This window comes from Pteronotus mesoamericanus, unplaced genomic scaffold, assembly GCF_021234165.1.
Source record: "Pteronotus mesoamericanus isolate MK-2021 breed Mesoamerican mustached bat unplaced genomic scaffold, CSHL_Meso_final scaffold_54, whole genome shotgun sequence".
NCBI lineage: Eukaryota > Metazoa > Chordata > Mammalia > Chiroptera > Mormoopidae > Pteronotus > Pteronotus mesoamericanus.
This window is the reverse complement of record NW_026555321.1, coordinates 5937114-6068977: the sequence shown is the minus strand read 5'-3', so window position 1 is coordinate 6068977 and position 131864 is coordinate 5937114. Positions and strand designations below refer to the sequence as shown.

The 131864-nt window shown below is 43.7% G+C and overlaps 1 protein-coding gene across 1 annotated transcript; it reads left to right on the top strand.

Moving 5' to 3' along the window:
• The first annotated feature begins 45163 nt into the window (after positions 1-45163).
• On the top strand, positions 45164-126225 carry CMTM8 (CKLF like MARVEL transmembrane domain containing 8). The gene is made up of 4 exons (XM_054595771.1): positions 45164-45600; positions 118607-118780; positions 121943-122059; positions 124440-126225. Exons 1-4 carry the CDS (start codon positions 45454-45456, stop codon positions 124521-124523), a joined length of 522 nt encoding a protein of 173 aa, XP_054451746.1. The 5' UTR covers positions 45164-45453; the 3' UTR covers positions 124524-126225.
• The last annotated feature ends 5639 nt before the right edge of the window (positions 126226-131864 follow it).

The window sequence follows — 131864 nt, the reverse complement described above, 5'->3', positions numbered from 1 at the left end:
GCACGCCGCGGCCCTCAGCCCGCAATACATTCTAGACTTTATTGAAATGTCTGTGTACTTATCCTAAAAACAACCAATAAAATCTCACTTATGAAAAAAAAAAGAATATAACCCTTGAAAGTGGTGTTTTTTCTTTACCATATTTTTTACCAGAACTGCTGGGGAGGCTGGAAAATGTAATTTAGCTGTGTATCTCAGAAAAAAAATTAATTTAATGAACACGCAGCATTATCTTTGCCACAAACAGCTATTAATATCTATCATAGTTTTTCTCCTTTAATACGTTTATAAGATTTCCTGCATTTCACTGACCTTCACAGTAATCCTGTGAGCCAGACAGCATAGATGTTATCCCCACTTGGCAATGAGGGAGATGACCGTCAAAGACGAGTTAGCTGACTTGACTAAGTGACTAAGTGGACGCTGAAATGGGGAGGCTAGAACCCAAGTCTTGCCCCATTACTGCACCCCCACCCAAACCAAATGTAACAAGGCTTACTTCAGTTACTCAGATCAATCACGCCCTCAGTAAATTAGTAGAAAGTGATGCTTACAGATTTTCATACAACTCATTTCCTCAAAAAAAAACCACAACAAACAACAACTGTTCGCCAGTGACTTAGTTTATACATTGTCATAAAAAGTTATCAAGACTATCTGGTAAAATTTTAATGGAAACATATTAAGAAAATAATAGAAAATTGATTGCATACAATTAATTCTGGACAAATTTCAGCCTTTAGTTTTTCAAAAATTGTCTCTTGCTCTTCTCTCTTCTGGAACTCCTATCGGATGTAATAGGTTGTTTCTCTTTGGTTGTTTTCTGTATTTCTCTTATTAAAATAATTGCTAAAGTAAACATGAGTAAAAATTTCATATGTATGTCTGCTCACTTATGAGTAAATCTTGGAGATAAATCCTACAAGTGGATACACTGGATCACAGATATGTGCGTTTTATATTTTAACTGACACTGCAAAATTAACCTTCTAAAGGTGGCTGCAATGTACACTTCTGACCTCAATTTATTTTCCTAATTACTTCTATAACCTTTATTAGGGTAGGGGTTCTTTTATAATAGTCAGAGACCTAAATCGAACCAATAAATACAAGAAATGTGAACATTCTCTCTATCAAGAATTTAGACTATCCTAACGGTTCCACTGTAAAAAGTAAATTTTTATTGTTCAAAGCCACAATTTTGTTAAAGCAGCCATCTTACTAACAGTTGCAATAGTTGGTGATGCTGAAAGTTTATATGGGCACAAAAATGGGTCATGTAAGGGAAGCGTTTATAAAGAATGTTGAAAAAAGAAACATTAATAATATTAAAAGACAACAACACCACTACAAAATCACCGTTTAGGCAAAACTTCATAAGGCGCTTACAAAAAAACAAGCTGACATAGGGGTAAGATGTTTGAGGTAATTCCAAGTTCCAATGGCTGATGACCCTCCTGTCCACAAGGGGTCACTCTTTGGGAACGACTTTTTCTTAGGCAGTTGACAACCTGGAAAGAAATGACATCATTCTTCCTGTAACTTTTTGGTCCAGTTCTGAGGTCTCGTGTTTCCTGTGAACTAAGCCAAGCTTTTGCTTGGCAGTTGTCAAGAGCCTAGGTTTCATTTTGACTTTTTAACTCAACACCGACCACAAATTTTGATGTACAGCAACTTTTTTAAAAAGATTTTTATTTATTTATTTTTAGAGAAAGGGTAAGGGAGGAAGAAAGGGAGGGAGAAATAGAAACATCAATGTGTGGTTGCCTCTTGCGTGCCCCCCCTACTGGGAACCTGGTCAGCAACCCAGGCACGTGCCCTGAGTGGGAATTGAACCAGCAAGCCTTTGGTTCACAGGCCGGCACTCAATCCGCTGAGCCACACCAGCCAGCGTGATAACATACAGAAATTTTACTTTCACTCTTCCCTCGTCCACTTAGACATCTGATTGAACTCTGTTACTTCTGTGTCTTTTCCCCTTCCTTGATGCTGGACACCCATTTACGTCTGCCTGTGCTAAATTTCTGTCTTCTCCCTCTCATGCTGACACTGGCATTCTGACAAAAGCAAAAATGCCTGCTGCTTTCTCTTTGCTTTCAGGAAAGACTCCAGGAACGTACCTGGGAAATACTACTTCTAAAGGATGGGCCTTTCATGCTTTAAAGAAGTTTCAGCAAATAGGATGGTAGACATTGAAAATAAAAACCTCTTTACAGCCTAATTTTCCCCCTGGTTTCCCTGTTCATTGTCTTTGGAGACAGATATATCTATCTCCAAATTTTCATTCAGAGGCCATTTTTCCATGAAGCTAAGGAAATGTAAGCTTCAAGACCCTTACTTATACAAGTGCCTTCTAAGGCCCTGTACGTACCTTTGTTTTCTTCAATTCATATTCTTTTTTTAAAAAATCTGTTTATTGATTTTAAAAAAGAGAGAGAGGAAGAGAGGAGACATAGAGAGGGAGAAACATCAGTTTGTTGTTCCCGTTATTTATGCCTTCATTAGTTGATACTTGTATGTGCCCTGACCAGGGATCAAACCCACAACCTTGGTGTATCAGGACTATGCTCTAACCATCTGAGCTACCTGGTCAAGGCCATATTCTTTTTCTTCCTTTCTTTTTATTTTAAAAAAGGTTTTATTTATTTACTTTTAGAGAGAGAGGAAGGGAGGGAAACAGGGAGAGAAACATTGATGTGTGAGAGAAACATCAATAGTTTGCCTCCCACACGCCCCCAACTGGAAACCTGGTCAGCAACCCAGGCATGTGTCCTGGCTGGGAATCGAACCAGCATCCTTTCAGTTCATAGGCTGGTGACCAATCCACTGAGCCACACCAGACAGGGAGGTCATATTTTTCTTAAAGAGAGTTTCTTGCCCTCGAGTTGCAAAAACTTCTGGCCCCTTAACAAATTCACACTTAGTTTCAGGATTTTGGAATCAGGTGGGGATTCAAGTTTTAAACCGGTGTGACTTTGGACAAGTTACTTAACCTCTCTAGGCTTCAATTTTCTTATCTATAAATAGCATCAGGTTTCGAGAGAAGTCAGAAAACAAGTCATTTGCTTTTCACAGTTCCCTAAACACATTAGGGAACTTCAAGGTGGAAAGTACCCAGGGAGAAAAAGACATCCATATTTGGTTTGAATTGCTTGTGACCCTCAAAGGGAGATGTCCAGGAGGCAAGAGAAGATTCTGGTCTATAGATCAGAAAGGAGTGAGGCCCAAAGGTGTTGTCTGGGTGAGGAAGTTATAAAGTCAGAGCAGAGTGAAGGAGGTGTCTGTGAGGCAGGAGGAAAAGGCGGGGGGTGGGGAGGTGTGGTTCAGGGCCTAGTAGTAGCTAAGTTAAGACTGAAGTGTCCAGGGTAAGTTCTGGACAGAAGCTCACGTTTCATTTCAGGGGCAGGGAGATTTATAAATCTTGCACTTGTTCCTCAGGGTTCACTCATTTAGGGCCCTGTTCTCATGTTCTTTCCAGTTTTACTGAGGCATAATTGACAAATTAAAATTGCATAGATTTAAGACATAAACATGATGACTTGACATTTGTATACACTGTGAAATGACTATCATAGGTTATTCATCACTCATATTTACCTTTTTGTTGTGGTAGTGCTGGTAAGAAGCCTTAAGGTCTATCCTTTCAGCAAATTTCAAGAAAAAATACAGTGTTATTAACTAGAGTCACCAGGATGCACATTAGGTCTAAGAACTTATAGCTGAGAGTTTATATCCTCTGACCAACGTCGTTCCAGTCCCCACCCCCCACCCCCAGCCTCTGGCAGTCACTATTCCACTCTGATTCTATCAATTCAACTTGTTTAGATTCCACTTACAAGTGAGACCACATGGTATTTGTCTTTCTCTGCCTGGCGTATTTCACTTATTATAATGTCCCCCCGGTTCATCCACGGTTTCACAAATGGCAGGATTTCCTTTTCTGTGCCGAGTAATATTCTATCGTATATTTACTCCATTTTATATACACAGTCATTCACTGATGGACACGTAGGTTTCCACACCTTGGCTCTGCGAACAATGCTGCCATGACCACAAGAGTACAGATATTTCTATGAAATACCGATTTCATTTCCTTTGGAGATATTCCCAGCAGTGAGATTCCTGGATCATACGGTAGTTCTAGTTTTAATTTTTTGAGAAACCTCCATGCTGTTTTTTATAGCTGCTGTACCACTTTACATTCCCACCAACAGTGCACAAGGGTTCCCTTTTCTCCACATCCTTGCCAGCACTTGCTATCTGTTGTCTTTCTGGCTGTAGCCATCCTAACAGGTGTGACGTGATAGCTCACCGATGCCTAGTGATGCTGAACACCTTTTCATGCACCGGTTGGGCCCCATACTCATTTGCTTCTGCCCGGCAAAAGCATGAAAGCTCTGAACGGTCAGTTTGAAAAGCAACTGTTGCAATGCCCGGAGGCATCGCCTGAGGGCAGCACTGCCCAAAGGTAATGCGACCAACATCACTGATTCCACAGATACTTACTGAAGGTAAATAATGTGCTAAGCCAGTTTGTAACTACGGCATTGACCTAGCCAGGGAGGGACGTCAGGGACAGCTTTCCTGAGGAAGGGAGCCTTGAACCAGGATGCAGTAGAACTAAACAGGAGAGGGAGGAGTGTTCCAAGTAAAGGGAAAAGCACATGGCAAAGTCATGCCATGGCAACAGGCCTAGTGGGTGAGAGAGGAAAGGACAGTGAGGCAGAAGCTGAGAGAGTGAGTGGGGTGTGCAGGGAGGTCAGAGTTAGAACTAAATTTCTAGATTCTGTTAACATTTATTGAGAGGCTACTATGTGCCGGACACTTTCCCACAGCATTTCATTTCCAAGGCAGGTGGCATTAGTCCCATTGGACAAAGGCATAGGGGCCTGGCTACCACGTACCTTTCTTTACGCCACTTCTGCTTACCAGAGCGTCCTTTCCTCTACTGGCCACTAATCCCCACCTTTCTTTCTTCAGGCTGAATGTCAAAGGTCTTTTCATGCACGTGTCTTGTCTTCCCAGCTGGACTATCTCCCTGAGCCACATGGTTCTGCAGACCCGCTTATGTCCCCGGTGCCCAGCCTAGACCTGCGAGGGGGCGCTCCCTTCCAGGTGGTTCCTGAGGCAGTAACGTTGATGAGGTGACGCAAAGACATGGCGTTGTGGGAGAGAGTTCCATCACGGACCAATTCTTCACCCCTCCCCAAAGGACGTCCTTAGCCATGAGACTTTATAGTCTTTCTCTCAGCCCTGGGATCAGGGCTTGGCCTTGTGACTTGCTTTGCCAATACAATGTGGCAGAAGCAATGGTGTCACAGGTCCAAGAAATACCTATCTATATGTATTTAGATACATTTAGATAGTCAACTATCTCCTGAACCTTTGCTCTCTTTAGTCTCATTTCTAGGAAATAATATGAATCATATTTAAATATTTATCTTTTATTTAGTAGCTCAAATTCATTTATTTTTAACTGCTATTAAATTTTTCTTTATATGAATAAACCCCAATACAGTTACCCCTTTTCCCATTGATGGCATGTAGGTTGAAGATTTGTACTAACAGAAAATAATGGGAAAGTATTCCTATGCATGCCTCTTATATACATGGATGAGACCTCCTCACATGTACATACTAGCAAGTCATACACACCACATTTATTGAAATATTGCTAAAGTGCTTTCCAAAGATTTTGGACCAATCTACTCTCTCACGAGCAATATATGAGAATTCTCATTCTCCACATTTGCTATCACTTAATGTCACCATACTAATTTTTGTAGGTTTTCTTTCTTTCTTTCTTTCCTTTTTTTTTCTTTTGGCCAATCTGGTGGGTCTAAAATGGTATTTGCTTGATATTTTAATGTTTATTTTGCTGATTTCCAAACAGGTTTGGCCTAATTCCATGTGTACATTGGCCCTTCCAGTTTCCTCTGTTGTGAATTGTCTGTGCGTATCCTGTTTGTGTTCCTGTTGGGTTGTTTGCCTTTTTTCTTTTTTTTAAAAAAGACTTGATCCTAAAAACCTTTATATAATCTTTATATTTTATATTATAATTCTATACACCACATATATCTATACATGAAGATAGTATATATAGAATATAATGTATATTTATATACAACACAAAAAGAATATTTTCTTTAATATGTGTAGCTGTTTATATGCACTGCAAAGACCTTTTTCCAGGAATTTTTAACAGCTTTATTGAGATATAGTTCACATATCATACAATTCACCCATTTCAAAAATGTGTACAATTATTTTTTAGTACAGTCAATTTTAGAACATTTTCACAACCTCAAAAAAAAATCCCTATGGCTATTAGCTACTCCTTTATTTCCTCATCCCTTCTAAGCAACCATTAATCTACTTTCTTTCTCTATAAATATGCCTATTCTGGATATTTCATATAAATGGAATTATATAATATGTGATCTTTTGTGACTTTTACTTAACGTAATATTTTCAAGGTTTACACATGTTGTAGTATGCATCAGAACTTTATTCCTGCCCTGGTAGGTATGGCTCAGTGGATTGAGTGCCAGCCTGCAAACCAAAGGGTCGCAGGTTCAATCCCCAGTCAGGGCACATGCCTGGGTTGCAGGCCAGGTCCCCAGTAGGGGGTGCATGAGAGGCAACCACACATTGATGTTTCTCTCTCTTTCTCTCTCCCTTCCCCTCTCTCTAAAAGTAAACAAATACAATCTTTAAAAAAAGAACTTCATTCCTTTTTATGGCTGAATGATAGTTCATTATAGGACTATACCACATTTTGTGTACCGAGTCATCAGTTGAAGTAACTAAAAATGTAACTGAAATTGAAAATTATTTTTCTCATTTCTGTTCATCTGATCTAATTGCTACTCCTATCCTCTTCCCACATGTGATAAAGGCTTTTTAACCAAAACGATAAAGAAAAAGGTTTGTCATTGGCTTTGCATTGTACTTCATTGGTGAGAATCCTTACTTCCAACGTAAACACCCTGGTTACTGTAAGGGTAGCCCCCGGATGTCCAGCATCGGCGTTGCCTGAAGCTCGTTAGAAACGTCGGCTCCCCAGCCCTCCGCAGGTCCACCTGGATTAAACGCTGGAGTTAAAGGAGAACCCGTGGTGACTGGTATGCCCACTAAAGTTGGAGACGCACCGCCCCGCACCACTACTTCTTCCCCACCCCAGGCTGAAACCATGGGAAAGGCTTTTGAAACAATACCAACGACATGCCCCCTTGTCAGAGATTCAGCTTTCACGAGTCTCAGGTGGATCCCAGGCTCTCCAGGTGACTCCACTGAACAGCCAAATAGCTTTTTGGAGCAATCCCTGCCTTTTTCTGCAGCCCACGTGAACTGAGGATTATTTATGCTCCATGTGTTAAGCCCAGTTCGCGGTCCTGTTTAGCAAAACTCACTGGGCAGCTTTCCGGGAAGGATCCGTGTGACCCTTTTCTCAGGAACTGGAGTGTGACGGCCAGTTACACCTTCTGCTCTCTGACCCCCCTCTCTGAGTGGGCGTTCAAAGCCCTGTTGACAAAGATGGCCTGTGTTTCTAAGAAAACACAGCTGAGGCCCCTGTGAAGGGGGTGCTGCCAAGACCATGCTAGTTTTTCATGGTTCATTCTCAGTGTTCAGTTTACAGACGCGCTCTGCCAGGAATGGCTACTACTTTGAGCAGTGTTTACCCAAATATAACTTCTCCCTTGTTCCTACCAACAGATTAAATACAGGGAGAACAAACATCTTGGGTACACTTCAGGATTTGTCTCTTTTTAAATAAACCCCATCTCAGTCTAATCTTTGCTAAGGAAGCTGCAGCAGCAACAAGCTGTCAAATCTATTTCCCTCCCGACTTCTCATCTCTCTGAGCATTTCCGTCCGTGCACCGCCTTCCTCCCGTGCGTGTGTGTGTCGTTGGGACCTCACGGCAGCAGCTGCAATAACCACTCAGGGGGCAGGTGGCTGTACAGCCTCCACCTTCCGTGTCCACCGACGGCTTTACCACTTTACTGGGGTTTTGTCTATGCCTCCTTGCCATTTATAATCCTGCCCTACATCTGCCTCAGATAGTGTCACAGCAATGCCGCCAGCACCGGGGCTCGGGCCACTTTTTGGTGTTCAAGGTAACAGAAGGAATGGGGAAGGAAGATATTTTGTTCTGGGCATCCGGTCATTAACCAGCTCACAGACACATGTGCTAAGTCCTCTGCATTTTTTGTTTACATTATTTTCAGCCTCCGGAGAGCTTGGTCCGGAGAGCTCGCCTTATTGAAAGGAATGACCATGCGAGAATCACAAGAATCAAAGGCCCTGAGGTTCGTGAAATCCACACCAAGCAGGGCGCTCACAGGTGTCGAATAGCTTCTTGGGTTCTCTCTGTGGGGAGCTGAATTGCTAAGCTGTTAACTTGATCTGTTTCGCTCATACTGGGCCAAAGAACGCTGCTTTATTTCCCAGCCACTAAGTGCTAAATCTCCAGTGTTTGTGACACTTTGCTAATTCCAATGGGGCAGGGCAGCAGATGGCGGGGGATGGTAGACATTTCCCTGTGACTAAAGCAGCCCTCTGGGGGGCTTTTTGACCCGTGGAAAGTCCTCAAACCTGGGGCAATTCAAGATGTGAGTTTCAGTCTGAGAGAGGACAGGCCTCACCTGACCCACCACTTCACAGCTCCGTCCATGGGGTCAGCTGTGTGTCGACAGAGGCCAGCAGGGCTTGCTCGGTGCTGCCGCTCCCGGGGCCTGCTGCTGGCAATTACTCCTGTTTTTGATCTTTGTTAAAGACTTCTGCTCAATTTTCTGGTACACCGCCTCCCTGACCCCATCACAGGTCTGCACCTGTGTGTGTGTGTGTGTCCTTTGTAAATAACAACGTGTTCTTTTCGTTCAGCCAGTCCTTGCCTACCCTGCCCTTTTAATTTTTTTTCTTAAACTGGTTTCATTCTTTTAAATTAGAACTCCAATAAATAATTCAGTCATCTGAGCCTGAGGTCCCTGCTTCCTGGAGGTGGGAGCACTCGCACGGCGTTTATCGGTGATCTCCACATAGGGTGCTGAGCGTCTTCGCAACGAGATTTTGTTTTCCTCTAGAACAACCCACCATAACTTCTGATAGGGCTCTGATGTCCCCTGCCAATTCCAGCCTGCATGCTCCTGCCTGTGCTTACTGACAAGGTTTTGATGTGAACATCATTTCTTACACTAGAATACTTGTATCTGCAGAAGAGTCTGCGTTCTTGTCTGTTCAGAGAGCCAAGTTCTTTGCTTCTAGTATAGAGCCTTCTTGAACAGCAGCTGGGAGTGTGTATGAGGGAGGTGTATGGGGGGGCGGGGGGAGAAAGAAAGAGAGAGAACACAAAACATTGCCCATGGATTGATTTCATTTGATCATTCTGCCGAAGTTGCTAGGCCTTTCGTTCATCTGCCTGTCTCTCCCCCTTCCTACCCTACACTATACCATCTCCTTTTTTTTTAACCCCTCTTGCTTCTTTCCTTCATTTCTAACCACTCACATTAACGGACCTTACTACAGAACATTGTATTTAACTCCAAATTAACAGACCTTAATAATTTTTTGTGTTCTCTGTTATTAAATGGCAGCAGAATAGAATGATTTCTTCTTTTTTTCTTAAAGACAGGGACAGAGTGATAATCAAAATACTTCTCTTCCTTTTCAGTTTTTTTAATGCTATATATATGGTTTTATTGTAAAAGTTTTGATCACCTTATATGACTCTATTATTTTCATTTTACCTTAAATCAAGAGTATTTTCCCATGGCATTAAATATTCTTAGAAAATATATTTATTTGTAAGCCAATGGCATTTCAGTGTTCATTTTTAATTTTAGGATATGCGACCTAATTATATCCATTGGTTGAAATGCAGGTACTAAAATTACAGGATTTAAAAGGTATATTTTAAAGATGTCAATAAATATAACCAAACCACCTTCTAGTCATGTAGGTGGGCCCAGCTTCCTACCCTTCTAGCTGACATTGAGCAATGCCTTGGAAAATACAACTTAGCCCATTTAATAAGGGAAAACAGTATTGATATTTTAATTTGCATTTCATCAAGTACCAGTAAATTGAAAACTCAAGACATGACAGCATTTAGAAAAGGAAAGTAGTTTACTTGCAAGAAATACGATACTCAAAAGGACCTGCTCATCGCATAAAAAATACAACAGGTCATTAAAGCCAAACACTGAAAAATTACCAAGGTGACTGAACTCATGATTGGTATGCTCATTACTGAAAACCAGCAATTTTCTTACAGGGTTATCATTTCGGCAAAAGCTGTGGCTAGTCTTCAGACAGCAGCCTTGCAAAAGTCAGTTCAAGTTGTTTGCATTAAATAGTCAGCAACTTGTGCAATGCTCAGGAGTTGATTTATTTCGGGGAGGGGATAGGCTGGAATTAGGGTTAAAAGTATTCACTGTCCCCTAACCATGGGACTTAATGAGCGCAAGATGGGAATTTTGCGTCATCACCACAAGACTTTTTGTGTATAGAAAGGATCATGTATTTTATTTGTAACTACATACAGGGTGGGGGGAAAGTAGGTTTACAGTTTGAGTACACAAAGTGGAGAGCATATTTTGTATTATTATTTATTAGTTATTGTATTATTTTCCATACAAACAATTGTCAACCTACTTTAGCCCCACCCTTTAGTTTATATCTTTTGTCTCAATCTGGATGCCTTTTATTTCATTTTCTTGCCTCACTGGCTTGTCAGTTAGCTGAATGTTGAAGAGAAGTAGTGAGAACAGACATCTGATCTTGTTCCTGATCTTAGGGAGAAACCCTCTGTCATCCAATAAGTGCGATGTTAGCTATGGGTTTGTTTTCTTCTGAGCAGTCTTAAGAGGCTCCCTTCTAGTCTTGTTTCCTGTATGTTTCTATCATGAAAGGGTTTTGAATTTTAGAAGATGCCTTTTCTGTTTGCCGAGATGATCACGTGGCTTTTCCCCTTTATCCTAACCATCACCAACCTTGCATTCCTGGCATGAATTCCACTTGGTCGTGGTGTGTAATTCTTTTTTTACCTTGCTAGATTATGCACACTAGTACTTCACTGAAGATTTTAAAATCTATATGAGATACTGGCCTGCAGTTTTTTTATGATGTCTCTGGTGTTGATATGAGGGTAATACTGGCATCACATAGTGAATTGGGAAGTGTTCTCTCCCCGTCTATATTTTGGATAAGTTTGTGAAGAGTTGTTATCCATTGTTCTTCAAGTGTTTGGTCGAATTTACCAGCAAAGCCATCTGCATGTGGGTAGCGTCCTTTCACTCTCCTTACTTACTATAGGTCTCTTCATGAGCATTGTTCTGAATGGTTACACAATTCTGTACCAGATGGACTGCCAGTCCTTAGATTTCTTTTGGGAGGATCAGACACTAAGAAGATGGAAGCAGCTGGAGTCACACTTATGTAGGCATTATTTTCAAAGGATTTCTTGAGCACCTCCGGTTGTTCTGTGCTAGGCCCCGAGGCTACTGAGACAAACAAGACAGTCACAGGAAGGACCCTTAGGAACACAAAGTGGACAGGTTGATTTTAGATGTGAGTTTGGGGTGCCCCTCCTGTGGATAAGAGGAGACTCAGGTAAGCTGGCCGATAGCTGGGCCTTTCTTAGCTCCAAACAGCAAGGTCTGGAGTCCTCTGGCACGTTCCCAGTTACCAAATGCTTTCTCTTATAAAATCTCATTACCATAGATCCTTAACAGCAACTTGGATCCAAGTTTGTCATCTCTCATTCCAAAAGTTGAGAGAAGCAAGGTTCAGAGAAGACCAGTATGAATTCAGTTATTTAGGTGGTATCACTCCTGGACCAGGTGCCAGTTAGGAACTAGGAGATGCAGGCGGAAGGAAGGGTGAGGTCATGGCCTGCAAGCAGCTCTGGGTCTGAGACAGAGAGAGACAAGGAATCCGAGATGTGCTTACGTGTTACAAGTCTCTGGTGGACATCTCCCCAAGGTGACTGCTGGCAGAGTAGTGGGAGGCTCAGAAAAGGCCTCCCCACAAATGTGACTCATGAGCTGTGTCTGGGGACAGCCTGGCCATCATACCAGGGAGTTAGAAAAGTCTTTCAGAACGAGGGTGACCATATGCCCTGGTTTATCCAGAATAATCCTAGTTCACTTGCAGTACCCCCTTTTCCCCTCAAAGCACCCATTTGACAGTTGTATAGTTTCAAAGTATTTCCCTGAAAGAGTATTATAATTACAAAGGGAAAAACTGCACCTTTAACGTGGAGAAATCTGACAGACACTTAACCCAGTGACCAAGGTTCACGTCAGCACTAATGGGACAAATAAACATCATGTGCCTCCTGATACGATGCGCTGAGAAGGACACAACAGTACCTCTGTGGTGCTCTTGCCAAAAATACATAAACTGATTCTAATCACTAAGAAACATCAGGCAAACCCAGATTGAGGGCCATTCTACAAAATAACTGGTCTATACACTTGAAAAATGTCAAGGTGATGAGAGACGAGAAAGACAAAGGGACTATTCTAGATTAAAGGAGATTTAAAAATGGCAACTAAATGCAACACTGAGTATGGGATTAGACTCTGGGCAAGGGGAAAAAAAAATTAGTGAATCATCTAGTGAAATCCAAAGAAAGTCTGTGGGTTAGACAAGAGTACTGTTACTGTGGTAGAATGTCCTTGCGTTTAGGATGGATGAAAAATAATGTGGGCTCCCTGTCCAGAGCCCAGGGAGAGTAGGGTACACAGAGCCCAGGCCCATGGCAAGACTGGCCCCGGCATGAGCAGGAACACTGTCTTACTGCATGGAAGGTTAGCTCCGCAAGGGAGTAGGAGGCTGGCGGATTACCCCCGCCCCTGCCTGCCTCGGATGTCCACTCGGTGAAGCCCCTGGAAGCACCAGAAGTTGCCCCAGCGCTGGGAGGAGGTCCATAGCCCGCTGCAAGCTCAACCAGAACTTTGTGGCAGCCGCGGACAACCCATTGTCTGGGATTATCTCATCTCTCTCAGTAGGATTTGCTTTCCTGTTGATACTGATGCTCTCAACAATAAGCATAAAAATAGAATTTCCCTGAGTAGTCCAGAGCTTTAACATGACCCAAGAATGGTTCAGCAGATGGTTTTGTTGACCTCAGACATTTTTTTAAAAATTATTCTTTTTGACACTTCATTTTTACAATGAAGGTAAATGGGACATTACATTCAAAGGACCCAATTTTCATTTCTAAAGGGGTGAGGCAGGGATTAGTGGAGGTGTGATAATTTGGGCAATCCTCCAAACAATAGATATTTCGGTTGTTGTACATGTTATTATAGTTCTTTGTAACACATTTATACCATTAATTATGTCCAAGATGGAACAACCAATCTAGTTACACTGAAGTGTCAAACCTCTTTGGAAAAAATGATCAATTGATTTGGAAAACAGCAAATGAAGAGACTTAAGAAAAAAGGACTTTTTTAAAATGTCAGACAAAAGTATACATTCATTCATTCAAGTATTTTGTTGAGGGTCTTTGAACTGATGTGGCATCTCACAGGGTACTGTTTACCGCTTTGTCCGCATTTTGTAAAATCGACCATTAATTTAAAAACAAAACCTTAACTTGGGGTGGTGAACACAAAACACAATACTCAACTGACGTATTATAAAACTGTACACCTGAAACCTATATCGCTTCGTTAACCAGTGTCACCCCAATAAGTTCAATTAAAAAATAAGAAAATAAAAAAACTAAAATAATACAAAACAAAAAACGTAGAAGTCATGCTTACCCACTTTACAGCGGACCCTCAACGAGGAGCATAGCAAGAGAAAAGATGACGTGATCAAGGTTTAAGTGATGTTGACAGATCAGAACGCTGAGCTTTGTGTAACCAACGAGACAAAGCGGGGACTGCTGCCGTCCTCAGGCACAAAACAAACGAGCTTGCACCGGCACAGAGCAGCAGCTGCATGGCATTGTTCCAGTTCGCCCAGAGAAGGTTTGCTGCAGAAACCAGGTCAGATAATACAGTTTTAGGCTGCACAGTGGGGGAAAAAGAAGTCACGATCCTGAGAAATAACAGCAGCCCCTGGGACTCTGTATGTCCCTGTCTCCTTTGAGACGATGTGAGCCCTGGGAGGCAGGGCTCGGGTCTGCCTTGCCCTCTGCTAGGTCCCGGTGCCTGGCCTACCATCGGTGCCCAATGCAGAGCTGATGAAAGAGTGAAGAAGTACTGAATTGAATACAAACACTCCACTGTCAGAGGGAACATTTACAATTGACATCCATCTTGAAGGAGACAGCCAGGAGGGTGGGTCCTGGATATGATTAGCTGGGAGTCAGGGAGCTTGAGCTGAATGTGTGGGGGGAACTTCATTGCGATCTGAAAATATCCAGAGGGAAGTCATGGGAAGGAGTGGAATTGTGCGTCTTGGTCAAGAGCCCAGGACTGCACTCCTGGGTAAGAGAGGCAGGCTCGGGTTTAACGTGAGAACCTTCCCACGGTGCTGTCTGTCTGTGATGGAAGATGGACAGCCTTGCACGGCTGTATGTTTTTCCCACTGAGGAGCTCCATCAGCGTTTGGTAGGTGTGAGAGGATCTCTCCGCTGAGGAAAGAATTTTATTCCCCCCCAAATAATGTTTATTAGGTTTCCTCAAACACCCATAAGTATGAAGAAGAAAACAAAAATGGCCCATAATCCACCACCTACGAAACTACCAAAGGTGAAAAATAAAAGTATTGAAAAGTATTTAAAACATTATTTTAAATTCTACCCGTTAAAGTTTAAACTGCTAGGGGAAATGGAGGTTGTAATTTTTAACTGGAGCCAGGCTATGGGAGGTTTTGAATATCTGGTCCCCAAATCTAGATTTTATTCCAATGGTCTCAAGTGGCTTCTTGTTTTTTAGGGCTAAAGTTGGCTTTCAAAAGGTAAAGTGTTCAACCAAAGAAGCCATTCTGAGAAACACATGTGGGTAGCCTACAGCCATCAGTGATCATATTGCCTGAAACTTCACACCTTCTCAGAGCAGAAACTTCTGGCAAGAAATGAATCCTATTTATTGCTAAGCCTGCTGGGTTTGTTTCTTCAAACATAAATCTCCTCAACCTCTACCCAAACCTGCAGTTACATTGTCAGAATTGAGTCTATAAAGTAATACAAGTCCTCTCTTGGGGTTGCAACCAGGAAGCCCATATTTCAGGCCCTGACTGCATTCGTTGTCACCTGAGAGGAGGGAAGAGTAGTCTTTATGAGCAAGTCCTCCAAGACAACAGGACTTAAAGTCAGGACGTCATGCCTGTGACAGACAGCTATTGATTTGTCAGGTCAGGATGACACCCCTCCCCTCTCTGGCTCTGTGCCTTGCCTCTGTCCTGTCCCAACCCCACGCTTAGAGGCATCTTCCTTCAGAGCTCACCCTTAGGCCACAGTGATTGGTAGAGTGGTAGGCCACTGGCCCCAAACAAGCCAATCACATTATTCAATCTTTTACCACTGTAATTGGTGCAAGGATCCATCCCAAACTGGGCCAAAGGAAAGAGCAGCATCTCTCAGATGCTGGAGCTGAGGATGGGAGCCTGAGAATCATGCATGATCTGGTTGGCCATATCATGCGTGCCTGGCAGAGACCCACTGAGGGAATGAAGACAATGCATGGTATGGCAGATTGTGTTTCCAAAAATTGGCCACAGTAATATTTCTCACCACACCTGCTTTCCCGGGTCCTGGCCACTCCCCATCAACAGGTGGAGTTTATCACTGTCCCCATTCCTTGAACCTGGGCAGGCCCTTGCGGCTGCCTCCACTGAAAGGGAAGGGCAGAGCGATGCTATCTGATGTCTGAGGCCAGCTCACAGGAGGTGGCACAACAGCTTCCTCCCAATGCTTGAGCTTGGAATGCAGCCTTCATGCGGTGAGTAACCCCATGGAGAGCTTCACACAGAGAGATGCCTGGAGCCCTCGGCCCAGCTGACCCCCAGCGGGCAGCGCTGCTAGCCAGCGTGATGGAGCTGTCCCGGAAGCAGAGCCTCCAGCGCTTTGTGGAGGCCTCCCGCCAGCACCGCCTGGAGCAGAGATGAGCCTTCCACTCTCTGTTAGACCTTGTCCAACTTGCAGATTCGTGAGCATAATAAGTGACGGTAATTGCTTTATGCTACTAAGGTTTAGGTTGGTTTATTCTGCAGCAAGACCTAAAGCGTACGCATGGAAAGATGGGCAGGGAGGGACACAGTGGCTTTCTGGTGCTTAGTTCCAGTGTCTGCAATCGCCTTCTTGAAGTAATGAGAGTCTTGCAAAATCCCCTTTTGTCTAAGATCATTGGATTTCTGTCACTTACTGTTAAGAGACTCCTTATTAACACTAGTTATCATGATTGAGGAAGGATTCTGCTCCAATAAGAACACTGCCTGACACCCACAGGTCTTGGGACACCCCCTGGGACACTAACTTCTAGATATTGAATTTCAAGGTGAATAAACTTGCCTGCCCTCCTGCAGGCCCTTGCCTAAAAAAAAATATTAAAAAATTTTAAAAAATCTGTAATGACAGAGTTGCCAACTTTAATTTTGTCACATTAGACCATTAAAAAAATATTAATTGCTCTCTACTTTTCCTATAATCTTATATAAGAAAAGATATTTAAACATTAATAATGTAGGAAGAACATAATCTCAGATTGAAGAATAGTCCTTTAAATTGAACACATGTGGTGTCATGCAAAATTTACCACATTGACTTTTTTTCCCCCTTTTCTCTATGGCACAGTAAAAAGTTTATCATAGCCAGGACATAGTCCTTGATGCTTGGATATTGGAAAGTTTGCTGCTGTGGGGGAGGGGAGCAAAGTAGAATGTAGCACAGTCTTGCCCTCAAGGAACTCACTTAAAAGAACCCCGGGGTGGTGGATAAGGAGGCAGCTGAGCTGGCGTGGCTGGTCTTTCCCAGCAGCGTTTTGTCCAGAGCTGTCCTTTGGAGAGACCTGGATGTTAACTGATGGCCTTGTTTCACAAAGCAGCACTGGATAGAATGGGTAAGTTTGTGAACTGGACAATCAGAAGAGCCAGGTTTAAACCTCAGTGGCAGCCCCCCTTTTTTTTTTTTTTGGCTTGGGCAACTTATTTCTCAGTTTCCCCGATTGTTAAACTGAAATGTCTTAGGTTGACTTCCAGAAATAGACCCGGAGGCAGGATTCAAGTGAAAGTGTGTATCAGGAAGTGTTCCCAGAAGACACCCACGAGGAAGTGAGACGGTCAAAGAGGGAAGGGAAGAGGGCTGAGCAGAAGAGCCCCAAAGCCCCAAGGTCGTCCTGGTTCACTTCCGGAGGCAGCGTAAGGGCTCCTGGGGGAGGGAGGCCTGCAAACTGCCAGGCATTTGCAACTAGGCTCCCAGCAGCCCGAGGGGCATTCTGGGACAAAGTAACCAAAGAGACTCAGGTGCTGGTGAGGGAGCTTGTGTGCAGGGAGGGGGTAAAGGAATCCGAGGGGATGGAGGACACTGACTGCACCAAGGAGGGGATAATAATAGCACTTACTGCCTCGTTTTGTTACTGTGCCTGGTTCTTGGTCACCACTTAGTTTAAAAAGAAGAAAGAGGAGAAAGAGAAGGAAGAAGAGAAGAAGGGGTAGAGGAGGAGAAGGAAAAGAAGGAGGAGCATGAGGGGGAGGAGGGACAGGAGGCCTCCGTGGGAGTGGTCACGCCCTGTGTGGCGGTCACTCACAAAGCAAAGAAGCAGGGCTGACGAGGCCCAGACTCAGTTCTTCACTCTTCAAGACTAAAACACCAAGCTGAGGTTATACGACCTGGGTGAGCCAGGCCTCCTCTGACCTCCAGCCGCCGTCTTCTTCTTCTTCTTCTCCTTCTTCTTCTTCTTCTTCTTCTCCTTCTCCTTCTTCTTCTCCTTCTTCTTCTTCTTCTTCTTCTTCTTCTTCTTCTTCTTCTTCTTCTTCTTCTTCTTCTCCTCCTCCTCCTCCTCTCCTCCTCCTCCTCCTCTCCTCTCTCCTCCTCTCCTCCTCCTCCTCCTCCTCCTCCTCCTCCTCCTCCTCCTCCTCCTCCTCCTCCTCCTCCTCCTCCTCCTCCTCCTCCTCCTCCTCCTCCTCCTCCTTCTCCTTCTCCTTCTCCTTCTTCTTTTTTAAGATGATATAACCGCATTCTTTAATTCTATAAAGAACGGATTTACAAAGCTCAAAGCTAAAAATAATGATGCCCAGAGAACGTAAAAGTATCGTGTAAGTTGGTAATGACAACACACAAGGTTTGAGCTCCAAAGAAAAAGTGATTGACAAGTATTTGAAGTCACAACTAAATAAGAAAAAATAAAATAGTAGAATTTGGTTGTCACTTGAAGGAGATTACTTTTTAAAATTATCTAAAATCTAGCTATGGAATACAAAGGATCTTGAGAATATTATGCTAAGTGAAATAGGTCAGATAGAAAAAGTCAAGAACCATATGATTTCACTCATGTAGAATATAAAACTGAAAGCAACAAGTGAGCACACAAGAAAAACAAACAAACTCAGACACAGACAACAGTATGGTGGTTACAGTATGGGGATGGGAGTTGGGGATAATAAAGGGTAAAGGGGGTCACTTACATGATGACGGAAGGAGATTAGACTTTGGGTGGTGGGCACACAATACAATATACAGATGGTGTATCTAGATGGTGTATCTGGAATTACACTTAAAAACTATAATTTTATTAACCAATGTCACCCCAATACATTTAATTAATAAAAAAAAAATCAAACTCTCCAGTCATAAAGAGAACACTCCTTGCACTGTAAAAAACAAATCTTGAGGGTGCCAATATCTGGCGTTTTTTGTTGTTGTTGTTTGTTGTTGTTTGTTGTTGTTGTTGTTGTTGTTTTTGACAGTGTGGGACCCACAAAGGACTTGCTCACAGAAGCACAGGAGGTTGGCAATCACTTTAGGAGCACAAACCCCACAGCAGACAGCCTGATAACAGAAGAAAGAAGGATAGGAAAGTGCAACGAGAGGGTAGGAAAAGGTTCCCCACAGAGTGTGTTCCATTTACTATCACTGTGTAATAAATCACACCAAGATCACTAGCTTCAAAGAACAACCATCTCATTATGCCCTTGAATTTTATGGATCTGGAATTTGGAAAGGGCTCAGTGTGGATGGCTTATCTCTGCTCCATCACATCAGGGGCCTCAACTGGGAAGAACTGAAAGGTAGGAATAACTTGGTGGCTGGAATTCACTCATTCACTCATATTTATGGTGATAGATTCTGGCTGTTGGTTGGGACAGCAATTGGGCTTTTCGGCCAGAAAACTTGTATGTGATCCTTCTATGTAGCTGCTTGAGCTTCCTGACAACATGGTGGCTGTGTTCCAAGAGCAGTCCTTCCAAGAGAACTAGGTAGAATCTGTATTGCCTTTTATAACCTAGCCTTGGAAGTCATGCAGTGTCACTTCCAATGTAGTCACAAGCTTTCCCAAATTCAAGGCAAGGAAAATAGACCGAGATTCTCAATGGGGAGGAGGACAGGGGTTAAGATCCCATTTTAAGAAAACAATTTAGGATTTATTGTGGGAAATTTGAGAAATATTGTTCTGCTATAGGTGTCCTATAGGTAATCAGACCTATAGGAAAAGGATTGCGAATTCAAATAATTTGGAGCAAATTCATTATACAATAGCATATTAAAGGCTTTGAAGTGTCAGGCAGCACATAAATTGTGTGCCTTTGCTTAGCACAGCATGCTCCACATTTGTTTTTTCTATTTCATACTATAACAAAGAACACACTCCAATACTGACCTCCCAAGACTAAACTCAACGCTTTCAGGAAACCCTTAACCTGAATCAGATTTGGATGAGTGAGATCAGTCCACTTCTGAGTTTCTCCCCTCAAAATAACACCAGATGAATTGAACGGAGCTGTGCTCTTTGAGGGAAAAAAAGTGTTGGTTTTGAATTTATCACTGCTCAACTCCCAAGGCACCCCTCAATGTATGCTCTGTGATCAACAGCAGAATTCTTTTAAGCATTTCTTTTGCAAGTTGAGCATGTTGTTAATCAAGTTTCCTCTGTAGAGGGCGCTGGAGGGACACGGAGGAGGAAAAGGTTGTCCTGCCTTTTCTGGAGTCAGCCCTGCAGGCTGCTTGGGTTGGAAGATCTTCAATAGAGCCTGTCCCAGCCGTGGGCCCAGAACGCCGCCCCTCTGTGACATTATGGCTTTGGCCTGGCAGTAACATTTCCATGGCCCTCCTGACATGGAAAGCAAAGGCCCCATGTAGTCAGACCACTCCGAGGGCTCCTGCTCCAGGTGGAATCTCACTGCCTGCTCAACTTGGGCTGCGCTTCCGCGGGGGCCTCTTCTTTCCAGCAGCTTCAGACCAGCCTTAACCTGGCTGAACCAGCAAACTTCTCTGCTGCCCAGTGGGCTGAATCACACCTCTTCCAATGAGATCGGAACCCTCTCCAAGGCTGGCCTTCCATAGGTGCTTCCCCTCAGTCCTGGGGTACCATACCCTTTCCTTTTATCTTTTATGCTTTTATCACAGTTAATGCTTCTTCGTGTAAAACATCCCCCTTTTTGACCTATTGCATGCTTCTACCTCCTCATTGGATCCATACTGCTACACACATGAATTACAGTTCATTTTTACAAAGGGAGGCTATCAAGAAAGAGTAGTCAAGGTGCTCAGTTCCGATCAAGGACAAAAAGAGCAAAAGTAATTTTCAAATAACATGAACCTCTGTTGCCAGCAGTTGGTGCTTTAGCAGCAAATAGTTATTTTTTAAATGATCTATTGCAGCCTGGATTCATCCTTTAAGTCACTGGTCTGAAAATGGATAAATCCAAGTCACATTAGAAATATAACGTATCGGGTAAGGATCTGTGTGTTTCATGTGACAAAAATCAAAACAAAACAAAATCAATCTCACCCTCAGAACCTCAGACTGCCATAACAATAAATGGACTATGTTGGCTCATATCTAAAGGCAGGGCTGGCTTCAGGAGCCGTGTGACCCAAGGCCTAAATGACTTCACTGCGGAAAACTCTTTCCCTCTGTGTTGATACCAGTTGCCCTCCCTCCCGCGACCTCAGGCTCTCCTATTGTACAGCAGCAAAACGGCCCCTGCACACATCTTCCTGCCTTGCCAGTTCTGATCGGGTCATATTTCTTTTCCTGAACCAGGCAAGTGGCCAAGATGGTGACTTAAGCCAATCATGGCCCAGCCCTGGAACTGAAGGTAGGATCAATCCCATCTGAACAGCATGGCTGAGAACAAGGAAGGAGCAGTTTCCTAAAGGAAATCCAGGGTAATATTTTAAAGGCAGAATAGATGCTGAGCAGTTTTTAAACGTGACATGTGTCATCTGTAGAGAGGACTCTGTGTGTGAAAATAAGACAAAAACAGACGAGGCATGCTCATTAGAGCAAAGAATTTGTGGCTTCAGCTTACCTTTCAGAACTTTGGAGAAATAGATCCACCTTAAGGAAGAAAAAGTGGTGCTGTAACATGTAATATGAGAAAAACACTTCAGGATGCCAACCATGACAATCCCAGGGATCCAACATATTAGCATTGTTTCAATGCATTGTGAAAAAGTAACTCATTCACTAGACCACCCCAGCCCATTTGGTACCTTTGTGCAAGAAGGCATTGCTGACCCAAGGCACTTCCACTGCCAACAGCCAGAAAATGGTTCTATTCATCCAGATCCAAAATACCTGGCATCTGAATGGTGCCTCTACTGATCATGGCTCCTTAGTGCAGGGCACAACTGGGACAACAGTATGCAAAATGCCTGTGCATTCAAATGGTTCAAAATGCAACGGGGCCTGAATAGCCTGTCACCTTCCCAGGCTTAGTTTCTCCCTAGGGGCAGTGTACCCGAAGAATGTAAGCTTCCCAATGTGTTTTCTTATTCCATTTCACCTCCTGGATTTGAAGAATATAGGGAGAGGGAAAGGAGTGTTAACAGATAGCTTCAAATCAGATAAACTGGCCTTCTTTCCAGCCAAAGGTGAGCAGCAACTCATTCTTCCAACTGCATAGCTGAGAACGTGGGGCATCCAAAGCCATTGACAGACTGAGGTGGGGGTAATACTAGCCCAGCCCCCTTATACCAGGGTGGGAAACTCCCTCTCAAGGGTTCCCATAAGATCAGCTGAGCTCACATCTTCACTCAGCTTGAATTCCTGGCTATATCCTGCCTCCCTCCATCCTTTACAGGTTTTTCCTGAGATAACAACCTCAATAAATCACCTGCACAAGGGCATCCTCAGCTCAGGCTCCACTGCTAGGGAACCCAACCAAAGGTAAGTGGTTTTGGAGGAAGAGTTGTTGGAAGAACCAAGTCTTAGGCTGAGCCCTTACTAAGTGGGTCATCCTAGATAAGATACTTAGCGTTTTGGGCCCCAGTTTCTCTATGGGTTCATCCATTCATTCAACCAATATCCATTGGGCTAATCATGTGACCTACCTACAAGACAGTTAAGATGCAATGAACTATAAATGTGGAATCCCAGTGCAAATTGCAAAGCCCTAAAATGTTAGGGTTACTTTAAAGGTGCTCTCCCCTCATCCCTCTGTAGTGTTTAATACCACACATTCTGAGGTGCACGTCCCTTTCCTCCTAAGATCCCAAAGGGTGAGAGACGATTGAATTTTCCTCCACCCTAGGAACCGCTGTGCTTCTTCAGATCTAAAATTCCATTACTTTAAGATACACTCTTTGTGTACAATTAAGGGAGAAAAGGCCCTATCAATTAAATGAGGAGATGATGACTCATTGCTTAGAATTTTTATTTTATATTTATCAATAGAGCCCTTTCAGATTTATTTTTACTTTTCCCATTTTATTTCAAAAATTTTCCATCATGCAAAAAAGTTGAAACAATTGTACACTCATATATGTCCACTACTTCAAAGTTTCAAATTAATTTTTGTATGTGGTGTGAAATGTCAAAATTCTTTTTTTTCCTTATAGATATCCATTATTTAAGTAAAAATTTTCCTTTCTCTATTGGGTTGTTTTGGCCTGTTTTATACATTTATTTAGACATAGATTTTTATTAAATATCCCTCTTGCATATAGGTAAAAGGAAAATGTATTTGTTAATGTATACATGACAGGTATATTTTATATAATGTGTATAAATGTCATACATATTATTATGTGTATATACTCATATATAATATATATAATAAAATTCACATTTATAGTCTTATTCTTGTGAATCACTTTTTAATCCAGAGTCGTTATGTAGGCGTTTTTCCATGTTCTTAGTCCTCTAAGACATCAAGAATGTTATATATTCAGGGCCTCTTAAGAGAGCACTCCACTGTGGTCTCCAGGGTTTTCCCAACGCCCTGACACCATTTTTGCAAGTTTGAATGTTGGTCTTCTAGATCTTACCTGAATGCCAATGAAAGATTTCAGAAAACAACTAGGACTCATATTTCTTCTTCAAATTCTTCTTAAAAGTATTTGTGGGCCAAAATATTGAAGCATGGCAGTTAACTGGTTTTACAGCCAGGAATTAGAGCTAAATTCACAAATGTGTGGGCAATGACAACCAACCACATCACAGCTGCCATATGGCCAACAGTGATTTTAAGACCCCACTGAGCTACCTCTCAAGAGATATCAAAATATGGAAAAAATGTTTAATCCAGTATCGTGTGCCTGGTGCCCAGACCTGCAACTACTCACCAGGTGACCTTCAGCAAGTCCTTCTTGAATAAATAAATCTATGTTTTTGTCGCCAAGATTTCTCTGACCTGCTATTTTCCTCTGTTCAGTAGTTCTGGCCTATGAAAATATACTGTCATTATGTTTTCCAAGCCCCAAGCCACTGGCTTAATAGCCACAAACTGCGTGGTGGGAATACTCGCATTTCCATATTATTGCCTTTCTTGGATGTCGCTTAATGCACTCTCAAGAGTTAAGGAAATGATGTACCAAATGAAGGTGTTTCCAAAATAAATTAAAATACGGTGCTTTTGAGGAACTTCAGTGTAGCCTTGGAGACAGGCGTTTATATTACAGCTAAAATATAAGGGGCATAATTCTGTTATTGTTTACAGATGCTGCTGATTGCTCTTTGATGCAATACTCTAAAATTTACATCATGCATTTAAATAGTGTTTTAAAGAAAAATTTATTCTCAGTCTCATTACCAAGATGTACAAATGTGTTTGGTCCACCAATATCATTTCTTATTCTAAATTCAGCTTATTTAAACTAGGATGGCACAGAATTTAAACCAGTGTTTAGTCTGTTAAATGTTCTGTGAGGCTTCGGGATTGTGACATCTGTCCAGGCCTGTGGCTTGATATCAGGTAACATTTAATAATAGAAGTTGTTCATTAATCGTGCTACTATATAGATACCTTGTAGAATAATTTTATTTGGATATGAAGAATCCAAGGCGCTTCTTGTCATTTTATATCAGGATATTCCCCAAAATACTTGGTATTCCAAAAAGAGGTGATCTTGTCAACTTCCTCATTTGGGTAGTGTACTATTCAGATGTAACCATTACGGGAAGCTGGGTGAAGGGTACCTGGAACCTCTCTGAACTATTTTTGCAACTTCTTTTTGACTTGTCTTAGCTTAAGCTGCTATGACAAAATACCATCCACTAGGTGGTTTATTAATAACAGAAATTTATTTCTCACAATCCTGCAAGCTGAAAATTCTGCAATCAGGGTGCCAGTATTGGGTTCTGGTGAGAACCATTTGCTGGGCTGTATTCTCAAGTGGCAGAAAGAAAGCAAGTTCGCTCTGTGACCTCTTCTTACAAGGCCAGCTAATCCTATTCATGAGGGTCCCACCCTCATGACCTCCAAACCCTCACATTGGGAATAATTTCAACAGGAGAATAAATGTATACATCAAAATTACTATTTCTACTCTTCTGCTAAATAAAAGTAAGCTACATGATATTAAAACTGAATCTTAGCATGCATTTCCCCAAGGGTTCTGAATCTTTTCATAAAGGATCAGATAGCTATTATAATTCATTCTATAAAGTATCATTTTTATGTTTTTGCAATCAAAATATATCACTCTATAGCTATAGGCAAGTCAAATACTATAAATAATTTTACTTTCCCAGCACATGATATTACTGTAAACATTGAAAGATCTTATATAATTTTTGACTGCAGGATAGATTGCAGTTTCCAAACTTTGGTTTTACAGTAGCAAATCCTATTACATAAGAAGTCTGTGGGGTCAATTCTGTTTTTGGAACACTCCCTAGTTTTTGGTCAAGTTCCCCTTCTATGTTTTCCTCTGCCTGGTATCTTGTAACTGTATCGTCCACTTTTTCTTTTTCTACCATACTAATGGCCAATTGCTGGTTGGCTAATGGGCTGAAGCCCAGTTCAGTAAATAGAATGAAATCATGAAGGCCGCACTTAATCGATATATCTCCATTGAAAATAGCAGTCCTTTGATGCCTGACTGGCTGTTCATCTTGAGTGAACACCCAGGGAGCTGCCATGTGTCAGATCCTGTTCTAGGCACGGAGGACACAAGGATAAAAAGAGAAAAGGCAGGGCTCTCGTTCCCAAGGAACCCAGAGTCCCCAGAGGGAGGCACCAGAACCCAACGTGACCTGCACTGTAATTAGGGCAACCAGCTAATTTATCTCTAAGGTGGGACAGTTTGGAGAGTCAAAGGGGATGCTATTAATATGGCACCTAGATATGGCATGTAAACTTAGACTGTTCCTGGTCCTAATGAAAGTTTACACAACATGTCATGGGAACAAAAAAGGAAGGAACTGGCTAGAAAAACAAAAAACCGAAATAAAAATTACATCCACTTCTGGTCTCCTAGAACTTTAAAGCTATGTTCTGAAAAAAATCATGTGCAATTAAGTTATTTAACTTGTAAAGAACATTTATTCAAACAACCATTGTATGAAAAGCATTTTTTTTTTTTTAGATTTTATTTATTTTTAGAAAGAGAGGGGAAAGGAGGGAGAAAGAGAGGGAGAGAAACATACATGCGTGAGAGATGCATCGATCGGTTGCCTCTCACACACCCCCAACTGGGGACCTGGCCCACAACCCAGGCATGTGCCCCGGCTGAGAATGGAACCAGTGACCTTCCGGTTCACAGGCGGGCACTCAATCCACTGAGCCACACCAGCCAGGGCTGAAAAACATTTTTAAAAGCAAGGTTGCCCAGTATAATTTTCGAAAGTTGTGTGAGCATTTGAATACGTGGAGAAGGTTAAAGATAATTTGTTCCTGGAACAAGTAATCCATAAATATATTCATTTAATACCAAAAGTTAATAAACCAGCTCTAATGGAGTAATTATTTGAAAGTGTCCATCCAAATCTTTCCTTTTTCACCCACCGCTATTCCGAGCACTCTTTAAAACTGCAATCTTAGCTACAGCAGATAATTATATATGCTTGTCTGGCTTAAACAGTAAATTAATTTACATGTAATTTTCTCCAAAGATCTATATGACAGGCAATTTTATTTTACACTTTTTTTTTTCAGAATGGAAAAAACTAGCACAAGATATCGACTATTTAAAACTTACTTGCTTAGATGTTTCCAATCCAAAAAGCAAAGTTTTTTCTTTCTTTCTTTTTTTTCCCCTAGAGGGACTTAGAACCCTGTAAACTAAGCTTTCTGCATACATCTCTAACGGCTGTGCCTATCAACAAATATGTTTGTTTTCCCAAGTCAGCTGCATGGGGCCAGGTGGGCTGTCCATAATCTGTGTACAGAGGGAGCAAAGTCTTGTTTGCCATCCAAACAGGCCACTCCATCAGGCAGGTCAAAAACTATATTTGCATGTGTGTTGGTGCCTGAACAGTAGGTGCATTGTGAAAAAATACCTGCACACACAGTACACAATATTTTGACAGATATGTGTTGGCCCTGTCTGAATGCTGGAGGTAGGCGCCTGTAGGGAAGAGTACAGAGTTCACACCCCAACTTTGAGCACCTGCCCGTCCAGGTTGCCCTTGTCCCTGTAAATGAAGGTTTTGGGGTTCTATGGTCTCTACGCCCCCTTCCCACCCAAAGAATCCTAGCCCAGTCCACAGCCTTGAGACACGTGTCATCGCAAGCAATTTTCTTTCCAGAAGAGCTTCCAGGCTTAACTAGATGATGCAGTGTACCCAAAGGGACCGGGAAGGTGACAAAGGAGGAGATGCTGGAACCCCGATTTGGACACACAATCTCTGCCCCCAGCCTGTGAGTCCACCAGGGCTGACCTTCTTTGGGATACTTAAAAGCATAAAGGGTCACTAAATACTTGTTGCACAAATGAACGAAGGATGAAAGTAATACCGAACATAGTATAAGACCTCGGAAGTCACCTGCAGCATTGCCTCGTTGCCCAACAAATGGTAATGCTATTGTTACCCACATAATAATTATCACTACTAATAATGAACCTAAAGGCAGACCCAGGTTTTGTAGGGTCAGAAGCTTTTGCAGTTTTGAGGGCCCACTCAAGAAAGAGAATATATAATTATGAATACAAAATGAGGCGAGAAATGCAAAGACATTGGTTAGGGGCCCTGATAGAGCCTGTGGAAGGACCTGTGCAACCACGGAGCTTGGAGCTTCATGCTCTTCGTGGTAAGTCTACCCCTGACGCCTACTAATAGCACTAGAATGTAAGCTCCTAAAGGGCAGGATTTTAGCCTATTTTCTTTACTGCTGTTCCCTCCAGTGCCCAGACCGGGGCTTGGCACACAGTAGCTGCTCACTAAATACTTGTACAAAAAGGTGAATGTGATACCTAACATTCCCATGGTCGGGAACTATGCTGAGTACTTTATATGTATGAACTCGTTTGATACTTACAATGTAATGATGAGATCGTAATTGCCAATGGTTATTGTTATTTGGTAGCAGGTGGTAGCTCTTGTCAGTGCTTTACAGTTTTGATTTAATGTAATTCTGACAATGACGCTAGAAGGCAGGTGCTCTTATTAAGATCCCTGGTTTACAGGTGAAAAATCCAGGTCAGAGAAAGGTTAAGTTAGTTGCCAATGATCGCACAGCTAGAAAGGGTAGAGCTGGGATTCAAAGGCAAGTGTTCTGGCTTCAGAATCTGTGCTATACTATTGCCTCCTGAATAGGGATTAGAGAGATCCAGTGACCAGCAATGTTTAAAATAGGCCAGCTTTAGTTCATGCCTAAAGTCAGCCCAAACCTCTTGCACTTGCCTATGGTATACAGTCCTGAGGTACTGCAAATATTGACTATTCACTAGCAAATGAGTCTCAGCTTGGTCTTTATTAGAACCCAGATGTAATTGACACATAAGAAAAAAGAAAGCCGAAGTCTCGCAATAAACCAATTTGAAAAAGGAAAAAAAAGTTGGACTTTTTTTTTTTTTCCGGTAACTTCCAGGGCTCAGGGAGTTACCTTAATCACTGGCTCCCCTCATGGGCCCTGCTCTTAGCCCAGCCCCAGGCCCAGTCTCAGGAGAGACCCTTTCTCCCAACGTGGCTCCCTGACATGAATATAATTTAATAGAAGATTCAAATATACTTAGGTCACGTCCTCCTGCCTCCACCGCCTCCAGATAATAAAAAATAGAAAAATCTTGCTCTGATACCATCAAGGAATTTGGATGCAAAACCATTTATAAGGAGAATGACTGAGCCATCCCTTCTGGGAGTGTCATTCATTTCCTTGTATCCTTGGGAAAGTTATTTAATTTTTTTGAGTTTTCACGGTATTCCCACTGAAAATTAAATCAGGATAGTGACTCTGGGCTGGATGACTCCCATTTGCTCCTGTAACCTCCTCTCTACCCCTTTGCATCCTGCTCCGGTCCAGGCTGCCCTCTTTAGCCAATGTGGAGCCTCAGAAACAGAAGGCGGGGTGCGGGGGAGATAAGATCAGGGTGTTTGTCCTGCCAGCTTCCTCCGTGCAAGGGCGACACAGGCCGGCTGCTCCAGCTTTTGGAAGACGGTGCCTCCTGCCACCACCGCCACCACCTTCCTGCAGGCCCAGGAGCAGTGACAGCCCCCCCCCCCCCGCCCCGCAGCAGGAACCTTGGGGTGTGGCACCTTTGGGTGTAGTTTCCCACCTTTCTCACAACTTCCAAAACTCTTTTCAAATTACTCCACCTGAGTGTGCTATCCATTTCCAGCAAGGTCCCTGACTGAGGCAGATATTTTACTAACTAGGATGTTGTGAGAATTAGGGAGAAAGGGAATTTGGCAGCGCAGGGCTTCAAAAGATTATTCCAAGAACTAAGGCAGAAGCTGCATGGCCTTTTATGACCTGACTTGAGAAGTCCCATAATATCACTTCCACCCACTTTCAAAAGTGAGACATAGATGAAGGAACACCGGTCTGACATCTTGATGGGAGGAGTATTGCAGAATTTGCAGCTGTGTTTTACAACCAACACCCCAGTGGAACACAAATTCAGCCCCAGTCAGGATGCCAGACATGAGTGACGCCATCTTGGATGCTCCAAACCAGTCCCTCCACCAGCCAAGCAAACTCAGCTGACACCACACGAATCAAAAGACACCACCTGGCTAGGTCTTGCTCAAATTCCTGACCCACAGAGTCTGTGAGTTATAATAAAATGACAGTTGTTTTAAGTCACTAGACATTGGGGTAGTTTGTCACACAACAATAGTAGCTGGAAGCATATGCCTTTATTTCATGTAATCCTTCCGGCAGCTACTATCGTTTCCAGATTAGGAAATCAGGGAAGATGTTAAATAACTTAATTGGCACTGCCTAGCTAACAACAGGGGCTACAACCCAGGTCTTTCTGAGCAATCTTTGCTCCTTCTACTGTCACAGACTGCTCCTGGAGAGTGAGGAAAAACTTGGATAAAAAGATTGTAGAATGCTGCAGATGCCCTGGCATGCCTCCCTCGTGTTTTTGGCTGGGTCAGGCTTGTTCCAAGGTTATTAATTATAAAAACCAATACCTCTCCCCACGTTTCTAGGGCTAACTCCAGGAGTCATCACTATGCCTTCAGCCTCAGAAAGATCTTGGAGAAAATGGTTTGCTTATTTGTCATTTATACCTCTCCGGGTGTCAGGAAGGACGGGAAGCACTGGAGAGAGCAAGAGGTTTATTGTCGCCAGCTGCGATGTCACCCTGGTATATGAAGTCCCCTTTTCTGCCCTCCCACAGACTGACTTCCCATCTCAGTTAATGGCAGTTCCATCCTTCCTCGCAGCGTTGCCAGCTCCAGCCAATCCCACAAAAAATCCTGTTGGCTCTGTTTGGAAAATACTTCCATACTCCAACTACTTCCGGCCTTCTCCACCACTACCAGCAGGACCAAGCCGCTGTTAATGCTTATTTGGATTTTTGCAGTTATCTCCTAAGTGGTCTCCTTCCTGTCTTTGCTCCTTAAAGTTACAAATGACCCTTACAAAACCCATGTCTCAACCCATGCCCCTCCTCTGCTTGACAGCCTGCAATGCTCCCTTCCCCTTCTCAGAAGAAATTCCAAGGTCCTTGCCATGATATAGAAGGCCCTACAGGATCTGTCCCCCAACCTCTCTGACCTAACCCCCACTGTGCTCCCTCCTGTTCATTTCCCTTCAGCCACAGCAGCATCTTTTTTGGCCCAGCGATGCTTCTCCTTGAGGGCTTTGCTCTCTCTGTTCCTTCTGCCTAGAAGGTTCTCTCCCAGACCTTCTCATAGGAATGAGCTCCATTGTTCCTCTCGGGTCTTTGGGACAGATGCCACTATTCCCTGGCTACCCTAGAGAACCAGCACCCACCTCCTCCCCTCCTTCCTCTTTCATCTTTCTATGTGGCACTTGTCCTCATTTATAATTTATTTCCTGTCTCCCCCTCTGGTATGGAAGTTCTTTGAGGGCAGAGATTTTGTCTGTTTTGCTCACTGCTTTATTCTCAGCACGTAGCTCAGTGTTTGTGTAATCAGCACACGATAACGATCAAATGTTGTTGAATGAATTCAGTCACAGACTCTTTGAAAACCCGATGACAGCAAAGATCTTCCCATCAGATAAATGCCCAGACATGAACAATTTTGCAGACAATTTTTGCGGGGGTTCCCTGGTCCCCAGAATCCATGCAGCTTAAGGACCTCTGCTTTAGAGTGACCATAATTTAAACCAGGAACTATAACCTTCACCTTCTAGAGAACTGGATGCCTATCTCCAGTTAGGCTCTAGTTAGGCTTTGTCACTAGTTTGATTGCTCATATGGCAACTCAACCACTTTTTACTGAGTGCCAGCTGTGTGTCAAATTCAGTGCTCTAATCCTTAGGGGAATAGATGTGTCTGTCCTTAAGGCATTCAATACAGAAAAAAGACCGCCAGGTCTTCCAACAACGGAGTGTTGTACGTAGCACAGGGATGGCAGAAGAGAGGACATGACTCGCTTCCCAGGTGAGGCTAGGAAGAGCCTGCAGAGAAAGACAGGTCCTCACTGGATCTTGAAGCACGAACAGGGTTGTCTAGCAGAGACCAGGGAGGAAGGGCAATTCAGGCAGGGGGCCAACAAGCACCGTGACATCTACAACGAGAAAGCTACACATTTGGTCTAAAAATCTGACTTAAAAACCATCTTGGTTTAAATTCCCCTAGAAGCAGACCTGAGGCAAGGATTTAGCATAAGCAGTTTATTCTGGGATCTGAAGGGAACAGGAGAATTAGGAAGCAGTGAGGGGAAGCGAAGGCAGCCAATAAATAAAACTGTAGACTCTGGGTACCTGAAACTTAGTCCCTGAGGAAAGCTCTGAGAAATGGTGTGGAACATACGCTTCAGGAACCTCCCACCCCAGGGCTCCGGAAGCTGGGGTAGTTATACTCTGACCCCTCAGAGCCATCGCTGGGGGCTACATCTGTTTTTCAGCTCAGTCTTCCTCCCACAGGTATATAGACCTGGTCCTCAGTCCAGTTTCCCTTCAAACCAATCAGGATGGCAAAGGGGGCGGGAGTGGGGTCAAACTCATTCTCCTCCCATCCACAATGATGCAGGGACACGGTAAATGTGGGGGGAGGCCACCTCAATGTCCAGTATACCCACCCTGTCACATGAACTCATCCTTGACCTTCAAGCCCTGGTTCAGAAAGATCCAAGAAACTGTGGCATATTTTCATAGTTTCAATGGGTTGCCCATCTAAACCGGATTTGGGGAAATGACAAAGCTCCTGGTTCATGTAGTTTTCTACGTGTATTCCACCATACTTCACCAGTCTCTGATTGCTTGAGGCTGCCTACCTCCCACAGATTTAAGTTCTCTGGTTTTGAGTTTCAACATCTGCCTCAACCCATTTTAGGTAACCTGACTCTTTCCCAAGAAGAAAAAGGAGGGCAATGGGGAGACTGGAAGGAAGGTGACCAAGAAAAGCCCGGGATCAGGGTGATGATGGGTTTTGGGGGGAGAGCACAGATCCTTCCCTGTGAGGCTAATTGGGAGGATAATAAAGCAAAGGGGTCCCCTCCCCCAGGGAAGGTCACCTTGTATAAAAGGACAATTGTTCCACAGTAGCTTTCAATTATTTCCCTCTGATGCTATCGGGCTGAAAGAAAACATGAGCCCGCTTGACGGGCTCTGGAGTACTTTTCAGTTGAGCTGCGCAGGTCGGTCCAGAAGGGTGAGCTCCTAAGCAAAATGGAAGATTTCTCTGGGTGGAGACATCACATGAAGAAAAAAAATGGCATTCTGTGCCGTGAACACCAGAGGTGAGTATCAGGAAACCTAATACTTAGTCCACCTTCCCCTGCTTTCGGAAAGCAGCACGGAGAGAGCGAGCTCCAGGCTGACACCTAGGGATGCGGCTCTGGACAGGGAAGGGGTGGAGAATGACAGGCAACGGTTTCAGAATAAATTCTTCTAAAGATTCAAGTGGAACCTTTGGGGTTGCATTGTTGCCTGGAGCGACTTACCATCCCAAGCCTAAGTCAAACAGCACAAATAGGATAACTATTTTCTTGGAATTCACCATCCTGATAGAGAAGGGGTTTTTTAGCATTGACTCCCCTCATTTGGAAAGGGTTCTTTGCTAAGATACATTGCAAAAAGGCTTCCAAAGAATCGCCCGGGAACTGTCCCCAGAACACCCATGCCAGGATTCCATCCCCATCCAGACCAATTACATCATAGTCTTCAGGGGCGGGGCTTGGACTTCGTAGTTTTTTAAGTTCCCCAGGCGCTCTTAACGTGCAGCCAAGGTTGAGGATTCCTGTATGAAGTCACCTGACCCTTGCTGTTTCTATGGGAGTGACTCTCTACAGTTCCCCATGGCTCTGGTGCACCTGCCATCGTCAGTGGGGAGAGGGGGCAGGCAATGGGCTTAAGCTACACTGCTGGGCCCCCTGCCTGGGGATTTGGGTGATACATGCAAGTTCCATCTCAGCCTGTGAGGTATGTTACCCGGGAGGTATGTGGTGGGGAACTTTTGGCCAGCAATCCCCCTAAGCAGACCAGGAACAGAGAAAGCTTTCTTGCAGGAAGGAAGAGGAGCATCCCAGTACCTGGGATTTGGGGGCCTCAGGTTTCCCACCTTGAGGCTGTACGTGGGCAGGGTGAAGGAGAACCTCGGTGACCTTTGCCTTTGTCTCTGGGAGGGGGTCAGCTTCCAGGGTGGGGCTTTATGCAACTGTCCCCTGCAACCTGGAAGGACTCATGTGATCAGTAAACCTTGACTACGGTCCAACCTTTTAAGAAAAACCTCTAAAACTCCTGTTAAACACAGCACTTCTATGTCACCAGCAAATGACCTGCCTCTATGACCATCGTCCACTGTTGAATTCATAAAAATGAGAAGGTATTTCACAAATTTCAAGAATCAGGACTTCTGGGTTTTCAAATTGGTTCTATTTGTAGAGAAATTACCAGCCTAGAATTTCTGCAGCTGTGGCTTTTAAACCTGGTCCGTCTGTTGACTTTGAGGATATAATTGCTTATCTTGTCTTCCCACCTACAAAATGGAACTAAGAGTACCAATCTGATCAGATTGTTTTGAGGAGTAAGCTATAAAAGGGTTATGAATCATGATACAGACATAGAAATGCCTCTTATGAATGAGTCATTGAAGAATAGTGAGAAAGAGGCCTTTAGAGAAGGTCTGTTGAAATTTTAGCCTGTCAACCAAAGCAAACTATGGGATCTTAGGCAAGTTACTGAACCACTCAGAGCCTCAGATTCCTCATTGCAGACACTAGCTAACGATGCCTATTTGCAGAACTTCTGTGGAAGCGAATGAGATAATGCAGGAAGACACTGTCTGCTGGCCTACCTGGTTTTAGGGCACTTCACTCCATAGAGGTTGAGTTTTTTACAAACTAAAGGCAAGACCCTACACCAGCAAAAAGATTATGGCTTGCTTTATTGCGATACTCGCTTTATTGCGGTGTCTGGTACCGGGCCTGCAGTATCTCCGAGGTATACCTGTACATGGTAGGTGCTCAAAGACATTGTGTCTCTTCCCTCTACAACCTTGCTCTTTATCTAAGGAAGGGTAGTGAGGATGTAACTCCCTTTCCCTCCCCAAATAATGTTAAAATCAGATAAATGTTTCCTTCTCTCGTGAGTAACAAGCTGAGTGTAAGGAGTCCAGGCTGATAGGATTGTTCTATGGTGTTGGACACTCGGGCTCCTTCTGTTTTGCCCTGACATCCTCAACATGCAGCTTCTATCTAATAGTTTCAGATGGTGATTTCTAGGAAGGAGAAAGGGGCAATGGAGAGCAAGCTTGTCCCCTTTGACGGCATGATCTGGAAGTTCTACTCACATTCCATTTGGCTAAATGTGAGCTGGGTTGCAACTCTGAGACCCCACTTCTGGGGCTGAATACTGGCTCCATCACTTACTTTCTCTGTGGTCTTGGCCAAGTCACTTACTGTTTTTGTACCTCTGTTTCTTTTCTATTTCTCTTTTTTTAAATTCTGAACTGAGGATATATTTATTGATTTTAGAGAGAAAAGAGTAGGGAGAGGGAGAAAGAAACATTGATGTGAAAGAGAAATATCCCATCAGTTGCCTCTCATATGCTCCCCAACCAGGGATTGAACCCACAACACTTTGGTGTATGGGACGACATTCCAAGCAACAGAGGTACCTGGCCAGAGCTGTGTCTCTGTTTCTTAATAGTTTCTGAAGTGACTGAAAATTAAATGGGCTAATATACCCAAAGCACTTAGATCTGTTCCCTGGCACATATGAGTGAAACCTATTACTTTCATTTGTTTAGCCAAATGGCCCCACTTAACTGCGAGGGAGCCTGGGAAAAGTCCTTAATCAGGTGGCTACGTGTTCACCTAAAAGTTTAGAGTTCCACTGTCAAAGGAAGGAGGGGACAGGGGATATTCAAAGCCAAGTCTCTGTCATATAAGACCTGCTAAAATAAACTAAAAAGGCTGCTGGAAGGGATTTCAATCTCTAATTTGGATTTTAAAAAACCTACGCAAAGTCCTCCTTGTGTGATGGAGTGGATGTGATCTATTCCTAGAGACGGAGACAGTAATAAAATTAATAATAATGTGTGAGACTCTGAACCAAGCTCTGTCTCAGTTGTCCATGCAAACTGTTTCGAGGTCCCACAAGACTCCAGTTTTGTGAAAAGTACCATTTCTTTTTACCCCTTTCTCTCCCCAGATTTTGTTGAGTGCTTTTCACCTGCCAGGCTAGGGGTCTGTGGTGAATTCCATCCTTGCTGGCAGAGCCACAATTCCCTCAAATTTATGATACTACTCATGAAGCTCTCACAGGCACGGTGCCAGGATCCCTGGCTCTGAGAGCGTAGATCCCGTTAATGCAGTGCACCTGCTCCTTCTCCATCAGTCCCCACTTCTGACTGTGCCAGGAGACCCAACTGGCTTTTCTGGTTACAGATTCGCCATATCAAGGGGAGGAACTGGAGTGAAATCTGACAACCAATAATGAACCTGATGCTAATATGACTTCATCTTATGCAAAGGACACCGGGCTATGCAGGCTCAGAGCCCACCCCCAGACACCCCAAAGCAAGCACAGGCTGCGACCAGAGACACAGTTATGTACCTTTGAGCAAAGTGGGGCCAAACACGGGAATTAAAAAACAAGTAAGTGAGGGGGTGATTTTTGGTCTTATAAATAGGCAGTAGAATTTCCCAAGCAAGCCCATACTATATTTTACCTTTTGATTGTTTGCCAGCAACTCTTCAAGAATGCATACTAAAATGTATCCTTTTGTACAAATTTGGTGTTCTGTTGATGTACGTTGGAGACGACTCTTTGGATAAAGTTCCTAACCACCTTTAAATTTCTCGACTCCATCATCCCCCCTCAAAATCAAATTCATCTATAAACAAACTCTCCAATTAGTTCTTTCTAAAGTGAAAGTACTTGGTAAGCAAACATCCACTCCTTCAATTCAGCTTAATATGCTCCTCTCAGAGAATCTTCTGGTGAGACATGTGATGGATACACTCGCCCTGGTTTTTGTCTCAGCTCTATTTTTTCTCATGTGCCTCTAATTTCATTTCGGAAATTCTTGGCTCTTCTTTGGGTCTTGTCAGCCTTGGAAGGACAGGTCTTTGCCCATCCAGTACCTTGGGCAGAAGAATTCATCAGCAGATGCCTAATTAACACTAATGAATAAAAGTTGGCATTCGAACCTTCAAATTCACCTCTGTTTCAAATTGTTACGAGAGCCGAGAATTTTTCCAGTCCTACAGATAAAGCCTGTAGGTTTTGGCCCATGACCTCAACAAGGTGCCATGAAGAAGTATGAGGTATTTTTAGCAGTACTGCCTTCCGATTTCCTACCACTCTGTGGATCTTCTTGGCAGGGGTGGCGGGCGGTGGGGGGGCGGTCTCCTACAAACTCTGTGGATCTCCTCTCTGGAACCAGTATCCATGTGGCTCGGGCCTCACCCTCAGATACAGTCCTTTCATGGGTTTCCGTCTGCTTGTGATTTATATCATCTGCTTCCTTGTTTGAATGTGATGAGTGGGTCCCTGCAAGATGTGGTGCAGGAAAACTTGTCTGCTCTCCAACAAACCTCTGTTATTTTCCACTCTGCAACCTGGTGTGGGGGTCCACTAAGCCACCCTATGGGAGAAAGTCCATGGATGCCTCCCCCACCTCCCAGTCCTTCACCTTTGGTTTTGTAGAATATTGTATGTATCATTAATTTAATTTCTACTGGCTTATAAAAGGAATTGCTGAAAAAAAGTAAAAAGTATAAGTCCAAGAGAGCTTCAAGCTCTGACCCTGGGTTTATCCACCCCTCTAAGAAAATGCATATATAAACACCCACAAACACCCACCCGCCTGCACCTCTCCATGTCTCAAACTGGAGTAGGTATGGTGTAACCTCAAGCTTCATGAATGCTCATTGGTGAAATTTCTCTGTATCTTCCCTTTTGTCAAGAACAGGTTAATAAATCTGTATTAACCAAAAGGAGAAGGAGTGGCGAGGGCCCAGTGTTTCCAATGCTGGAACGCAAGGGAGGCTGAAATTCCCTTTAGGCCCATCTCTCAGCAAACACACTGGTCTGGTGGTTCCTGATGGGAGAGGTGGTGTCTGGTCTCCTGAGATTTCAATCTCTATCCTCTTACTCTTTGCTTAGTTAACTTTGAACTAAGGACCTTGAAGACACTTGAAATATCTTCTCCAAGAGAAAATGTCTCTGGGCCTCTTTACCACTCTCCCCTATGTGTGCTGAGCCTGGGCCTCTGCCTGGCCTGCTGGGGACCCCACCTATCGCTGATCTACTGTTCTCACACCTGCCCTATTGAGGATACAGTCATTAAGGGAAGGGACAATATCTTACTGAGCCGTGCACTCCAGTAGCGCACGGCACAGCGTGGGTATTAAATGTTTCTTAAGCCAGTGAGCACAGCTGAGAACTGGGGGAATCAATCTTTCTCGTTGAGATCCCTAAGATTTTTTTTAAAAAACAGTGACTTAATGGAATTATTTAGAATCAAGGCAATGCTGGACATGAAATAGGCCAATAATCATTACTATTTAGATGTTGTTGTTATGATTATTATTAAACCTTCCAAGAACCCCTAAGTCTAACTAAGCTGATTCTATATTTTCCCAGCCTTCACCTTCCTTGGCTTCAGAAAACCCGCTTCTACCCTCAGTACCATTTCATTCATTTCATAGTTTACTCACCGCCGTTCTCCGTATTTCCTGCAGCTACTTTGCCTTTGGAGTCACTCTCTCTGCCTAAATCCTGGGGCCTCCCAGGCAGCTGGAGGCCTCCCAGACAGGAGTTGGAGAGGTTGGGAGGGCGGAGAGGGCCTTTCCCTTTGCCTCACTCTGAGGGTGTCAACCAATGGTTCTCAGATGTGCTTTGTTCAGCCCACAAAGGTGGCACAAACAGTGTTTTAAAGGAATGGACATTAGTTGCCAATATTTAAAAATCGGCATTATTGGCAATGCTAGGCCCTAATTCTCATGTAATAACAACCAGGTGAAGCAGAAACCAGCAGGCCCCTTAGAGCACTGGTGCTCTTGTTTGCCACAACCTCCACCACTCCCTATTACATCCTGTACAGCTGAGTCTGAATGTTGGGGCTGATTTCATTACATTCCTAGATTCTCAGTTGTTGGTTTATGGTAAAAGGAAAGTGAAATATTTCTGGTCCTTATGTCTTAAAGTAAAGGAGAAAATGAAAGTACTATCCAGAAGTTCATATATTTCAACAAAAATAGGAGTAAATGTACTCTTGTATGTGAGTTCAGACCTTTCTATGAAGTAATATTTAAGCACAAGTGTGTCTGATTTAGAAGAACACAATTCAGGAAGCCATTCTGAAACAAATCTAACCTGATTCCCTTACTTGTCTTACCTTATCTGTCTAACCCCAGAGGATTTATATCTGCCTAACCCCAGAGGAAGATCTATCAATATGAGAGAGGCGACCTCTGCTCGTGTCGCCAGAGCCTCTTGCACCCCAAGCAAACCCCAGTCCCAGAGGTGACGCCGATGAATGAATTTGGGCCCAATCTCCACCTATTTTCAAACTGAAGCCAGACCAGACTGACTGGGAGCTTCCAGCTGTGGAATGGAAAGAACGCTCTTACTTCTCAGCCAAGCTCCTGCTTACTCTACAGGACACATTAATAATAAGAGGAGACGTGGCAGGACACGTAGGGGAAGATACACCACGAAATCAAATGTGCCTGGAGGATCTGAACTGCAGTTGGAATTTGAGAACTTCCTATTTAATCAACCGTAAATAATTATTTTTATTTCCTTAACTTTTTAGAAAGATTTTATTTCTTTTTAGAGAGGGGGGAAAGGAGGGAAAAAGAGAGAGAGAAAGAGAGAGAGAGACAAATCTATCAGTTGCCTCTCCTACATGCCCCGGCCAGTGACTGAGCTCGCAACCCAGGCACATGCCCTGACTGAGAATCAAACCGGCGACCTTTTGCTTTGCGGGACGACGCTCAACCAACTGAGCCGCACTGGTCAGGGCTATTTTAATGATGTTAAGTAATTTCAGACTAACCAAAAAGTTGCAAATAAATAAATAAATAAATAAATATTTTCCTGTAAACTCTCACCAGATTCCCCAAATGTTAAATAATATTTTTCACAGCAAGAGTACCAGGATTGAAATCATGAAAATAACACTGATATAATGCTATTACCTAATCTACAATATTCATTCAGGTTTCACCAATTGCTCACTAATATTCTTTTTCTGACCCGAGGTCCAATCTAGGATTTCACATTGCATTTAACTCTCAGGTCTCCTTAGGCTCTTTTAGCGTGGAACAGTTACTCAGATGTTTCTTTCTCTTTTATGACCTTGACTCTGTTAAAAAACAAAATTCAGCTGAGTAACAGATGGGTGCAGCCACTATGGAAAACAGTACGCAGAGTCCTCAGAAAATGAAGCTGCCTTGTGATTCAGTGATTCCACTACTGGGCATATATCTGAAGAGGCCCAAAACACTAATTCTAAAGAATACATGCATCCCTGTGTTCACTGCAGGATTATTTACAATGGTCAATATGTGAAAGTGACCCAAGCGTCTATCAATGGACAAGCAGAGCCCTGACCAGTGTGGTTCAGTTGGTTGGGCATCATCCCACAAAGCAAAGGGTCACAGGTTCAATTCCCGGTCAAAGTAGATGCTTAAGTTTCAGGGTTGCGCCCCAGTTGGGGTGCATAGGAGAGGCAACCCATTGACGTTTCTTTCCCTCTCTTTCTCCCTCCTTTGCCCTTGCTCTAAAAAGTGAATAAATAAAACAGACAAGTGGATAAAAAATTGAGGTGCATATATACGATGGAATATTACTTGGCCATAAAAAAGAATGAAATCTTAGTATTTGCAAAAGCATGGATGGACTTAGAGGACATTATGCAAAGTGAAATAAGTCAGTCAGAAGAAGACAAATACCATATGATTTCACTTATATGTGGAATCTAAAGAATAAAATAGATGAACAAACAAAATTGAAACAGGCTCACAGACACAGAGAGCAGACTGATGGTTTCCAGAGGGGAGTGGGGTTGGGGGATTGGGGGTAAAAGGTGAAGAGATTGAGAAGTACAAATTGGTAGTTACCAAATAGTCATGGGGATGCACAGCATGGGAAATATAGTCAATAACACTGTAATGACTATGTTTGGTGCCGGGTGGGTACTGGAAATACTGAGGGACACACACTGTAAAGCATATGACTGTCTAACCACGATGCTGTACACCTGAAACTAGTACAAAATAATATTGAAAGCTAAAAATTCCACTTAGTACATTTGACAATCTAATTGGGTTTCTTAAGTGATTAATGAATGAGGCAGCATCTTGTCTAGCAATTAGAAGCGTGCTTAGAGGAGTTGTACACAATGAAAGGTTTTTGTGGGCAAAAGAGAGGGGCGACAGGAAAGTTAAAAGAGTGGATTATCTCAGGCAGAGCCACCTTCCTTTAGGAGAAGGCCTGAGGTTTTATCAGGCAGATTATCTCCAATGCTGACCAGGAAATTCCAGACTGATTGGTTTAAAATTCCACTCTGGGGAGAGACTCTTAAATGCATTTGAGTTAGGAACGAAGTCTTGGTGGGGCTTAGCAAGAGCGATTCCATTTAGGGTCTGTTGTTTCTTTTTAACAGCTCTTAATAAAATGCCCCTTCATTTTGGTCTGTCTGGTCTTTCCTCATGATTAAATTCGGGTTATTCATTTTGATAAGAATACCACAGATGTGATGTGCCTTTCTCAATGCATCATAGTAGAGGGTATGCACTATGAAGACTTTGATGTCTGGGCGTGGCTCACAAGTTTCTCTACTGCAAAGTTACTTATGAATTAGGAAGGGAAGACAGTATCTTCTGGGGAAATACTTTGAGATGAGATAGACATCCTTTTTCCCATCATACTTTCACCCACTAATTCTAACATCCACTGAGGTTTCTTGCCTGAAACAACCATAATTAATTTTAAACTAGAATAATAATAAAGAGAAATGGTGATAGGCTCATCTATGAACAGTACTTCATAAATGAGAATGTCCTTTAACCTTCTCTTTTTCAGAGAGCAGGTGGAATTCCCAAGGTGTCCACTTGTTTCATTGAATATTCACGAGCCCTGGACCCGGGGTGAGTAACCTGGGCTCCACGGCCCCCTCAGAGTGCTATTTTGTTATCATTTCTGCTTCATGGGTGATGCAGCCTTGGGGAAACCGTCTTTCAGACTCTGTATAAACCCTCAAGGCTTTTGGCCACACATCACCCTCGTTCCGTGAGAACAGATACTAGGTTCCTCTGCACCGACTTGCACATGGCCCGCTCATCCTGGCACTTGTGGTATCCCTTGGGCTGTTCTTGCAAGCTTGGTGCTGTCCCTCCTGCCCGCCCATCGTTGCATGTTAGAGTCTTCCCATAAGTTTCAGCTCAAAGCTCTGTTCTGCATGATGCCTTTTATGGGAGGGCAGGGTCTACCTTTTCTTCCTTTAATATTGTTTTGCACTTGACAACGAAGTTTGGGTCTCAGCACTCCCTAATGGTGGTGGTGGGGTTCAAAAAAGGTGATTCATAGTTTCCCAAGAAATAGAGAGGTGCATGAAGTTAACAAGTTCTAAAGAAAAGAATGAGCTTTATGGAAATCCAGGGGAAGTCACAGAAAAAGTGGCTTTGGAAATGGGCCTTGAAGGAGGTAGAATTTGACCTGTGGGTGAAGGTAGGAGGCTTTATAGATTGAGAAAAGTTGGTTATAAAGTGGTTACACCTACAGAAACATGTGACAACATATTTGGGGCGGGCCTGGGAAGCATTCTAGACTGGTTGGGTAAAGGGCTGGGAAGAGACTCAACCACTTTATAGAGGCTTTTACGCTGTGTGGAGTGGGATGTTAACCCAGATTTGAGCCTGGGGCTTCAGGACAATTATTCCTGCAGGAAGACGGCAGATAGATTGGATAAATACATCGCTGGAGGAATGGGCACCAGTTGGGAATGTTCCAGGCAGAAGATGAGCACCTGAACTTAGACAGTAGTTGGAACAGAGCAAACAGCTTGTCAACAGCCAGTGTGCTACAGCTTCTTTGTTATTCTGAAATCTGAAAAGCTGAAAACCAAGAGTTTCCTCTCAAGTTTGCAGACAGTTTTTTTGGTAGAAACACCTGACTTAAACAGACATGAAGCTATTGTTGCCTTTATTTATCCCACGTCATGAATTAAAAGGGGGCCACAATCATCTTCTCCCAGCTGGTGGTAGTTTCTATTCCCCCTGTGTGCACCTAGGCTGACCTAGTCCCTGGTTTTGACCAACAGAATGTGGCAGAAATGATGCTGTATAGCTTTCAAGACTAGACGTTAAGAGAGCTGCAGCTTCTGCTTTTGCCCCTCTTGGAATGTTCCCTCTTGGGAGCCAGTTACCATGCAGAAGTACAACTCCCCTGAGCCTACCATGCTGTGAGGAAGCCCAAGCTTCGTGCATAGAGGAAGTCGAGGTGGAGGAGCCTGACGTGTCACAATGCGACTGAAAAGAATGTGAGGAAAGCCTTTTTGAATTTTCTAGGCCTGCCCATTTGAAAGCAGCTCAGTGAATGACTCCAACCAACACCACGTGGAGCAGAAGAGCTGCCAGCTAAACCCTGCCCAAATTCCTGAGCCACAGCCTCATGAACAGATAAGATGGTTGTCATTTTACACCACTAATGTTTGAGAAATGTTTATTACATTTCAACATGTAATATTGTCATTGCAGAAAATCAGTATATTTAATTAAAGGGCCACTCCAGACTTTACCAAGGGTGTTAGGTAGTATAGGGTATGTGCACATTTTACCTTTCTAAAATAAAAGAAATCTGAATTTTAAAATCCAGCTGGCTGCGAGGGGTTTTTGAGAGGGAATTGTCCTTTGTATTACAGAAATAGAGTTGTCTAGAGTTCCTTCCTGTCTTCCTGCATTCCCTAAATGTCATAAGTGATTCCACAGACTCCTGCAGCCATTTCATGTGTGTACCCCTTATCTCCCCAGCTACGTATTTGGCTTCTCTCAACCAGCACCTCTCAAACTTCGGCATGTATCAGAGCCTCTTAGAAGGCTTGTTCAAACACAGCTTCCTGGGCCCTGTCCTCAGTGTTTCTGACTCAATGGGTCTGAAGTGGGGCTTGAGAACTTGCATTTCTGAAAATTTCCTAGGGACCACACTTTGAGAGCTACTCCTCTAGGGGAGAGCGTTGTTTTATTTGCCCACCAGCGCAAAGTGCTTAGCAAATGCTCATGGGTAGAATTTTCCTGACTTGATCTTTGCAATGCTTTTGAAGCCTTAACTTTTACTCCTGAGGACGTCCGGGCTAGACCCTTGACTTAAAAAAAAAAAAAACACCCCAACTCTTTGTTTTCTTAGATTGTAGTTTTTGCATAAAATGTCCCTTCTGACCTCTTCGTTAACCTCTCTTGGAACCGACCAGAGGGGATGCTTTCACTGTGACTGCAAAGCAATTCTCTACTTGTGACCAACGATTATTCTCTTTCCTTTTGGTGGTTTCCAAATAATAAAATGTTTCTTGCCATCCTTTCACAAAACAGAAGGAGGAACCACCCAGAACATGTTCCTTTTGGCGGGAGGTCCATCTCTCAAAGCCTGTGTTTTATGGATGGTACCAGGAAGGCCCAGAGAGGTGGGGCCACGTGCTTACGGCCATACAGCTGAGAAATGCCAGTGCCCTGGTGTTGGAGCTCAGGTGGAACTTGAGGTGCTTACTAAAACAAGGTGCTTACTAAATAGGACTCCAGGATCTCCAGGTCAGGGGCTGCCACCACGGCTCCAGGATCCCCACGACAGAGCCACTAAGTGCTTCCTGAAACCCTGCCGCTGGGAGGCATTTACCCCACGGAAAACAGGGACTCTCTTTGAGAAGGAAAGACCCTGCCCTCTGCATTTTGAAGTGCAGAGGCACATATTCTAATACGGAACACAAAAAGTAAAGCCCGTATGTCATAAACTGCACTTTGCACACGCATACTTTCCAGCTTTTTATTTTTCAAACATTTCTTTCCAAGGGTGACTGGACACCGTCACACTGATGCATCTTGACCAGGGACCCCGATATTGGCCCCTCACTACCCCCCACCGCATCTCCGGGCCAGGAGCCGTCAGTTTGGCTCCACGGATCGTCGCGAGAGAGTCACTGTGTGCTCCTGGAGGCGTCTCGCCTTCAAAGCCCAGCGATTAAGTTGGTTCCTCACATTGTTCCCGGCAGGAGGGGCAGGAAATAACGCCGGGCTGTGGTGGCGGCCGCGGCGGGTGGGGGAGAAGCCCGGGCCGCCTCCTGGGCAGTCCTGGCGGCCTCGCATCGATCTCGGGTCTAAGGTCCGGCCGGGTCAGAGTTCCCGCCGCTCTTTCGAGTCGCCACCCCACCCCCTGGCCCGGTCGCCGCTTAGAGAGCTCATTTATGGAGGCCCCGGTGTCCCTGTGGGGCCCCTGAAGCCTAGGCCGCCGTCAGGTGCAAGGAGACAGACAGGTCAGCGGTGGCTGCCCGCCAGAGGGAGGCGGAGCCTGCCCGAGGCCAGGGAGGGCAGGGGGGCAGCAGGCGGCCGGGATCCCGCGGCCCCTCTTCCGCGCGGCAGCCCCGCGACCCTGGGCACGACTCGGCGCCCTCTTGGCCGCACCGTCCTCAGCAACAGGTGAAGAGGCGGCCAGCGGCGGTGCCTCGGCGGGGCGTTCCCTCCGCTGCACGCCTCGCGCCCGCCCCTCTCCACGCCCCCTCCCCTCCTCCAGGCCACCGCCGCCCGCCTCGGCCGCCGGGCGGCCTCCTCTGGCTCGGTGTCCTGCTCCGGGGCCCCATCGCCGCCGGAGCGCCCGCACGCCGAGGAGCGGGGGCGCCACGCACTCGCAGGACGCGCGCCGCCTCTGGACCGGCCGCGGCTGGCACCCCCCCGCGCGCCTCCTTCCCCGCGCCAGCCGCGCTCCCCTCCCCCTCGCCGGGGTCCTCCGGGCTCCGGGCCGCGCGTCCAGCCCCCGACGAGCTGGGGGTCCCTGCGGAGGGGCCAGCCCGGCCAAGGCGTGACGATGGAGGAGCCGCAGCGCGCCCGCCCGCATACCGTCACCACCACCTCCAGCTCCTTCGCGGAGAACTTCTCCACCACCAGCAGCAGCTTCGCCTACGACCGGGAATTCCTCCGCACCGCGCCCGGACTCCTCATCGTGGCGGAGATCGTGAGTGAGGGGGGGTCGGGAGGCGGGGGCGCAGAGGGACCCGCGCGCGCTCCTCGGCGGGGAGCCAGCTGCGGTCCGCAGATGGGCTTCGAAGGAACCCTTTTTGCCCACACTCGCTTTCTTCCCACGCCTTCTTCCCACAGGGTCAAACTCAGAGACCACCTCTCAGAACCAGGTCCAGTCACTTTAGGGAAGAGGTTTGTGACCCTCAGGATGTCTTTTGTGGGAGAAACCCCACGTGCTGGGCCCCGTCGGTGGTCGTGGCGTTTCCTGGGAGCAGGCAAGGAGTTTATGTTAATGAGTGTCACGGACACCTAGTGTCGCCCTTACCTGATCTCCACGTGGATGGTCTCCTCCCTTAAAAGCACAGCTTTCCAAAGATCAGGGGACAGGAGAGGATTCTTTCCTTTTCTTAATTATCTCCCTGGTAATAAAATTGAGGCGAGTCAAGATATGGTCCCTGAATAAAATCTGAGGGCCTCAGTCTCCGAGGACCAAAGGGTCCCCCGCCTGATGCTGTGGCACATCCTGGTTTAGGCTTAGAACCTTCCTGGGGAGGAGGCTGGCATGTGCATTGTCCTCTTCCTCGGAGGACACGGAGGCTGCGAGCTCAAGTGATTTCCTGCAAAGTCCCACCCAGTCCCTTCGTGGCAGGAGAAGGACTGGAACGCTGTTAGCTGCTAGTGGTGGCCTCTGTTTAGAGTCTTCAGCCTGTGCCAGGGCCTCCTCAAGCTCTTAGGTATTTTCTGCCCTCGTGTGATCCACACAACAACCCTAGCCTGCGAAAGTGGCTTCAGTTATCATCCCATTTTACATGCGAAGAAACTGAGCCATAGAGAGGGGAAGGAATTCAGACCCCGGCCTGACAGCCATCCGCGCCTGCTCTCAACTGCTAATGGGCATCCATCCAGCTGTCTAACCTTGGCCGGAGCCTCTGTATAGCACATACTTTCCTTTAAACATTTGTGGGGTGAAAATCTAGCCTATGTGGAGATAGAGAATGGGAGCCCTGAGGGTGCAGAAGTTACTGCAGACTGTGAGAAGGCTCCAACAAAGCCTGCGTACATCACAGAGCTTCCTTGCTCCTCCATTGTCTCAGGCCCCACCCCAGACCGACTGAATCAATCGCAGGTAGTTCCAGGGCACTTCCAGTTTGAGAAGTGTTGGTTCAGCCCATCCCCCAGTTCCTTCCCTCAGCTGGCATTGAAGGACTTCAGAAGACCCAATAAAAGGCTAAGGGATTGGAATCACCTTGCAGGGCCTGGCTTATAGGAATTCAGCAAATATTTGCTGTGTGAATGAAGGAGTTGGCAGGTTCCCCTGCTCTGTCGAGCAAACAGAAACTACAATGACAGAGATGGGGCTTCTATCCTGGGGTGGATTTCTACCAGGCATAAAGTAAAATGCCTTCTGTTTTCTGATTTACAATCAGTATGTTCTAGGTTCCACACTTTTTCAGAAAATAGAAAAATGAGGGAAAAAATGTAAATGGCCCACAATCCCATTACTAAAAATAACCACTCTTGATATATTGGCATGCATCCTTTTAGATGTCAATACGTCTTTTGAAAAAGGTAGAAAAACATGTAAGAAAAATTACCCTTATTACTACTATAATTGAGTTCTTATTTTTGACAGAGCTGTATACGCACACATTTACAGAGCCAAATACTCCTGTAGGCAAAAATGTTCCCCCCACCATCTCTATACCTGGAGGCACTCACACTGAAATCTCTTACAGCTGTAAATAATGTGATAGGTATTTTTTCCAAATGTAGGTGTTATCCATTAGCCACTCACTCTGAAAGATGAGGTTGTACCTGTCTTGGACCACCTCTTCACCACTCCCATTATACATCCACTCTCCTGTCTCCCACTCTGTTTTGGGTTAGATCAATAACAGGTGCTGACCTTAGGACAGGGAGTCACTGAGTAGGCTATGGGCACTTTTCCATTCCTGCCCAGTTTCTTGTTTTCCCTGGGATTAGTAATTCTTTTTTTCCATTTTTTAGTTCTCTACATGTCTAGTCACTTATTGACAACCTTAGTTGCCTAAATCTCCTCTTAGGAAAATTGAGAGATATTGAGACAACAGAGAGGTATTCTATGGAGTTGTTCTCACGACCAACCCTCCATAGGAGCCTCCGACCTGCTCCCCAACCAGGCCAGCTCCCCTGGGCACAGCTGATGGCCGGAGGCGTCCTGCGCCATCACCCTGGAGACTGATCCTCTCTCTCTCCTGGGTTGGATCCCCTGCTTCCCATGAGCAGTGTCCTCCCAGCCTTGCCTTCCTCTGGACACACAGCCTCTAATAGTTTCCTAAGAAAGGATGCACAGGTATATTGAGCTTTGCATCTTTCAAAAATGTCTTAATTTGACGGTTACACATAATTAATAATTTGGGTAGAGAATGTTAGATTGGAAATTGTTTTTCTTAAGCATTTTTTAAGTGTTCCTCTGTTGTTTTGTAGTTGTTCTGTTTGGTTTTTTTTTTTTTTTTTTAAATATTTATTTCAGCCCTGGCCGATGTGGCTCAGTTGGTTGGAGCATCATCCTGTAGCAAGGTTGCACGTTCAATTCCTGGTCACAACACATACCTAGGTTGTGGGTTCAATCCCTAGTCTGAGCGCTTGCAGGTGGCAACCAATCAATGCTTCTCTTTCACACCAATGTTTCTCTTTCTCCCTTCCTCTTTTCCTAAAAAGCAATGAAAAAAATGTCCCTGAGTGAGGATAAAAAATAATAATAAATATTTATCTCAGTTCTTTTAAAAAAAATGTATGAGTTTATTTGAGCCACATGTGCCTTCATATGAGTTCATTGTCTTCCATTATACTGGGTACCTCGTATGTTCTCTCAATCAGAAAAACTTACATATTTTTAAGGAGATTTTTAGAATTTTGATTTTTATCTTTGCATTTTCTCAGTTTTTTCTGAAACTCCTTTTATACTTTTTTTTAATGCATCTATTCCCTTATGATTTTTTTCATGGATTAAAGACCTGCTATGTTCACTTCCCATACAATGAGCATTTTTTCCGGGCCTGGGATCTCTCGCATTATTACAGTTTTTTCCATCAGGAAGTACTGTTTTGATTTCCTCAGTCTTCCATTTTAAAACTAGCATGTTTCCAGGTTTTACCAGTATAACCAATGCTGTAGCAATCTTCCTTGTTTGTCCCTCTTTCCGCATTTGTCCAGAAAGTTCCTTACAGTAGAATTGTTGTGGCAAAGGTACACAAATCTAAGTGTTTTGTTACATATTCTGAAATTACTTTTCTCTAAAGCGGTACTGGTTTAAACTGTCACCGGTAGTGTGAGGCAATTAAACTAAAAACACTTTTTTAAAAATTTAGAATTCAAAATTTAAAATGTTAAGGATCACCTTAAATGATCCACTGTTTAATTGATTCTAAGATACTTTTTGTTCATATTTTAATATCCGAATCAGGATGCAGCTTACAATGGATGATTCCCTGGATGTACTGAAGCACAGTGCCCCTGAATCTTTATCTGGGAGGGAGAAGGAGGGGCAGGTTTCAAACTATTGCTGTCTCAGCCCTGAGATTAACATAGACCCACCTCCAGAAGAATGTTACTTTTCTGCCTTAAAAAAAAAAAACAAACCCAGAATACTGAGACATAGAATTACTAAGAACCTGACTTCCTGCTTGAACCCAGGGGAAATGAAATAATGGAGAACAAAATGTTTCCTCAAATATGTTGTCAAAATCCCTTGCCCTGGCTTTCTCACAGGGGTGAGTGGTAGTAGCTAACCTAACACACTCCAGGTTGTTGCCAATAAAACATGGTATTGAAACCAAATTGTAGTTGTTTCCTTTTTAAAATTTTATAACAAACTAAAAGCATGAGAAAAGTTGACCTGTGGTTTGTAGGACACTGTGATCTCAGAGCAGTCATGAGTACCTGAAGAATAAAAGGGATTTGTCAGAAACTGAGTTAGTTGCACCCTTCCTGCTATTGGTGACTTGAAAATGAATTATAGCATCCATGTAATAATGTTAGGTCACCTTTCATTTACTTACCGTCGTGAACAAACTTAGTTGGGGAAGGACAAACACAGTTTGCTGAGAGCTGGAGTCTAAATTAGTCTATCCTGTTGAGTTCTTTTTTAAAAAAGAAATAGGGAATATAGTTTCCATTTCACAAAAACAATGCCTAGTCTTTGTAGAAAAATTAGAAAAATGCGGGTAAGGAAAAAAAAAATATAAAACTCTCCTTCACAGTGGTCCCTAACAGACCTGGTACAACCCTATGTCTGGGAGTGGGTGGTTTTGGGGTTTTTTTTTTTTTTTTTTTTTTAACAGCAGAGTTCATTCCCCCCCCCCCGACCCCCACTTTTTAAGATTTAATTTATAGAGAGGAAGGGGAGAAACATCAGTGTGTGGTTGCCACTGGAGCGCCCCCTACTGGGGACCTAAACTGCAACCCAGGCAAAGGGAATCCAACTGGTGTCCCTTTGGTTTGCAGGCTGGCGCCCAATCCACTGAGCCACACCAGTAGGGGCTGTTTGTTTTTTAATAGCTCTTATAATGCTTGGAGTTTCTACTGGTGTTTAGTGCCCTGGGGGCCAGGTGTGCTAAATATCCTGAAGTACCTGGGACAGTCTCCAACAATGAGGAACTGCTTCACCAAGTTGCCAACAGCACCATAGTTAGGGAGCTCTGAATGAACCCACTGTTTACTTCTTGGAGTAAATCATCCCATAATTTCTCACGTGGTTATAGTCTTTATCTGTAATTTTTTAAATGCAGTCATTCATAAACTACTTTTTGTTTAGTGCTGTGGCTGTCTGTGCGGAATCTCCTCCACTTGTCCCTCAGGCCATGCGGCACCCTGCCTGCTTCACCCTGCTCTCCACCCTGAACGCACACAGGCGTATACTACTATCTCAAGGGCTTCCCTCTCCTGTCCCACCTGGATTCATCCAACGGTGGCACCCGCAGGAGGCGTTAGAGTGAGAGGGGAGCAGGTTCTGGGTAGTCATTTCCCAGCATTCTTCCCTGCTGGGTCTCAGCAGGCGTGCTACGCCCCTCCCTGGAAGGCGGGCTGTGTGGCAGCTATTCCCCCAGCTCTGAAAACTGTACATTCCCACATGCTTACTATGGCCAGGTGCTGCACTATCACTTGTAGTTTTCCAGTAGCCTGCTTTATAAGCAACACCTTTATTAAACTCCACTCAAATTACCCAGTCTGAGTGTGCCCAGTTTCCTGCTGAGTCCTGATAAATTACATTCCTTGTCAATGATTAATTTCTTATAATTTACTTAATAGCCACATAATATTCCATAAATCGCCAGGCTCCTAATGTGCACTTTATGATTCCTTCTTTCCTTTAACAATAGTGTAATAAACATCCTTTAAACGAAATCTTTCTGGATGTCCTTAGTTTTCTAAGGATGAACACTTAGAATTGAATACCATTGAATACAATTGAATAGGAATGTTTCAAAGTCAAGTAGGTTTATTGAGGTATACGCTAAAATTCATTTTTTAAAGTATAAAGTTCTATGAATTTTGGCATACGCATTTTTAAAAAATAGTTGTATTGAGATATCATTCATTTAATAAAATTGATCTTTTTTTAAATTTATTTATTTTGTAATCTTCACCCAAGGACATATTTTCATTGCCTTTGGAGAAAGAGGAAGGGAGAGAGAAAAGCATAGGTCGGTTGCCTCCATTCCCCCTACCCGCTGGGGATCATCAGTGCCTGGATCCGGGATCAAACCTGCAACCTAGGCGTTGTCCTGACTAGAATCAATCCCGCAGCTATTCAGATACAGACAACGCTCCAGCCAAGTGAGCCACATCAGCCAGGGCTAAAATTGATCTTTTCTTTTTAAGTGTATAGTCCAGGGATTTTTAGGATATTCACCCAGTTGTACAAGTACCACTACTATCTAATTTTAGAACACTTTTGTCACCTTACAAAGAAACCCTATACCTCTTAGCAGTCTCTTTCCATCCTTCCCTTCCCTTGGCCTTTGGTAACCACTAATCTACTTTCTGTCTCTATGTATTTGTCTATTCTGGACATTCCACATAAATGGAATCCTCCCATATGTGGCCCTTTCTGTCTGGCTTCTTTCATTTAGCACAATGTTTTCAAGGGTCATCCATGCTATATTGTATCAGTACTTCATTTTATTACCAAATATTCCATTGTATGATATATATATAAGCATTTTGTTTATCCATTAATCAGTTGATGGACATTTGGGTTGTTTCTACATTGTGGCTGTTGTGAGTAATGATGCTGTGAACCTTCATGTACAAATTTTTGTGTGGACCTGTTTCCATTTCTCTTGGGCATATTCGCCTAGGAGTGAAATGGCAGGGTCACATGGTAATTCCTTTCTTAATACTTTGAGGCACTGCTAGATTGTTTCCAAAGTGGCTGACCACATTATAATCTCACCAGCAACATGAGGGTTCCATTTTTCCCTCATCCTCTCTAAGATTTGTTATTTTGTGTCTTTTTGATCCTGGCCATCCTACAGGGTGTGAAGTGGTTTCTTATTGTGCCTTTGGTTTTTATTTTGGTAACAGTTAATCATGGTCATGTGCTTTTGGTCATTTGTATATCTTCTTTGGAGAACTGTCTATTCAAATCCTTTGCTATTTAAAAATTTACATTAATTTCTTATATTGTTGAGCTGTAAGAGTTCTTTATATAGTCTGGATACAAATCCATTACCAGATATATGATTTGCAAATATTTTTCTTCCATTCTGGGGGTGGAATCCCTGGAGCACAAATGCTCTTAATTTTATAAAATCCAATTTACTTATCTTTTCTATTGTTGCTTATTTTTTGAGAAATCTAAGAAGCCTTTTCCTAATCCAAGGTCACAAAGATTTACTCCTATGTTTTCTCTTAAAAGTTGTATAGTTTTATGTCGTACATTTAGATCTATGCTTCATTTTGAGTTAATTTTTTTTTTTATGTAGTATGAGGTAGAGGTTTAATTCCTTCTTTCCCATTTGAATATCTAATTGTCCCAGCACTGTTTGTTCAAAAGACTATTTTTCTCCCATTAAATTATCTTTACACCCTTTTAAAAAGTCAAATAGTTGAAATGTAGGGTTTTAATTTTGGATTCTCAGTTCTAGTCCATTGATCTATATATCTACACTGTATAGATTAGTATAGCTTTGCAGGAAATTTTGAAATTAGAAGTGTGAGTTCACCAAACTAAAAAAAAATTTGTTTTGTCTATTTGGAATCCCTTGTATTTCCATCTGAATTTTACTATCGGTCTGTATTTTTTGCCAAAAAGGGCAGCTGGGATAGCAATATGGATGGCATTGAGTCTGTAGATCAATTTGGGGACTGCCACCTTAACAAAAATAAATTTTCCAATTCATGAACATGGATGTCTTTACATTTATTTAGTTCTTCTCTAATTTCTTTCAACATTTTGTAGTTTTCAGCATACATGTCTTACATTTGTTTTCTTAATTTTATTCTTTTTGATGCTATTGCAAATGGAATCATTTTCTTTTTATTTTTGAGTTGTTCATTGTTAGATCATAGAAATCCAGATGAGTTCAATATTGACCTTATTGCCTATAGCTTTGCTGACCTCATTTATTTGTTCTGACTGTGTGTGTGTGTGTGTGAGATATGTGTTTTTTAAGGCTTTTGATATTACTGCCAAGTTATACAGAAAGGTTTATACCAACTTGCATTCCCTCTAGTGGTGTTTCAGTGTGTAACAGGGTTTGCTTCTGCACGTAGTCAAACTTTCTTTTAATATTTGCCAATTTCATTGTAGTGGGAGATATTAAAAATAATAAAAACCAGGTTGGCATAGGCACCCACTATTAAGAAAGAACATCAGCTAATATTCAGGGGAGCCCTGGACATGTAATAAAGAGCATATTGTTTTTATTTGCAGTTTTGTGATTTAAAGTTGAATATTTTAAATAGTCATGTTTTCACTAATCATTTATTTCTCTTTTTTGGTAACTGCCTATATTTTTCCCTCTACTCATTTGAAAAATGGGGCCCTTTTTGTCTTTAAAATATATTTTGAAGATATAAAGGGAGAGAAAAATTTAATAAAATTACCTCTCAGAAGGGAGATAAGATTGGTGTTGGGAATGTGTTTGAATAGAGATGTTCCTATTTTATCTCCTTACATTTTTATATGGTTTAAATTTTTTTCTAATGAGAATATTTTTATACAGTGATGTAATTAAGGAAGCTTATGGCAGAATAATGTTTGCATTGTAAAAATAAATTTCAAATACAGGCCCTGACCAAGTAGCTCAGTTGGTTAGTGTCATCACAATATGCCAAGGTTGCAGGTTCAATCCCCAGTCAGGCACATACAAGAATCAACCAATGAATGCATAAATAACTGGAACAACAAATTGATGTTTCTCATCCTCTCTCTCCCTTTCTCTCTCACACATCAATAAATTAAAAAAAGAAAAAAATTAAATACAGTGAAAATTGAAAGTCTCTGCAAACCTGCAGCCTTTACTTTATTCCTCATCTACCCACCTGTCCTTATGTGCTTACCATTCACATTTCTCCACAACTGTTTTCTGTACATTTGCAAATATGCACATAGTATCAGATACACACATACATGAAGGAGCATATTCTGCAACATTTTCCATTTAATAATATCTTAATATTTTTCCATATTTTTGGCCAATGTGTATGTTTCTGGCACATTATGGATACTAATTTTCTCTCCTGTCACTTGTTATTAGCATCATTCATGACTTTTTTCATTAAAATATATTTCTAATTTGCATGAAATCTAAACTTTTAGTCTTTTGGGGTTTACTTTGCTTAAAAATAGCTTCCCTAATGCCAGGAATATACAAATATTTGAAGAAAATACAGGATAATTTTTTGTGTGTTAAGACTATTTACTGTCATTTATTCTTTTTGTGTGTATAAGGTAAGAATATAATTTCACTTTTTTCCCAAATGGGTATTGCCAAATGTGGTAGTCTCACCACTAATCATATAGTATTTGCATATATATGTAACTCTTTCTTGACCTTATTCTGTTCTATTCCTGAATCAATTCCAAATCCTTTTAATTATTGTTGCTTTATCTGCATTTTAATATTCAATAAGGTAAATCATACAAATTTTTCTATTTCTGTGCTGATATATACCTACACTGACACAGGTGATTTTCAGAATCATTGTTCCTTAAACCCCATTATGACTTTCATTGAGATTGCACTAAATTTATAAATTAATTCGAGGAGATGTCCTTATGATACTGAATCATCATCTAGGAATATGTATTTCATCTTTATATTTAGGTCATTACATGCATTTGAAGCCCTAAATTTTTTTCCTGATGAGTCTTATGTATTTCTTACTACACTTAAGTATTCTCAGTTTTTGATAAATGAATTGGTTTTATCAATTTCTTATTATTTTTTGTTTATAAGAAAGCTGTTAATTTTACTATTTTAATCTTATGTGTTATGATTTGAATTATTCTAATAGTTTTATTATTTTATAAGTATATTATAGTAATATCTGTGAATAAGGATGTCTTTTATATGTATACTTTTCTTTTTTTTCATTATTTATAGATTAGGACTACCAGTGTAATGTTGAATGATTAGGGATATATGAATATCTTTGGCTGTCTCGTAACTTCAATTGGGATGTTTCCAATGTTTTAATGATAGTTGGTACAGGTTTACCTCTGGGTTCTCGTAGATATTCTTTACTGAGTTAAGAAAGAGAAATTTTAATTTGTACTCATTTTAATCAGGAATAAGTGTTGAATTTAGGAGATAGGATTTGGTGTGTGTCAGGAGGGTGTTCACTGAGATGATCATAGCGGGTTTTGTCTTCCTCAATTTTACTAACAGAGTGAATTATATCAGGAAATCTATTGCTGAATCATTCATGTGCTCTTGAGATAATCTCTACTTAGTTAAAATGTATGTTTCTAATTTACTGTTGGATTTTAATACTTTTTTTACTCTTGGACTTGATTTGTCAATATCATATTTGGGGGTGTTGTTTCTATGCTCATATGTAAGAAGTGCCTTTTAGATTCCCTTCTATGATCTATTTGTCTGGTTTGACTATTGCCATACCAGCTTTTTTGGCTAGCAGTCATATGATATGTTCTTGTTTCTTTATTTTTTAATTGAAGCAAGATTCACATAACATAAAATTTACTGTTTTTAAGTGAGCAACTGAATGGTATGGTGTCTGTCACCCCCACTGACAAGTACAGTGAAGTCGCCATTGTTCATGCGTGTGCATTTCAGTCCACGCTCCTTGGCTACAAGGTTACATCGATGCCTCATGCAAACTACTCTCCTTATATTAACAGTGGTGGGACTTTTTCCAGACATACCTTGTATTGTGATGACTTATTTACAATTCTTATTTTTTCTAGTAGTTGAGAGTTATAAATTCTATTTTTATTTTGTAGTTACTTTTAAAATTTTACCCAATATTTAAACATTTTTAAGTACCCTGAAGATTAAGATATTTAACCACATACTTCCATTAAAAAGACAACACTGTCTTTCTTACCTGTTCCTCACTAGGTACTTTGTGTTAGACAATGTTTTCTGTTGTTTTAGTAACACCTTTATTGAGATATAATTCACATACTATGTAGTTCACCCATATAAAGTGTACAACTCAGTGACTTTAAGAATATTTACAGAGTTGTGCAACCATCACCACTATTAATTTTAGAACATTTTCCTCATCATCAAAAGAAACCTCATACCAATTAGCATTCGTTCTTCATTTCCCCACAACCTCTCCCCTCTAGCCCTACGCAACAACTAGTTTACATTTTGTCTTTATAAAATTTGCCTATTGGGCATTTCATGTTGATGCAATCCAGTAATATGTGGTCTTTTGTAACTGCTTCCTTTTACTTACATAATATTTTCAAGGTGCATACATTTTATAGCATGTATCAGTACTTTTTTATTACCAAATAACTTATGACAATAAAATAATAATAATGTGCTCATACCACATTTTATTTATCCATTCATGTGTTTATGGACATTTGGGTTATTTCAGCCATTTAGCTACTGTTAATAATGCTGCTAAGAATATTCATGTGCAAGTTTTTTGTGTGGACATAAATTTTCATTTCTCTTGGATGTATTCTTAGACTTGTAATTTTTGGATCACATTATAACTTTACATTTAACCATTTGAGAAACGTCCTGACTGTTTTCTAGAGTGGGTGCACCATTATACAATCCCTGGACTACTTTTTACAAAATGATTTTGTAGGAATTTTTTCTTGCCAGTTGTCCTAAGTTTCCCACCCATGTTACTGAACAACTATTTAGACTTAACTACAAGCTTAAATTTCACACTATTATTTGACTCATTTCTTGATTTAGTTTTCAATTTCAAAGTACCTTCTTGGGTGATTACTTTGGGAAGGTCTTGAAGGTGGTAAACTTTTCGAAACCTTGCACATCTAGAAATCTCTTTTTAGAATTTATTTATTGATTTTAGAGGGGGGAGAGAGAAAGAAACATTAATTTGTTGTTCCTCTTATTGATACATTCATTATTTGATTCTTATATGTGCCTTTTCCTAGGATTGAACCCAAACTTTAGTGTATCCAGATGCTGCTGCTGCTTTTGTTGCTGCCTCTTACTCTTTCCATCCCCCTCCTTCTCCCCTTCTTCCTTCTTCTTTTTTTCTAATATTTAAAATCAGAGGTATTCCTAGGAAGGTGACAGTACCTTTCTTTAGATGAGCATGTGACCATTAATTTTAATTTGAAACTAAATGAATTTTGATTGATCTCACTTGATATTAAGCTAGCCCCAGGTTTTGGGGAATCTCTTCTCTCATTTCCATTTCTAGTTGAGCCATGATTTCAGGATAACATTCCTAAATTATATTTGGATGAGTCAAGCACACCCTGTGGAGTGCAGGGTGAAAAAAAAATCCCATCTGATTGCTTCTCCCTCTTCCATACCCACGCTTGAGATTCGTGGTAACCAGTCCAGTAGAATCTCCCTTCTATAGGAAAGTAGGATATACATTGTCTTAGCCAAGGTTCAGTTGCAGATGGCAACATCCACTTTAGCTAATTTAATCAACAACAGACTTATTGTACGTCATTAGATGGCTTCCAAAAATTTTGGTAGAGTTGGAGGAGCATACTCTAAGGTGAGCTTCTAGCAAAACCTCCTGGAGTCAAACTATGGAACTGGCCTGTCACATGCAGGAAAGCAAGGACATTAGATTTACTCCCCCAGCTGCTGGGTTCTGGACCTCCATCGCTTCCATTGTGTGACACGTGGCTCCAGATGGCTGCCCCCTGCCTCGCCTTTCAGCACTATGAAGCTAGGGATGCAACACTGGGATTTCAGTTATAGCCACCTCACACGCACACGCTCACACATGCAATGACTTTGTGGCTGAGTCTGCAGGGGGGACACAGAAGCAGCTTAAGCATGTCTTTTAGCCCCATGATGTTGACTTTTGCCTTCTAAGTCTTGGATGGGTGTGCCTGCTGAAGCTACGTCATGTGTGGAACCTGAGCTGTAGTCTGGCTTCCAGTTTCTGGCTTACAGCTCTAGTGAGCTGTAACGCATAGTTCAAGGGGAACAGAGTGGAGTTGGAGAGTCCATATATAGTACTTACTACAGCCAATTTCATTAGATTCCACTAGGATCACTGTGTTGGAAGTAGAAGACCTCCTTTGCGTACTTCTATAGCAGTCTAAGGACTTGCCCTTTTTCAATCTAGATGTGCATTGGATTTCTAGCTGTGTGGCCTTGCACAACTGACTTTCTATTTCCTGCACTCCCATCGGCAATGATGAGGAGGATCATGATAACTTCACAGGTTCAAAGAAGATAAAATGAGCTAAAATACATGTAAACCCTGTCTCAGGGGTAGATACGGTTTATTTCTTCCACTCTTCCCTGATAGGTCCAGACTTTGTTGACTAACCCCATTTAGACAAGGCTGCATTTAGAATGAATGGCCATATCTTAGCTCCTAGTGAATTTTCATATGCCCACCAATGAGCATGAACATAGAATTTAGCCTCTGTTAAATGTACTGGGGTTAGGATTAGGATCATACTTTCAACTAAAGAAAGCTTAAAGGCTACATGGACAACAACAAAGACCTGTTTATTTTAACTTTTAACATGATTAGCTCAGTTAGACTGTGAAAGATTAGTAGAGTGATCCTACCACAATTTTATGCCAGCTTTGCAGGTACAGTGGAAAGATTTCACCAATTTATGTTCCTGTGTGGACTTTATTCCAAGAAGGTCTAAAAAGCCAAGGGGTGGGTCAGTTTTCCAGAGGTTTGAGTTTAATGGCCTGTTTCGGAAAACACACAAAGTCCTGACCTTGCTTCTTATTTTGCCTTACCCTTTCTTCGTCTCTCTAAAATCTAATTATAAGAGGTGCCACTTTCTAGGGGAAAATAAGTCAGAGCTGAAAGATGCCTTTATTGTTGATTTATAACCTGCCTTATTCCCAGAAAGGACTCGAGGCAAGACAGAAATCTTTAAATTGAGGTTTTGAAGAATGCAATAAGGAATCTATATTAATCAAGGATTGACAGGCATCAAAGATCACTTGGGAAAAGAAAAACTCGATCTGAGCCACTAAACTGTGAGCAGATTTGAAGGGGCATCCTGAATAAGGTTTTTTAAAAGGCAGGAAGTGGTTGGGTTGCCTGACCCTGTGCAGGGTGGTCAAGAGGAGAAAATCTTGGAGACTTGTCAGCTAATCACCCTTCAGTTTTAGGTTTACTTTAGGGAGAAAAGTCTGTGTGCTTTGAGGCCCCAGTCTCCTTTTGGTTTCACAGGCCCAGAAATTTCCTTAGAATTGAAGCTATCTGAGGAGATCTATAATAGCTGTATTTAATATTCTACTAGCTTATACTTTGGAAAGTGTGTCTGTGGATCCTTTAACTGTGACAAGAATCTTGAGTGGTTTTCCTATTCATTCACATTTCAAATCACGAGCTTATGTTCTCTTTGCCCTGGGAAGCTCATGTTGGATTTTTAAATTTACCATTATGTGATTAGGATGATTTAGTGAAAGACCAAACTCAGTTAACTAGGCCACCAGTTAATACCAGGCTGGCTTAGTTACTCGCCTGCAGAAAGAGAGCTTAGGTAGGAGTTGGCGCCTGTGTTTCCTGTATCTTAAGGGGCTTGAAAAGGTTGATCCACAGCCGTTCAGTCGCTGACTTGCATAAGTCTGGAATAGGGAAGTGTCTATTCGGTGGACTTGTGCCATGCCCCCAGAACTGAGACCCCTTAAAACTTCTGCATGTGTGAAATACCATGCAAGTGCTAAAACCTACCTACAAGTTAAAGAATAAGAAAACACGGGACCACATGGCCAGCACTCTATTTAAGAACTAGAACTCTACCATATCTCAGAGTCCCCTTGTGTGTTCTGCCTGCTTTTCCAGAGGTAAGTGCTGTCCTGGCTTTGTGTTCTTTGAAGTTCAAATCTGGCCACTATTTAGCTTTGACTCACTTTGAACTTCACAGAATATAGAATCACATTTTTTTCTATGACTTGCTACTTTCATTCATCGCTGAGTGTTTTCCATGCTGATGAGTAGAGCTGATCGTTAACTTTTAAAGTTGTAATGTATTCCATTATATGAATGTACCATAATTTGTCTCTTCTAGGTTGATGGTCCCCTGTATTGCCATGTTTTAGAATGATTAAGTTTTCCTTTTTGTATTTCTCATCCGTTTTCTTTCTCCTGTTGGTTTAGAAGTTATGCTCTGTCTACTCTTTCAGTGGATTCCCTCACTATCTTAATTTAACATGCATATTTGCTCTGTTGATACAAGTTAAAATTACTCAGTATATTTATTTGTCTCTGAAACAAAACAAGGACCTTAGAACTCTAACTTTGATGACATCCCAAACAATTTTCTAGTTGTTTAGTTCTATCCTCTTTTCCACCTACAAGCTAGGCATTATAATTGCTGTACACAGTCAACAATTTAGTTTTATCTACAACCCACATAGTTGCCTGATAGCTTTGCTCATTGTTCCTTCTTAGTTCTCAGAACCACCATCTGTTTTTGGCTTTTTTGGAGATCTTTTTCTTTCTCATTATTGAAAGGTAATTACACAGGCTATAGAATTCTAAGTTGATGGTTATTTTTGTCCCCATTCATTGAAGGTGCCATTCTTTTGTCTTATTGGTTCCCCTGGTTGCTGTGGAAGTTGGCAGTGAAATTGCAATTTGCCATTCCTTTTTAATTTGGCTTGTTTTTGCTTATAAACTTATCTTTGTATACAACAGTCTCATTATGATATGTCTGAGGATTTCTTTGTATCTATCCTCGGGTTTAGTTGGGATTCTTGGGCTCAATTATTGATCTTTGAGCAATATTGGAAAATTCTCAGACATTATCTCTGGAAATGTTGGAAATATTGTCATTTTATTTCATCTTGTTCTGAAACTCAAATATGTATTAGCTCCTTAGACTTTATCATCCATGTCTTTTAAATTGATAATTTAATAAATTATTTATTTATTACTACTTATTCATTTTAGTAATTCTTTTCATTAGTAACCCATACCTTCCATTTTTAATTTAAATTCTCCTACATTTTTAGTAATTCTTTAATTTTTTTCAGATCTACTGTGCTCTTCATAGCCTACATAGACTCAGACCCAACCCACATGACAAACTGAGTGTGGCTCTATGTTGAAAGGAGTATCTTTTTTTTCCTTTCTATTCATTGCCAAGATTGAGATAGCTGCTATCTTGCTCTTTCCCCTGGACAGTGAGTTAATTTCTTATCTACCTTCACTTTAAAGGGATGGCCTTTTAAGATCCCAGCTTTACATGGGGGAAGGAGTGTGGTTCCTGTTAGACCTTTCACCTTGGGGTGGGCTCTTGACTTTAATTATCTTCCACCATCCAGCACCAAAATAGAAGCTTGGCAAGAAATTTGAATAGCAGTTCCTGAAAGAAAATATATGAATGACCAATAAGGACATGAAGAGATGCTCTATATCATTGTCTTTTGGGAAATGCAAATCAAAAGCACAGTGGGATACCACTTCACAGCCAGTAGGATAGCTATAATTAAAATGATAGACAATAACAAGTCTTGGTGAGGATGTGGAGAAATTGGAACTCTCACGCATTGTTGTTAGGATTGTAAAATGGTGCAGCTACTTTGGAAAACAATGGGGCAGTTCCTCAAAAGGAAAAACAAAATTGCCATATGACCCAGCAGTTTCATTCCTAGGTATTACCCCCCAAAATTTAATGAAACATGTTTACACACACACACATACACACACACACAAATTACATCAGTGTTTAGAGCAGCATTATTCATAATTGCCAAAAGGTGAATGCAACTCAAATGCCCATGAACTGATGAATGAGTAGACAAAACATGGCATATCTGTAGAGTAAATTGTTATTTGGCAATAAAAAGAAATAAAGTACTGATATGTGTTATAGCATGGATGACAACTGAAAACATGATGCGAAGTGAAAGAAGCCAATCACAAAAGGCCACATGTTATAGGGTTCCATCTGTATGAAGTTTCTAGAATAGGTAACTCCATAGAAACAGAAAGTAGATTAGCGGTTGCCAGGGAGTTGGGAAAGAGAGGAGAATAGCAAGTGACTATGAATGGGCACAGGGAGCTTCTTTTGGAGGTGATGAAATGTTCTGAAATTAGATAGTGGTAATGGTTGCCCAGCTCTGTGAATACACTAAAAATCACTCAATTGTATACTTTAGAAGGGTGAATTTTATGATATATGAATTAGATCTCAAAAAAAGCTTTTTAAAAAATGATAGAGCTCAATGTCCCCAAGAGGTTCGACAAACTCTGAGCAGGAAAACTGGCTTTGGCATTCAGCTGCTCCCCAGGACTCCCGTTTTGCTTCATTTTTGGCCTCTTATGATTCCTTCTTTTCATGCCAGCTCAGCAACATGTTTTAAAATGTTTTATATTTTATCGGTACTTGTTTCATTTGGGAGAATACCCAGCCATTCATATCACCAGAAATTGAAGGCAGAATCCTTTTAACTTTTTGATTTAAAAACGTTCAAGTTGCTAAGGAAAATTATAAGAATGGTTTCGTGAACTTCCTCTTCATTCCCTGTAATTTCTCAAATGTAAATATCCTGCTTCATCCTTGCTCTCTTCCTGTCTGTTACTTAATATTTTTGTGGAACCATTCAAGAGAATGTTACAAACATCATGACCCCAAATACCCCATGTATTTTAGCATGCGTCTCCCAAGGACAAGAATATTCTACGTAACCACAGTATAACCATCAAGTTCAAGAAACTTACCCTTGATACTAATACAGTTCATACTCAAACTTTACCAACAGTCCCAGTAACTTCCTTTATATTCACTTTTTCCATCTGAGATGTAGTCTAGGGTCACACATTGTGTTTAGTTGTCATGTCTCTTCAGTGTCCTTTAACCTGGAACAGTTCCTCAGCCTTTCTTTGTCTTTCAAGACCTTGACAACTTTGAAGAATCCAGGGGGGGTGTCTTGTGGAATGCTCCACAAACGGGGCTTCCCTGGTGTTCCCTCATGAGTAGATTCAGGCCCTGTTGCTGTCAGGAATACTACTGCAGTGAGATCCTTGTCAGCGTGGCCAATCAGGAGGCATGGGGTGTTGGCAAGTCTTGTGATTCGTGAATTGAACCGGAATCCGTCTTCCGAAAGCTAAATATGGGCACACTCCGGAGCTGAAATGACAGAATTTGTAGTCAAGCAGAACTGGCTCTCAGTCTTGCCCTGGCTGCTAGCTTTCTGATTGCAAACAAAATATTTAACATTTTAAAGCTGTCTGTAAAATGTATCTGATAATACCTACATCTTGAAATTATTGAGAAATTAAATACCAATTCATGTAAATTGTCTACCACAGTGGCACAGTAAGAACTCCTAACTCTTGTTTTGGGAGAAGGAGGTCTTACTCAAGTGTCATAGGGGTCTCCCTGTCCCTTGAAGGTATTAGTGATATTGCTCAGAATCTCAGTACCTCTGAGGAGCCCAAAGTCCTCTTACATATCTCCATTAATTTGCAAATAGCTAGCTAGCACTCTTGATCTTCTCTGCCTTCTCGCCCATCTCTACCCTTTGCTATTGCCCATCTCCAGTGTCCGTAGAAGCCCACTTGCCCGAGTGCTGGGTTAGTTTTAGGTGTTGACCAGTGACGGGGGCAGGAGCTCTGGCGAGTGCAGACAGACCTCCCACACCATTCTCCTCCCCCTCTTATTTTGTTTTGTCAGCTTCCCTCTTGGATTGCTTACCCTCTTCACCTCCAAACCCTTCTCCCTCTGTGTGCAGAGAAACTCTCCCCAGCCCCTACCTTCAAACTTGGTTATCTTTTTTTTTTCCTCTCTGTGAACATTCCTTTAATGTCGTCACTGAACCAAGGTCGGAGTCATTTTCTTTTTTTTTGCTTTTTTTCTTTTTAGTTAATATTTTTTTTAAATTTATTTTCTTTATTTTTTCAAACACATTTGTCTCTGCCTTCCCCCCACCACCTTCCCAAACTTGGTTACCTTAACCTAGCGAGGGTCCCGCAGAACAAAGGCTCCACGCCAAACTGAGGACCAACCCCTTAGAGGGCAGATGATGTGGAAAATAAGAACTTCTTCTATAACATGATTGTTTTTATTCGGTTCACTGTGCTACTTGTGCAACAGTAATGCCATGGTATTTCTCTTATCTTTATATCTCTTGTGAGGATAGCACGGGGTTTGAATCTGTATGAGCAACACCTTGACGGAGTTACTGCCCTGCTAGCAATTAGAATATTGCCTGTGGCTACCCATGGACTTTTGTGTAGACCTTTCACCTGAATTCCAGGGGAGAAAAATGGGCTTTCCTGAGGTTGCGTCACACGGGTTCTTGCTTTTTAGAAGTGAGTATAAGCTGGGGCTCTACACAGTGCTGATGCCACTTAGGTTGTTTTTTTGTAACCTGTCTTGTCAGTGGGTTCCATGAAATGAGCAATGGATGTTGCATCTGCTGTATCTTATGCCACCTCCCACTCGAACTCCTCCAAGGAGCTGTTTGTCTGGGTGAACTCGTTTGGTGAGGCTACCAGACATTCCATATGAAACTAAGGAATGCCTCTTTACATTTGATTTTTTTGGCCTAAATGGGTGACTCTTCCACGATACTGTTGTCCATCCTTGTCTCATGAGAAATTGTTTGATCTTATAAAGGAGCGGGAAGGGAAGAAAGAAAGGGACAGTTTCCCGTGGTAAAGGCCATAGGTACCCAGGGAGACTCACACAGTGAGGCAGCTGGCGAGGTAAGACCTCGTGGTTGTCATGACTACTGACTTACGGGCTTGGCAGTCATTTCCCCGGGGGCAGAGAGCTGCCCTGGACACTATATCTGAGGGTGATGACAGTCTGGGAGACTGTCTTGTGTTGTGAAAACTTGTAGGACTCTGAGTACCTCATCACTATTACCACCCTGAATTATGTTAGTTGTCCTAGTGAAAAGTCTGTATTTCAGAGAAGCCTATGGAACAGAATAGAGCCTGGACTTGTCCTCTTACCAGTTTTGTTGGCCTTTATGGTTCTGGAAATGAGAATTAGTTGTCAATATGTGAAAGTCAGATATTATAAGAAAATCTAGATTTCCATGTTCTCTTGGAGAATTGGACAAATGCACAACATGGGGCCCATAATCTCTCATGGCAATAATCCTTTGGAGCCAAGAAATAGCTGCCATATGCATGTAAGAGTGTTGGTCAAGATGCATGTTTGACTCTTGTGACAAAGACCAAAATAAGTGGCTTTACACCAGGCAAACTTATTTTTCTCTCATTTGACAGTCAAAGCAGTAGTTGCCCAGGGCAGTTACGACGGCTCCATAGTGCTGGCGATCCAGCTGCGTCTGTCTTGTTTTCTCTCTCCTCTGCAGTGGGTTCCATCTTGTGGTCCCAGATGTTGCTTTGTTTCCTACCAGCGCTTCTGTTCCAGTCTATAATAGGAAGAGGAAGTGGAGGATGTTCCTGGTCAAGACCCAGCCTGGACGTTGCATGTATCATTTCATCTCCCATCCTATTGGCCAGAACATACTGGTGTGACCACATTTGGGTGCAAATAAGGCTGGGTATGCATGGTCTTTGTCTGTATGGCCATGTGAATAGCTAAAATCCAGTTCTTACTAAAGAAAGAAGGTGAGAGTGGGTAGTATGGGCAGCGAGTATTCTGTACTGTGAATGGCCTTGCACTTAGCTGTTTGCTGCAGTCTTAGACTCTCTCTCGTCTTCTCACGACTGTGGCCAAAGGTCTTGCCATTCACTGCATTGTATCCGATGCGTTTCCTTCATTTATACTACCTGCCTGCTTCCTATAGACATTTGGAGTGGCATTTTCAGCTATGTCCTGATAATCTCCTTCAACACACTCCATGCCTTTATACTTTCCATTGCCTCTTCTTAGAATTGTGTATCCCCTCCCTTTCAGGCCTGGCAGACTCCTTCTCAGGGTAACTCAGTCCCCTCCTTCCTTTCCCAAATTGAGTCCTTTCTTCTTTGTCTCATTCTGATACATAAACTGGTAATTTTACATAATATTTTTTTGTTTACTTACCTCTATATATTTAATGCCTGGCAACACACCTACCTGGACCATAGCAGACTGATGATCAGTACCATTTACTGAGTGTTCGTTCAGAGAGAGACATTTTCTAGAACTTTTATAAACATTATTTTTAATAACCTGCAGTGAACTAGTGCATTAGTCATGGCCTTTTTATTTATTTTTTTAATCCTCAGCCAAGGACATTTCTTCATTGCTTTTAGACAGAGAGGAAGAGGGAGTGAGGGAGGGGGAAGAGAGAGAGAGCGCGAGAACTGTAGATGTGAGAGAGATACATTGATCAGATGCCTCTCTTACGTTCCCTCATTGGGGGTCAAATCTACAACCTTTCAGTGCACAGAATGATGCTCCAACGGAGCCACACTGGCCAGGGCTAGTTATGGCCTTTTAAATGATATAAAGTTGGCCTAAACTGACTTGAGCAACAACAAAAAGGAGGAGCCCTTATTGGTTCTGTATCTGAGAAGTGGAGCTGTGGTTCCTAGCTTCAGGTATGGCTGGAACCAGGAGCTCAAATGATAAGAGGCTCAGTCTCTCCTCATCTGTTGGCCATGCTTTCTTCTTTGCACACTTCATTCTCAGGAAGCTTTTCTCAGTATAATAATAAAGATACCACCCACAGTTCTCTGTATTATCTTTACAAGTCTACTGATTCCATGGGGGTCGGGGGGAAGAACACAAATCTATTTCTTCATAGTGGTAACCAAATGCTGGAGGAGGTCCCTCCCTGGCCTGGCTTGGGTCACGTGGCCATTCCGGGTGCAGTCAGTAAGGCCAGGGAGATGGAGCACACTGGCCACACTTCTGTCACCTGTGTACTTCTGGTACCAAGGAGTGGAGTCAACTCTACTCAGATTACATTGCAGAACAAATAGGTGTCCAAGGAGAGATAAAACAGGTACAAACATGTGCCTACTACATTTAGAACTACCACTATCCAATTTAACAGAGAAGGTAACTGAGGCTAAAAGACGTTGGTGACCTAACGTCACCAACACATGGCAGAGGTAGGTTCAAACCAAGTCTTTCTGACCTTCAGTGGCAGGCTTTTCATTCATTGCCCTCAGCTGTTTCTGGAGTGACTGGTCCTGGAACCCCGGTCTCTGTATGTGGAACACTCTGAGGCTTGGCGCTTCTGTGATGGCGGTCACACTGTGGCAGGATTTTGTGAGGAAGTGCAAATTTAGCCATAAGCTCTCTGTTTTCCCTGGAACACTTCTGGTTCCTATACCTGAAAACTTTTCCCTTGGCCAACGGAAGAACTTATTTCACATTAATGACAGTAGGGAATGTCAGGTAGCTGGATTCTTCTCTTTTATTGCAATATTTTGGTGACTTTAGTCCATGGAATCTCACCAGGGACAATTTTGCCAGCACAGGAGCAAAAACTGGTTGGGAGGAGCAGGAAAACTTAACTTTTTTAATGTAGAGAATACATAATGGGTTGGCCAAAAAGGCCGTTTAGTTTTTTACATAAAATGAAAGATACAGTTCTCATTTTCATTAATAACTTGATTGATTCGGATATTTTGAGTATATTGGCTATTTCCCACATGGTATAACATTGATTGTCCTCAACTAATATCTTGATTTGATCACTATCAACTTCAACTGGTCTACCTGACCGTGGAGCTTCATCCAGAGAGAAATCTCCAGCACCAGACTTCGCAAACCACTTTTGACACATTAGATCAGTCACAGCGCCTTCTCTATACACTGCACAAATCTTTTTTTATGTTTCAGTTGGATTTTTATCTTTCTTGAAATAATAAAGCATATTATGTGGAAAACACTGCATATTTTCTTCCATCTTCAATATTAAAATGGCTACACAAAAAGTCACGAGTTTTGATAAGTTTTTTTAAATGCATGCTGATATGACAGCTGTCACAATACAATCTAACAAAATCGTTTCAAATCAAGTAAAAGACAACTAAGCACTCATTACTAGAGCCATCTTACAGAACAAAACCAAATGAACTTTTTGGCCAACTATATAAACACAAACGCGTGTGCACGCACACACAGAGTGCATAGAGAGATGCACAGTGTTTCTGTGGCGCTAAAATTACACAAGGACAATATGCCATATGGTGGATGCCCTCTTGAAGCAAAAACAAATTTCCCCCAAGATCACATACTTCTTTTTGCTGTTGCCTTTTGCAGCAAAATATCTTGAAAGACTTGTCATTTTATTTCCTGACTAATTCCTCTCATCCCACTTATTCTGTTTTAAAAATGTTATTTACTTATTTATTTATTTGAGAACAGGGAAGGGAGGGAGAGAGAGAGGGAGAGACACATCAGCGTGAGAGAAAAACAACCTGCAACCCAGGCATGTGCCCTGACCAAGAATCAAACCGGTGACCTTTTGCTTTGCGGGGTGATGCCCAACCAACTGAGCCACAACTGGTCAGGACCCATTTATTCTTGAACTTACCCCAATCAGCCTGTCGCTCCCCCTACCCTGCCAGCTCAAGGTCACCAGTGGGGTGTCCGCTTTGCCAAATCCAGTAGTAAACTTTCAGTCCTCGTCTTACTGGACCTGTGGTCAACATTTGATATAGTTGGCCATTCTCTCCATCTTTAAATACCTTCTTTTTTTGACTTTGGAGTTATGGTCATTGATTTGTCCTCTCTTATCTCTCTGGGTGGGCTCCTCATCTCTCTTCCTGGTGCCTGCTCAGCTCCCCACTCTACACGTGGGGTGCCAGGACTCAGCCATCAAACGTTTCTCTCGTCTGTCTGACCTCATCCCTTAGCCATCCCCAGAATCGTGGCTGTAAACTCTCCCTGTGACTCCCAGTTTCGCGCTTTGGCCTAGACTTCTCCCCTGAATCCCAGATTTGTATATGCCGACACACCATTTCTTCTTGTATGTCTCATAGGCAACTCAACGTTAAGTACCAAATTTGGGGAAAAATGGGAAGGAGAAACATGGTAAAAGAATCCATGAGAATGCAGTCGGCAAAATCCAGACTGTGTTGATAGGTCAAATGGCCCAATTTCTCAAAAAAAAGAAAAAAAAAAAAATTCTAAAGGGAAAAAAAAAAAGAGTAACAGAGAAGAAACCTATAGATTAAGAGAGACTTAAAAGATAAGTGTCAATCAGGTGCAATACAGGGTGGGGCAAATATAGGTTTACAGTTGTTCATATGGAAAATAATATAATAATAAATAATAATACAGGAATAAACTCTGCATTTCACGTATTCACACTGTAAACCTGCATTTGCCCCACCCTATATATGGACCTTATTTGGATGCTGATTCAAACAAATACTGAAAAAAAATTATAAGACAATCAGATGTTTGAATATTGACTAAGTATTGATATTAAGTAATTATTGTTCATTGTGTTAGGTGCGATAACGGTGATTTGGCTCTATTAGGGGAAAAAGTTCTAAAACATTCTATCCAGAGTGTTACTAATTCTCAGCCAAACCAGCACCCTCACAACCGACCTCCCTGCCTCTACTCCCACTCCCCTGCCCCCTCCCCCCCGCCGCCTGTTCCTAACAGAGCAGCCGGAGAGCCTGCTCAGATGTGTCACATAGGCCACTTGCCACCTCACTCGGAGCAAGAGCCAAAGTCTGTTCGACCTGCAGAGCTTATGTCCTCCCCCCTTCCTGGGTCAGCCACTCCAGCCCCTCCCACCTCCTCGTGCCAGCCTTGTTTTTCTCCGTAACGTTTCTCTCCATCTGCCAGTCTCACATGAGTATTCTTTTTTGTGTGTGATCTGATACTCCTACCAGAATGTGAGCTGTGTGAGAACAGAGACTGTCTGTATTGTTCATGACTATATCCCCAGGACTAAAATAGTTCCTTATACATAATAGGCACTAAATAAATGATTGTTAAAAGAAAAAAAAAATCAGGGAGGGAGCAGTGGAGTGGGGACGTGGCATTGAGAAAAAAAGTTTTACAGAGTTTCTTCGGGCGTGGGAGGCAACAATGCAAAAAGACTGAGAAACAAGGCCGTGGCCCACGCTGTGGGGCCGCACATGGTCATCGAGGGCCTGCTCTGACTCTTGTTACTACTGTGCTTTTCTCTTTTCCCATCGTGGGACAGTCTATGTTGTTTTACCTGTGACATCTGCATGGCATACAGACCAGCTTTGCTAATGGGCTCTAAGTGGGGGAAGACCATTAGCAGTTCTTTCCCGACTGAGCCACGATCTCTTGAGCCCCTTCCATGCAGCTGCCGCGCTACTGGTCTCAGTGGGGCCTGCAGCTGGTGTTGGCACGCCGTGCCCTCTGGAGAATGCGCAGACATGTAGAGACAAGGCTTCCCTGCTACTGTGTGTACGGCAGTGACCAGCACACAGTAGGGGGTTTGCTTCCTTCCTGGCGCTCCCACTGGCGCATGCAGACTGGTCCTGGGGGAGTTTACTGTGGCGCCGCTGTCCGTGGGGCACTTGGCATTTCAGGTTGGGCAGGTGACCCTTGTGTGGACTGTCTCCCCGTAACAGCATATTTACTACCCCTGATTCCCAGAATTTATCTGGACACCAAAAACATCTTCCGTCTGTTTCGCACATGTCCACACACACCCCACTTTGAGAACTGAGGTATCAGAGCGGCCCTGAGGAGGAATAACCAAGAAATGAAGGCAATCCATGCAGAGACTCGAAGACACCCTTAGCTTAGGGCCAGAACACGATGCTGTAGATTTGTTAAGGTTCTTTGGTGTCTTTCCTGAAACTCCATTGGTAAATATTCGCTGGGTGTTTTATTTGTAACCCATTTCTTTCTAAAAAGGGTTTGAAGTAGCTCTGTGAGTATATCTAAACCCCTAATTAGATTTTCCAAAAATAAATGGAAATGAAAAAGAAATGGCTGGTGTGGCTCAGTGGATTGAGCGCTGGCCTGCAAACCAAAGGGTCTCTGGTTCAATTCCCAGTCAGGGTACATGCCTGGGTTGCAGGCCAGGTCCCCAGCAGGGGGCTTGCGAAATGCAACCACACACTGATGTTTCTCTCCCTCTCTTTCTCCCTCCCTTCCCCTCTCTAAAAAAATAAATAAATAAACAAAGTATTTAAGAATAAAAAAAGAAATGGAAAAAGAAGTAGCAGCAGCAACTACTAGCCTGAGGCAACAGGAGGACCCAAATAAGTGATCCCGGAGGACTAAGACAGGCCTGTGGTGGAGGGTCACATGCAGCCCTGTGCCTCGTGCCAGCCGAGTGCCAATGGGCCGGGGGTTCTGTCCCCCGTGGCTGCTGTGCCTTGCCACATCACGCTTAGAGTTTTCCCCTTAGCCACCACACTGTGTTTTTATTGAAACATCTACCTGATTCTACAGCATCATTTTGAAAGCAGATACAGGACTTTTAGTAGACACTCTAGATGACCGTGCCTGTCTCCACCGCTGGCCTGTGATGGCAGCACACAGAGGCATGAGCCATGCCTGTTCATCTTCATGCTCCAGGACCTGGAAGACAGGAGAAACTCAATTCATATTTTATTGAATAAATGAATGGTGTTATGGTTCCCCTTACTGGAAATGAAGAAAGGAGCCAGTCAGTTGTTAGAGGGAGAGGGTTTTTCTTGTGTTGTTTTTGTTGTTGTTTTTTCCTGGCTCTGTCTGGAGAGTTCTGTCATGTCGGTGGTTGTGTTAGAAATGTGGCATGGTGTCCTAGATCGTGCTCTTGAGAAAGATGCTTCTGGCTTTTCCTTGTTGAGGGGAGGTTGAAGGCCTGATGCTGAGGGGCGGTTTGATGGAGGAGAGCCTCAGAGGCCCCAGGTAATGCAATCTAGGTGTGTACCTTCCGATCAGCTGACCTGATCCAAGAATGAAGCTTAGAACCCTAAGGGGGATGGAAAACACCTCCTAGACATTACAGCTTCCAGGGCAGCAATGGGTGCACGCTGGAGCTGGTTCAGTCTGAAATTATGCAGCATAGATGTAAAAAACGGAGGCCTTGCACAGAATTATACATAAACATGCAAGGTCTGCCCAGAAGGTATCCATCCATATTTATTGAAGAAGATACAAGATAGAAGAAACATTGTACATAGGACAATGATGCCTCAGTGCTCTTCAAAGTAGGCGCCTGGGACCTCACACAGTTCTCCCAGTCGCCATTTGCTGCCCTATCATATTGTCCTGAATCTCATCGATGGTCTGAAATCTCCTTCCTTTCAAAGGTGATTTTAGTTTTGGGAAAAGCCGGCAGTCACAGGGTGCCAAATCTGGGCTGTAGGGGAGCCGAGTCACCTGGGTGATTTGATGTTTCACCAAAAAACTGCACAAGACATGGTGCATGAGCAGGCACATTGTTGTGATGAAGCTGCCAAACACCAGTTGCCCATAGCTGCAGCCTTCTGACTCATCCAAATAGTTTCCATGGAGGAATGTTCAAGCTTAATGCGAAATTTGATGCAGGTTCATTGTTGTACTTATGCAGTCATTTTGAATGCAATGACCACACAGTACTCATGCTCACTCAATAGCATCTACCGCTCCCACTGACTAGTACAGTGAAGTCATCATTGTTCACACATGTGCATTCCAGTCCACTCTCTTGGCTGCCAGTTTACATGCGCAAACCGTTCTCCTTATATTAACAATTTCTGGACTTTTTCTGGACAGACCATATACCTTCAAAAATGAGTGAAATCCATGTAAACACTGTAGACTACTAGTTAAGTGTGTTGTGCCCGTATCAATGTCCAAGTTTTAATATTAAGTACTCTAGTTATATAAAACACCACTATTGGGAAAAGATGAGGGGTGGGTACAGAAAACCTCTCTATTATTTTTGCAACTTCTTATGAGGCTATAATTCAAAATAGAAAGTATATATTTTTTTAAAAGCAGGGACAGAGGCAACAGAGCGGGCTTTAATCACACACTAACCTGTGCTGAGTGGTGACTCCTCTCTCTTAGCAGGCATCTGCATATTTGTGGGCAGCCTTTCTCCCCGTGGGGATGGAAACCCTTGAAAGCAGAAGCTCTATCCACTTTGTTTACCGCTAAATTCCCAGCACCTAGCACGGTGCCCGAGACCCATTTTTTTATGCTCAAATGCTTTGCATGAAGTTAGCACAGGTGACTGAAACCCTCTTGAGGCTGTTCTGTCCTTGCTACAGTGAGAACAATGCCACCTCCTTAGGACATTGAGAGAATTAAATGTATGTAGTGGGGGCAAAGCGCAGGTCCGTGAGAGAGCAAATGCTCTTCTGGAGGGTTGGCACCCTTTTTCTGTGGAGGTGCCTGTGTTAGGCTTTGCAAGCAGTGCAATGTCTGTTGCAGCTGCTCACCTCTGCCCCTGAAACTCAAAAGCAATCATAGACAATATGTAATAAGTGAGTGTAGCTATGTCCCAATGCAATTTTATCTGTGAACACTGAAAGGTGAATTTCATATAGTTTTCACAGCACTAACTATTCTTTTGCTGTTGTTTTTTTTTCCCCCCCAACCACTCAAAAATATAAAAGACAGTCTTAGCTCATGGACTATATAAAAACAGGCAATAGGCTAGATTTGGCCCTCAGTCCTTGGTAGGCACTGCCATCCTGGGCAAGTTCATTCTCCTGATTGCCGGCCACAGGCGCACGCAAGTTGTGGAAACTAGATATTTCGGTGGCAAAGTTGATGTTCTCCCACAAAAGGGGATCCGTGTAATGGTTCCTCTCTGGGCTCAGAGGAAGGCCGCCCCTGTGGCCTTAAGTCAACCCAGTCTGCCTTGCCTTCAGGAAGCTCCAGGCATCTTGCCGTCATTATCTTCTATCTAGATTTACCTTGTGGTTTGATTTTTTAAAAAAGATTTTATTTATTTATTTTTAGAGAGAGAGGGAGAAACATCAATGTGTGATTGCCTCTTGCACGCCCCCTACTGGTGACCTGGCCTGCAACCCAGGCATGCGCCCTGATTGGGAATCGAACCAGTGACCCTTTGGTTCACAGGCTGACGCTCAATCCACTGAGCCACACCAGCCAGGGCATTACCTTGTGGTTTGATTTTTAACAACCATGGTCTGGAAACAGAATGTTTCATGCCTTCCAAGGTGCTTATTGGAGAAAATAGTCAGAAAAACCTGAGCCTTCCTGAGGTTGAGTTTGTGTGTGGTGGAAATGCCTGCCTCTCTCATTCAACCCACATCACCTTGGACTGTGGCCCCCTCCTGGTGCAGGGCAGCTGGAAATTAGAAATTTCGTAGATGCCTTGAGCCCCTCACACAGTGACGCCTCATTTTACAGTTAAGAAAGTTGGGGCCTGAAGACAGGGACACATTGTGAGTTTTTGCGAGTGGGGTCCAAAACCCAGGCTCCCAAGTCCCAGTCCAGAGCCCTTCCTGCTGCCCACACACCACAACCTGATGTTGCTCTTTTCTTAATTAAACTTAATTGCTAAACAAGTATATACTAGTTACTATGTCTACGTGGTTCAAAAGGCAAAATTATAAGAAAGCTGTGCACAGAAATCTTGTACTCCATCTCTCCTTGTCTCGGCCCAGCCATTAGCCCTACTTCTTACACAGGTTTCTTGTTTATCCTTCTGTTGTTTCTTTGGGTCAGGGTTTCTCAGTCTCCGCACTGTTGACGTTGGGGGTTGGGTAATCCTTTGTTGCGGAGACCATCCTGTGCATCCTGGGCGCTTATCAGCGTTCCCAGCTCTGCGCACCAGACGCTGGCAGCGACCCCCACCCAGTCACGGCAATCAAAAATGTCTGGGGCAGAGGGCAAAACTGTCCTTGATTGAGAACCACTGCTTTAGGCAAATAGAAGCAAATGTGACTATATCTCTTTCTCACCTTTTTATTTTACTTAAAAGTTGCAACTTATATACACAATTCCTCTTCCTGATTTTATATATGTAAATCGTTTATGTATGTAATGACTGGTTATCTGCACAGGGTGGGGCAAAAGTAGGTTTACAGTTGTAATACAAATATTAAATAATCCAGTCATCGATAAATCATAATACAAGAATAAACTCTGTGTTTCACGTACCCAAACTCTAAACCTACCTTTGCCCCACCCTGCGTGTATCTAGACTTCACCATGTCTACCTCCGTGCACCGAGGTGGTCCTCACTTTGGCAGCTCCACAGCATTCCATGGTGTGGGGGCGCCGTGGCTGACTCAGCCAGTGCCCTCTCGTTGGACACTTGTTTCAGGTCTGCTAACTGGTGCTCAGCGCACAAGCTTATTCGTGTGTCCTTCTCCCTTGTGCAGGTGTATCTGTGGCATGGACCCCAGAAATCAGGTGGCTGCATCGAGGGTGCATACACCTCATTTCTGTGGTGGTGGCCAGGTTTCCCCTGGCGCGGGCCGTGCCGTTTGGCGCTCCCAGCAGCAGTGGCTAGAGGCCTGTTTCCCCGCGGCCTCACCAGCCATGTTGTGAAACCTCTGGATTCTCACCAGCTCTGTAGGTGAGAGATGCCTCATTTTCCTGAGAGATAGCATCGCATTTATTTTAATAGTCTGATTCATCTTGAACAAGGAGCTCAGTGAAACTTGCCTTGCCTGCCTCCCCTTCAGTGCATGTGTCTGTCTCCAGGCCTTTGCTTTTGCTGTGCCCTCCGCCAGGAATGCTCCTTCTGCTCATTTTCAACATGTTCACCATCCTTGGAGGCTCCCTCATGCCAGCTCCTCAGAGAGACTTCCTGAATCTGCCTTACGCTGCCGCTGTCCAGTCATTTCCTTCTCCGCATTTCCTCGGCCTCACTCCAGCTGCGTCGTGCTGTCCCCAGTCACGTAGTTGCCACGTCGCCCAGGGTCATGTGGGAGTCCAGAGTCAGACCAGTCGGGTTTTGAATTCCAGCTTTGCCCCGTGCCATCTGCAGGTCCTTGGTCAGATTTCTTAACTTCTCTGCGCCTCTGTTTTCTCACCTGTAAAATGGGAATGATGCTTCCGTCATAAAACTATAGAGAAGAGTAACAAGACACGCTGCGAGAAGCGTGCAGCAGCCGATAGGCATTTACACTGCAGGTTCATTGAGGGCAGGAATGATGAGCGCTCTTTAACGAACAACCTTAGGATCAGCTGTGGTGGAGGAGACCCAAACCCAAATCTGTTAATGTCTACCCATGGCTTAAACCTCTCCACAGCTCCTCATGGCCTTCCGGGTGCAGTCCAGACCTGTTCTGTGGCCCGCAAGGCCCTGTGTGGCCTGGGGCCTGCCTTCCTTTCCAGCCTCATCTGTTGTCTGGTGGTTTACCCACTCCTGAATCCTAGATATACCCCAGCTCCACTGGGCCTCCAAGTTCTAGAATGCCCGTGCTGTCTCATTTCTGCTTTTTGCACATACTGTTCCACATGCCTGGAATACTTTCCTTATCTACCTCACCTGGCCAGCATTCTTCGGGTCTCTGTTAGATGTCAGTCACTTCCTCCAGGAAGCCATCCTTGACCTCACCCCCTAGTCTGGGTCATGGGCCTTCCTCTGTACTTTAGTAACAATCAGGACTTCCTCTTCTGCGGACTCCCACAGCCTTATATTGTCATTCTGGTTTACTTGTCTGAATCTATGAATCTCCCTGGTGGTTTAGTGTGCACACACACGCAGCCCCTCCGCCCCCCCACCAAGAGAAAAGGACCTATCTCTCATCTAGCAGTGCATCTGTAATGAGTGCCTGGTACAGTGAGGGAAGGATGGACAGATGGATCGTGGAAGCACAGAATGGGTCACGGATACATGTTCTGACTTGTCTTTATTCAAACCAGCCCAGTTGGAACCTGTTTTCCTTTGTAGGACTCTGGTTTTCCTTTGCCACTCCCTTGAAAATGCAACATGTTCTGCTCCTGGCTCCATTACTGGCTGGGTGACCCTGGAGAGATCACTTTACCCTCCTGGAGCATTTATTAAATGACCTACTGGGGCTGCAGTGTTGCTTGACTCTGACGGTCCTGTGGGCATTGTATCCCATGAGAGCACAATGCTTGGGGTTGCATAAAGTGCTGTGTTGCTCCAGATGTTCCTCCCAGATTGGAGATTCCATGGGTCAGGCCCCCTGCCTTTCTCACCCGGGTTTTTCTCCGTTAAGAGCAGTGCCTAGTTCAACCACAGAGGGACAAGATTGGGGGGGGGGGGGGCGGCGGCGCATGTGCACACTTACAGGTGCCTTTGTGTATTGTTGATCCTTGGCCCTGCCAGGAGGGGGCAGCAGAGCAGCCCTCCATGTTGTCCTCATTTCAATGATGAATAAAACATCAAGAGGATACCTTTTCAACTCACTCCCCATGTGTTTGCTCCCAAAAGATGGCTGTTTTCCTGGAAGATATGTGGTGTAGCCATGCACACAGAGAATAAGTTTCCCTAATATGTGTTAGTGTAAAAAGATGGTTTTAGGAAAATTGCCTGCTACTTTTGAAGAGGGATCACACCATTTCTCCACCTTGAATGGAAACCATCTGTACCTATATTTTAACTAGGCTGTTGTCTTCTCTGAAGTGTCCTTCGTGCCTAAGGCTCACCCAGTGGAATAAACGGTGGCCCCACACAGAATGACGCAGCTGGTACCAGCTGTGTTTGCCGCTGAGGTGGACAGTCCAGGCCATTTGTCTGTCTGAAATCCCAGTAGTGCCATTACAGCATCTTGTACTAAATGGTGGCAGGAAAAGACAGTTTCTTCTGTTGTTCACCAGCTGTCTCCGGAAGAACATTTAATCACCAGCTTGTGGTAGTTAAGGGAAAATAAACTTAAACTCAGGCAATTTGGCAGTTTAAAATAAAGGCCTGAGTATAGTAGGAAAATATGATCTATATGTGGGAAGGATTTGGAGAGATAGTTTGGGTACAATTTAAGGACTTGGAGTGTCTGTCTGTGAGGGAGCTCTGGATAAGAATACCATTTTAAAAGCTAAAGATGATTAGAAACTCAAGAGCGGAGGTAAAGAGGTCTGGTCTGTGTTCTCCAGCAGGTTTCGCGGCCATTACTAGTGTTTGTTGCGCATCAGATTCCAACAAAATCCCTTCAGTCTCCTAACTTTCTGTGAATGTTGGAATATCTAAAATACAAGACACATGATAGATATGTGACATTCTGCTTTTTGAAATCTTTTATTTTCTTTAAAAAATTTTCAGAATAAGAACTTGATCTGTTTCCAGAGAGACCCAAGGTAGCAATTTTCTCACATCCATCTTCTGCTTATTAACTTGAAACAATCCTGATGACATATTTCATTTGCCCTCTCATCTAGTTCCTCATCAAATTGCTAGTGTAAATTTGCCTTGGGTTCACATCTCAAAGAGCCCTAATATATTGAATGTTTCTATCAAGAACAGTTCAGGGACCTAGACATTAGAGGTCTGTCCAGAAGGTATCCAGCTGTATAATATGAAAAGATATTTATTGAAGAAGATACAAGACACAAGAAACATTGTACATAGGACAATGACACCTCAGTCCCCTTCAAAGTAGGCACCTTGGGACCTCACACAGTTCTCTCAATTGCTGTCAGCTGTCCTGTCATATTTTCCTGAATCTCATCGATGGTCTGAAATTTCTTCCCTTTCAAAGGCGATTTTAGTTTTGAGAAAAGCCAGAAGTCGCAGCATGCCAAATCTGGGCTATAGGGGGGCTGAGTCATCTCAGTGATTTGATGTTTCACAAAAAAATTCTGCACAAGGCATACTGCGTGAGCGGGCATGCTGTCGTGATGAAGCTGCCAATCACCAGTTGTCTATAGCTGCGACCTTCTGAATCATCTAAATAGTTTCCATGGAGGACTGGTCAAGCTTAATGCAAAATTCGATGCAGATTTGTTGCTCTACTCAGTCATTTCAAATGCGACAGCCACACAGTACAAAAGCTCACTCAACAGCATCTGCTGCCCACACTGACTAGTACAGTGAAGTCTGTCATCGTTCATGCATGCACATTTCAGTCCACTCTCCTTGGCTGCCAGGTTACATCGATGTAGCGCACCTTCTCATTATACTAACAGTGCCTGGTCTTTTTCCAGACAGACCTCATCTAGTGGGAGGTGAGAGAATGTCAAGGCACCATTTCCAAATGTAAATGTTTCTCCTTTCTACCCCTCCTTTTTGGAGAAGAGGTCAGAGGGGAAATCAATGTGAATCAATGAAAATACTGGCTGAGGTTATGCTGTAATTTGTAAACATGATTGCCATGTGGAGCAATGCATCGCGGGGAGCACGGGGCTCCTAGATCTCAGGGTTACTGTCCTAGGCCAGCTGATGAGGGAGCAGGGCTCTGAATCCTGCAGAGCCCGTCCCGGGGTTGTCACGGGTGGGGGGAATAAACATGAGTCATTGCAAACACTTCTCTGTTTGCCAGGAGAGGGGGCGTGGCTCTTCCCTCGAGTGGAGAAGCCCCCCGAGCCCCTTTTCCCAGAGGCTTTTATTGAAAAAGTTATCAGTGGGGCCAGGTAACAGGAGTGCACAGGTTATCTCATTACATCAGTATGGTAATGTTTACAGAGAATAGATGATATTTTGAAGAAAACAAATGGCAGGAACACACCAATTTAAATGGGTCCAAAAGGAGACTAGTAAATATGAGAATGTAAACATGAAAGCACCAAAGGGTATAGGGTTAAGGTCTGTGAATAATGTAAATTTCCTTCCCAGCATGAGCTGGCTATCATAGCTTTTGAGGGAGAAACAAAGCATGTTTTAAAGAATTTACTTCTAGGCCTGATTTCCCCTGGGAACCACCAGATCCAGTTTAGGGCTGTGTCCAGTATTGTTTCGAGCCTGAGCCCGGCAGGGGGAGGGAGCTGCCAAGAGACAAAGAGACTTCTTACAGATTGAATGAGGACGCTGGCCACGTCCTAGCCGAGCTCTGAGGGGTGTGGGCCTTTTTGCCCGTTCTCGTTGTCCTCCCAGTCCTGGTCTGCTGCCCACACCAGCCATGTCTGTCTTAGATGATCTTCATGATCACCTCCTCATGAGTGATCTTACCTGTTTTTGACTAACCGACCATCACAGGGTCAAGCAGGTTTCATCTCCTCAGTGGCCTGTTTTCCCAAGGAGTCCTTGATTAGTTCCAGTCTTGAGGCCCTCTCATCTGTCAGCGGGGCTAGTTTCTGAAACCAGACAGGGCATTTCCCAACACATGTTGGAATACTTTGAATCAACTTAGAAATGCCAGGGTTCTATCTAGCTCAGCTATCCAAACAGTGGAAGTGGGTTTCCCTTCTACAGGAGTCATTGTTCAGTAGATAAAATGTAATAAACTGGTGGAAAGGTAGTTTTAAGAAAAATCTATCCAAAATTTAAAAATCAGGCAAAAATAAAAGGTTACTTAGTGCCTTGCAGTATCCTGCTGGGAACGGTGTTTAACAAGCCTGCCAAAAATCAGATGTTCTAGGGCAGAAGTCAGTATTTTTTTTTTCTGTAAAATGCCAGATAATAAATATTAAATTTAGACTTGGTGGACCATATGGTCTCTGTGGTAACCACTTAGCCCCCCTGTTGTATCATGAAAGCAGCCACAGGTAACGCATAAACAAATGCACACAACTGTATTCCGATAAAACTACTTATGGGCACTGACATTTGAATTTCATATGATTTTCATGTACCATGAAATACTATTCTTTTGATTTTGTTCAACCACTTAAAAATGTAAAAACTATTCTTCACTCTCAGGCCCTCTGGAAACAGATGGCTGCTATTAATAAGTTGCATATGATCTTTGTCCAGTGAAGATGCCAGTGATTTCTCCCAGATAGAAAAGGACCATCAAGGATTTGCTTGTTGCCCTGAAGCACATTAACTTCATTTATATGTAAATTTTCAGTCTATTCTGGCATTCATCATCCCACAGATTTCTTTCACCCAGTTAGGTCTTGGGTCTTCCTCTGAGCCAGCTTTGTCATCGAGCTGATTCCCTCATCAATGAATTAGATCAGTCTTCCCCATGTGACTTTATGTATTTATATGAGTCAAATGCCTTTCAAAAATTGTGCTTTGACAGCCAACGTGGGACATTTTAAATAATATATGAATTTTTGTTCATTTGTTTTTAAAACTAAGAACAGGACAATTCAATAAATCATTCAGTATAAGAGTAAAACATTTACGCCTTATCTTCCGTCCTGCAGGTTAAGTGTAGGACAGGTGGGGGGAGTGAAGGTGGATGAAGGGGGCAGAGCGAGAGGCTCCCCGGGGGCAGGGCCCTCTCCGTGTCCACTTCAACTCAGTGGAGTTGCCTCCAGGCGTAGTGGTGGCGATGCCAGAGGGATTCTTGGCATCTCATATAATTTTCCAAGAATGATTTTGATTTTCAGTCAGAGGATTTTTCCATTGATAATATTTTTAAGAGAAAAAAAATATTTTCACAAGACATTAAAGTGGAGAAGCCAGGCGGTATCCCAGAGAACACTGGACTGGATGTGAAGAGGTTCCTAGTTTTGAGCCTGTGACCAACTGGGGAACATGGGGTATCACAGTAACTTCTGTTTTTGCATATGTAAGATGAAAAGCTTCCCTTCTATAGTCAATATTCCTTCTGATGCTGAAAATTTTGTTGCAAAAATAGACAAATTCCTTTTGGTGGAATTGGGTGGTCACTCGTTCCTAATTTTTTTTCCCTAAATATACAGAGCATAAGTCTGTGTTCAGAGTCTAGATATCCAGGTTTGATTTCTTATATAAAAGATTAAATAATCATATATAAAAGACAAAAATAACACTTTCAAGTTATTTGGAAGAAATAGTGGTAGAAAAGTACAAAATGAAATCATCTCCCTTTGTTTGCTGTTCCGTTTATGGTGCCAAGTGCCTCTAACAGAACCTTTATGGTCCCTATACCTTAGAGTCACTTCCCTGTTCAAAGTTAGTTTTAAGTCTAAAAGTAACGATTTCCCTGGTAAAGGGAGGATAAGATGAAGCGAAGTTCCAAAAAGTAGGTTGGCAGCCTGACAAACCACAGCATTGGTGAAAGATGGAAATAAGATAAGGAATCAGAGCTCTTTTGAATTTAAAAGTACGCTTGTGGATGCTTGAAATTCCCTAGCTATTTCAAGTCCAGAGAGGAGATTATAGCAAATCTCAAAAGACATTTGCCCTTAACCTTTTTTTAAGATGCCAGGAATCTGTTGAGAACTGAGGGAAGCTAAGGACTCTCTCCTCATAAACACACACACGTGCACGCACACACTAAGCTTTGCCTGTAATTTCAGGATCTTTTGAGACCCCAGGCACCAAGAAATTGACTCGCTGGGTTTGAACAAGGGAACCAGGGCATTTGGTATAGAATCTTGTCTTTGAAGAAGGACTGGTCTCAAGTTTTAATGCCCAAGTGGCCCTGTAAAACTACTAAACTAACTTCGTCTCTCTAACCTCCAGCCCTTACAACCAGCCACGTGCCTAACTATGCAGCTTTCACTCTCTTTCAGCTGGTTGTCCTTGATCACTACTACATGAACTCTAAACTGAACGTCCAAACTACACATGTCCAAGATCCAAACTAAATAAATTTAGGTTGTAAATAAGTAAGTTTTTTTCTAAAGAAAATCTTTGTTTTCTTATCTATGTTGCTGATAGTCACTGCTTGCTGGAAAGTGGGGGCCTTTTCTGGCAAGGTTTCTCTCAGTCCTCTTGAGAGCACTCATGTTAACAAGTTACAAAGATTACTTTAATCTTTGCTTGGAATCCATTTAGTGTGTGCATAAATCTTCCAGCTCATTATCATATTAATGAGAAATTTCTAGATTTTGGAGAACTCTGCTGCATCAAAACTTTTGATTTCAGCCCATTCTTAGTTGGTAAACAGAGTCAAAACATACTTGATTGGATTCGGAGATTTTTTTAAAATTTTTTAATCTTCTGCTTCCAAACACTTAAACTCATGTTATTTATCTTCATATTTGAGGCAGAAAGTAATATTTAGTTCTTAATACTTCTTTTTCCCCTGTGTGATGCATTTCTGGAGCATCCTGGCTTGATTACATATTGATAGCAACAGATTTATATCCAGCATTCTTTTCTCCTCCACTGTAATTTTGAAAAATTTCAAATCTATGGGGAAACAGAAAGAACTATTCAGACTCTTCCACTTAAATTTTGTAGACCCCCTTCATTGAAATTTGCCAGTTAACATTTTGCCATATTTGCTTTATCTGTATGTGTGTATGTGTGCCTATTATTATTTTAATTAATTTTTATTTTGTTGTTCATCACTGTGAAGTACAATAAATTGCAGACATGACACTTATTTCCTAAATAAGACAGTATGTCTCTCCCAAACAAAGAGACTCTCTTGCATAATTGCAGTACCTTCATCACACTGAAGGAATCGTAGCATCATTTCAGTACTATATAATGCAGCCCATATTTAGATTTCCCAAAATGTCTAATGTCCTTACCTCCACCTTTTGTTCAAGGATCCAGTCAGGATCAGCAAATGATATTTAGTTGCCATGTCTTTAGATACCTTTAATCTAGAAATTTCCCAGCCTTTTCTTGTCTTATGACTTTGCCATTTTAGAAGAATCCAGGCCATTTTCTTCTGGAATGCTCCACAGCCTGGTTTGTCTGTTTCCTCATGATGAGATTCAGGTTAAACAACCTCAGGCAGGAAAACACCTAGGTGGTTGGTGCTGTAGCGTCTGATCCGATTACATCAGGAGGCACCTGAAAGCAGAAGGTTCCCACATCAGAGTTGCTAAGTTTGGGCAGTTGGTTACAAGGTTATCTGCCAGATCTTATGAAAAGGAGCCCTTTTCCCTTGTAATAAAGCTACAGGGGCCTATTTTGAGACCACGCAAATGTACTTTTTCCCAAAAGCCTTTCACTCACTGATATTAGCATCCACTGATGTTCTTCTTAGCTTTATTTTGATTTGTTGTTGGAGGTAGCGTAGGGAGAAAGAAAAAGTATAAAGAAAGGGTATCCAGTCAGATCTGTGTAGAGCCATCCCTATGGCTCCTTTATTTGTATAATTGCAAGAAATGAATGATGTGAGTGCTCTCTATTTTACTGATTGTTACACTCAATCTATATGAACAAAAGCAGCTTAGTCTCCCTCTGTCTCTCCATAGAGAGACCTGCAAGGCAAATATTTGCCTGGAGTCAGTAGCCTACAATGATTACTGAAGGTCTGGACGAGGTTATTAAAATGCCTGGTGTTTGCCCTGCTGGCACACACAAGACAAATGAGGTGGAATTCTTCAGCTTGGTTACACGGTGGCGGTTCATGTTTTAGTTAATAGCACAGAGCAGGGATGTCTTCAGCAGCCCCAGCAAAATAAACAGCCTCCGCAGTGTAATAGAGAAAAATCAACAGCATGTACTGTTGACTTAAAGAGATAGATTTCAACTTTCTAAGTAAAAGGTTTGACTCAAACTTACAAGGAGAAATATTTCTGCATGGCTGCGGAAATTCAAGTGAATTTTGTATTTCATCTTTCCCCATAGTGTCGTGAACTAAAACATTAGTTTTGGGCCAATGGGTGAGAACCATCTAAGAAGGAAAAATGTTGGCAATCTAATCCTCCTTGAGAAGTATTATACAGAGCATAATGTAATTTAGCAATCTCAAACACTGTTTTTTGTCAAGCATGTTAAGTGTTTCTACAGTGCCATTTTAGAGCTGCGACATTGGGTAGCCCAATCCTTTAAGGCAGTACTTCGCAACCGGGGAGTGATTCTGACCCACAGAAAACATGTGGCGACATTTTTGCTTTGTCACAAGTGGGAGGGTGGCATTGGCACGTAGTAAGCAGAAGCCAGGGATGCTGCTAAACACCTTACTGTGCATAGGACAGCATCTCCTTCCCAATACCCACTGCCCCACCCCACTACGAACAACAAAGAAATACCAGGTCCAAAATGCCAGTGGTGCCAAGGTTGAAAAATCTTTTATTTTACAGGAGGGTACGTGTTCTTTTATCAACAAATGTTTGCAGTATATGAAGCACTGGGTGTTTCAAGAAAATAAGACCACACTCAAAGCTCATCATCTTGTTAGGAAAACAGACCTGTTTGTGATCACAAAACTGTAGTAAATGGGCTTTCTTATTCTTTCACATGCCACCTTAGCTGTTTGAGAGGAGGTGACACAGTAGGCTGTGAACAAGCTTCGCTTGGGCTGGAGCTTACAGGACACGCAGGCATGGTCGAGTGTGGAGGGTTGAGAAATCACACTCCCCAGCTCACACAGCGTTCTCGCTGGCCCCTTCGAGGCCTCTGATGGTTTCCCCATTTACCCCTCCTTTCCCTCCATGTCATTGGCAACCGCATTTGTGGGTAAATGTAAATCTTTTTTATTTTTCATTTTTTTAAAATAAAATGCGTATTATTGACTTGCGGATATCTTAACACAGTTGCATTTGCATAAATTATCTCATTCTGTGTCTTTTCCAATCGGCTCAATGCTGCTAAAATCAATTCTGGTTGCTATGGGCCCATCTATTCTGTTGCTTTCATTTACTGCTAAGTATTCCTTGGAGTATGTGTCAATTAGTTATGCTTTGCAATAAACCACCTCAAACACAATGACTCATTTTTCATGAGTCTATGGGTTTGGCTGAGTGGTTTGACTGATCTGTGTCTGGCTTTGCTTATGTTGGTTGGTATCACTCATTGATCTGAAGCCTGCTGGGGCTGGGATAGTTGGAGAGGGCTTTGGCCCATTATTGTCATCCTCCATCAGACTAGCTCATGCTTGGTCACATGGTGGCAGGGCAGGAGTCCCAACTGAGGAGAGAATACTCAAGGCCTCAGCTTTGAACTTTGTCATTTTCACCATACTGCATTGGGCAAGAGTCACAAGTCTAACCCAGATTCGAGGTGTGGGGAAAGAGACTCCCTCTGAAAGGGAGGAGCTGAAAAGTTAGGCAGCAAAGGGTGTGGTTACAAGGAGGTTAAGGGGCCATTGATGCAGTTAGTCATCCAGAGTGTCCATCCATCTATCGCCTTTTACCTATTCAGTCTCCTCGCAACACCTGTCTGAGTTGCTTCCAACCCCGGATGCTGTGCTAAACATTCTTATTGTGTGTCATCTTTTGAGCCTGGGAATTTTGGAGATGTCTTCCCAGGAATAAGATTGCTGGGGCATAGCACACACCTGTACTTAGTGTGACTGCATGTAGACATTCTCCAAGATGCCTGCCGTAGTCCTCCCTCCCCCCTGCAGTGCTCAGCCTGCCCGTATTCCCACAGCCAGCTCTTAACACTGTCCAGGTTTTTAATGTTGACTGGTGTAGTACGTCTATAGTGGTATCTTATTGTCATGATTTGATTTGCATTTCTCTGAGTACTGAGTTTGGACATCTCTTTAAAAGCCCATTATCCTCATGGGCAAAGACATTGAAGAGGGAAGCAGCACAGGGCAGATGGTCACGTCTGTCTGGGATGGCGGCAGGAACGCCAGGAGATGAGGCAGGGGACAGAAGCAAGACTCCCTTGTTGGGAAACTGGGACTCGGTGCTGACTCGGACAACCCTGGGTTTTTGCACTTAGGTTCATGTTTTAGAGGAATTCTCTTGACAGCAGTGGGAGGCGTCAGAAGGGCCAGATAATGTATTATTAGGTGCTAGGATGCCTCCCTGGAAGCTGAGAAATGGTAAGGCCATAGAAATGGAGGGAAGAGGTAGACTCAGCTCCACTTGGAAGCTGATTGGGTGGGGAGGAGAGGGAAAAGCAGGAGTCTGGGATGGCGTAGTGGTTTCTGTCTTGGGTGGGTGGGGCTATGGTGTTGGCATATGGTGTTGGGGAATGTGGGAGGAGGCACAGCCCCTGGGGAACAAGAGTAGTCCTTTTTGGGTGATGCTAAGTTTAGAGAACCCTGCGGAGTGGCAAGTGGAGATGTTTAGAGAGCGCACTTGCCTGTGTGATGAAGCTTGAAAAGAAGTTGAGGTTAAAGGTGAGGATAGGGGAGAAAGTGACTGCTAGGCATAGGTTTGTCTAGGGCAGTCGTTCTCACACTTAAGCTGTCATTAGAATCACACAGAAAGCCATTAAATCACAGATCACTGGATCTCAGCCCCAGAGTTTTTGGGTCAGTGGGTCTGCAGTGGAGCCGGGAAATTGGCGTTTCCAACAAGCTTCCACGTGATGCTGTTACTGCCAGTCTGGGGACCACACTTTGGGAACCACCAGTGTAGGGCAAGCGTACCAATGAAGAAGGCCCTGGAGAGCCATGCTCACGGGCTGGGCAAAGGGAAATAAAGCAGTGAAGGAATCTGGGAGGGCGAAAGCCCTTAGAGGGCAATAATGTTTTAAGAGGAAATGACACCACATGAAGGCCTTCTTTTTAGAAGCTCAGTCAAAAGGAAGAGAGAAGAGAGGGGGCTATACAGTAAGATGCATGTTTTCCTTGCTGCCTTATTATTATTATTGCTAACATTATTTTAGTACGAAAGAGACTTAAGCATTCTTTTAGGATAGAGAAACAGATGTACAGTCGTGGCTCCTTCAGACTCTACCCACTGCTTGTGGTGTCTGGTGCGGGTAGGAGGAGACCTTCAGGGTAAATGGTCCTGCTCTCAGCAGCCTCCGAAAACACAGAAGCAGCCTCACATCTACAGGTTTTTAGGGATGTTACTGATGCAATGTAAAGGAAAAAAATCAAGCAGCAGAAAAATACATTGGGTTTTCTATATCAGGAAAAACAAATGTATAAACTCCATCTATGTGTGCATACGCTTGAAAGAACACAATTTCAGTACAGCTCTTTAGCACACAAGTAGGCACTCCCACCCCACGGGTTCTTCCCCAGAATCATGATGGAGAATAAATGAGAATATGTATAAGGTCCTTAGAACACTGGCAGGCACCTAGTAAGTGCTCAAAATAAATCTAACCTGTGATTATTTTTTAATATGAGTAGATAGAGGCAATGGAGCTTAGGGAACTTTAGATCTGCTAGCTCCCATGGTAGAGTCCTTTTATGAAAATAAGGTGGTAGCACCTTTAGGAGTCAAAACTGTTTCACAGTTTGGGGTCACAGCAGCCCTACCTGTAAGAGATGCTCCTAGATCCATGTGCTGTCTGCTGGAAAGTTATCATCATAGGTCTTTAATCAACAATGACTAGGGGTGACTGGCACCATCTGGGGTCAGCCCCTGCTTCTGGGGTTATTGGGCGGGGGGGTGTGAGGATTTGAAGGTTTACATGTTTCCTAGGTAGAAACAGAAATAGCTGGGTGTCCTGGGAAGTACTTGTGTCTTGGTCCTGGGCACTGCATTGCTTATCTCTAGGCAAACCTCTTTAACCCACGAGTGGCCCACAGAAATACCGAGTGGTGCAAAGCGCTGCCCAGGCCTCCCCCAACTTCTGGTGCTGCAGGAACACCCGCTGATTTGAGTTTAAACTTGGAAGGACTCGCGCATGCCTGAGCTGAAAACCAGTTTCTTCTTTTGCCGCAAGCTGGACTCATCTGTCCACAGTGTGTTCCAAACTTAGAGCATCTTGGTGTCTCATTTTTCCTCAAAGACCAGCCCAGCAAGAGCCCAGCTGGATTTTCATGATGCAGCCAAGCCTTTGGCCCATGGGGAAGGCCAAAGAAGGTGTTGACGTCCTGCACCAGCCTTGTCAATGTTCTCTAGGCTTTGTAATTTCTCAAGTCCTAACAGGGAACGGGAGCTTCATAGGCGGCGCCCGTGTACTCTGGGCCTCTGGTGTTTGTGACTGGAGAGTTTGGTTGCCCTCCTGGGCATCTGATGACAGTGGTCAGTCACCCTTGACTATGCCTGGTCGGCCCTGCTTTCTGCAGGATCATTTGAGATTCTCACAGCCAGCCTTTATTTTTCTAGCTCAGTCTTTAGAAAAGAGGAAGCAAGCGAAGGGCATTTCAAAATACAACTAAGGGAAAACAGAGTCGGACATTCATCGGATGTCTATCATGTAAGTTACATGTGTAGAAAAGAGTGATGATGTTTTAAACGATTTTTAAATTTTTCTGGCTTTTTTCTCAATAATTCAAATATTTCAAGTCTCATAGGTGGCTTTGAAGAAGCCACCTCTGGACTCGTCTGTGGGGACGCTTTGGGAGGGGGCTCCACTGGGAGGAAGGCCCATCAGCGTCCTGCCGTGGTGGTGGCGGGGAGCCGGGGGGTTTTGCTGGCACTGATAGTCTGCAGCTTGAATTTACAGTCCAGCCATGTGTTTTCCTCCGAGAAAAAATATGCCCGCCATGTGGATACACTGTCTGCAAGTGCTGTAGAAGTCTCCCATCCGGTAACTAACATCTTAATCGGAGGCCGCGTCCTTGCCTGTGCAGGGGGCTGAAGGAAGAAGTGAGCTCAATGAAAATAGGTTGGACTTAAAAGTAGCCCTTCACCACCTTTTTCTGGGGTTATTTTCTTGCAACATGAGGAAGAATTCATACTGTCAGGGGCAACACTGCAATTGCAAGTGCAGTTCCTCCAAGGAACCCAAGAATGTCACGGCCAGGATCATCTGTTGGAAGTCTTTCGTCGTCAGCTGCGGGCACAGGCTTCCTTCCAGAGGAGCCAGGTGCCAGGCGTGCCTCTGAACTTCTACACAAACTATTTAGGAAGTACTCTGACTTATTTTAGAGCATTGTTTTTGCATTCTTATGTTATACAGATATAAAGAGGTATAACATTTTAGGCCTTGGCTGGTGTGGCTTAAGTGCTGGCCTGTGCACCAAAGGATCGCCAGTTTGATTCCCAGTCAGGGCACATGCCTGGGTTGCTGGCAAGGTCTCCAGTAGGGGGCACGTTGAGAGGCAACCACGCAGGGATGTTTCCCTCTCTTTCTGCCTCCCTTCCCCTCTCTCTGTGCCTCCCTTCCCCTCTCTCTAAAAATAAATAAATAAAATCTTTAGGAAAAAAAGAATTATAAAATTTTAGAAAAAAAATTACAAAAATTTGGAAATTCAGAAAAATTTTAAATATCTATTCTTGTATAACTCTGAATGCTGCTTTTCACACTGGGCGTTTTCTAGAGCATAGCCTTAATGTTTTAACAATTCATAAAGATTATGAGAGAGGAAATGTACACAGTTGGGCCTGTCTGTCAACAGGTGAATGAGTAACCAGCAGTGGCACAGCCATACAAAGGGATGCCGCACAGTGATGTGGATTAGTGATATGCACAACAATCCAGATGAATGCCAGACTTTATGTTGAATAAGAGAAGCCAGGCACAAAATGGTATGTACTGTGTCAGGGGTCTACAGACCAAGCCCAGCCCACTGCCTTTTTTTTGTATGACCCACAAACTAAGAATGACTTAACTTTTTTTAACAGTTAAGGAAAAAATTAAAATAAGTGTACTCTTTTGTGATATGTAAAAACAACATGAAATTCAAAGGTGCGTCCCCAAATGGAGTTTTACTGGACCACAGCCATGCCCGTTCGTCCATGTGCTGTCTGGGGCTGCCCTCATCCTCCTCGGGCCGAGCGGAGGGGTGTGACAGAGGCTGTGTGGCCTCAAAGCCTAAAATAGTTACCACCTGACCCCTTATAGAAGAGACGTGCTGGCCCCTGGGCTGTATAACTGTATTCATGTGAAATTCTAAAAAATACAAATTGATCAATAGGACAGGCAGCAGATCAGTGGTCTCCAGGAGGTGGCAGGAGAGGAGGGGTGGGTTGCAAAAGAGCACAGGGGACGTGTGGGGGTAACGGAAATGTTCAGCCTCGTAGAATGGTTAGGATGAAATGGTTTTCTGCATACGCGAGCTTAGAGTAGAGCCGGGCACCTAGTGAGAATCAGCGATGCTTACTGTCACCGCCTCTGCCGTTGCCACTATATTCCCCAGCTCTTCCTGCCTCAGTCTTCTGTCTTTTGGTCCAAAGGCATTTCTGTTCTTGGTCTGGCCGGCATTTTTCACTTACAACACCCCTTATAAAGGAGATAGATTTAACATCTGCGCTACACACTTACTACTGTGCTGGGGGTTTTTTTTCTTTCTCCAGGCTTCTCATTGTTTTTGAGTGTGTTAGATTGCTATTGATGTTGTAACAAATTGTGACAAATTTAGTGGCTTCAAACAACACAGATTTATTCTGTTAGCGTTGTAGAGGTCAAGTCCAGCACCCGCTTCACTGGGCTGAAAGTCAAGGCGTTGACAGGGCAGTGTTTCTTCTGACGGCTCTGGGCGAAATCTGTTTCCTTGCCTTTCTCGGTGTGGTCTATTGGTTCGTGGCCCCTTCCTCCATTTTTCGAAGTCACCTTTCAATCTCTGTCTGACTCGGACTCTGAGTCCCTTGCCTCTGTTTTTCACTTACAAGGACGTTTGTGGACCGTTGGGCCCGTCCGATAATCCAGGCGGATCTCCCCATCTCAAGATCCTTAATTTAATCACATCTGCAAAGTCGCTTTTGCCATGTACAGTAATATTCACAGGTTCTGGGGACTAGATTGTGGGTGTCTTGGTGGGGAGTGCATTATTCTTTCTACCACCGTGAGTCACGCTTTCTCCCACTTTTTCCTCTTCCCCTGGTCTTTTAAAGCAGAGGTTCTCGAAGTACTATGCTTCAGTCACACATGAATTGTTAGACGGATTTTCCTGAGGACCACCCACCCACCCACCCAGAGGTTCAAACCCAGTAGTTGTGGGATGGGGCCCGGGAATCTGCATGTGCACCTAGTCACCAAGAGATTTGGCTGCTTGACAGTCTAAGACTCACTTCCTTTTAAAGGAAGACAACTCAGTCTCAGAGGTGCTACCAAGGCTAGTTCCCGGGCAAGGTTCTGCGGGATTTATGTCCCATCTTGGAGGCCGGGGCAGCTGCAGTCACAGCCACGCCCCACGGAAGCAGAGCATTACTGCTTCGCTCTGCATCAGCCAGCGGCCCCTGGGGAAAGGGGAGCGGTGTGATGCAAGCTGAGGCCAAGGCATTCTTATCCTGCTGCGGTTATACCTGGGTGAGAGTAAACGCGGGCTGTGGGGGCGCCTGGGAGGGAGGGGCGCTGAGCTGGGTGAATGAGGGAGCTCCTGACCCCATGGTCACTCTGTGGAAGCTGAGGGTGAGTTGGAATGAGTCCAGAAGGAGCCAGCCCTTCAAGGACCCCTTAGTGTAAAGTCAGGTCCCGCTTAGGGAGAGCATGGATAAGGAGAGTAAGACAGGAACTTGTTCTCATCTTTTTTCTCTCCATTCTCAGCAAGGAGGGAGAACTTTCTAGGGTGGGCTTTGGGAGTCCAAATGAGGCCTTGCTGATGGAGATATTGACAGATCTTGAATTATGTGTTCTAGTGAACGCAGCTCAGCATTTTCGTTAAGGGTCAAAAATTCCCACCGCCGCTCTCTGGTTTCTTTTTCAAACGTCCCGACTTTGAAGGGCCACAGTGAGCCTTCGGCCCATTGTCCGGCAGGTAAGCTAGGTTCTGTGCAGGTGACAATGTAGTTAAGCCACAGTTCCTGGTTTCAGAACTTTACAGTTCAGGGAAGAGGAGACGGGGGCACTGACCATGAAGCGCAAAGCAAGGTGGAGAAAGTGCTAGAACAGAGGATCGCTGACCAGCTGCTCCGAGAGGACTCCCATAGTGGGCTCCCTGGGACTCTGTGTTTAAAGTGAAAGGGGTTCCATGACCAAATAAGTTTGGAAAAGGCTGCATTAGACAGCATTAACTTTATTACTGAGGCCCTTCAAATGCTTTACTATACTACATTTCACAAGATGGCTAGAGTCTAGCCTTTCCCAGACTACTATGACCATAAACCCTGTTTTCATGGAGTACCTCTGTGAACATACTTTGAAAAATGTGACCTATGGTCCACTATAACTGAAAAATAAATTTTAAAAAATATGACTTACGGAACAGGTGCCATTCTTTTTGGTGGCTTGTGGTGTCAGAAATTAATACCTAAATTATGTGGAGTTGACAACCTATGCTTTAATTTTTTTAAGAAAGCCAAACACTTCTCACTCTTTTTTTTTTTTTTAAGAATTAGCTCTATTTTGAGAAACTCTTGACGTTCCTTGAAATAACTAGACATCCTCCAGTAAGTTACAAAAGGAAATCACCAAAACCCAACATTTTACTCACCACTTTGTTTGATTCTACCTTTTACTTGCTCACATCCATCCATAGGTTAAGCAGATTTGATGAAGTTTTGACCATGGTCTTTTTTAAAAAAATTCCTCTGAAGTTAACTCAGCCTTTTCCAGATGCCCAGTGTTTACTCTTTGGGTCTTGAACCTTGACAGATGGGCAACTTTTTTAGAGCAGCTTAGAAGATGGTTGACAGAAGGTATGACAAGAATGTGACCTTTATTATTAGAAGGTTTGTGGCTAAATGTGTAGGGCCGAATGGAGGGCCTTAGGAGACGTTGAATCATTGAGCTCTGCAGTCCCTGAATATGCAATGGAAGCTGAATGTAAAAGTGCCTGCTTACTTGTTTGGGGGCTGTTTTTCCCCAAGACAGCAGTAATTTCAATTGAGACTCAAAACGTATTTGAGGGGAATGATGCTTGGGGATGAGGTAGGTGGGAAGCAGAGTTGAATGACTTGATTTGAAAGCTGAAATTGTTCAGTAAAGATTTTAGACACCAGCTGGTTATATGGCAAGAGAACTCCTCAGGGTGAAGTTTCAATTCTTTTTTTCTAAGTTATGGAATATATTGACCATTGTGGTTTAATTTGTTTTTAATGTGAAACATTCCTCATTTATAAATATTTCAGGGCTCAGGGCTCACATCAAATTCCTGACCAATTGTGAACCCAGATTTGAAAGTCTGTTTTCCAATATAGTAGATATTTTCCTATGATAGGAAAGGCTTTTTGTATATAATTTATTTCTAAAAAATGCAGGATATGCCAGAGTTTGAAAATTGAATACCAGACTTAGATGTTACTGTAAGAGACCTGAATATTGGGAAGCAGCCTGGGTTCTAAATGTGTACTTTCTCTAATCCTCCGGGGGGCTGTATACAAACAACAATAGAGGGAGAGGGGGAAGTGTATCTGATATCTGCTTGTCACTCACAAGCTGTGGGACTGGGACAGTGGCTCACGTCTGGGCTTTTCTCATCTGAATTGATGTTGGTAATAGAATTGACCTCAAGGCTGTGCCAAGACTAAGCGCGTTGTTACACAGAAAGGCCTCAGAGTGTTGCTTGGCCCTGACGGGTGGCTCAATAAATGTTGGTTTATTTTTTATGTAAGTACTTAAAATACAGATTAAGCAGTAATTGTGATTACTTTTCTAAAGTAAATTCTCCGTGTCTGACTTATTCCATCTTAATCAAAATGTCATTTAGTAGGAAAATAAACATTAATATGGGATGAAAGAATTACTGCTGAAGGGAAGGAGGTAAGAGCTGGTTATAACTTTGTCGGGGTTTTATTTTTGAATTCGCATATCGTTGGTGGGAAAATAAATAAAAGTAAACGGAGGTCTAACCTTTACAAAGGGCATTTTAACTGTAGCCATTGTAATGACAAATGAAGATATTCTTGGACACAGTAGTTATACTTCTGCATAAATTTGCCCTACAGCAAACCTGAACACATACAAAATGGTGTTTGTGCAAGGCGATTTTTGTCCACAATAGCAGGAGACTGGAAGCCACCAAAAATGTCCACCTATGGGGAACTAGCAGAAACAGCGTATACTCAGGAATACTAGTAGTTGAGCAGGAAATAAGGATGCTCTCTAGGTACTTAGAAAAGATCTCCAAAATGCATTAAGACAGGAGCAAGCAGGGGGGAGTTAAGTATGATTTTGGAAAGATACATAGGATACTGTTAACAGTGTTTACTTCCAGGGGATGCAGAAAGCAAGCTGTGGGGAAGGAGATGCAGCAGGGAGGGGATTCCAGCGACAGGGAGGCTGCTGCTGTCAAACTTCTTGCGCTTCTCCATTTTTGAGACCTCTCAGTGTTTGTTCCCTGTTAGGAGAGTTAAAATAGTCAGAAGGTAATTCAGCACCAGCCTTTCTCCTTTGATGAAGGTGTCTGCTCTGAGCTGCTGCCCTATGAACAGCGCTGAGACCTGGGGATTTGTCTGCGTTTAAGCCTCAGGAATGTGTGATTTTCTTTTTATTTTATCATGGGAGATTTCAAACAATGTGATAAACCCCCATCTTCCCATCGCCTCACTTCAGTAATTATTAATTTATGGTCAATATTGTTTCATCTGTGTTCTGCCATTCTTCCTCCAGGAGGATTTAGGAAGAAACCCTAGCTGACATATCATTTTACTTATAAAGATTTTAGTACGTCGCTCTAAAAGATGGAAATTTAAAAAAATATATATTATTCTTTAGTTCTGGCCACTGTGGCTCAGTGGGTTGGAGCGTTGTCCTGTAACTGAAAGGTTGCAGGTTCGATTCCTGATCCGGGCACATACCTGCTTGTTTTGCCATGTATAACATGCACATTTTTGCCCAAGTTTTTTAGGGAAAAATAAGGATGCACATTATACATGGGTAGTACTAATTTGGTATTTATGTAAATGTTTTTAATTCTTTTATTACTTATGCTGAAACATTAAAAGTGTAACTCTAGAAAGCAATAACAATACCTGTATGCAAAACAGTACCGTGGGATACGATAATTGGTTTTATATATAAATTAAAAATTGAATTAAAAAATTAAAACGAAAGGGTTTTATTCCTGAAAGTTTGGGCCAAAAACATGGGTGTGCATTATACATGGGAGTGCATTATACATGGCAAAACATGGTAGGTTGCATGTTCCATCCCTGGTCTGGGTGCATACGGGAGGCCGCCAATCGATGCTTCTCTCTTCCCACTTCCTGTCTCCCCTTCTCTCTCTCTAAAGGCAATGAAAATAATTATATTTTAAAATAGAGATTTTTTTCAATTAAACTAAATTTCTCCCCCTACACACACACACAATCATACAATCATAATACTCTCACACTTGGAAACTGACCACGCGGGGTTATTTTTTGAAATGTCCTCAGTGCATTCTTCATCCTGCACTTCGCCTTACTTTTTAGATGTGCTTCTGAGAGTTGCCGTGGTTTGCCATGTATGATTTACTCCCATGTATAATATGCACCCACGTGTTTGGCCCAAACTTTCAGGGAAAAAAATCTTTCATTTTAAATTTTTAATTCAATTTTAATTTATTTATATTTAGATACTTGTTTTTTGTATTATAAAGGAATTTTTTAATTTTTTGTATCGTAAAAGAATTTTAAAGGAATTACATTTTTAACAAATAAGCATACATAAAAGAATTAAAAACATTTATATAGATATGGAATTAGTATTACCCATGTAAAATGCGCATCCCTATTTTTCCCTAAAAAATCTGGGCAAAAAAGTGTACATTATACACGGCAAAATACAGTACTCCCAGCATTTCCTTCTTATGTTGATGTGACCTTTGTTAGGTTTATCCTTCTCAGCTGAGCAGTCTAGTGACTTCCGTGCTGTGAACATGTAATCAGCCATATCATCAGTAGCATCAGCATTACCACCTCTTCACTTCCTATTCACCTTAATGGGGTAATAAGGGTAAAAGGTAAATTCAGATATTTGTGCACCCGAGCTCTGCTGGGAAGACAGATGAGCAGAGCTATCAAAACAGCCCTTGAGAAGGCCATCCTTGGTGCGCATAATGGCTAGTCAGCTGCAGTCAGGATGCTTAGCACAAGAGGCGCTTGGCGGTTGCCATCAGTAACACACAAAATTGAACCTGAAGTTGAGACCCATGTTTATTTTCTCACGCAGATGTGTTGTGCTCTGGGCTGTTGCGTAGGACAGGGAGTTCCAGGGACAACTTCTGTTCCTTCTGACTACATACTCTGCAATGATATTACCTAAAAATCTAAACTGATGCCAAACAGGGTTGCTCCCTCAGGTCCTTAGCAAATGTCCATTGTGTGTCAGAAAAAGACTGGATTTAAGAGAAATGAAAATGTATGCCCACACAAAAACGTGCACATGAAGCAGCATTATTCATAATAGCCAAAAAAAGAGAAACAACCCAACTGTCCATCCGCTGATGAATGGACACGCATGGAGTGGTAGATCCATATAATGGAATATCATTCAGCCATTAAAAAGAACACGTGCTATTGGCGTGCCACAGCATGGATGAAGTGACAACACTCTGCTAAGGGAAGGAAGCCAGGTGCAAAGGGCTGCATATTATATTTTATTTATATGAAATGTCCAAAATAGACAGCTCTGTAGAAACAGTAGATTAGTGGCTGGTGAGGGCAGGGGGTGGTGAGAGGAAATGGGGAACGGTTGCTGATGGGTCAGGTGTTTCTTTAGGGCGATGAACGTGTTCGGAAATGGATTGTGGTGATGGCTGTACAGCTCTGGGTACACTCAAACCCACTGACGTGTCCCCTCTCATAGAGGAGCTTTGTGGTGTGTAAATTATATCTCAGTAAAGCCAAATATAGGACTTGATTAAGTTATGATGTGTTAAGATGTACTGAAATCTTTTCCTTGGCATTTATTTTCCCGTGGATCTGGGGTGCAGTGCAACCCCCGGGTTGGGGATGTGATAGGTAAGTGAGGACTGAGGTTTGGTTTCCTTTTTCCTTGGAAACTTTCTATAAACTTAGTTTCTCCCCAAAAATCACAGGGAAAACAATAGCAACTTTATCGGACCCTGTGAACTTATTTTCTTTTGGTTCTTCATTTGGGGTTACGACCGTCATTCCTTTAGCAGGTAATGCCCACCTTCCGCCTCCATCCACCCCCTGAACTGATTGTGCAGCATCTTTTTTTTTTTTTTCCTTCTTGGACTATAGTCAGTGACTTTCCTTTCCCAGAGCTTTCCTATGTCACAAAGGCTTTGATCTTCAAAAAACAGCTGTGGCATCTGCTAAAGACAGGCCCCTTTCCTGATATGACCCAACAAGAAGGCAGGGTTTAAACGCAGCAACCGCATCAGAGGTGTATTTTCCTGCTAGCGAAAGAGCCACACCGGCAGCAATCCCCAGGGACACGTGGCACTATTTAAACAACATCAGGGACCTATAGGAGGCTTGGGTCATAGGCCAGCTTATTCACCTAAAAAGCTGCTGAAAATAGAAAACCATAGCAGGGAGAGAGGAAAGAGCACGCAGCTGGCAAAATGCAGGTGCAGCGCGAGTGGGTGAGTGTGTGGACTGGCTCCCCAGGCCCCTCGGTAGAACCTGGGGAGGAAGCAGGAGCCACACGCCCAGACCGCCTCCGTAAAACAGGATGGCGGGGAGGGGTGTGCCCTGCCACATTACCCCCACCCCCAGTCGATCGGAAGGGAAACTGTGGCTGAAATCTGCTGCCTCAGGAGTTAGCAAACTGCAGCTTCGGGGCCAGACCTGGCATGCTGCCTGCTTTCTACAGAAAGTCTTGTTCAAACCCAGCCATGCCCATCCGTTTACTTAATGGCTACGTGTTTTACTTTCTCTATGTATAAAACATGTATTTTTAAGTTACTGATAGCGTAGCAGACATTGACACCAAACTTGGTAACTTTTAGCCAAAATGCAGTTTTTATTCCTAATAAGTATTCCACATAAATGTTCCCTGGTTATTCCTGCACAAAAGACTGTCATCAGAAGCCTTTCCTCGGAGGAATCCCAAGAACTTAGTGACTAAGCCCCCTGCTCGAGCTTGCCCCGAAAGGTGTCTGTTGCTCCAAGAGTCTGAAGTATGACATCCTGTTCTGTATCTCTAAACAAAATTCACAAGCGGTGGCCAAAGACATTGCAACTGAGCCTCTAGAGGTCAGATAACCAGGTGGAGAGCCTGCCTCCACCTGCTGCCGGCTTTGGGCAAATCGCCAACTTTGCCTCGTTTTTCCATTTTTTTAAACGCGGCAAAATTACCAACATTGTCAAGTTTTCACGGAGACTAGTGGTGATGTTTAGGAAACCTTCAAGGTATGCTAGGGTTCAAGAAATGCTAGCAGTTTCTTTTTTTTCTCCTCTGTAAAATGATGCAGTCCAAGGCCAAGACTGATCAGGTCTGCTAGTTGCTAACAGTCCTGCAAAAATTTGAGTGGAAGCAGCAGGGAACGGCTTTGAAACTACTAAAGTGCCCTCTGTGTTCATACAATTAATCGAGTTGGCTGAGCTTAACTGTCCATTGGGACCTTTGCCTTCATTTTTATGTAGTTTCCAAGGATCAGACTTTTAATTTCACCAATAGTTTGCAACAGGACCTATTCTGCCATTTACTTAAGAATAGCGAAGGGTGGAGTTGGGTGTCTGGTTCTGAAGCCGTTTGCTTACAATGTGACATTTTTGCAACCTGGGAGCCTTTCAAGTTGCCCCATGCAAAAAACATTCTCTGGGTTCACCCTCCTTCCAAAAGAAAATATGGACTTGTTATAAATATTTCATACACCTATTTGCTAAAAGTTTCTGCCTCCAGTGGGCAAGCCACCAATTACAGCGGTCCCCCCATTATCCGTGGTTTTGCTTCCTACCATTTCAGTTACCTGTGGTCAGGTGGGGCTTGCAATTATTAAGTGGATAATTCCAGAACGAAACAATTCCTAAGTTTTAAATTGAACACCGTCTGAGTAGCATGATGAAAGCTCACGCCATCTGGGTCTGTCCTTACCTGGGTGGTGAATCATCCCTTTGTGCAGCCTGTCCATCACTTAGTAGCTGTGTTGGTTATCAAATCAACTGTTGAGGTATCATGATGCTGTGTTCAAGTAACCCTTATTGTACTTAATAATAGCCTCAACTCCACATAACTTTTATTACACTATATTGGTATGATTGTTCTGTTTTATCATTATTTGTTATTGTTGTTAATCTCTTACTGGGCCTAATTTATAAGTCAAACTTTATCATAGGTATGTATGTATAGGAAAAAAACATAATATATACAGGGTTTCAATACTGTGTGTGGTTTCCAGTATTTACTGGGTGTCTTGGAACATACGTCCAACAGATAAAGGGGGTGCCGTAATCATCTCAGGTTTATAGGCTTGTCATGGGATGTCATGCTTGGTGAAGAAAGCAGTCTCATTTTCCTCATTTAGAAAATGACTGCTGTTAAACTTATTTAAGGAAAAAAAGAGTCTGGAATCTCCTGGCATCATCTTACCCAGGAAGGAACGTGGTGAACTCTTCAAAATCTCAGCTCAGTTGGCAGTAGCATCTTATGCCTATGTTGCTGGGGATGTTGCTGGGGGCGTTGAATGATGACTGTCCCCAGTGGATCATTATGATGCCTGTTTAAATTGTGACACAGACCAAGGGGTGCTTTGGTGTCACTGAGTTACACCAAAGGGGGAAAAACTTCCAACAATAGAGATGCATTGTTATTGGCAAGTTTAAAAAAGCTTCTACGGTGGTTCATTCTTCAGAGAAAAGGCCACACTGAGCCACCAGCATTATGGTTGCTCTTGGAGTGGGGGAACGGACTTTTTTTTTTTTAAACACTCAATGGAAGGGAAATATCACAGTAGGTGTCTAAATTAATGATCCTTGTTACTGTAGTAAGCCTGGGATTACCCAGTTTTTCAACCAAAACATCCCAGACTTCTGAGAGGGCTCTGAGGATGCGGCCGGAGCCTGCCCAGAGGAAATTTTGGGGGGCAGGGGGTGCATTTGGTGTCTTATTTTTTAAATTCCTGTGAGCTGTGTTCTCCTCTACAATATTTTTGGTTCTGCTTGTCAATGAAAAGATACTGTCTCAGTCTGCTCCAGCTGCTATGACAGAATATCACCTACTGGATGGCTTACAAACAGCAGATACTTGTTTCTCATAGTTCTGAAGCTGGGACTTCTAAGATCAAGGTGCCAGCAGATTCGGTGTCTAGTGAGCGCCTGCCTTCTAGTACATAGACAGTCATCTTGTCCCTGTGTCCTCACACTGCAGAAGAGGGGAGGGCGCTTCCTGTGGCCTCTTTTAGGAGTGCACTAATCCCATTTGTGAGGGCCCCACCCTCAAGCCCTAATCACCTCCCAAAGACCCACCTCCAAATACCATCACATTGGGATTAGGTTTCAACACAGGAATTTTGGAGGGACCTAACATTCAGTTTATAGCAGGTAATTTATTTATCTGTGGTCATACTTCTTCCCTATCTTCCCCCCTAGGTCTTTCAGTAAAATCAGTGCTAAGATAGTGTGGCTTCCCATACTCCAGCACACTGCTGGGTCCTCCCCAAGACTAGCCATACACTCTACAGTATTCATTTCCATCAATCCATACTCACAAAGGAAATCCTAAGGGACCAGTGGCAGACTAAAATTCTGGATTGAGCGTTCAGACCCATTGAGCAGAGAGATGTTACTCTCCAGGAGCCCTGGTAGTTAATGGCATCAGCCAGGATGGAGGCCTTTCACAAGACCTGAGTGATAAGCCAGCTGGGGTCCTGGGGCATAGAGCCTTCTCTCAGGAATGCAGGTCAGCTTCCAAGATGCAAAGGCAGCCAGGAGAGACATAAAGAACAGCCTGGCCGGGCCTCCGATGCACACTGTGCCCGTCCACTGGCCTTCTAGGCAACATTACAGTGAAACAGTTCTTCCCAATGACTAGCCCTTAATGACCCTTCTGGGTCTCCCCATACAGCCATCGCCAAAGGAGGTGTTAAAGATGGGCCAGCTCTGAAACGCTGGTGCTAGAAACACCTGTTTCAAAAAGTGCCTCTGCTTCTCTTGTACCTGCCCAGTGAATAAAATCAAAATCTGAACTCCTTATCCTGCCATTTCAAGCTCCCCTCCATAAGGGCCCAACTACCCTCTCCCCGCATATTCTCACAGCCATCCCAAGCGTTCCAATCTCTTGGTCTTTTGCCCACATCCTTAAAGCAGGTAGGTGTCAGCTCTCAGCATCGCCTCTGCCTGGAGTGGTTGGGGCCCTGGTCTTCCTGAGGCCATTTGTCTTTGCTGAGCACCCTGCGTCATTTATGGTTCCTCCTGAATGAAACTCAAGAGTTCCTTGGAGTGGTTGCGCCTTCCTGGTTCTTATCGTTGGCTGTGTTACAGTGTGGTTTTCTGTGTGTTTATCTCCCTGGCCACGCTGAGCACTCTTCCAGGGAAGGAGCTGTGTCGTCTGCCGTGTGTGCATTGGCCTTGTGCAAGGCTTGTCTGTTTGGCTGTCCTGGTGTCCGGAAACCTTAGGGGCCCTCATTCAGCTGATGGAAGAATGAAAAAACGGGGTTTTGCACAGATGTGCTATAAATAAATGCAGTCCAGGAAAACCTGAGTTTACATGGAAATAATTAGAAAGCGATTATTCTCCCAGAGTTTTGTGCATCCTCTTGTGAATAATACTTTTCTAAGGCTTTTAAAGTAAATTTTGATTTATAGCAACTTGATACTATCTTTTAGGGGGGGAAAGGGCTCTTAAAATGTTGGGGCTCACCTATATTTGAAAACATAGCTGTCGATGCATTTTTAACAGATATTAGAAGGAAAATATCGATGACTGTTGCATTTAAAAATAAAATATACCCTTACAACACAGTAATAAAAAGACTACCCAACTTCAAAAATGGTCAAAGAATCTGTATTGACATTTCTCCAAAGATATACACATGGCCAGTAAGTACATAAAAACATGCTCAATATATTTAGCCATCAGAGAAATGCAAATCAAAACTGCAGTGAGATATCACTTCACACCCACTAAGACGGCTAGAATCAAATAGAAAATGTAGTGATATAAGAACCCTCACGTGTTACTGGTAGGAATGTAAAATGTCGCAGCCACTTTGGAAAACAGTCTTACATTAGCTCGTAAGGTTAAATGTGGAGTTACCATATGACCCAGCAATTCCACTCCTAGGCTTATACCCAAGGGAGTTGAAAAACTAGGTCCAGCTATAACATGTACACAGATATTCATAGCAGCATTATTCGTGATAGCCCAGTGTCTCTCAGCTGATAAATGAAGAAATGAAAGGTGGCATAGCCATATCATGGAATATTATTCATGAATAAAAAATAAATGAAATACTGCCACATGCTGCTACATGGATGAACCTCGAAAACATGCTACGTGAAGGGAGCCCGTCACAGAAGACCACATGTACGATTCCATTGATATGGAAGCCCCGGATAGGCAACCGTTTGGAGACAGAGAGTAGATTGATGGTTGCCTAGGGCTGGCGGAAGGGGTGGGTGGGGTACGGAGGGGAAATGGGAAGTGACTGCTCCGGGTACAGGGTTTCTTTTCAGGACAATGAAAATGTTCTAAAATGGATTGTGCTCACAGTGGTAGAACTCAGTGAATATACTAAAATCTATGTAATTGTACACTTTAAGTGAATTCTGTGATATGTGAATTATAGCTCAAAGCTATTATTAAAAAAAAAACAACAACATTCTATATACCCAGCCTGATTGTCGGTTAAGTTTAAAGGCAAAATCGGCATTTTTAAGATAAAAGATCTGTTAGGAAGCTGTCAACAATAGCTTCCACTACCAGCTGAGTGCAGATACTTCAACTTACCTGATATCAGGATCATGTGGGGAGTTTCTGAAGGTTCAGATGCCCAGGCCTTCCTCAGAAATACAGCCTTGGTCGTCTGCGGTGAGTCCAGGCATCCGCATTTCTAGCAAGTGTCACAGGCTACCTCCCAGGAAGCATGTGTAGTACTTACTAAGTCAGGCAGAGCTCCAAGAGCCTTACAGATGCCAACCTTTAATTCTCATAATGGCACTAGTATGGGAAGTATTATATTCATAATGTTTTTATTGGGAAAATTCTTAACCATTTGAAGCATTTTCACGAAAGTGTTAGTAGTCGTATTGTCTTTAGTTATAAAAGAGCATGAATGATTTGTTTTCTTAATGCCTTGCTGGATTTTCCAAGTTTTCTGTCACTAATCTGCTGCTTTTATAACTAAAAACAAAGTTAGCAGACTTCTATACGTTGTTGGAAGGCCCATGCTGAATCTGACAAAACGCCACCCTGGGAAACCCTGATGAAATAATAGGGGCTCACTGTGAGCCACAGACACAGCCGATAAAAGCCAAGCCAGTGTGTCATCAGGTCCGCGTTGTAGCCGAGAGACCCAGCGCCACAGATGCCGTACAAGACGTCACGCTCTCCATTGGCTTCTCTCCGCAGAGCGCGGACTTGCCTGAGCCTCAAATTGCCGGTGGGAGTATGAAGCACATGCAAGAAGGCTCGTGCGTTCAAGCTCCAGCAAACCTCAGTCTCGGTCCGGGGTTGTCATGCCTCAGGCAAGCATCACACCGTCCTCCACCTGCAGAATCCCGGCATGTCACTGTGTTCATTGATGGTTTCTGGCATTCAGTACCCAAAGCAAAGGCAACAAAGGCCAAAATAGACAAACGGGACTGCCTCAAACTTTAAAACTTCACAGCCAAGGAAACAGCAGAGCGAAAAGGCAACTTAAGGAATGGGAGAAAGTCTTTACAAATCAAATATCTTTGAAGGGATTAATATCCAGACTATATAAAGAGCTCTTACAACTCAACAACAACAAAATCCAGTTTAAAAATGGGCAAAGGACTTGAATAGACATCCCTCCAAGGAAGATATGCTTATGGCCAGAAAGCATGTGAAAAGATACTCAATGTCTCTTATCATTAGGACCATTCTGTTACTGTGGGGTCAAGTGTCGTAGCTGACAAGCAGTCGGACTCTTTGCTGAGGTGTACATCCCCCAACGGATGCAGACCAGCTTGCCCAGAGGAGAGTCTGCTGGAAGATGTAGAGGTCTGGCTCTCCTTACTAGAAAGCTTTTGAGACTCCTGAGCTTGTTTCTAGGGGCCAGATGGTTACCTTTCTCCACATCTGCAGCTGTGACTTCACTGACCATGGCCACTGGACCCCACTGAGCCTGGTCCAGCTGGTGCCATCAGGGCAAATGCTAATTGAATGGAACAGATGTGTTGAAGGTCGCGTGTTCCCAAGTGTTTCCTGGATTGGCTGGTATGATTTATGTCCTCTTCCTAAATTTCCTTCTGTTTGCAACAAAAGACCTGGTAACCCAGGAAACGGAATTAAGAATGGATGCGACAAAGGAATGAATATTCCTAAGAAGTAAGCCCACCTGCCAAGGCTCTTTCTGTTCTGTGGAAGCGAGGAGGCCTGCAAGCTGTGAGATCAGGACTCTCACCTGAAGATGAATCTCAGTCTTATTTCCTGCACGCAGAGGCAGTTGAATATCTGGGGCAGGACAGACTCCAGAAGGCAGCAGCCCAGACAGAGGGCTGGGCAGCCTCCCACCTGGAGATAATGGTTCATCCGAGGGTTTGGCTCTTCACACCTGGCAGCTGTGGGGCAAGTGTTCTGCGTCTTTGGCGCAGGGAAGCATTTCATAATCCTCCTTGTTTGATTTTTTACCTTGGCTCTTTTGAGATTGACATTAAAGAGTGGTTGGTGACTTTTGATATTATATTGTTTACTGCACACCTCGAGGTAGGAGGACAGAGGTGGTGCTGTCCCAGGTGGAAAGAAGCAGGTTCTCCTGGGAGCAGTCCCCGCAGGTGACTTGCGATAAAGTGGTGTCGGCGCACACCACGGGTGGTGTGCGTAAAGTTTTCCCTTGACCTCAAACAGAGCTGTGGTCCCGTGGGCAGTGCTGGGAGGTTCTGCGGCAGACCGGGGTCGTCGGACCCGGTGTGAGCTGTGGGTCCGCCTGCTCTGTTGAACATGGCTTTGGACACGGCCTTTCTCTGCTCTCAGCCTCAATTCGCCTGCCAAGATGGGGATTATGATGTCTACATCATTCGGCTGTCGTGTGGCTGTGTGAGGTGAGAGGGATGTGACCGGTCATACCGGAGACAAAACACTAATGTGGTGCTTACAGGTGACACAGCTCTTGTCGCTCTGGGATCAAGGGTCTCTCCCCCAGGTAGATGTGGAAGACACTTTTATAGTGACTCTCACCTCCCTGTCATTCTTTTCTCATCCTTCCTATTGCTTCTTTCCTAGAAGCCTTTCATTTCTCTTTTGTTCTTTAAACCAGGGGGTCCCCAACCCCCAGGCCTTGGACCAGTACCAGTCACAGCCTGTTAGGAACCGCAGATGTGCCCTGACTGGGAATCAAACCTGCAACCCTTTGGTTTGCAGGCTGGCACTCCATCCACAGAGCCACACCAGCCAGGGCTCAGATCCCTCTTAAATGCCTGGCGCACAGGGGCTGTGGGTGGCAGAGAGGGACGGGAGGGGAGGCTTCTCGGACCTGTGCTGCAGGGGGCTTGTGAAAACAGGGCGCAGAGCCCCATTTCCTTCAGGGGCTGGTTCAGCAGGGCTCAGTGAGCCCGAGAGTGCGCCCTTCGAACAGGCGCCTAAGGATAAGCCTCCTGCTGCCCCGGGGACCACACACTTAGAGGAGCAAGGCTCGAGGGCAGAGGGTGGCAAATAGTAGCCCACCAGCCAAATCCAGCCTGCCACCTGTGTGTGTAAGTACGGTTTTTCAGTGGAGCGGTTACTCCCAGCCGTTTGCATATTGCCTGTGTCTGCTCTCATGCTGCAATGGCAGAATTGAGTAGTTGTGACAGAGGCCATATGGCCCTCAAAGCTGAAAATATTTACTAGTTGGCCCTTTCAGACCAAGTGTGCCAACTCTGCTGCAGTGACTCCTCAGTGCCCCGAGCCCAGTGGTTCTGATTGTGAGCAGACTCTGCCTTTCTGTCATTGGTGAAGTGCTCCAGGACCCTTACTGCCAAGATGCCAACTATGCTTAGCATTAAATCCAGTTTAATGCTGTTTTTCTGGAGAAAAACACATGAGACGTGTAGTCACTGCTGTTCACCTAGATCTTTGCAGATCATGAACTACCTTTTAGACCCTGCAGCAACGTAGCTGGGGCCGTACCCATCTTACGGAGGTAACCACTGAGGCCCAGAAGTGAAATGGCTTGCCTGTGTTCACACAGCACGTTAGGACAAACTTAGGCCCTCTGTCCTTTCTGCCTACCCCAGTGCCCTGTGGAGATGAGGCCAAAGGGGATGGAACTTGGTGTGTCAGTCACCTAGTACTATGTAACAAATACTCCCCAATTTAGCTTAAAACAACAGTAAATATTATCACTCACAGTTTCTGTGGGTCAGGAATTCACAGTCAACCTAGCTGGGCAATTCTGCTGCAGGTGTTTTCCTGATGATCAGTCAGATGTCCTCTGGGACTGGAGGGTCCCCTTCCAAGGTGATTGCCCACCTGGCTGGCCAGCAAGTTGGTGCCGGTTGTCAGCGGGAGGCCTCCATTCCTCCACATGTGGACCTCCCCGCCAGACTGTGTGCCTGTCCTTGCAACATGACCGCTCACTTCCCCAGAGCACGTGATCAGAGATCAAGATAGCTAAGAGGAAGCTGTATCCTTTCTATGCTATGTCCTAGCCTCCCAAGTCACATGCATCATTTCTACCAACTCTGTTCATCAGAACCGAGTCCCTACATGCCAGAAAAGCCTATATTCAAGCCGTGTGTCAGAGAATTGTAGACATATTTTAAAACCAGCCCAGTATGCAGATTTCCATTCTATTGCCTGCTGGGAATACTGGGGTCCTGTGCTGTAGTCTTCATTGCCGGTCTTGTTGATCATAGAATGTCAGACTGACGTCCTAAGCAAGAGCAAGGCTGAGTCACAAATTACTAGCCTCTCCCAGGCCCCAAGCTTTGTTCTGCTCTGGAGCACCCCAGGGGCTGCTACGGGAGCATTTGAAGCATCGGGGAGGGCCAGAGGGGGACGCCTACCTCACGGCCCGTGTGAAAATGGGAAGGAGACCAAGCGGTTTGAGTTCCTGCGGGTGCTGGCCCCCACTCCAATTTGAGGACTGCTTTTCTAACCCCCTTCTCCCCAGTTCCCAGGTTGGGAAAGAGGCTCAAAGAGACAAAGTTCCTTACCAGAGAAAGCAGCAGGGCCCCAGGCCCCTTGGCCACCCTGACTGATAGACCCCCGCCCCGCCCCGCTCCCGCACCCGTCCCTCCTGCAGAGTGTTCAACAACCTTCACTGAAAACTTTGCAGGGGCACATGGAGGCCATGAACCTATGGATTAAATTTGCCCTTCCAAGTCTTTGTATTAATGAATCCTTGGTTCAGCCAGCCAACAACATGTCTTGTCAGATCTGTCTCCAGGCAACATCTGGTTCTAATGGGCGAGTACCAGACTGAGCTTATTCTCCCTCGGCCTGCCACCTCTGTGGAATGTGCTTCAGTGTAGGAGCGCCTCCAGCATCCAGACAGACGGGAAACTGATGTCTGGAGCGCCTCACTCTTTCATCGACAGTGTTTGGCCACCCTCTAGTGGATAAGCGGAGAAGGTCGCCGTGCTTCCGACCGGAATGGGTATGGAGATGAGGGGCCTGAGGGTTGCCCTCGGCTCCGGGAGGAAAATGCTGGGCAGGGGTAGGGAGCGGCCATCGTGAGGACGCAATAGCTCCCTGACGGCAAGGCAGGGATACACGCTTTTTCCTATCATCTCGGGCTCGATGTATTAATAACCTGGTTTATTTGAAAAGATGCAAGAAACAAAAATGTGAGTACATGAGTGTATTTCCTGGCGCAGAAAGCATCTATCATGATGGACAGGATTGGCTGAATCTTTTTCTGTAAAGGGCCAGACGGTAAATATTCCAGGCTTTGCAGCCTAAGCCCAGGTGCCCTGCTGCTGTAGCATGAAAGCAGCCACAGATAATATGTAAGTGAATGAGCGTGTCTGTGTTCATGGGCCGTCGGTAACAGGTAGTGGGCTGCACTGTTGCCATAGTTGTCAACCCACAGGTGAAGGTGAACGAAGGGAATAGTGTTTGTCTCTTACACTAGGTGGTAAATTCCTAGGGGAGAGGACTCCATGCCTTGCTTGCCTTTGAACCCCGAGCACCCAGCACCATGTCTAGCATGTAGCAGATGCTCAGAGCATGTTTGCTGATCTGAGGTGAACTTTATGCCAGTCTCTGTGATACAGCAACTTTCTTCCAGGATTTCTTGGAACTGGTCGTGTTAACAGCAGCACACTCTCTGAACTGGACGTTTAAACCATCAGAGTAAATAGGATTAGCTGCCATCTTCGTTTTCTTTCTATTTGCCTCCATTTAAAATGAACCCAGGTGTCGGGGGAGAGACCAAGAGATAAAAAGGCCTTGTAAGGGCCAGCCTCATGCTGCTTGAGAATGTCTGTCCCCGGTGGCAATCTTGTGCACACCTGGGGATGACTTGGCATTGAGGCATCTATTTAATTTTACCAGAGCGTGCTTCTTCCCAGAGACTCACACTTGGGAGGGGGCGGGCTGGCGGCATTCAGGGTAATGCCGCACCCCCAACACATCAGCACAACAGCAGGAGCCAGCGTCTCCATCTCCAACACCCCCCTCTTCAGCCCCGCCTCGGACACTTCCTCCGGGGCAGGCTTGGGGTCGGCCAAACCGCTCCACTTCTGCCGCTACCGACCACAGTGGAAACCATCGTTCGTGGAGCCTACTGTCTCACTGTGTCAATTTTAGAAAACACATGCTATTTCTGTCCTGAAGAAACTGAGGCACAGAAAACTTAAATGATTTGGGGCATGGTATGATTTTGTGTAGCACAGTATAGTGAAAAGCTTGTAAACTAAGTGATTTAACTCACTGTGCCTCAGTTTCCTACTAAAATGGTCACGATGAAAGTCACTTCAGAGGGCAGCTGTGGGATTAAAAGAGGTGAGGCATGTAAAGCTCTCCTTACTCTGTAATAGATATCATGCTATTACTGTTACCCGGGGCTTGAGCACATAGTAGGTGCTCGATAAATATTGGTTCAATAAATTAAAGTTATTGTCCCAGTCCCACACCTGGTAAGAATTCAAAGCTTGAATCTTTCTCCCAAGCCATGTGGTCTTTGCATAATACCATTTAACCACTTAACCACGGGAGACTCACATTACCAAATTTTGTCTGGCTAACTCCCAACCACCTGTTTAAGCTTCGAACTTCCTCTGACCATCCAGGCTTGGTCGGGTCCTTGGGCTCTCCTTTCCCCTATCAGCCTAGTGTCCTTTCACGGGACTTGTCACATTTTATAGTTAAATATCCATGGACGTACCTTCTGCAGGGGCAGAGATCACGGCCGTCCGTCCCCCGCCCCCCGCGCCCCCCCTCTCCGCGTTACTGCACCACCAGGGAGAGCTCAGTGAGGACTAGAAGGAAGGAGTGTTGCCCCATGTGCGCTTTGCTAAACACCTCAGGGGAAGGGCAGCCGGTCCTGGTAATATTGTTTGGTTCCCTCGTCATAGGGCACTTACGAGTGAATCTGCAATAGCCGATTTCCAATGCCACCTCACTGCAAGGAATCGGTGTGATGAATGATGTAAAGCCCAGCGAGGTGTTTCAGAGGTCTGCTGAGTCACATCTGGGACAGCGCAGCCGCCCTGGGCAAAGCCAGCTGGGAACAGCTGGTACAGCGCTCCTAGGGTAGCCTAGTTAATCGTCAAAATCACCATCTGTTTTCAAGACCGAAATACAGACGCAGTCATAATACTCGTGCCAGTCAAGGCTGAAGTCGAGTAAATCGGCCAACCTATGCGCTAAAACGCTGTAGCGTCTCCCGCCCCATTGCCAGTGCCTAGGAAAACCCCTGGCTCATCACAAATGCTCAGTTAGGTATTTGAACAAATGAGACCCTTTAGCGCCACCATCAGGTAATTCATCTTGTAACAGAATAGCTGTCACAAAGCTCACAGGCTGCACAGAATTGACTTTACAGAATCTTCACAGCCAAACGTATTGTCTTTCGGTATGATTTTTAAAAATCTAAGACATCTGTTTTCTGAGTCTGTAGGGCACTACAGGACAGAGGGCGTTCATGGGCTTGTGCGTGCAAAGTGCAGAGGAAAACTGATGACATCCGCTCACTGAGAGCTTCAAGAAATGGCTGTTGATGATTTTCAATTTTTTAAAAAATGGCTTAGAAAAACACAGCTGTCAGGTACCATTCAGAGGAGTGGCAAGCAACCTCATTTCATGGCATAAGGCAGTCATTGAAATATTCTGTTTGTGATGAGCCTGGGTCACCAAAAGTGTTAGCTGTGTTAGGAACGCTGTACTTAATTGTAAAAGGGAGATACAGAAAATGCATTCAACTGAGCGCATTACCCTATTGTTCAGGAAGGAGATTGGACAAGAGACCTTGTAATTCGCTACAAAACAGAAATCTTTAGCTTGATGAAGCGTCTCTATCAACTCTCTGTAACAGTCATCATACAAATGTAAAACATCCCAATGAACTATAGTGTAGAATGGAATAAGGATGGTCACTGTCACTTGCGTTCTGGAAGATGGTTCTGGGGAGGCCAGATAATGAGATAATACAAGAAAAGAAACAAGTGGGACGAATATTGGAAAGCATCAAAAGTGCCGTTATTGCAGGTGCCTTAGCCAGATAATTCTAGGGAATCCACTGGGATCACTAGGGTGGTCAGGCGCCCGTAGAACTAAAAGGCTTATAGCAAACAGCAGTTCTCACTCCCAAACCTCCTCACTCCAAAGGTCTCTGTCCCCACAGACAGCCGCTGGAGACACCTCTGGCTTTGCTCCCATTTGTAGTCATAAATAATATGTACGCTGCCGTCTTCTGATACAATTTTATACATACTAACTAGTAACTTCTTGTTCCTACCTGTTCCAGCTTGGGCTGCCTTAACAAGACACAGGTAGACTGGGTGGCTTACCTAACAGCAATTCCCCTCTCACAGCTCTGGAGGCTGGAAGACCAAGACCAAGGTGCCCGCGGGGTTGGTGTCTGGTGAGGCCTTTTGCCTTGGGTTGCAGACAGCGGCCTTCTTGCTATGTGCTCACATGACTTTTCCTTGGTGCATGTTGTGTGTTTGGGGGCAGGAGGGAGAGACAGAGAGAGAGGGAGGGGGAGAAAGAGAAACTCCAGTCTCTCTTCCTGAAATGTTTTAATCAGATGTTTGACCTCCTGAGCCTGTGCTCTAACTTTCTTACCTTTCCTCTCCCATTTTTTCACCTGTTTGTCTTTTTGCTGTCTTTCCTAGAAGGTTTTCTCCATCTTACCATGTAACACTTCTACTGGGTTTTTAAATATCTGCCATCCTAGTTTTCATTTCAAAAGTGAATTTTGTTTTTGAAGTGCTATTTGTGTCCTTGAAACCTCCTGTTTGTGTTTCACTATTGTAACATCTTTTCTCCCTGCGGATACTGATTTTTTTTTAATGATTTTTTTTTCTCCTTCTTCAAAGTTACTTTTTTCTAGTTTGTGTTTTAGTCTCAGCTTTCTGTCCTGTTATACTACAGCCTTTGCTTTTCATCATAGATCTGGGAACCTTGTTGCCTGACTATGTTTTAAGAGTGCAAAGCTATTCAGATGCTCTGAGCTAAAAAAGTGGAGCTTATTAACTTTGAACTTCATTGCAGAGTGACCAGGCTGGGCTGTGAATCGGGGAATCCCCAAAGTCAGCATCTGTAGATCTTCTCTCTTGTGCTAGTGAAGGCCTGGCTGCCAGTCTTCTAAGAACCCAGGAGAGGGGAAAAGTTAGAGATCAGAGGGGTGGGAATCTTCTCGTTGAATCATCATCTTCACATTGAATAGTCATTTAAGTCACTTGTTTGTAGTTACTCAAACCTTGAACTGTGTCCCTCAACCCCAGAGACCCTCTATTTTGTTTTCCCTTCTTCAGAGTGGTTCTCAGCCAGGGGTGATTTTGCTTTCCAGGAAACACGACAATTTCTGGAGACATTTTTCACTGTCATTAACAGGAAGAGGGGGAGGCTTGCTACTGGCGTCTAGTGGGTAGTGACCAGGGATGCTGCTAAGCATCCTACCATGCACAGGACAACCCTCCTCAAAAGAGTTATTGGCCCGAATGTCGCTGGGGCTGAGGGTGAGGAATCCAGGCCTAGAGAATACACTTTCAGACTAATGACTGGTGGCGGGGGACGGGGAGACAGAGAGGGGAGAGGGGGGGCAGTCATGGAGTCACCCAGTAGCTTCCAACAGGGTAGAAGGCAAGGGCACAGCTACTTTCAAACAGCTTCCCACGAGTCCTCCTTATTTCCCCACCCCCTTCACACCCAGCCCCAGAGGTACCTGGGTCTTTTCAGACTTTGCAGCCTGGTTAGGTTCTTTATTTTGCCTGTCAAGCAGCTTAGTTAGGTTAGGGTTCAGCTTTTTCTGGGTGGCTAAGTCAGTGATCCCCCATCCATTTGTGTTCTAAGCTTCCAACAATGTGTCACTTTTGTCTCCCTTTCCTATTCATCCCCTTCTCATGGTGATTTTAGAAGGGTTTTGGGAAGGAGCAAAACTAGGTTTGTGTGCTCAATTTGACATCTTTACCCAGGAACCTAAAATAGATGCTGAAGCAAGAGTAGGTGGCGGAGCACAGCCGTCAACACAGACAAGTGGAATAGAATCAGGATTCCAGAAGCTGACCCAATATATGAGAAGTCACCAAGAATTGATAAAGGATCAGTTGACCATCTGCTAGAAAAATAAATAAAATTAGCCTTTTCTCACCCCATATGTATAGAGCTCAATTTAGGTTGGAGTAAAAATCTAAACATATATACAAACCTGTAAGAAAATATGGGAAAATATTTTTCTAATCTTGTGTTGAGAAAGACATTTCTAAGGAGATTGGAATAGAAGAAGGCTCAAAGAGCAACCAAGACTAGCAAGTGAAAAAAAAAAGAAGTTGGATGGGGAAAATATTGCCACCTATATAATTAGTTACCATCCCTCTTAGATTTCTACAAATGAGTAAAAAAGTGATTTTTAAAAAAAAATTTATCAATAAATGAGGAAAAAACTAGATGTGGCTAATAAGCATTTGAAAAGATGCTCTACCCTTCTAACCATTGCTCAGGGCAATGCAAAGTAAAACAAGAAAAATGAATACTGGGTAGGTGATACTTGATCGGTGGCCCCTGGACCAACAGCATCAACATCACCCGGAACTTGTTAGAAATGTAAATTCTCAGATCCGGCCCAAGACCTACTGAATCACCAGCTCTGCAGTCTACCAAGCCCTCCGGGTGGGCTGGCGCTCACCCATGTCTGATAATCACTGCTCCGTGCCCAGGACAGTGAATGGATGACACTCAATAGCATGGATAAATTTCACAGTGTTGAGTGAAAGAACCCAAGTATCAGAGTGCATATTATGTGAAGGATTCCATTTAAGGGAAGTTCACAAACAAGCAGGAGTAACCGAGGATGATAGCGATTGGCGGGGGGGGGGGGGGAGCTCTGGCTCCTGGAGGAGGGAAGGAGCGACCGGGAGCGAGGACAGAGCTTCCCAGAGCTGGCCGTCTTCTGTTTCTGGATGTGGTTACAGGGGTTCCTTCAGCTCGGGGAAAATCGTTGCGCTCCTGTTCGCTTAGGATTCATAGACTTCTCTCTGTGCTGTATTTCGGTAGCAGTAAAAGACAAAACCAGAACTCTCTTTTCTTAATTGGGTTTTTAATCATTTCAAACATGGGAATTCAGTGAGGGTGGAAGGGAAGAGCGTGGTTACACTTGATGAGAGGATAAATTAGTACAGGGTTTTTGATGAGTTAGTTGGCAGTGCCTCTGCAGGTTAAAATATCTTAGAAATTCTACTTCCAGGAGTCAGCCCCTGGGTTTCCGCTATGCAGAGGTAGATATTATAAGAACGTTCCCTGGGCATTTTTATACAAACATAAAGGAGGCAACTAAATTCTTCTCCATAGGGAACTGGCAATGTGAGTTATGGAAAACTGTTCAATTACAGACACCTGTTAAAATTGGCATAGATCTGTGTGTGGTAGCATGGAAGGGGGTCCTCCATGGGACTGCTGACTGAAAGAAGCAAGTTATGGGCACCATGCACACAGAGTGATTCATATATCTAAGGGAGGAAGAAAAGGGTATGCGGATGGTAGTTATAAATGCGAGGGAAAGATCGGTAGATATAAAATTTGTATATTGGTTTCTCTTGAGAATTTACAGGTGGTGGATGAAGGTTGTCATTTCTTTGCTTACTATATATAGTAAGCAAATATATATAAAATTCTGTGTTTATTTTCACCTGCATTTATCACTTTTGAAATTTTTTTTGTCTTAGCTTTACCACTTAAAAACGTCTTAGCCTAAGAAAATGCTTATCGGTGAAAAAACAAACAGTAATTTTGTAATGTAGGCAACTAAAGATCTAGAGTTTGTCCTAAACACACACACAAAGCAGGAGGTGAATAACATTTTTGTAGACTGATTTTCATCAGTATTGGTTACAGGGAGAGACAAAAGGTTTGCTTCTAGACCTATTTTGGTTACCTAGGAAATTCACAGGGGTAGACCAATTCTTTTCTTAACCGGGGCATTCTTTTTACTGTTTGCTGGTGAGGTCATGGGTCTTGTATTCCTGCTCTTTGAGAGATGGCTCAGTTAACGATATTGTCCCTGTGTGTGACAGATGATCACTGCTAGTATATTAGACAAAGCATCGTTAGACAGTGGACGCAGCTTGTTTTAATAATGAAAAACATTTTCACATTGGGAGCCAAGAGCCTGGAGCTAAGCCTGTTTAGCTGGACACAAGCCTGGGCTGGAAATTCTTAAACACTCCCCTGGAGAAACCCTGACCCCATTTGCAATGCGTCTTCGTGAACGGTTATGTTTCCTGTGAGGATCATCAGCAAAGGGCTGCCCTGACCCTTTCAGCTGGAATCAAGAAGCCAGCAATGTTGTTTCAGACCCTGCCATGTTGGATTATGTCTATTGCCAGTCTTACTGATCCAATGGAATGTTAAATGTACGTGAATAGATTACCTGTCAGTTACAGTGAATTCGACCCCAGAGCCCCATTAGCATGAGGCTTGGCACTCTCTGGAATTCTGTTTCATTTTGTGCATCTTCACTTTCCATAAATTCTGTTGCTGCAGATGCAAGCACAAAAACACATCTTCATTAAGCATTTCTTTGGAATTTATAGTCAGTATCAAGCAGATAAAAGAATGTCAAATTTCAGCTCTCAAGAGAGCAAACAGCAACATTTAGAGTCTATTCCCTGCTCTCCAGCTCAGACATCCAAGTAGGGACAGGGAGGTGGGCTTCTCCCAGTGAGCAGTTTCCATTGTCCCTTGGAAACATGTCTGGAGGCTTAAGGATCTTCTCAGTAAATCTTCCTCCCTAAACAAGAGCCTGAACTAATGTCCCTGCAGCATCCACCTCTTCTCATCCCTCTCTGGAGGACCCCAGCTACCTCATCCTGTGGGGGCGGGGGGGGGTGAAAATGGAGCTCATGAACCGTTATTCAGATCAACCCTTAACCTGTTCCCGTTTCATTCTTCCATCGAGGAGATGGCATGCTAATGCACTTTTTAAGTCTTTCCAGAGACCTGGGGGTCATTCCCCTTTATCCTAATTTAATCTGTTGAATCTATTAAAGTCCTGTCTGCTTCTGAAATTTGTCCTGAATTCACTCACTTCTCAATATTCACTGCCAGCACATTGGTCTTGATAGAGTTGTCCTTTGATCCCTGCAGGGGTTTGGTTCCAGGACCCTTGAAGGTACCAAAATTCAAGGATGCCCAAGTCCCTTATATAAAGTTGGGCAGCATTTGCATATAACTCACACACATCTTCCCATATACTTTAAATCATCTCTAGATTGCTTATATCTAAGACAGTATAAGTGATATGTTAATAGTTGTTACACGGTACTGTTTACGGAATAATGCCAAGGAAAAAATCTGTCAGTATTCAGTCCCCAGACAACACCATTGTAGACCTAACTACATAGTGCACATCGGCAATAATATAACTTTTTTCTTCCGAGTATTTTCAGTCCCCAGCTGGTTGAATTTGCACATGCGGAACCCTGGATATAGATGGATTCAGAGTGGTCTTAGCAAAACTGAACTTGATCGAATCGTTGTCTAGCTCAAAACCTTCGTGCTGCCTTAGGATAAAATACAAAATCCTTAAGTGTCCTGAGCCCACATTATCTGACCCTTCCCAACGTTTCTACCATTTTGCACCGATGTCTTTATTACACTTCTGCACACGTTCTAGAAGGCAGAAAGCTCTTAACCTCTGCCTAGAGTGTTGCTTTCTGTGCAACTTCAGGTTACTTACTCTCCAGCATGGCCTTTCCTGACGCTTCCCATGCCTGCCAGCAAGGTTGTACCCCCTCACAGTCCCTTATCATACCCTTATTTCCCTTTGTAGCATTTTTTTCGTAATTGTATTTATTCAGATACTTGCCGCGCCAGACTTGAAGTTGTGTGTGTGCTCTACTCTGGCCTCGGGGCCGGAGAGCGGGCAGCCTGGCGTATTTTAGGTGCCCTCCATTGCTAGACAAATGGGTGAAAACTACCGTCCTAGCTTTGTGGCTGAAAGTGACCTAGTATTCTGTTCCACGTGCCATGAAGAAAGCCAAAACAGAAACGAAATATAGTAGAACCTCGGTCCTCGAACTTAATTCATCAGCACGGCTGTTTGAGAACCACATTGTTGGAGATGGGAGACCTTGCAGTTTGTCCCAAGTCACACAGCAGGCCAGGCCGTGCGGCCAGGGCCCTGGTGCTGTCTCGGGGACATGGTTTAGATATTAATTTTTCTCTCTTTTTTATTATTTTTAAAGATTTTATGTATTTATTTTTAGAGAGAGGGGAAAAGAGGGAGAAAGGGAGAGAAACATCAGTGTGGGGGGGTCTCTCACACTCCCCCTGCTGGGGACCTGGCCGTCACCCAGGCATGTGCCCTGACGGGGAACCAAGCCGGCGACCCTTTGGTTCGCAGGTGGGTACTCAATCCACGGAGCCACCCCAGCTTTTCCTCTTTTTTAAATTATTATTTGTCTGTTGTTTTATCTGTTTGTTTTGTCTTTTATTTTGTTGGATGCTAATTTTTTCATGGGTTAGGAACCTGGTTCTTGAATGGCACTGGAGCGTGAGATGCATACCTCGCTCGGCCTTCCTTTGTTCAGGACTGGCATGCCTAGAATTTAGATTAGCCTCTTTCCCCCCCGATGAAGTCCTCCTTTAGGCCATGGTGACGACAACTCGGCTTTGGGTTTGGCCTTGCCCACCAGCAGTGGTGAAGAGTAGATGGCTGGCGCCGAGTACGTGCGCCGCTGAGGTTAAAATGCTGAACGCCGCATCTGGATGGGCCCTTGCTTATCCTCCCTTCTGAAAGCCCTCCCAGACCACAGCTTATTTGCCACCTGCAAGCAGGGCAGCTGTAGCAGGTGCAGAATCCTCAGAGGTTCATCCCCTGGGAGTAGACCAGTCCAGGGACCGCCTCAAGTGGGCCCGCAGTCTTCTTCCCTCATGATGTTTGAAAACTGTTAGTGCCAACATTTAAAAATCAAGGTTATCATGTAGAAACTTGAGTTCCTGTGTTCTCCTGGGGGGGTGCGGGGGTAGAAATCAGCCCACAACAATTGGCTGGAGCTGGGTAGAGATGACCCCTTAAAACAAGACATGGTTTTTCTTGTTTGCCATGGTCTCTGCCCAGCCTACCATGTTCATTTGTTTTAGCTTCCTGGCCTCTGTGGGCATGTCAGTTTGTAACCCCTATTATATTTGTAAATATGTGGGTGTATGGATGAAGGTTGAAATTGACACTCTCTGATGATTTTTTTTCTCTGTCCCCTTGTTTTTCTCTACCTCCTCCTTTCTCCTCCCTTTCCCCCTGCCTCGATCATTTCACAGATTCTGGGGCTGCTGGTATGGACACTTATCGCTGGAACTGAGTACTTTCGAGTCCCTGCATTTGGCTGGGTCATGTTTGTAGCTGTATTTTACTGGGTCCTCACCGTCTTCTTCCTCATCCTCTACATAACAATGACCTACACGAGGATTCCCCAGGTGCCCTGGACAACCGTGGTAAGGCAGCCAGGCATTCTTCTTGTCCCTTGCCCGCTTGGGAGGATGGAATTTAGTCCTCTGGTCAGTTTTGCGTTTTACTATAAGCAGGCAGGAGGGACCAAAGTCACTCCTTCAACACTTTACTTAAAAATTTCCTCCGCTAAATATCCAATTTGATAACTTGCACGTTTGACCTTCTACAAAACACTAGAACACAGTCTGGCCAAGTTCTTTGCCACTTTATAACACAGATCACCCTTCCTCCAGTGTCCAATAACACGGTCCTCTCTCTCTTTCATCTGTAGCCTCAGTAGAATCGCTTTTAACACCCATATTTTTACCAACATTCTGTTTACGATTATTTATGTGTTTTCTAAGAAGATGAAGCCTTCTCCCCAGCTTCCCTCTCTGCTTTCTGAGCCTACACCGGAGTCGCTGTTAATGTTCACGTTTCCAGCACTCAGCTCTTCTCATTACCCAGTCCCAAAGGCATTCCAGAATTTGGGGGATTTATCACAGGAGCCCTCCACTCCTGGCTCTAAAATCTGTCTACCCTACTCTTAGTACCAAATTCTATCAGGATTAGTTAGGGTTCTGTATTAGTTAGGGTTCTCTAAAGGAGCAAAAGCAATAGGATGCGTATACAGATGTGTATAACAGGATTTACTGTAAGGAGTTGGTTCACGCGACTGTGGAGTCCAATGATCTGCAGTCAGCAAGCTGAAGACCCAGGAGAGCCGAGGGTGTAAGTAAACTCGAGTCCAAAAGCTGGAAGGCCCAAGATTCAAGAAGACCCAATATTTCTTTTCAAGTTCAAAGTCAGGAAAAGAGATTGATGCTCCAGCTCAAAGCGGTGGGGCAGGAGCAGTTCCCTCTTGACGCGTGGGAGTGTCCACCTTTTTGTTCTGTTCAGACCTTCAGCTGATTGGATGAGACCAACCGCTAGGGCCCCCGTGGGAAGGTTTATGGGGAGAGAGTGCCTCTACCTCCTATTTATCTCTCTACCACCCCCGTCCCCTCTTGGTTCCGGGGGAAATAGGGAGCTTCTCAGTTCCTTAGAAAAATGGATTGGGCCACAGTTAATTAGGGACAGGGCCATATACTCAGGAAGTTCACAAGTCATATAGTCAGAGTGGCTTCTCCCCATTTTCTCACTGGCCCCCTTCATCCACGCAGCTATGTGGGTGAGACCCAGGACCTGTCTCAATAAATCAAGGCGTTCTGGCCAGGTGAGCTCTCTTGGAGTGTCCTCTCATTCATCTTGACCCCTTTTGTGGGGACTGGACATACATGGGTGCCCCAGAATACATGTTCAGAGATGTTCATTAACGTAGTGTTTATAATCCCAGAAACACTAGGAACATCAAAATGCCTTTCCATAGGGGAAAAGCTAGACTGTGAAGTGTTAGTACCAACTGTGTGGCTCCATTTGTATGAAAGTGAGTGTTTGCCTCTACCCCAGAGGCCGGGGTTGAGGTGGAAAAGAAGGTGCTGGCCTTTACCCCAGGTGGTTCTGTCTAGACTGGATTTTGTTGGGGTATGATGAATACGCATTGTCTTTTACCAAAATAACCATTTTAGCCCTGGCTGGTGTGGTTCAGTGGACTGAGCGCCAGCCTGCAAACCAAAAGGCTGCCGGTTCGATTCCCAGTCAGGGCACATGCAGGCCAGTTCCCCAATAGGGGGCACTCGAGAGGCAACCACACATTGATGTTTCTCTCCCTCTCTTTCTCCTTCCAGTCCCTGCTCTCTAAAAATAAATAAATAAATAAAGTCTTAAAAAAAGGCATTTTAATGTTTCAAAAATAATATATGGCTAGTTTACTAAAGAAAAAGTAAGTTCAACCCCACCCATAAAAGGATGCAAAATGAAAACTAAAGTTTTCCATTCCTCAGAGGTAACTACATTGAATTGTTTCTGCATCTTAAAAATAGTGGGGAATCCTTTACTTGGCAAATAGCAAATATGCAAACCTCAAGGAGTAATGTGCAGTGTTTTTAAAAAGTATTTAAAAATGCACATGTGGGTTCCTGGAACTGCCCCCTCACCCCCCAACTGCCAAAAAAAAAAAAAAATCCCACAACTAATAAGCATACTGCGTCATCCAGAGAAATCAGGGCTTTCTGGGAACACTTTGTAATGGTAGATGAGCATCCTCGGTGGCCTGCACCCTGAGACTGACCTTTTCTTACAAGTGAATCACCCTAACCAAGGAACAATGTGAGCAAAGTATAGGGGTGGCGACAGGGATACACAACCTGTCTCACAACGCTAGAGCCTCAACTGGAAAATTCTATGTGCCTTTTTTTTTTTTTTTTTTTTTTTTTTTTGTCTGAGAAGAAAAAGATACCACCTCCTCTCCCTTCCCCTACCATCTCTGTGTCTCTGAATTATGAAGGGATAATAGTTAGACCTTAGGGGTGCTATTCCTGAAGAGACACCCCTCTTTCCACCTGTGTGAAGCATTGATTTTGCCCCACCCTTCCCGTTTGTTCAGATAGGAACGAGTTTGAACATTTTCAGAGTATGGTTTCCTAGAATTTAAATATAACTGAAAACCAAATACCTTCTTGGAGTTACAAAGCTCCCCCTCTCTGAGAATAGGAAAAATTAAAGTGAAGCCATGGGCTTCAAAGGGTTCCCAAAGGGCTCCATTAATATGTATAATCTCCTTTTCATTTGTAAGAACTCACAGCAGCTTGAGGAGCTCCCCTACATGGCCCTCCCTGCCCGGAGCGAGGGGTCAGGAAAGGAGCTGGGCCTGCCTTGGGGAAGGCTCCCCTCGCCCAGGGCGGGTGCTGAAGGGGGAGGCTGCAGGGGCTGAGGCCCATCTCATGGGGGCCACCTTCTGCCACCTTCCTTCCTCAGCCAGTGTGTCACCAGGGCTGACATTGGATGAAACGAGGGCCAAGAGCAAACTGAGAGAGAGAGAGAACCCCCTTGAAGGGGCAAGGGCAGCCTGGGTGTGTTGGGGAAGGAAGGAGGGTGCGCTGTGAATAAGACGGTGTAAAACCGTCTCCTCCCCAAAACGTGGGTGAGCTGCCTTCTCAGAGCCCCTGTCGCCTGCCCTCTCCCAGGGGTCCAGATGAGCTCCTGACCCCATCTGGGGCGCCGTCCGGGCCACTTCTGAGGTTCCGAGGTGCCCGGACCTCCCTACCCTACCCGTCTGTCTCCCGCAGGGTCTGTGCTTCAATGGCAGCGCCTTCGTCCTGTACCTCTCAGCGGCTATTGTGGATGCGTCTTCCGTCTCCCCAGAGAGGGACAGCCACAACTTCAACAGCTGGGCTGCCTCGTCGGTGAGTGAGCCCTCTCATCCGTGCCCCCATGAGCTCTCCTCCTTCCCCCCTGAGGCCCTCTGGGGATCAGGAGGAGGACAGAGTCGTCCACCGGAAAAAGCACCACCTGCAGTACGACACCCGGGCAATGAGCTGACTGGCTTGAAAGCACCGCGCACTGGCGGGGCCTCCTGGCCGGAGCGCACAGAGGCTGAAAGACTCTGCCTGAGCGAGAGCCAAATAGCTAGAACAAAACAAGTGATGGAGAGAGAAAAAAATACTTGAAGCATTCGAAGAATAATCGTACTGACTGCAGCTTCAGTGGGGAGAGAGTTGCAGAAAATGAGCCCACTGTGATGCTCTTCGCTTGTTCTTTTTTTTTAAAAGTAGAAATGTTTGTTTACACATTGAGAATGCTTAGAAAAACATATCCCAACAGAGAGGTTCCTTCCAGGGACTGCGGTTGGATGAAGAGCGTGGAATGAAGGGCTTCTGCTTTTTATTGGGTTGGCCAAAAAGTCCATTTCGTTTTTTCTGTAAAATAAAAAAAAACACGTTTTTCATTTTCACCAATAACTTTACTGATTTGGATATTTTGAGTATGTGGGCTATCTCCCGCGATTGGCTTCCAGTGGGTAGAGGCCAGGGGCGCTGCTAAATATCTTCCAATGCATAAGAAAGCCCCACAGCAAAGAATTATTTGGCCAAAATGTCAATGGTACTAAGAAATTTTGCAAACCATTTTTGACACGTTTGATCAGTCACAGCACCTTCTCCATATACTGCATAAGTCTTTTCTTGCATTTCAGTTGCATTTTTACCTTTCTTGAAATAATAAGGCCTAATACGCCAAAAATGTTGTGAATCTTCTTCCATCTTCAGTATTAAAATGGCTGCACAAAAATTCACCAATTTTGATGTTTTTTTGTAAATGCACGCTGATATGACAACTGTTACGATACAATCTAACAAAATTGTTTTGAACGAAGTTAAACACAACTGAACACTATTACAGCCATCGTATGGAAAAAACTAAATGAACTCCTTCGCCAACCCAATAATTAATGTGTCTCTGTCCTGTTTGCATTTTTAAACCTTAAGTGTGCACTGCTATTCTAATTAAAAAACTGACTTTAAAGGTTTGTCTAATATTGGCCTTAAAATATTCCATCCGCAAAAGAACTCTTGGGAGGGGGCCTAGGCGGGAGCGGTTAAACAGGAGTACCGAAGCAATCACGTTAAAGCTGATGGGTGCTAGGTGGGCATTCATTCTCGTTCTTACTAACATTTCAGAATTACTGCATGGAGAGCATGGGGGCACACGAGATTACAGATCACAAGCTTTGGCAGCACTAGGCTGCAGTTAACACGTAGCAAGAATTCTCTGGAACTGGGTGGAGGTTGCGCTGTAAGAGGGGCCTGCGTTTTCCGGCTCACCATTCATACGCTCGCCATTCATACGCTCGCCATTCATACCGCACACCCCACGCGGGCTCATCGCGTCCTCCTGCCTGCTCGGTCCGTTTTGGTTAACTGGCCCTGTGGCGATCTGCAGTCAAGCCCTGGTCTAAAATTGCCCATACAGTGGTCCCCCGTTAGCCGTGGTTTTGCTTTCTTCCATTTGTTGCCCACGGTCAGCCACAGTCCGAAAACATTACGTGGAAACCTCCAGATATAAACAATTCATAAGTTTTAAATGGCGCGCGATTCTGAGTATCATGATAAAATCTTGCACCATCCCACTCTGTCCTGCCTGGGACGTGGATCGTCCCTTTGTCCCTCCTATCCACGCGGCACAGACTCCCTGCCCTTAGTCCCTTAGTAGCCTTCTCTGTTACCAGAGAGGTTATCAGAGAGAGAGAGAGAGAGAGACCACATTCATATAACTTTTATTACGGTATATGGTTATAATTGTTCTATTTTGGTATTTGTTATTATTGTTACTCGCTTACTGTGCTTAATATATAAATTAAACTTCATCATAGGTATGTAGGTATAGAAAAGGAATAACAGTATATATAAAGTCTGGTACTATCCATGGTTTGAGGCATCCACTTGGGGGTCTCAGAATGTATCCCCTCTGTGCAAGGGGGGACCGAGGTACAAAATTAGAAATATATGTGCTTTTCTCAGAGGCACCCCACCCCATTCTCCCCCAGGGGGCTACCCCGGGGGTATTTGAGCAAAACTATAGGCTTTTCAGATATGTTCCAAAAAAGAAAAACAAGATCGCTAGAAATTATTTCAGAAAGAAGGTCATTGAGCCAGTAAAGCAGTTTTAGATGAGGAGGCCAGGAGCCAAGGGATGCTGGGTGCACGATTCAGGGCAGGGGGAATGATGACCTTTGCGAAGGAGAATGCACCCTAAACCCCTTTTCTGTTATGCTTTTTTTTCCTGCAGTTTTTCGCCTTCCTGGTCACCATCTGCTACGCTGGAAACACATATTTCAGTTTTATAGCTTGGAGATCCAGGACCATACAGTGATTTGCCATTTGGAGAATTGAGAGAGGGGAAAACAAGGAAGAATCTCACTGTAAAAACAGCTGTAGGTATAATGTATATTTCCAGAGAATTATATTTAACTAATGTTTTTATATACTTAGTTAAATTTGCTCACAGTGGTTTGTTACAATTAAACTGGATACTTATTTGCAAAGTGCTATAGGTTATAATGACCTTTTAAAGATCTTGTTGTTGTCTTAATAGACCTTATTGTTATTTTCTTCGACAATGTATAAATGGATAAAATGCTAATATTAAGAAAGTGTCAAGTTTGTAAACCTAACTTTTAAAATGCCAGGGTTTTTTTGTTTTGTTTTTTTTTTGATTAAATGTTTCAAAATCTTGAATAATGTTATATTGATTTGAGAAAGGAGGCCTGTTGCAGAAGCCCTAGGTGGGGTGCTATGCTTCATCCTCCCAGAGCTCTCCAGGTACAATGTCGCTAGGAGATGCTTGCCCATGGCCACTAGGGCAGGGTGGTCGGAGAGACCTCTCTCCCCAACCCGGGACATTGGTGTCCATGGTTCTCACATGCCAATCAGTAGACCGAGAGAGCCTCTAAGGAGACATTGGCCTTGGAGCTTGGTAATGAGCTCTTGTTAAGTGGTGCTGCCGAGTCCTGTGACTGATGGGCTAGTGGTATTTTTTTTCTAATATTAAAATCAGGGAATAACCATTAAAAGGACAGATACTTGCATGTATCTTACAATCATCTTGCTGACCACAATGATATGTGTACCTATTTTGTGGGAAATACTGGACCAAAAGTTCTCAGATCTCCAATGTCCAGCACTGATACTTTGTAACATTATTAGATATTATCAGGCGGTGGGAAGGACCCAGTCAGCAAAGCAGATGTGCCTTTAGAGGAAGTGTTTTCAGGCAGGGTGGTTCTTGCCACAACGGCGTATCTTGGGTGATTTTTCAACATGAGCCTCTTTGAAAAACAAAAAACCACAGAAACGTTGGTATAATTGATGACAGCAAAGAGTTTCAGCCTTGTACTCACTCTGTAGACACGCCCCCTGCCACCTCTGGTTTAAGGGAGCTGCTGCTTTCTGCTGTTTGTGTTGGTCTTCCTGTTTACGGGATTCTAACTCCGTATCCAAGCTCTGTTTACCCCTATATAGGAGAGGTGGGATTTCTTCAGTGTCTAACAACACCCACCCCAAACTTTTGAAGGAAACAGTAAAGAATGTCCTTGAGGCGTGGGTCCCAAGAAGCAGTGGGCAGGGGCACCAGAGGTGGAAGGTGGTGTAGCGCACGGATGTGTGGGAAGGGTGTGTGCTGGGGGCACAGGCAGCCCCTCCGAGTCCAGCATTTAGCAGGCCATGAAGGCGAAGCTTTAGCTACACAGACCTGCAGGGGATCAGCGCTGCGATCTCTTTGGAGCTGCATCTCCCCGGTCATCACCGGGACAGCCTGTGACGCACTCATTTTGCAAGAAAAGCAGAAATAACTCATCAGAGTCTGTGCTCTCTGCTCTGTGCATCACTCACACTCACAGAGGCATATTCATCTTCCATGTAATCCGTGGGTTATTTTTTTTAAGTACTTTATACTGCCATCAAGTCTCAATAAAGGCAGAAAAACTATAACTCAGCAAATCTGTTTCTGGAAACAGTCATAAAGAAAGAAGCCCGCTTTTCTGTCTGTCTGTCCGTCTGTCTCCCTCTCCCCCCACCCCCGCCCCGTCTCCCCGTGTGTGTGTGTGTGTGTGTGTGTGTGTGTGTGTGTGAGATTTCTGTAATCATGCCTACATTAAAGGAAGCAACTTCTGGGGTAAAATGTTCCATAAACCACTTTGAGACATATTCCAAATAGACTACAAATGTAGGTCTTTCTTGAACCGGTAGCACCGAACAGACCTATTTCAAGAGAGCAGTGACTTGCCTGTGTCCCTGCAGGGTCACTTGCTGTCCTGTCTTTCTTTACCTCTGGTTCTCCAGGAGCGTGACCCTTTGTGGTGATCTGAGAGTTCACCAAAACACAACACAAAACAAAAAAACAGCATGTATTTTTAACCGAAAGGAAATTATTATTTCCTCTTTTGAATACCAAGAGACTTTGTTCAAGAATAATTTTTAAGTGTAGGTTTTTAGACAACAAAATGAGTCTCTATTGTTCAGATGAAGCTATAAGTTTTGAACTGGGTTTGCCTTAATTTTTCTTCTAAGAAAGAAGGAAAATACAAAGCCACATGCCGCACAGCCAACCTAACAGGAAGAATAGGCTTCTGAAAAATGTTGTAACTGGGGTGGTCTATTGTGCGCTTAAACTCTTCCCTGCCATCTGCCGTCACCACGTGCGTTCACCTCTGAGCCCTTCCAAAACCAGCACGTTTCCTTTGATGGATTTGGGTGGATTTTCAATTTGATGTATTTACCCACTCGTGGCCAATCAATGAAATGCTTTAGGGAATTCATCTCTCTCCATTGCTATTTCCAGCTTATAGCCCCAAAAGATAAATATGTAGCCAGTATTTGAAAAACTGCAAGAGAAGCTGGAGACAAGAATGTTCAATATCAATTATTTTTGTACATTTTTAAATTGTGCCCTTCACAGGAAAATCCCTTCAGGGTATCTGCGCACTAAAGATCTCAAAGCCATAAAATATCTCTGCGTAGAGCACAGACCATTAAAAACAGTAACTGAAGATGCAGCCCTGGATAGAAGGAAATCAATTTAGAGTTGCTATTTCTGTCCCCTAGACAATTATTATTTTAGTGGAAAGATGACTTTTCACAGAAAAAAGTAATCTGGACATATGAAGCTAGGTGCGCACATATACGAAAAGGTGATAACCTAAGAAGCATTTAGCTTGGCCTCCCGTAAAAATTCTCTTGCCAGTATTTTGCCAGATGTGAACTGTAAGCAGACAGCTGTGAGAGAAGGTGAGATAGACGTGCCAGTGCTGATGATTTAAGACCATAGGGAAGATTCAACTACATATTGTGGTAAGTCAGGGAGCAAGTCAATTTAGCTGTTTGGCATATGTACGAAAGGAAGTAGGGCTTCGGGGGAAGTGCTTGGCTTTGCAGGGGCGACCACTTTGCAGACACTGAGGAACGGTGAGAGGGGCAAGAAAGATGTTGACTGAGGAAACATTTCGTTCAGAAGGTACTTTTTGAGAAAACGTCCATGTCAATGGCAGAGTTTTAAACTAGAATACTCAGAATACCTAAATCCAGAATGTAGCAGATCTTGCCGCCGCCTCCCCCACACCTCTTTCCTGTCCTCTTGTTACCTAACCACTCTCGTTTTTATTCAGCATCCCCACCACACGCATATGCCCCAGCGACTTCGGGGAAGCCAGTTCTACTGTGGCTCTAGGAATGGAGCGTGTGGCTGTGAGGAATCCCGTCCCTGGCCCCACTGACTGGTTCAGGGATGGGTGTGTAACCCAAGGATTGCTCAGAAGTTCTGAGGACAATGGACGAAGGAGGTTGTTGCCAACTATGTTGTGACCACAAGGGGGAGCCAATCACAGGAATGACAGCAACAGGAGAGAAAAGAGGTGAGAAGAAACTGCATCCTGATTACATCAGTGAGCCACCGAATCAATTCAGCCCTGAATGTTGGCACACTCTGGACTTTGCGATTAACACGAGCAATCATATCCACTTTCCTTAAACTAATGTCTGTTCCCTGCAACAGTATCCGTCCTAACCAATACGCAGGACCTGGCAAACGGCTTTCAAGGAAAGGCATAAAATCTTGGTTCTGATTTGCTTTCTAATAGTAAGTCACCACAGGGCTTTAGGTAGATGACAGTCATGGTGAGATAAACCCACTTTAGCACCAGAGCTCATTATCAATAGAAGGGTAAAAAAGGGAAATTTAAGAGTCTACTGCCCTGACTGGTGTGAGTCAAGTTGATTGGGCATCATCCCGTAGCGCAAAACGTCACTGGTTTGATTCCCAGTAGGTGCACAGGCCTATGTTGTGGATTTGGTCCCCAGTTGGGTTGCGTACAAGAGGCAACCAACCGATTTTTTTCTCCCTCTTTTCCTCCCTCCCTCCACCCCTCATCAAAAAAAAAAGAGTCCACTTGAGAGAGTGATTCAAGCTTTCCTGAGGCTGTTGTTTAATGGTGGCAATAGCACAGGAAGATCCTAGAAAAAGCAGCGGCAGGAATGATGTGTTCTCAAAGGAGTTTCCATGACCTGACTGTGGCCATTGCAATAGGAAAGCTGAGTGTGAAGAAGGAAAGTCTGGCCTCCAGACTTTTTAACTTAATGAGAACCCCACCTTGTGCCTCAAGGACAAATAGTCACTCTTGAAAAGTGGCTTCCCCCTCTCGCAGCAAGTTGGCTGTTAAGTGCCAAAGAACATGGACCTTCTCAGGGTGAAGGTTAAACATAAACCCTGAACAGAAAAACAAAAGCTTAGAAATAAATCAAAGGTGGTGCATTTTTTTTTCAAATTAAAACTATAATGAGATGCCATGCCACACCCTCTAGAATGGCGAAAATTGAAAAGGCTGCAATACCAAGTGTTAGCGAGGTTGTGGACCACTGGAATTCTCATATATTGCTGGTGGGGATGGCAATTTACATATACAATTTCATGTTTAATAAAGTTAAACGTACATTATGACCCAGGAATTCCATTCATAGGTATCGACTCAAGAGAAATATGTCCACCAAAAGACTTATACAGGAATATGCATAGCAGCTCTATTCATCCTTAGCCAATACTAAAAACAACCCAAATGACTATTCAATGGCAAATATACAAATTGTGGTATAGTTGTACAATGAAATACTACTGAACAGTATAAAGGGGTGAACTACAGATACACGCAACAGTGTGGATGAATCAGCAACATATTATATTGAATGAAATCAGCCAAACAAAAAACCATTTTTGAGTCTATTTATACGACATTCATGAAAAGGTAAGACAACTCTACAGTGACAGGAAGCTGATCGGTGGTTGCCTGGGGTCAAGGTGGAAGGGACTGGCTAGAAAGGGGCACAGGGACGTTCTAAAGCGGAAGAAACAGTCTACGTCTTGACTCCGGTGGGGCTTGCATGGGCCTGTACATTTGTCAAAATTCACAAACTGTTAAAGTGGGTGCATTTTATTTTATGTAAATTATGTAAATTGATAAAGTTGATTTTAAAAGGAAAAAAGTGGCATATTTTTTAATGTTCATTACAGCCATTGTTCCACCCGCTGTCTTCTGATGCTTATTGCTGTCTGTCTCCCATCTGGGTGGTGGCCTTCTGGAGGGTTGGGATGGTGGGTTTTCGGTTCCGGCTTCCCTCTGGAGCTCAGCAGAGTGCCTGGAACACAGTACGTGTTCAATAAACACCTGCTGCGGCAAACATACTGGGAAGTTAATGCAGAGTCCCAGGAGAAGGAAGGATGAGCAAGTTAGAGGACAAAGATGAGATAAACCTATAGAGGGCGAACCTGAGTGTGACCGAAACCAGAGCTGTCAGAATACGGGCCTGCCCAGGAGATGTGGGCGGGGTGGTCTGGACAAGTGAGGGTCCTGGGCGTTACAGGGGGACCGGCGGGTGAAGCGCTGAATCTGTGGATCTATTTATGGAGCTTGGAAATAGGTTGTCAGAAAAGTGCTTCATAAAACAGCTACCAGGTGGTTAGTGAGCTAGGTACCTGGGAAAACACACAACGGCTGATTGGTTTCCGGAACACATCCATGACCAATTGTTTAACAACTTCCAACCACTTAAGGATAGGGCATTAGGTTGAACCAAGTGAAATAGCCAATATTTGCCTCTTTGACCTACAAAAATGGCAATGTCATACGATTGAACCTACACTTTTATACTTGACTAGCTGGTTTTCAAACACCATGCCAGTTGATCCTCAAACCATCTTTGCCTTAGATAAAACAGGTGTCTGTGGCCAAACTTACCTGATGAGGATAACTGAGTCTTCACTGGGTGGTCAGTGACTTGTCCAAGGTTACAGAGCAAGTGATGAGAACAGCTTGGGCTGACACGGAGGTCTTCTCACCCCTGGTCCCAGCGCCTCTGCCTCGGTGACTGAAAACATCTGTCCTCTGGAAAGGAACCAGATGAAAACTATATGTATAGGGTGTGGGGATGACGTAGTACAACACTGCCAGAAATCTACTTGGCAATATATATGATGAGCCTTAAAAAAATATTCATTCTCTTGGACTTGGGAACCCCTCTCTTAGGAGTCTAAGATTCATGCACAAGGGTGTTAACCTTGGTCCTCTGTATAGCAGGTATAAAAAAAAAAAGGATCAGCCTAAAACCCCCATAGTAGGAGAAAGTTTAAACAAATCCACTCAACAAGCCTTTAGACATTACTGCACTACAACCCACTCACCTCCCAGGTATATTCAGAATCAGAATTGGTTAGCACCATCATTAATGATTTAACTTTTTGTTCTGAACACACTTCTCAAGCTGTGCTGAACCATGGTTGCAAGATTGGTGATTAAATGGAAGATCGGTTCAAGTGCTGTCTTTCTAAAAATATATAATGGAGAAAAGTAAGTAGTACACACATGCAAAAATTGATGCTGCCACTAAACACTGAGGAATTTTTAATAGGAAGTGTTTATGGTATAACTTGAAGTTTACAAAAGGCAGAGCAAACTCAATTGTAAAGAATGGTGGGATTGTGGGCTGGTTTTTGTTTTCTTTGTTTTTTGGAACTTCCCCCAATTTTCTACTATGAGCAGGAAATAGATTCACGACCAGGAAACAACTCGTATTTTAAAATAAAAAGCAATAGAAGGCCCTGGTTTCAGCAGGTTGGAAAAACCAGGATCCTCACTATTAGTGTGAAAAATAACATCGCATCACCTTAGAAAGGTGGACAAGTGCCCAGAGCAATTGCATGAAAACCATTCAGGGGACTATACCCATTGCCTTTGTCTCCTCTCGAAGGGAGGTGGAGACGTCTTTGACCATCATTTATCTCCTTTATGAAAGATTTCATGGATAAGGTAGGAAAGAGCCTCTTCTCTCCTGCCCTCCCCTCCCCTGTCCTCCTCTCTCCTGAGAATTTCATTGAAGAAATGCCAATTCTGGTAGAAAACATTAGCACAAAAAGCTAATTATTCCCTACATTTGTATATTGTTTTATTACCTTTCTTAACATTTCCAAATTCATTTCTGTTTGGAGCTCAAAGACAAGTGGTATCAGCCCATTTCACAAATAGGAACACAAAGGTTAATAAACTTTAAAAATTTGCTGGAAAAGGATTTAAAAAGCAGCTACTGAGACGTGCCATGGAGACCTGCTACTTTTTCCTCTCTGTCTTAGTCAGCTTGGGCTATGGTAACAAACAAAATATCATATACTTGGTGC

Coding starts and splice junctions, on each gene's coding strand:
- CMTM8 (XM_054595771.1), top strand. CDS start 45,454: ATGGAGGAGCCGCAGCGCGCCCGCCCGCATACCGTCACCACCACCTCC. Junction 45,601..118,606: donor TCCTCATCGTGGCGGAGATC/GTGAGTGAGGGG, acceptor ATCATTTCACAG/ATTCTGGGGCTGCTGGTATG. Junction 122,060..124,439: donor ACAGCTGGGCTGCCTCGTCG/GTGAGTGAGCCC, acceptor TTTTTCCTGCAG/TTTTTCGCCTTCCTGGTCAC.